General features: G+C 49.9%; 4 protein-coding genes and 1 long non-coding RNA gene across 16 annotated transcripts in view; 3 read left to right on the top strand and 2 right to left on the bottom strand.

Moving 5' to 3' along the window:
- The window catches only part of LOC142931032 (uncharacterized), a 12,275-nt gene extending 7,214 nt beyond the window's left edge, over positions 1 to 5,061 (top strand). The window contains exon 4 of the mRNA XM_076074279.1: positions 2,689 to 5,061. The gene's annotated coding sequence lies outside the window, so the exon portion shown is untranslated. The remainder of the gene's footprint in view (positions 1 to 2,688) is intronic.
- Positions 5,062 to 10,085: 5,024 nt separating this feature from the next.
- Positions 10,086 to 18,507, bottom strand: KCNRG (potassium channel regulator). Its single transcript, XM_076074278.1, has 5 exons — positions 18,373 to 18,507; positions 16,289 to 16,480; positions 14,712 to 14,831; positions 13,670 to 13,824; positions 10,086 to 11,397 (listed from the first exon to the last, which is right to left on the bottom strand). The coding sequence occupies exons 1-5, from the start codon at positions 18,505 to 18,507 to the stop codon at positions 11,133 to 11,135; spliced, it is 867 nt and encodes a 288-aa protein (XP_075930393.1). The 3' UTR covers positions 10,086 to 11,132.
- An 11,919-nt stretch (positions 18,508 to 30,426) lies between these two features.
- PPP2R3A (protein phosphatase 2 regulatory subunit B''alpha) lies at positions 30,427 to 108,281 on the bottom strand. 7 transcript variants are annotated; one of them, XM_032971951.2, is made up of 15 exons: positions 107,569 to 108,281; positions 105,078 to 105,549; positions 103,864 to 103,981; positions 51,789 to 52,025; positions 49,137 to 49,240; positions 48,371 to 48,473; positions 39,145 to 39,219; positions 37,162 to 37,248; positions 36,285 to 36,441; positions 35,473 to 35,521; positions 34,680 to 34,769; positions 34,337 to 34,512; positions 33,650 to 33,768; positions 32,756 to 32,862; positions 30,427 to 31,490 (listed from the first exon to the last, which is right to left on the bottom strand). In XM_032971951.2, the coding sequence occupies exons 2-15, from the start codon at positions 105,311 to 105,313 to the stop codon at positions 31,358 to 31,360; spliced, it is 1,791 nt and encodes a 596-aa protein (XP_032827842.1). In that variant the 5' UTR covers positions 105,314 to 105,549; positions 107,569 to 108,281; the 3' UTR covers positions 30,427 to 31,357. The 7 variants fall into 7 exon arrangements, with proteins under 7 accessions (XP_032827842.1, XP_032827841.1, XP_032827844.1 ...); XM_032971950.2 differs by having other exon boundaries at positions 107,777 to 107,886; XM_032971953.2 differs by lacking the exon at positions 107,569 to 108,281 and adding an exon at positions 107,331 to 107,534.
- Positions 77,540 to 103,004, top strand: LOC116952532 (uncharacterized). 6 transcript variants are annotated; one of them, XR_012947050.1, is made up of 7 exons: positions 77,540 to 78,152; positions 80,630 to 80,905; positions 88,845 to 88,988; positions 95,122 to 95,205; positions 96,294 to 96,415; positions 100,877 to 101,046; positions 102,281 to 103,004. It is a non-coding gene; the product is annotated as an uncharacterized LOC116952532 (long non-coding RNA). The 6 variants fall into 6 exon arrangements; XR_012947049.1 differs by having other exon boundaries at positions 100,883 to 103,004; XR_012947047.1 differs by having other exon boundaries at positions 100,877 to 103,004.
- Positions 108,282 to 117,660: 9,379 nt separating the features above from the next.
- LOC116952496 (retinal guanylyl cyclase 1-like) overlaps positions 117,661 to 144,179 on the top strand; it is a 31,981-nt gene continuing 5,462 nt past the window's right edge. Inside the window, exons 1-13 of the mRNA XM_076074277.1 lie at positions 117,661 to 119,015; positions 123,132 to 124,689; positions 125,778 to 126,085; positions 126,921 to 127,239; positions 129,610 to 129,694; positions 130,898 to 130,994; positions 132,964 to 133,113; positions 134,825 to 134,905; positions 138,509 to 138,685; positions 140,076 to 140,232; positions 140,911 to 141,060; positions 141,778 to 141,926; positions 144,090 to 144,179. The exon at positions 144,090 to 144,179 is cut by the window's right edge and continues 74 nt beyond it. Of these exons, the coding sequence (XP_075930392.1) occupies positions 123,180 to 124,689; positions 125,778 to 126,085; positions 126,921 to 127,239; positions 129,610 to 129,694; positions 130,898 to 130,994; positions 132,964 to 133,113; positions 134,825 to 134,905; positions 138,509 to 138,685; positions 140,076 to 140,232; positions 140,911 to 141,060; positions 141,778 to 141,926; positions 144,090 to 144,179 (3,273 nt within the window). The 5' untranslated portion in view covers positions 117,661 to 119,015; positions 123,132 to 123,179. The remainder of the gene's footprint in view (positions 119,016 to 123,131; positions 124,690 to 125,777; positions 126,086 to 126,920; positions 127,240 to 129,609; positions 129,695 to 130,897; positions 130,995 to 132,963; positions 133,114 to 134,824; positions 134,906 to 138,508; positions 138,686 to 140,075; positions 140,233 to 140,910; positions 141,061 to 141,777; positions 141,927 to 144,089) is intronic.

Below are 144,179 nucleotides of genomic sequence, written 5' to 3'. Positions count from 1 at the left end.
TTATTTATATTCTCCGCATCAACGCCATTTATCCATGTAACCACGTTATTTCACATTTATCATTAACATTTTCTGTAACTCGGCCGATCTTTCTGTTCCCCCCCACCCCCCTCTCTCTCTATGTGTCTGCTCTGGTTGTGCTGCTTGGCCATCTGAATGTGCTTTGGGGGTTGTATCGTCCATCAGCCAAAAACAAATATTTCAGTTCATCGGTACGACCCACCGGTTCAAATTTCCGTAAGCGACAAAATGAAAGACGCGAGCCACATTCGTGCGACTGTGGCTGTGCGACCCACGGTAAACCCACGGAGACTCATAGAGACACCGTAGAGACCCACAGAGACACATACACATTGAAGACACAAGCTACAGGAGTGCGATTGTGGCCATTGCAACCCATGGTAAACCCACTGGGGCCTGCGCTCCTTCAACGCCAGAGGAACAGCGACACGACACGAACTCTCTCGCCCTCTGCCGAGGCCCTTTCGTCGTGGGCAGCAGCAGCAGTAGCAGCAGACCTCGACACTGGCCTTCGGCACCTTAACCACATCACTGCCCTACACGAGAATAGAATGTCAGCAGTAACAGTGAGTTGAGTGAGAACCGTTTCGAATGAGTGGGGTTACTCAGAAAGTCACTCTCTTTGGTCGGTGCTAATAACGTTGTGATGCTACATGAGTTGCCACCAATTTTTTTGCTTTGGCTCACGGGCTAAACGCAAATATTTTTTTTTTATTTTACCAGGTAAGGCCCCCACTGAGCTCTGTAGCTCTTTGTTCAGAAGCGACTTGGCCACAAGTGATAGCTCAACGAAGTGGCTTATCACGCGGAAGTCTATAGCAGCCAAATAGTCTGAACGCACGTTTCTAAATTTGGAGGGGGAAAATCTGGAGGACCCGGAGAAAAATCCACGCGACCATAGGGAGAGACAGTAGCCAGGCGAGCTCACTTAACATCTCGCCACCGTGGCGAGATGGTCCTTGTCATAGTAACGTGGAATTCCCTCCACTCAATCGGGTCCACCGGTAGAGACGATCACCGCCGATCGCGCCCATTGCGTTGGTGACGTTAATCTTTGACTCCGGGGGTCGAGCTCCAAAATCTCATTTGCTCTCTACGGACGAACGCCCCCGGTCAGCTTCCCGTGCCAAGACGGATTATATTCGTAGTGCAGTGGATTGCGACGTTACTTAAGACTAAGGGAAGATATCATTAATGGCCCCATGCATGCATGTTAATTAATCCTAGGCTATGTGCATAACTCTTGGTAGGCCAGGGGTTTATAATGGCCGAGGGAGAGATGCTGAGTCTGTGCCACTGAGATTCCGCGTAGCGATTAAACGTTTGTTTGATTTTGCCGCAAGCGATTAAGTTGGGTTACACAGAGACCCATAGACCTGTATAGAGACCCATAGACATGTCGAAAGACCCATAGACCTACACAGAGAGCCATAGACCTACATAGAGAGCCATAGACCTACACAGAGACCCATAGACCTGCACGGCGACCCATAGACCTACACAGAGACCCATGAACTTACACAGAGATCCATAAACTGACGTCGACTGAGCTGTGATTAAACTGGGTTCTCAAGTGTAGCGAGTTGGTGGTCTCGGTGTAGCGAGTTTATGAATGATTACAGTTGAGTAATATTTGAAGATCCATCAAAAACGTTTCGCCTAACTTAGTTCGGGCTTTTTGGTGGGAGTTTTGTAAGCGACCGATTTGAAATAACCCTATGTGTTATGACTTTTGGTCCACCTAAAGTTAAAATGTATTTTTTAACATTACAAAACGCCAATTTTAGCACGGCTGCGATTCGACAGTGGGCTGTGGAGAAAATAAATAGTAAATAATGACCAAAAAATAAGATTATAATAAAACATTCTAAGACGCTTCTTGTGTTGAGTTTAAACCGTATCCGTCCGTCAGTCGGACTGGCGGAACGAGACAGTTGCGGTGTCCAGCCATCAGACAATGAGTGTATGGTCACGTGTGTGTGTCAATCCATCAGACAATGAGTGTATGGATCACGTGTGTGTGTGTCCAGCCATCAGACAATGAGTGTATGGATCACGTGTATGTGTGTGTGTCAAGCCATCAGACAATCAGTGTATGGATCACGTGTGTGTGTGTGTCAAGCCATCAGACAATGAGTGTATGGATCACGTGTGTGTGTCCAGCCATCAGACAATGAGTGTATGGATCACGTGTGTGTGTCAAGCCATCAGACAATGAGTGTATGGATCACGTGTGTGTGTGTGTGTCAAGCCATCAGACAATGAGTGTATGGATCACGTGTGTGTGTGTCAAGCCATCAGACAATGAGTGTATGGATCACGTGTGTGTGTGTGTGTACAGTGATCAGACAATGAGTGTATGGATCACGTGTGTGTGTGTGTCAAGCCATCAGACAATGAGTGTATGGATCACGTGTGTGTGTGTGTGTCAAGTCATCAGACAATGAGTGTATGGATCACGTGTGTGTGTGTGTGTGTCAAGCCATCAGACAATGAGTGTATGGATCACGTGTGTGTGTGTGTGTCCAGTGATCAGACAATGCACGTATGTATTATTGTGTGTGTGTATATATGTGGTCATCATACAACGCGCGTGTGTATTGCTGTGTGTGTGTATGTGGACATCATACAATGCGCGTGTGTATTGCTGTGTGTGTGTGCGTGCAGTCGCTGGGTTGAGAAAGCCCAGAGGGCGATGTCTCAGAAGGATGATCGCATCCAGGGGAAGTGAGTGCGGCAGCCGCGGTGCAATCACCGAGAAATCAAACCCACGACCCGCCTCCTTTATTCTTTACTCGAACCCCTCCCTCCCACGTGTGTCAATCCACTGCTGGATGAGGGCCTCCCCCACGCCACCGTGCGGGTCCGTTGGAGGGTGGTGGTTCGCGTTCACCAAACACATCACCAGCGTGGCAAGCATAGAAGTACGGTACAACCACGGGGTTTTGTCGCCTTGAGCCCTTTCCCCTTCTCTGCTGCACGTCGCGCAGGTCCGAGGACGCGCTGGCAACAACACACGCACCGTAAGTACGTTTGCATGTACGTTGAACTTCTTTCGCACCGTACGTAGACAACCGCGCTGATTTGAGGCGCCGATGCAAGACGTAGCTACGCACGCAGGCCTTACCCTGATTTACTAAAAAAAAAATCAAGACAAGAAATAAAAAGCCTTTAACCCTCCCTGGCATAAACACCGGAGGCGCTAAAGATATTCAAGCACCAAACGACGTGGCACCATCAAGTCTGCATGAAGCACACACACACACATCGGGCACGTCGTATATAACAAGACGTGCACGCAAACACGCATTGCTCTGACGGTGTGTGCATTGCCCTTGAAACGGATTGGCCGCAAAAATGCGGACAGTACAAGGACGATGCAACGGCCAAGGCATGAATAGCTCGGGATAAGCGGTTACATTCATAATAAAGGTTTGTTTGGTTGGAGTGGGGGGTGGGGGTTAGATCGCGTAAGTATAATCATGTCGTTAACCCACCACCACCCGACACAGCCAACCGGTAAGGTTTGTCACGTAAACAGAACGTGCCAATTCGTGACTACTTCAGCCCACCGGTGTGTTGGAGAGCAAATCCACGACAATTAGGGTTTTTAGGAGTGCGACGATTTCGCCGGCAATTACATTCAGCATCGGCGGGCGACTACGGTAATATGACAAATATACCACGTGAACAAAATATTCCATACGTGTGAAATTAGCATATAAATCGCACACCATATATATGTGTGTGTGTGTGTGTTGATGGCGATGACCATGTGAGCAGGTGGGCGAAGCGTCAAGCGGACGGGCATCTGACTCAGCAGCGGGCAGGCGAAACCGGCCACTGGTGCAGCAGCACAACACGATCTGTTTAGCTTTGGCTCGGCCAGAGCGTGGTGTGCTGCAGCACAAGGGTAGGGTGCTCACGACTGCCGCTGCTGAGCCTACTCACGGACACGCCGGAGTACTCACGGACACAAAGACAAAGATCCACCACCACCACCACCCCACGTGTAGCCTGTAACAGACTGTTGGGGCAAGTGCTGCTAGCGAGCACCCTATGAAGGCCGGAACGGGTACACGAGGGGGTTGGGTTGGGTGGGTCAGCACCACGCCCGGCCGCCTTTGTCTCCCCCCAGTGGCGATGTTTACTACACCACCGCGCCAGGTACTCATTTGAGGCTGAGTCGACCTAGGGGAGGCCCAGGACCGGTTCAGATAATCGTCACTGGGTGCTGGCCGTGAGCGGGAATCGAGCACCGGGGTTCTCACGGCCACGCCGGTTTCTCACGGACACAACACGAAGAGGGTGCTGTCTATCCATGGTTACCACGTGACAGATGCATCGGTGGTCGTGCCACCTCAACAGCTGTTGTGAGTCAAGTGCCCTCTCTGCACTCCGCAGGCCGTCAGTGCAAAAACAACGCAGGGACAAGCGTGCACATGAACATGCAAATTAACCTGCGTTTTGTAAACGGATACAAGCAGTAAATATGTGCACGTGCACCGCGCGTGTATTGTAGGACCATTGTTATGTATGAACATGTATTTCATTGAAACAAATGTTTGTATTTTGAGCTCAGAGAGGGTGAAATCCTCAGGGTTCTGATGAACACATTGCAGGATATTCTTTTTTTTTCTGTGTGTGGCGATAATCGGGACGGAGGACTGCCTGGATATATATAAAACATCGCCCCCTCATAAAACACATTCGAAATTATTTCTGGTTGTTTGCGTAATCAGGCGCGTTCATCACGAACCGCACCGCGCTGCTAAATGCGCCTCCCCGCAACGCGGGGAGTGGAAACATTTTTTTAAAAGTTTGGTTAAATTTGAGGAAAGATTCAGGCGCTATGCGGGCCGTTATCACAATTAGGCACCACTTTTTTCACAAATAAATGGACGGATGTGCGCGTGTGTGCGTGCGTGCCTTGTTTGTAAGACCGTGTCAAATGGGCTTGTTCCACTTAACATCGTGCGAATATTTGCATCGATTGTTATTTTTTGCAATAAAACGCCGTGAATGGAAGAAAAAAACACACGTTCGTGCGTGCGCGTGTGTGTATGTGGACTTGAGTGGCCTTGCACACGACCGGTACCAGCAGTGTCAAGATCGGCCTCTGTGGAGGAGGCTGGTGAAGGACGCTGCTACTGGGCAGTTGGAGGCAGTCGCCCTCCAGCAACAACGGAGGGCAGAGGAGCGACGCTCACAACAACGAGCGGAGCGCCGGGTGGATAGAATACAGCAAGTTGGCACAGTAGGGGGTACAGCTGGTGGTGCATCTGCCGGTCATCTCAGTCAGCCGACCCATGGCACCTGGGTCTGTCCCGAGACCTGCCAGCGGGGCCTTCGACACTTCACGTGGCCTCAAGGTGCACCTAGCCTGGTACAGCCGCCGTGGCGACGTCAACGCCACTTCGTGACGAATGGCGGCTGTTGTTGTACGTGGCGCTGGCCACCCACCCCCTCGTGCGCCGTGCCGGCCTTCATAGGTGCTCGCTAACAGCACTTGCCCCAACAGTCTGTTACAGGTTATACGGGGGGGGGAGGGGGGGGGGGGTCTTTGTGTGTGTTTGGGTGATCGATGTAGTACTGCGTAGCTTTCCCAACAGGTAACAGCGCATTGCTACGTGAATACTGGCACAGCGGAACACGTCCTGAAGGGGATAGTGGCTGATGGAAGAGTTCTGGTGGGAGAATAGCAGCGAAAAAAACCCCACTAAACTATTTAAATGTTACCAGGTAAGGCCCACTGAGCTATGTAGTTATTCTTTTTTTTTAAATAAGCGACCTGGCCACGAATAGTAACTCGACAAAGTGGCTCATCATCGTGTGGACATTTGTAGCAGCCAAATAATCTAGACACGTTTCTAAACGTGGAGGATAAAAAAAATCCGGATGACCCGCAGAAAATCCACGCTAACTCCAAATAAACAACAGGCGTCAGGATCGACACCACGACCTCCTGCGTACCAGGCGAGTTAGTTAACATCTCCTAGCCACCGTGGCAGCCCCTAAAGGAGGGAGCACTTTCAAGAGGACGACGACCGTGAAGATTGAGCAGAGATCAGCCGGTGAATGGGAGCGAAAGAGCGTCGTTCACAGCGTTGGTGAGGCTTGCATCCAGCAGTTGATAGACCAAGGCTGATGATGATGACGACTCCGACGCGCTGCCGTCGGAGTCGCGGTCAGACGCTAAGAAAACCACTCGCGATGAACTTCTAGAGTCGAGCCGAGCCACGTGTCATCGCATCTGGGAATGGCTCCTTGGCAAGAGGAACCCCCACCCCGTCTCGACTCCAAAGGCCTCCCTCCCCCACCCGACTCTTGAGGTGGCCGCCTCGCTCAGCAGGAGGAGGAACGCTGGGGTCGGCATCGCTGAATATCTTGGGTCGCAATCAGGGGCGGCCAGTGCCGGATTATCGTAGTAGCACAAGTAGCTACTACATGTGGAGCTACACATGTAGTAGCTACCACATGTAGTAGCTACACATGTAGTAGTAGCTACTACGACATGTGGAGCTACACATGTAGTAGCTACGCATGTACAGTGAGGGAAAAAAATATTTGATCCCCTGCTGATTTTGTACGTTTTCCCACTGACAAAGAAATTATCAGTCTATAATTTTAATGGTAGGTTTATTTGAACAGTGAGAGACAGAATAACAACAAAACAAATCCAGAAAAACGCATGTCAAAAATGTTATGAATTGATTTGCATTTTAATGAGGGAAATAAGTATTTGACCCCTCTGCAAAACATGACTTCGTACTTGGTGGCAAAACCCTTGTTGGCAATCACAGAGGTCAGACGTTTCTTGTAGTTGGCCACCAGGTTTGCACACATCTTAGGAGGGATTTTGTCCCACTCCTCTTTGCAGATCTTCTCCAAGTCATTAGGGTTTCGAGGCTGACGTTTGGCAACTCGAACCTTCAGCTCCCTCCCCAGATTTTCTATGGGATGAAGGTCTGGAGACTGGCTAGGCCACTCCAGGAACTTAATGTGCTTCTTCTTGAGCCACTCCTTTGTTGCCTTGGCCGTGTGTTTTGGGTCATTGTCATGCTGGAATACCCATCCACGACCCATTTTCAATGCCCTGGCTGAGGGAAGGAGGTTCTCACCCAAGATTTGACGGTACATGGCCCCGTCCATCGTCCCTTTGATGCGGTGAAGTTGTCCTGTCCCCTTAGCAGAAAATACCCCCAAAGCATAATGTTTCCACCTCCATGTTTGACGGTGGGGATGGTGTTCTTGGGGTTATAGGCAGCATTCCTCCTCCTTCAAACACAGCGAGTTGAGTTGATGCCAAAGAGCTCCATTTTGGTCTCATCTGACCACAACACGTTCACCCAGTTGTCCTCTGAATCATTCAGATGTTAATTGGCAAACTTCAGACGAGCATGTATGTGCTTTCTTGAGCAGGGGGACCTTGCGGGTGCTGCAGGATTTCAGTCCTTCACGCGTAGTGTGTTACCAATTGTCTTCATGGTGACTATGGTCCCAGCTGCCTTGAGATCATTGACAATATCCTCCCGTGTAGTTCTGGGCTGATTCCTCACCGTTCCCATGATCATTGCAACTCCACGAGGTGAGATATTGCATGGAGCCCCAGGCCGAGGGAGATTGACAGTTCTTGTTCTTTTGTGTTTCTTCCATTTGCGAATAATCACTCCAACTGTTGTCACCTTCTCACCAAGCTGCTTGGCAATGGTCTTGTAGCCCATTCCAGCCTTGTGTAGGTCTACAATCTTGTCCCTGACATCCTTGGAGAGCTCTTTGGTCTTGGCCATGGTGGAAAGTTTGGAATCTGATTGATTGATTGCTTCTGCGGATAGGTGTCTTTATACAGGTAGCAAGCTTACATTAGGACAACTCCCTATAAGAGTGTGCTCCAAATCTCACATGTAGCTATACATGTAGTAGCTACGCACGTAGTAGCTACACATGTAGTAGCTACGCACGTAGTCGCTACACATGTAGTAGCTACACATGTAGTAGCTACTGCATATGTAGCTACACATGTAGTAGCTACATATGTAGTACCTACACGTAGTAGTAGCTACACATGTAGTAGTAGTAGCTACACATGTAGTAGTAGCTACACATGTAGTAGTAGTAGCTACGGGCTCCGCACTTTCAAGGGCCCCGCGCTAAATGCTTTCAAGCTATCAATTCCGGTTCAGTGATTCTGCACTTGCTCTATTACTATAGTACTATACCGCCTTCAACTTTTACGAACGACTGGGTGTTTAAGGTTAGCGATTTGCTGGATTATCTGGCTGTATAGCAAATGAAAAAATACAATTACTTTACTGTGCAAGTTAAAACTTTAGTGGTTTAATATATACGTCGAGCAAGCCATCTGGCTACCATGAGAGATCCGTTCATGAGGCTATCCACATATACAAACACAGAGACAATTTCAACCGAGAAGGTGGATTATGGCTTAGCAATCATTGAAAGGATTTGATAAACCATTTCGGAACTTAATTGTTCACGCTTACGGTGGCTTTCAGACCGCATCCATGATTTTCGTCTCCCCCCTCCTCTTTTCTGAACATAGATGGACTCGTCCATCTGAATAACTGCCAAATCGCTCTCCGTGGTGCTAACGTTAAAAAAACGCCACTTTTTTCAAATTTTCTTGCTGTGGTTTTCACACCTGATGATGATTGCTTGTGTTGCAGTCGAAACGTCGTGAGAATTTTATTGTGTTCATAATTTGTATTATTTTATTGTTTCCCTTCTACTTGACTTTACCGAAAGAACCAAGAATATGAATCCCTGCAGTCACGAAAGCTTTAAATAACAATTAACGTGTTTGTTGTTGTTGTTATTTAGGGCCCCTTTACAACATCATGCTACAGGGCCCGCACGAGCTTAGTCCGGCACTGGGTTCGGTCGCTTGACGAGCTGCCACCAACTGACGGCCCCCAGGGCGGACCGAGTAACCGGCGCCCTCACCCCCGAACCACAAGGGCAAGATCTAGGCTGAGGTTGTTTTTTTTTTTGCGAAGTGGGAAACACGTTGCCTCTATTTTCCGTTCAATGATTATTTTTTTTAGTGTAAGCGTATTATTTTAAAACAGAGGCGTAACTATTCGCCCTTTGTCCGTCTGTCCGACCAATACGCTCTCAGAAATGTCAAGAAAATAATTACAATTCATATTCCATCTGTACACGCACGGGTATTGAAATAATGACATCTTCGTTATTTTATTCGTATTTTTGTTTCATCCCCCCCCGTAGAATTTGGCGCCCCATTGCAACCCTGCGCATTGGGTGACCGCCTCGTTCACCTGCATGGACGGGTGACCGCTCCGGCTCCCGATCGGGCCCTCGGTCGCCCGTGGCGACATTTCTAAACGTTTAAAAACGGCCCGCGAAATTCCCCGCTTGGAGCTTATGCTCAATTCTTTGGTACCGCTGTTTGTTGTCTACTTTGTTGTCCTGTCCCCCCCCCCCCGCCAGCCCCCCACCTCACCTCCGATGAGCGTGGTTGGCCACGTACGGTGCGAAAGAAGTTCAACGTACACGGCGAGCCTAGCGGTCGTCGTTCCCTTCTGTGAGAACTCGGCAGGACACCTCCTGAGAATCAGGAGACTCTCCTGAGGGCGCCGCGGTGGCTTGGAGATGTTGACTACCTCGCCTGGTATGCAGGAGGTCGTGGGTTCGATCCCGACCCTGACGCCTACTGTATTTTTGGAGTTTGCGTGTCTCTCTCTCCTCGTGGTCGCGTGGATTTTTAAATCGCGTCCTCCAGATTTTCCCTCCACATTTAGAATCAACAGCATGCGGTCAGAGTATTTGGCTGCTATAAATTCCCACGTAATGATAAGCCACTTCGTTGAGTTATCATTTGTGGGCTGGTCGCTTCTGAAAATTAGCTACATCGTAGCTCAGTGGGCCTTTTCTGGTAACATAAAAAATAGTTTTTAAGAAGCAAACGTAATGATGATAATGACAATAAAACTGAGTTCTCAAGTGGAGTGAGTTAATGGCCTCAGCCTGCTCATCAATAGCTGCACACACACATACGCAGAACATTATCACGATTAATAACATTTTGTTCGACAATTTAATTCGGCTCCAAATTCTCCCTCTCTGCGATTTCAAAACGTCGGTCCGTAACCCTCACGGCACGGGCATTAGGGTTGGGGCACGGCGGGTGGCAATGTGCCGCCCCCTGCTGTGTCAGCGAGTCGTCACTTGATGAAGGGGGCCTCAGACGTAGTTCTGGGATATCCGCTTCCGTCGGCCTTTCCCTAGCACGGAGGGCGCCACGGTGGCTAGGAGATGTTAACGACCTCGCCTGGTATACAGGAGGTCGTGGGTTCGATCCAGACCCTTACGCCTGCTGTATATTTGGAGTTTGCGTGTCTCTCTCTCATAATCATGGTGGCTTGGAGATGTTAACTTCCCCGCCTGATACACAGGAGGTCGTGGATTCGATCCCGACCCTGACGCCTGCTGCTGTATATTTGGAGTTTGTGGTGTCTCTCTCTCATCATCATCATCACGGTGGCTTGGAGATGTTAACTGCGTCGCCTGATACACAGGAGGTCGTGGGTTCGATCCCGACCCTGACGCCTGCTGCTGTATATTTGGTGTTTGTGTGTCTCTCTCTCCCTGTGGTCACGAGGATTTTTCTTCGGGTCCTCTGGTTTTTCCCTCCACATGCAGAATCAACATCATGCGTTGAGAGTAATTTGGCCGCTATACAGTTCTCCGTGACGATAAGCCACTTCGTTGAGCAATCATTTGTGACAGCCAGGTCGCTTGAGCTGGAAACCTCAGTGGGTCTTTCGGTAAAGTCACGTAGAAAAGTTTAACCTATCTACGTGACTTTACGGAAAAGACCCAAGAATACGAATTCCTGCAGTCACGAAAGCTTTAAGTCAAGATATAGTTTATAGTTTAATTAGCTGATTGTTTTTCAACTTCTGCTGAAATTATGCACTCCCAGAAGGCCATGGGTGGCGGAAGAGGTGGGTGGGGCTGGCGCTGGGTTGCGTTGTGAGAGGTCCTCTTTACTTTCTACAATAACACGTGGAGACACGGACTCAGAGGTCAAGGGACAGTCCCCCTCCACCAAACCTACCCCCCAACGGCTACTTCTTCGCCGGCTTGCCATTGGCCGCCTTGCCGTGCCCTCCGATTGGCTGCTCGCGCCCCGCTGCCATTGCCTTGTTGTCGTGATGCTGGCCTCCCATTGGGTGCCCTCGCTCGAAGGTGTAGCACTCGACCCTGTCGTCGGGCGAGGCGGTGCGCGCGGCGACCAATCGGAAGCCCTCCCTGAGGACGGTGTCGATAAGCAGGCCGAGCACGTTCACCCCATTGGTCAGTCGTCGCTGATCGGGCTCGATCGACACGTACCTGGACGAAGAAGATTAACAACAACAAAAAACCGCACGCGACTCAGCAGCAGCAGCAACAACAACAGCAACAACAACAGGAAAACAAGAGGCCCATGACTCACCTTCGAATGGCCTCACGCAAATCTTTAAACGTCCACACTGCGAAGACGCCAGGCGGTCACGTGGTATGCCAGGCGGTCACGTGGTATGCCAGGCGGTCACGTGGTATTTTCACCGTGAAATAAACGGGCAGCATTTTACCCGGGGCGGCCTGCCGGATTCGAGCGGCGACATCTCCGGCGCCACGTGTGACTCGCCGCTGCTGCTTGTACGCTGGTCACGATTTAAAACATTTCATTTGACCACTTGTTTAAGGCCCACTGGAGCTGTAGGGCTATTTTTATTTCAGAAGCGACCACAAATGCTAGCCCGACGAATTGGTCTATCATCACGTGGAAATGTGCAGCAGCCAAACACTCGAAACGAACGTTGTTTCTAAATGTATGAAGGGAAACAAACCCCGGAGGACCCGGTTGAAAAATCCACACGACCACAGGGAGAGAGAGACACACACTGCAAACTTCAAATATACAGCAGCAGCAGGCAGCAGGCGTCAGGGTTGGGATCGAACCCACGACCTCCTGTGTACCATGCGAGGTAGTTAACATCTGCTAGCCACCGTGATGATGATGATGATGAGAGAGGGACACCACAAACTCCAAATATACAGCAGGCGTCAGGGTCGAGATCGAACCCACGACCTCCTGTGTTCCAGTTAACATCTCCTAGCCACCGTGGCGCCCTGAGCCGGCGTGACCAACAATTTCCCAAGCTCTGCGGTCTTTTATATATGAGGGTGTTATCGGCTAATGAAGGGGCGGTTTACACGTGGAAGTAAACCGGAGCACACAGAGGAACGCCACGCGTGTGAGGGCTGCAACGCGCCATGCATCACACAGACGGGACACGAGATGCGATCCACCAGTCTCTTTTGTTTGCTGCGCCGCCTTCTCGTGGCGAGCCAGGGGCTCGGGGTCTCCTCGACGCCCACGTGGCAGGGAGATTCACGGCCCTTGCAGTGTGCGGTGACCCACCGAGCCTCGCTGGTGCCACCCCGCAGCGCTGGGTCACGGGCAGCCACAGCCACGTGCCGAGGAGTGGTGCCCGCACCACCACCACTGACCGTGATAACCGCAATGGCGGACGTGTCTTGTTGTCCACAGGACTTCGCTGTGGAAGAGAAACCCCCCCCCCCCCCCCACTATCGACCCCCCCTCCCACTATCGACCCCCTCCCCCCCCCACACTCATCACGGTGGCTAGGAGATGTTAGCTATCTCGCCTGGTATGCAGGAGGTCGTGGGTTCGATCCCGAACCTGAAGCCTGCTGCTGTATATTTGGAGTTTGCATGTCTCTCTCTGTCATCATCACGGTGGCTCGGAGATGTTAACTCCCTCGCCTGGTATACAGGAGGTCGTGGGTTCGATCCCGAACCTGAAGCCTGCTGTATATTTGGAGTTTGTGGTGTCTCCCTCTCTCTCATCATCATCACGGTGGCTAGGAGATGTTAACTCCCTCGCTTGGTGTACAGGAGGTCGTGGGTTCGATCCCGACCCTGACGACGCCTGCTGTAGTTTTGGAGTCTGCGGTGTCTCTCTCTCTCTCGCCGTGGTCGCGTGGATTTTTCTCCGGTTCCTCCGGCTTTTCGCTCCACGTCTAGAATCGACATCACCACGCGTTCCGAGTCATTCGGCCGCTATGCATTTTGCCACGTGACGATAAGCCACTTCGCCGAGCTATCGTTTGTGATGTCCAGGTCGCTTCTGAACAAAGAACTACGCAGCTCAGTGGGGCCTTACCACCTGGTAGGATTAAATAAAAACTAATAGTTCATAGTTTAACTCAGGGGTGGAGAACGCCCGGCCCGCGGGCCGTCTAAGGCCCGCAAAATCATTTGGTGTGGCCCTGCCAAGGCAACCGCAGGCGGGACTCGAAATTCAATAAATCTAGGAGAGCAAACCTGGAAAAGCAGTTGCGAGTAGCAGCAACATCGTCAACGCCAGCTAACATCATCACACGCCTCGCCAAAGAGAAGCAGTCCCGGCCCATCACATTAGGGGCGAGTAAATGAAATGTTTGACCAAAATGTAACAGGCGAATTTTTTTTAAGTTGATCATTTTGTATGGCCCGCGAATGATGTCATAAACATCCAAATGGCCCCTGGCAGAAGCAAGCTTCCCCACCGCTGGACTTTAACAGTTCAGTGAATCTCGCGTGGTTGCGGCCGAACCTCACGAAGCTGGCGCCAGTGGAGGACGGTGCGGGGCCGCACTGGAACACGAAGTCGTGGTGCGAGGGCCTCTGCAGAGCCACGCGCTCCAGGCTGGCGGCCGGGCCCGACGATGACCACGTGGGAGCGGCCTGCAGCGGCCACCCGGCCCAGCTCTGAGAGCGGGGGGAGCGGGAGGGGTGGGGGGGGAGCGGGGGGAGGGGCGCAGAGATGGAGGCACACGAGTGAACACAGAGGAAGGTCGCAGAGTCGCGATGTCCTTTGTTATGTTGAACTTCTTTCACACCGTACGTAGCCAACCGTACCCCTAGGGACGGCTCTGCATGCAGTGAAGGTGCTCATAACTGAGCAGCAGATGGCTTACAACGCAGGGTTGGCGAGTGGGCTCCTGTAATTATCAGGTGGATCTGCTGCTGCTGCAGCGGTACTGTTGTGACAGCTGCTGTTACCTGGTGGGTCGCCTGTTGGTGTTGCTACAGGTGCTGCTGCTGGTGCATGTGGTGCTACTGCTGCTACTGCTGGTGCAAGTGGAGGTGCTGCTGGTGCATGTGGTGCTACTGCTGCTACTGCTGGTGCAAGTGGAGGTGCTGCTGGTGCATGTGGTGCTACTGCTGCTACTGCTGGTGCAAGTGGAGGTGCTGCTGGTGCATGTGGTGCTGCTGCTGCTGTTGTTACCGGGTGGTGCTGCTGCTGGTGCAAGTGGAGGTGCTGCTGGTGCATGTGGTGGTGCTGCTGCTGCTGTTACCGGGTGGTGCTGCTGCTGGTGCAAGTGGAGGTGCTGCTGGTGCATGTGGTGGTGCTGCTGCTGCTGTTACCGGGTGGTGCTGCTGCTGGTGCAAGTGGAGGTGCTGCTGGTGCATGTGGTGCTGCTGCTGCTGTTACCGGGTGGTGCTGCTGCTGGTGCAAGTGGAGGTGCTGCTGGTGCAAGTGGAGGTGCTGCTGGTGCATGTCGTGCTGCTGCTGCTGCTGCTGTTGTTACCGGGTGGTGCTGCTGCTGGTGCAAGTGGAGGTGCTGCTGCTCGTGCTCGTGCTCGCTGGAGACGTGGACTCGCTCCGCGAGCTCGAGCACGGAGTCGGCGCGGGAGCCGAAGACGCGGAAGAAGGCGGCGCCGCCCTCCTGCAGCGAGAAGCGGACCTCCAGCAACTCGGCTCGCGACGCCGCCTGCGACGGGGAGACACGGGGAGACACGGGGACGCAGAGACACGGAGGCATGAAGACACGGGGAGGAGGGGACACGGGGAGACAGAGACACGGAGGCATGAAGACACGGGGAGGAGGGGACACGGGGAGACAGAGACACGGAGGCATGAAGACACGGGGAGGAGGGGACACAGGGAGACAGAGACACGGAGGCATGAAGACACGGGAAGACACGGGGACGCAGAGACACGGAAGCATGAAGACACGGGAAGGAGGGGACACGGGGAGACAGAGACACGGAGGCATGAAGACACGGGAAGGAGGGGACACGGAGAGACAGAGACACGGAGGCATGAAGACACGGGGAGGAGGGGACACGGGGAGACAGAGACACGGAGGCATGAAGACACGGGAAGGAGGGGACACGGGGAGACAGAGACACGGGAAGGAGGGGACACGGGAAGGAGGGGACACGGGGAGACAGAGACACGGAGGCATGAAGACACGGGAAGACACGGGGACGCAGAGACACGGGGCGTGAAGACACGGGGAGGAGGGGACACGGGGAGACAGAGACACGGGGCGTGAAGACACGGGGACGCAGAGACACGGGGAGACAGAGACACGGGGAGGAGGGGACACGGGGAGACAGAGACACGGAGGCATGAAAACACGGGGAGGAGGGGACACGGGGAGACAGAGACACGGGGAGGAGGGGACACGGGGAGACAGAGACACGGGGAGGAGGGGACACGGGGAGGAGGGGACACGGGGAGGAGGGGACACGGAGGCATGAAGACACGGGGAGGAGGGGACACGGGGAGACAGAGACACGGAGACAGAGACACGGGGAGGAGGGGACACGGGGAGACAGAGACACGGAGACAGAGACACGGGGAGGAGGGGACACGGGGAGGAGGGGACCCTAACCGAGTGGGCTGCTGCATCAGTTACATCTTGCCCAGTCTGAAGTGTCACGACGTCTGCGCGGTGATGCAACACAGCCACCGCCTGGCTGACAACGATGTTGCAGATGATGGTGATGACGATGATGGTGATGACGGTGATGACGATGATGGTTATGATGGTGGTGATGGTGCTGACGATGACGGTGATGGTGCCGATGGTGCTGACGATGACGGTGATGAAGGTGATGACGATGATGGTGATGACGATGATGGCGATGACGGTGATGATGCCGATGGTGATGATGGTGATGGTGCTGACGATGACGGTGATGGTGCTGATGGTGCTGACGATGACGGTGATGATGGTGATGACGATGATGGTAATGATGCCGATGGTGCTGATGATGATGATGATGGTGCTGATCGTGCTGACGATGATGGTGATGATGATGGTGATGACAATGATGGTGCTGACGATGATGGTGCTGATGATGATGGTGCTGACGATGATGGTGCTGATGATGATGGTGCTGATGGTGCTGACGATGACCAGGGAGGGCCCGCGCCCACCTCTGCCTGCTGGATGGCCCGCACCAGTGCGTGCAGCTCGTAGAAGGCGGCCTCGCGGCCCAGCGAGCGCAGCTCCGGGCCCTGCAGGCCGGGGCTGAGCGCCCCATCCCGCAGGAAGGCCAGCACATGGCGGAACAGCGTCCCGTCACGGTCCACAAACAGCGGCTGCTGCTGCTGCTGTCCTCCTGATCCCTAGACACAGCACAGGGCAGAGATGGACAACAGAGATGCTACTGCTGTTGTTGTTGCTGTCCTCCTGATCCCTAGAGACAGCACAGGGCAGAGATGGACAACAGAGATGCTACTGCTGCTGTTGTTGCTGTCCTCCTGATCCCTAGAGACAGCACAGGATCAGAGATGGACAACATACATGCTACTGCTGTTGTTGCTGTTCTTGCTGATCCCTAGAGACAGCACAGGGCAGAGATGGACAACAGAGATGCTATTGCTGTTGTTGTTGCTGTTCTTGCTGATCACTAGACACAGCACAGGGCAGAGATGGACAACAGAGATGCTACTGCTGTTGTGGCTGTCCTGATCCCTAGACACAGCACAGGGCAGAGATGGGCAACAGAGATGCTACTGCTGCTGTTGTGGCTGTCCTGATCCCTAGAGACAGCACAGGATCAGAGATGGGCAACAGAGATGCTACTGCTGCTGTTGTTGCTGTCCTGATCTCGAGAGACAGCACAGGGCAGAGATGGACAACATAGATGCTACTGCTGTTGTTGTTGCTGTTCTTGCTGATCCCTAGACACAGCACAGGTCAGAGATGGGTAACAGAGATGCTACAGCTGTTGTTGTTGCTGTCCTGATCTCGAGAGACAGCACAGGGCAGAGATGGACAACATAGATGCTACTGCTGTTGTTGTTGCTGTTCTTGCTGATCCCTAGACACAGCACAGGTCAGAGATGGGTAACAGAGATGCTACAGCTGTTGTTGTTGCTGTCCTGATCTCGAGAGACAGCACAGGGCAGAGATGGGCAACAGAGATGCTACTGCTGTTGTGGCTGTCCTGATCCCTAGATACAGCACAGGGCAGAGATGGGCAACAGAGATGCTACTGCTGTTGTGGCTGTCCTGACCCCTAGATACAGCACAGGGCAGAGATGGACAACAGAGATGCTACAGCTGCTGTTGTTGCTGTACTGATCCCTAGAGACAGCACAGCGCAGAGATGGACAACAGAGATGCTTACTCTTTGGTTCTATTGGGTAAAGTCACGTAGGTGAAAATAAAATAATAAAAAATCACGACGTTTCGGCCACAACACAAGCGGCCTTCATCAGGTGAAGGGACGAGACTGTCTGGAGGACAGCGCTGGAGTGGAAGAAGCCACGCTTAGATCACGACCTTTAAGCTGTGTGAGAAAAAAAGACCACGTGCCTTGACAAAGGAATTAGCATATAATTTATCATTGAAATGGCTCATTGAAATAGCTAAGTTAAAGTATACACATCCGACGAGGTATCCCTTGACAAAGCAATCAGCGCTGCTTGACAAAGGAATTAGCATATAATTTAGCATTGAAATGGCTCATTGAAATAGCTAAGTTAAAGTATACACATCCGCAGAGGTACCCCTTTGTCAAGGGGTACCTCTGCGGATGTGTACCTCTGCAGATGTATACACATCTGCAGAGGTACACATTTTCAATGAGCCATTTCAATGCTAAATTATATGCTAATTCCTTTGTCAAGGCACGTGGTCTTTTTCTTCTCACACAGCTTAAAGGTCGTGATCTAAGCGTGGCTTCTTCCACTCCAGCGCTGTCCTCCAGACAGTCTCGTCCCTTCACCTGATGAAGGCCGCTTGTGTTGTGGCCGAAACGTCGTGATTTTTTGTTATTTTATTTTCACCTACGTGACTTTACCCAATAGAACCAAAGAGTATGGATCTTAGCAGTCACGAAAGCTTTAAATCTAGAACAGAGATGCTACTGCTGCTGTTGTGGCTGTCCTGATCCCTAGAAACAGCACAGGGCAGAGCTGGGTTACTGAGATGCTACTGCTGTATACCAGGCAAGGGAGTTAACATCCCCTCGCCACCGTGGCGCTCGCTAACTGGGGTCTTCGCCACCGACCTGCCCATGGGTGCCGCGATGCACCAGGCGGGCGAGCAGCGAGTCCGGGTATCGCGTGAGCGTGGCCATGGAGGAGGAGAAGTTCGTGCCGCCGACGTTCAGCACCACCGGGTGGACAGCTCCGGACTCCGACATCACCTAATGGGTGAAGGGGTGTTCAGTGGCCTTCACGTGTGCCCTACCGCCTAGAGCAGTGGCTATTACCCCCCCGGCACGCCGCCCTTTGTTGAATTTAGTTTCATCCGAGTACCCCGCTTGCCCGAAATAAATGTACGAATGAACGAACGTCAATATTTTCACCCAATTGTTCATTGTGTGAGCTGTCCCTACTCGCTAGGAACAGCAGGGCGAGTAAACAAGAAACATTCAACGGACGCTGTGCACGCGTGAGCTAATTTGCTCGCTGGATACTCTTGAAAACCAACATTGTTAAAGATCACCAAGTTTAGAAAGGTATTTAATATCGTTCTAGGTTAATAAAGTATTAAAGCTTTCGTGACTGCATAAAATTACTCATTGGTTTTTTCGGAAAAGTCACGTATGTAGAAATACAATAAAATTATATTAAAACAAAGATCGCTTGCGTTGTGATCGAAACGTCGTGATTGTTTTTTTTAAAATATAATTTTATTGTATTTCTGCATACGTGATCGTTCTAGGTTACCATATGGATGTAAAGTTTATCGTCGTTATTTTATATTGGCGGATTCATACGGCGTGATTATTCACAAATGACTATCATGTGCGATAAAATTTCACTCGTTTAAGTTACCTCACGTACCCCCCGTGGGGCATTGCCACGAACCCCCAGGTGTCCGCGTACCCCCGTTTGAGAATCATTGCCTTCGTGCACCTGTGGGTGCTTGTGAATGTTGGATTCAGCCTCAAATGAGTACCGAGTGCGGTGTGTACACATCGCCTATAGCGAGACAAAGGCGGTCGGGCGTGACGCTGGCCACCCATGCCCATCGTGTGCCGTACAGGCCTTTCATAGGTGCTACTCGCGATCAGCACTTGCCCCAACAATATGTGCAAGCTATACGGGGGATTATCTAGAATTGAAGTTTTCGTGACTGCAGGGATCCATACTCTTTGGTTCTTTCGGTAAAGTCGCGTAGGTAGAAAAATAAAATAAATTAAATCACGACGTTTCGATCGCAACACAAGCAATCGTCATCATTATTTTATACCTACCACGTGACTTTACCGAAAGAACCAAAGAGTATACGGGGGACCTTTGTATTTTTTTGTAATTGTGGGGAGCGGTGGCGCAGTGGTCAGCACAGTGAGCTCCGAACCGTGCCACCTGAGTTTGATGCAAGCTCACAACCAATTATAGCGACGAATATTTGAACCGGTGCTGGGCCTCCCCTAGGTCGACTCGGCTTTAAAAGAGTGCCCCGGTGCAGTGAGTATACATCAGCACTGGGGAGACAAAGGAGGGTCGGGCGTGGTGCTGAGCCACGCATCCCCTCGTGTGCTGATGCTGCTCGCTAACAGCACTTACATTTCAACATTGCCCGCTTCACTCATCCGCTGAAAGCATCTCAAGCATTCACAACACCACCCCAGACTCGCCGATCCCATCCCTTCTGGGGTCACGCTGCTGCTGTCACCATCCTAGAGTTACTTTTTTTTCATTTTACCAGGTAAGCCCCACTGATGCATATAGGTGTTTTTTTCAGAAGCGAACTGACCACAAATGATAGCTCAGCGAAGTGGCTTATAACGTGGACATGTCTAGCAGCCAAATTCTCTAAACGCGCGTCTCACCCATATCCAGGAGAACCATGCTGCCGTGCCAACAGAGTGGAACAACGCGCGCGCCCAGAATAAACACCACCTACTTCGAGACCCAAACATCATCGCACCTCCTTCTGGCTTTGACATTCGTCCTCTAAGGCACCGGTTTGACCATCAACCGCATCGCAACATCAACGGGCCGATACGCACGTCTCTTGCATCAATGGGAAATTAAAGACAGCCACAGAGGAGTGCGATCGTGGCCATGCAACCCGCACTACGGATCTAAAATAACCTCACTCGAGTCCGCGCTCCTTCGACGGAGGAAGGATAGCAACACGACACGAACTCTCTCCTGGAGCCCTTTCATCGCGGCGAGCAGACCTCAACAATGGCATGACGTGCCAATCAAGTGTTGTTTCATTTATTTATTTGACCAGGTACAGTAAGGCCCACTGAGGTTCGCAGCTCTTTTTCAGAAGCGACCTGGCCGCGACTGACAGCTCAACGAAGTGGCTCATCACCTGGAAATTTATGGCACCATAAAAGACACTGAAGCAGCGTTCTTCACTACTTTTATTATCGACATTTTCGCCGATAAGACATCATCATCGTGAGGGTGCCGCCACACATTTGCACCCATTCTTGGGTTTGTGGCAGCAGCGCGATGATGATGATGGGGTGGTGCTTTCACTCTTCGTGTATTGTCAGGGGCCGCCAGTGACCCGCGGGCCTCGTAACGAAGAACGCCGCTCGGTTTATAAACGTGGAGGGGGAAAAAAACCGGAGGACCCGGAGAAAAATCCACGCGACCACGGGGAGCGAGAACATTTAAACCCCAAATATCCAGGGTCGAGATCGAACCCACGGCCTCCTGCGTACCAGGCGAGGTAGTTAACATCTCCTAGCCACTGTGCGCAGGAACCGAACCACCCCAAAGGTCCCTCGACATCTATAACTCCACGTCGACAATTTCCCCCCGCGCGACTATGAGCACTTAGCGATGACCCTCCTGGACAAAAATTCTGCGGTGCTCGGTCAAAAGCAACAACGACTACCGCGATAACCCGCCTGGCCGTACGCAATGGAACGATTCGTACAGGGATTCAACCAAGGCCGTAATAATATTTATGGGGGGGGGGGACACATCCCCCCCAATATTCAAATATGCTCAAAATGTCCCCCCCCAATATATTGCTATAAAATAGATTTTGAAATAGATTTCTGTTTATATGATTGTGGTTATGGTTGTACTGAATAAATCCCTAATCTCTGCCATTACATACAATGAAACAAGAAAAGGTAAAAAAGAAAAACAGGGCAATGTAAATACAATAACACTATTAGACATTGTTAAAAAGAAATAAAAAGTCAATCACATGTGTTAGTGATTTTTTTTTTACATTTTAGGCAGGAAATTCTTTTCAAATTTAGATTTTTTTTCTGGGGAGGGGGGGGGGACTCCCAGACCCCCTGGAAGATTTGGTCCCCGCTAATGTTGACTCCATGGCTACGGCCTTGATTTCGGGGCGAAGAGGACTCACCGAATTGAAGCGTCAACACCCCGCTGACAATCGCAACGTCTGCTGCTGATCCGAGCCGCGATCGCCGCGATCCACTTGCTCGACCCGGAACCTGCTCGAGGAACGTCGCGGCTCTCGATTGAGTGTCCCGGTGGAAGTGAATGCGACCGGAAGGAAAAACTAAAAAAAACCCGAAAGTGACAATTATGACCAAGCACCTCTCAGCCCCGCACTCACAAATCGCCACGGGCGAGCTCCTACGCCGACTCACGCAGTCGCAGGCTGGGTGATAAATGCACCGCTGATCACGACGGGGGTCACGGGCGCGCGCGCGCTCGCGGGGTGGGGTCTGTGCCTTTGTTGCGTGTGCGGTGTGCGAATCACACTGTGCCTGCAGGTGAGCACTCGCAGAGTTTGTGTAGTCACCTGGTGTCCTAGGCGACTGAAACCAACGCCAAGCCTCGCCCCCCCCCGTCGTTCTCTGAACCCCTCTCGGCGTCACCGCGGGTACACCACAAACCCCTTCGGCCCCCCCCGCCAACCCCACATCGCTCCAGCCAAGGATCCCGCGCCACGTCGCGGATTCGCAACGACATGCCCCGAACGAACACGTTGTGTAAACAACACATTGCAGAGCACTGCATGGGAACATTGTGTGTGTGTATAGAGTGTACTCGTAAATCACGCCTGTAAGCGTTGGTGGATCGCCGCGGTGGCTTGGAGATGTTAACTCCCCCGCCTGATACATAGGAGGTCGTGGGTTCGATCCCGACCCTGACGCCTGCTGCTGCTGTATATTTGGAGTTTGTGGTGTCTCTCTCTCATCATCATCATCACGGTGGCTTGGAGATGTTAACTCCCCCGCCTGATACATAGGAGGGCGTGGGTTCGATCCCGACCCTGACGCCTGCTGCTGTATATTTGGAGTTTGTGGTGTCTCTCTCTCATCATCATCATCACGATGGCTTGGAAATGTTAACTACCTCGCCTGGTACACAGGAGGTCGTGGGTTCGATCCCGACCCTGACGTCTGCTGCTGCTGTATATTTGAAGTTTGCGTGTCTCTCTCCCCGTGGTCGCGTGGATCTTTCAACCGGGTTCTCCGGGTTTTCCCTCTACATTTAAGAATCAACATCACGCGTTTAGAGTATCTGGCTGCTATACCTTTCCCCATGACAAGCCACTTCGTTGAGCTATCATTTATAGGCAGGTCTCTTCTAAAAAAACAAGAGCTACATTAAATTTTGATTTAAAGCTTTCGTGACTGCAGTAATTCATATTCTTAGCTCTTTCGTTAAAGTCACGTTGAAGGGAAACAATAAAATAATATATATATAAAACAATAAAAATTCTCACGACGTTTCGACCACAACACAAACGGTCATCATCAGGTGTGAAAAACCAACGGCCGAAACGTCGTGAGAATTTTATTGTTGTATATATATTTTATTATTTTATTGTTTCCCTTCAACGTGACTTTACCGAAAGAGCTAAGAATAAGAGCTACATTGCTCAGTGGGGCTTACCTGGTAAGGGGCCGTCCATAAATGACGTCACGCGACTTTGGACGATTTTTGATCCCCCCCCCCTTCGTCACACGGCGTCACAATAAGTCAGACCCCCCCCCTCAAATATGACGTCACAAAGCTCTGCCCCCCCCCCAAAAAAACGCATGCTTCAAATAGCTTTAAACTATTGTCATTGTAGTGCGTATTTAATGTGGCGCTGCACTCTGATGTTGTAGGAGAAAATATTTATTAAAAAGTGTATTTAATTAAGTAGAACGTGTTGTCTATATTTATTTAAAGTTGCGCATTTTGATGTGACGTCACATTTTTCAACACCCCCCCCCTCGTCACACATCGTCACAAATGTCTGACCCCCCCCCCACCCCGCCTAGGTGCGTGACGTCATTTATGGACGGCCCCTAAACTAAAAAAAAAAGTTTAGCTTCGTTGTGAAAATCCCTTCCCGTGGGTGCGCGTTCCGAAGACTGTACCGGGCCCTGGCTCTGCCAGAAGGCGGTCCAGCAAAATGTTGATCAATCTCCCATCTGTATCCATCTGTACGGGGATGGAGTGGTGGTCCCTCGCACGCGTGAGTTTGCTGCACACAACCTGCATTTATAATGCCGCCCATAACGTGACCGACGTCTCCGAGCACAGGAATAGGAGGAGGCGTTACACGCGAGAAGGGGGGCACAGGCGGGACGGAGCAAGGGAAGGAGTGAGCGTTAAGAGGAAACGCATCGGGGAGATGTCCTCCTTTAACGGTGGATGGAATTCCTTTCCAGCTCAGACCCCGCTTGCTTGCCCATCGCCACATAAATAACCTCGTGTTCATCTTCTTTGGTTCTTTCGGTAAAGTCACGTAGAATGAGAATAACGTGACTTTACCGAAAGAACCAAAGAAGATGAATCCTTGCAGTCACGAAAGCTTTAAATCGAAATTTAACCTCGTGTTGTTGTTTTTTTGTCCGCCTGAGGACGACCAACCTTGCGTTGCGATCGAAACGTCGTGATTTATTTTACTTTATACCTACGTGACTTTACCAAAAGAGCCAAAGGGTATAGCAATTTCCCCACGAAACAAAAAGAACGTAACGATAAACTTTGGCGCGATACGGTGCACTAACTGCTACGCGCACAGCGAGACGACGACGGGGCAATGAACTGAGGGTTCGCCGCCACGTCACTGCATCGTCCCGGGTCCTGTGTCACCCCCGGCCCGGCCGCGAAGCTCAAGAAACGGGTTTCGTCATCGACCGCTCAGAAACCGCCTTTATAACGTGCAACGCATTCCGCGTTGTGCCAAGGCTGTTCCACCGAATGTAAGGAAGCGCGTTAATCGTGTGAACACCACGCGCTAGGGCGAGGACTTGCCGCACAGTATCACCGGGGCTCTGAAAGAACGGCGTGGAAGGGGAACGATTTTGCGAGAGGCTTGAAGGCAGACAGACCGGGGGGGGGAGGGGGGAACCAAGGTGGAGTGGGCCTTGGCAGGGGGTTCCAGAGGCTGGAGCAGTGGCTAATAGAGCGACCACTTACTGGTGCAGCAGTGGATTGCGGTAGCAAGGAGACCTCCAGTCGTCGACACGTGGACATGATGAAACCCCCAGAGCTAACCCTTCGGAATTACGAGGCACATTCTCTTGGAGTCAAGACCTTTTTTTAATACGCAAACCAACGAAAACACTTTTTTTTAAAACATCCTTTTTCTTTACAGATCACTATTTACACAAATCAAGGCACGTACACATCCACGCGACGGAAGGAGTGAGCCACACAGCCCTTTTGGACAACGTTAGACTCCACTCCAGTCTGTCGCAACGCCCCACGGTAATCCAGCTTTCGGTCATCACCAACCATCACGTGCACGCAAGCGTTCGCAGTGGGCTTACTTCACGTACGGAATAGACAAGGCTGGTCATCAAGAAGACGTGGACCGGGGGGAGGATTGGTCGCGAGGACCGGAGTGGACAAACGTCCCTTTAGGATGTACAGCCCCCTTCAATTAATTATCCCATCAATCCTCCTCATTGCCCAGCCGGCATTCTCCGCACGCATCACGAGCAGTCAGACAAAGGCAAAAGTCTGCGGCTGTACCAGACTCTGTGAGGTGTGGGGGGCTGTTCACAGAGTTCCAGAAATGTCAGCGGCTTCTCACCCCCCCCCCCCAATCCTCTGAGCTGTACTCCGTCTCATCTTTCCACGCCCGCCAATAAGGGGGCCATTGCATTGCACCTGCTGGCAGGTGAACATTGGTACCGGGCGATATAGGAAAGTCTACACGTGGAGTTCTATTCACGCGTTAATACAGAAATACATTGTGTGTATCACAGGTATACCAGCTATAACTTAAGAAGCAAAAAACATCATTTGGCTCAATGCTCTCGGATATCGCGGTTCCCGTGGTATTGCTTTAAGTGTCGTATTCGCTCAGCTCTCCGTGGCATTAATTTGGTGGCCATGGTGATGCTCAATACGGCTGAATTGTTCGATTCAAGTGAAACTAAGGCTTTCCTGAAAACTAAGCAATTGTTCAATGCTATATTTCTCTACATTTCAATGTTCTTAAATTACGACGCTGTTGCACGGTACTAAGAGTCGAACCATAACGAGTGGGTGGTAACCTCTTACAAGGATCCCGGGTCCCTCAACATCACCGACCCATACTGGCCAACGTGGTGAAGTATGGTCAATCATTCCCACGATCGACACGGTGCAGCGAGGCCTTCACCGATCGGCGTATTGCCAAGGGGCTGAGCAATTACAATTTGTCATATTTGACGCAATCGCACATGTGGAATCACAATTCTTTTTGAGCATTTCCAATCCACCTGATGTCGTTTTCTGGATCGAACGGATGCAGATAATCGCCCAGCAGATATTCACCGCGGAAAGACGGACCATTTTGCTCAAGAGCCGAGAACCAAAGGTGATTTGCTTTTCTTGAAATTAAAGACTCCACCGCGCTAGGCTACGAACAATTACATGTAAATGCCGAACGCAAAAGGCACCTCAAAAACAAAAACGCCCGAGAGAAAAATAAAAACAAAAAGCAACCATTTTGCTTGCTTGTCGTCGCCATTTCGTGTTTTCCTCCAGGAATCTCCCGTCGACTGAGCGACGCCCGGTCGGCGTGCCGGGAACTGCGTCGGCCGCTCTGGGGGAAACGAAAAAAAAACAAAACGAACCGGGGGCGGCCAGACGCGGTGGCACGAGAAAGGGGAAAACTGCTTGGCCGCGATCCACGTCAGGAGCTCCCTGCCGCCACCCGCTCCCGGCCCTCTCTCTGGTCGAGGATTATTCGAATCTTACCGTAGCAAGACCGGCACACTACTCGCGCCGAAGTCCACGGCGGGGGTGGGGGGGGGGGGCGCGGAGCGGTTAACGGACGCCCGGTCACCGGTTAACGTACGCCCGGTCTCCGTTAACCGCGGCAAAAATGACGCCGTCGCGGTGGAGGACCTCGTTACGCGGCACGGACGGACGGACCGACGATTGAATTGGAGCAATTGAGAACGCACTCCGAGGCGTTGTTGTTGTTGTGTGAGAGTCGATGAATGCATTGCGTTGTGATGCCACGTGCTGACTTTAAGCGGTTGACGTGTGTTTGATTTGACGTCAAATCTTCTTTTGCCATACGAAAGAATATTTGATAGATGTCAATCTTGATTTGAAGCTTTCGTGACTGCAGGAATCCATATTCTTTGGTTCTTTCGGTAAAGTCACGTGGGTAGAAAATACGTGACTTTACCGAAAGAACCAAAGAGTATTTGATAGTTGTGTTTTTATTTCATTTGATTGCAATAGAATACTGTACAATGGACATGCTACCCTTTTAATGTGCAGAAATTTTGCCAGCACTCTGCTAAACGTTATGGTATTCCTGTTTAACCACGAGTAGAACCTCTAGGCTCACAATATATAATTTGTAGATCTGATCGCAGTGAGTGCCGTGTGCCGTCGTTAGGTGGTGCTGGGGGATGAGAAGCGATTCCGTCGAGCGAAACTGCTGCAAGGCAACCCTTGGCTCACGGACAGGATGTGTTGCCAGGCCTTGGCAGTACCATCGCACCCAAGGGTCACATGAACACACACACACACATTTGAAAAATAAAATACAAACGTTCATTTGAATCGCGAGTGCATGGTGACTCACATGCGTCCACTTGGAGAGAGAAAAAAAACAATCGACAGCACTGCCTTAAAAGATTGTTTTTTTTCAAGTAATCACGTAACGCAATTGGGGCAATGGTCGTTCTTTATGTGCTATGATGGGTTGCTTGTGAAGAAGGGCAATTTGCCCGAAACGTCACCGATTATATATTTGTTATTTTTTTTAAGGCAGTGTTGTTGACGAGTGTGTTGACATTCGTTGTTCATCGTGCTTGCGCGCCACTGCCAATGCAGCCACCAAATGCAATATTATCAAATCGAATACAAACGTTCCGATCGCAAGCGCGGTCTCCAGACCTCCGTTGACGAGCTCACAGCCTCGAAGGAGCAGTAACGATGCCCTGGGCGCACTCGCCGATCAGCAGCGGCACCCGAACAAATCCAGCGAACTTTTAAACGTTCAAAAATGCAGGTCTCATCTCCCACGACTGTCCTCCGAAAGGTTGCCACGAACTTACGAGGTAGCAATCTCTTCATGCGCGTCGCTCTATGCCCCATGTACCGTTCCCGTTTAGCACGGTTGGCTACGTACCATGCGCAGAAAGAAGTTCAACATACATACAATGGGTACCAATGCCTACTTTATTGAGATAGAGATATTGGGCACGTAAAGACTGACTGACTGATCGATATAAGGAGACGTCGTTTTTCGTGTAACTATCAAGCCAGGTGGCCCAGTGGTTCGAGCGTTTGACTCGCAACCGGCAGGTCGTCAGTGCCTGAACCACGGGGAGGGAGGGGAAGATTTCTTGTGTAGGCGAGTCGTTCTTCTGCGGTCGATATATAACGAGTTTAACACCTCTGCACGGATTCAAAGTTGGTTCTCCTATGAATAGACTGGACCCCGCCATGTGAATGTGTAATGTCCACCGCAGGCCCCCCAGGGGCCACCGATGGAGATGGGTACCGCTTCGCACTCAAGATTTGAGCAAGGGGGGGGGGGAAGGTTTTGCCTTGACTCCGTTGGTCTCAGTACAGCGCCTCCGCACACAAAACGCAAACGTTGCATTCCAGTATTTCGGCCGTGGGAAACGTGTACGGACAAATGGAACGCCCACTGACGGTGTACTCGGGGAGACGTTTGGGAGTTCTTTCAAAGTGTCCGTTAACCCGTTATCAGTCTGTGGTTATCAAGACTTTTGACTGTTGAGGATACACTTTCGTTCAATACATTCTGACAAACTGCGCTCATTTAAAATGTGTGCCCCCCACCCCCCCCCCACTCCACCACGTGATTGAAACGGTGCGCGATAATTTACCAGCTGAACGGTCCGAGGCGTGCGGGCGCGCGCACATGCACACACGACGAGCGAAGCAGGAAAGAAGTTGAACAGCACACAGGAATGTACGATTGGAAAAAATAATAATAATTATAAACAGGCTTCAAACAATCGCACGGTCAATCACGAGAGAAAAACTCCAAACTCAAAACGCAGGAAGGAACGTGCAAACGATGTTGTGAAAAGGTCAAAAGGTTACAGCAGTTGTTAGAATGGCATTTGAGTCGCGTGAACTCTTGGAAGTTTTTGTTGTATTTGTCTATTAAAAGTAGCTTCTTTAATCATAATAATGATGGCAACTTGGTGAAATGCGCTCACGAAAACGTGCGAATGCAATGTTGTTTCAGCGCGGCCTACGAAAACGCCACAAAAAAAGGTATAGATTGCGAGTTGACAGGCACAGTGGAAACATCGTGCCGAACACGACCGTCAAAAGTTAGCTCCAACGTAAATTTGCGAAACTGCATGGGCACGGCCTCGTTTGCACCGCGAGTCTCATTCCATTGTAACTGTCTGCACTACTTACATGTATACAACATGTTAAAAAAAAAATTAAAACCCCAACGTTATTGAAGCTCTGCCCCTTTTCTGTATTTCTTTTATTCACTTTTATTTTCAAAGGCTGACAATGCAACGTATCAAGAACATCCGTGCCACCACGGGTAGCAAATTCCCCCCTCCCCGCCCGCCCGCCCGCCACCCGCTTGTCACCCCTACGCGAAGGAATGGCACAGCCCGCTGCTGCTGCTGCGGTGCGTTTCAAACGATGGCGGCACAAACCACCGTGACAACGCGCAGGGTTAGAGGTATACAGACCGCTAAAATGCGTTACGTTGGTACGTCGCAACCGGAGTAGAGTTGTTTTTGAATAGGCGGGACATGTGCCACTTGTGCTCTTCCCCCCGGTGCCAAAACAACGTGCTATTACTGTGTCGAATGCAGTGGGCACAGTGCATTAAGGCAGCATTGGCCTACATTAATATATAATTTTCACATATAAACCCACCTCAGCAGAGGATTAAGTGTTCGGAAACACTCCGCGCAAGTGTTGCATAAGCACGCGTGCACGTGTCTGTGTGTATACATATTACAGCCGTGATGATGTGCACATAGTTACATCCATTACAATCGTCTTAGCACTCATTAATATTATTACTACTACTACTATCGTTAACAGCCATGAGTCCACACAACCCTCGCTGACAACCCCGTGCCTTGGAAGCGCGATTGTTAAGTGAACCCACAACCCACCCACCCCCCCCCGAAAAACAACTGGCACTCATTGTGCACACCCGGTCGACGATGCTTGGACCTGGTGGTCACGGTGGCGGCTTGGGATATTCCGATTTGGACAAAAACTTTACCGTTAGTTTTAATGTACGACCGGACGGGAACAAAACACAGAAACCAAACTTAAAAAATAAAAAAAGTACCCATGCTACACACAGGCCAAAGCTACAAACCGAGCCCAGCCCAGTATAGCAACTGCACTTTGTGTCTTGGGCCAACTGGAGCCATCTCACAGGTCGATGTTGGCGAGCGAGAGGCCAGCCCAAGATGGGAAGAGTGATTCTGGAATAGGAATCGGTGCGATTGGCAGAAATCGTTTGAGGTTTCAGAAGTAACACGACTCAATCCTGCGTACTTTGCATCGCACAACTCGCAGGACCGGGTGAGTTCGCCGCACGACACTTTGCTTCCAATAGACTACAGGGTTCAAAGTAAGGCAACCCGTGATGTGACGCAGGCCGTGTGTGGTGTGATGCGTATGCTGTGGCTGCTGTTATGCTTTCATTCGTCCCAGTTGCTGACCCTCCCCACCCCCCCATCATACCCCCCCCTATTCCCCGTTGTAATTGTTATTTTAACACTTACGAATGCAACAAAATGAAAGTAATCACAAGAAGTAGTTTACCGCTACATGCTACCTAACCATGATCTGATTACATACAAAAAAAAAACACCCAAAGAGTAATAACGCAGGATTACAAATACTTGGCTTTGGCGATCCGATTACATTAACACACGGTTAATTCAAACACGTTAACTCTGCAACGCTGAGAACCAGCCCAGCATAGCCCAAGCCTATAAAAAGCCGTCCCTCGTCTTGCTTAGCGCTGCGTCATCAATTCTAGCCCGGTTTAGCACGGCCAAGCCGGGGGGAAAAAACGCTGAGACACCGCTGGGGCGTCAACACATCACAGCAAGGGGCTACCAAGTTGCTCACTGTACCTGGCCAGTGCTGAGCTTCACTTGGACTAGCCACCGATAGAAGCGAAGGCTGTACTCGGCCCTGTTTGGTTTGGCTTCAATGAACCTAACCTCAGCGTGACCTGCAGAGTCCTCTGTGGTCTATGTACAAATGCATGGATTTGTGAAAGAATCCGGCGTGAAAGAGTCTCCCTCAATGAGAGCCGTACAGACAGCTAGACGGTGAGAGTTTGTGAAAGTGACGGATACAGAAATATAGAGACGCACGCGCACAATAAGCATTTAGCCTTTTGGTATTCAGTCAATATGGACAGACAAGCTGATGTGTAGAAAGATTTACAGGCGGACAAGATAAGTGACGAAAGGATGGACAAATTAAAAGGCGGAAAGATGGACGTAAAGAAGACGGAAGAAAATTAAAAATGTACACGCGGATGGATGAATGGTTGGATCGGCAAGCAGACAGGGCAAATATATGGACAGACGGACGGATGGGTGTGCGGGCAGACGGGCAGGGAAGGGACACGGGAGGGCGATGTCGTCGCGTTCAGTACTCGAAGTCGTCGTCGTACTCATACTGGTCGTCGCTGAAGCGCGTGGTTGGGTTGGGAGGGTCGCTCAGGGTTAGTCGCCCGACCTGCTTCCCCAGCAGCGCCTCCTCCAGATCCTCCTCGTACGAGCTGCACAAACAAACCAACAAACTGTTACAAGCTAAAAACTATGCTAAAAGTTTTTTTTCCTTATTTTACCGAGTAAAGCCCCGACTGAGAAATACAGCTCTTTTTCAGAAGCGACCTGGCCACGAATCGGAGTTCAACGAAGTGGCTCATCACGTGGAAATTTACGGCAGGGAAACACCCGGAGGATCCGGAATAAAAATCCACGCGACCACGGGGAGAGAGACACACACAAACTCCAAATATACAGCAGCAGTCGTCAGGGTCGGTATGGAACGCACGACTTCCTGCATACCAGGCGAGGTAGTTAACATCTCTCCACTGCAGCACCCCAACACCACCACCACCGACAACATCATCATCACCAACAAAGTGACCAGCTAGCTCAGAGGTCAGAGTGTCCAGCTGGCAACGCTGAGGATCTAGGGTTCAAATACAAGAAGAGAACTGTGATTAAATCAGGTTTGTAAGAGTTGTTGGTTGTGGCCCAGTCACCAATGATCTGGACGAAAAAAAACCCCCCATCACATCAAAATTGGTTCTTCACTTAATTTGCACTCTGTTTGGTTAAATTCCAGCTCTGGAGAATGGGATCGTGCTGATCAACCTGGAGTCTCGAGGCTGATGAGTTATTCTCAGGGACGAAACCAATGACTGTACAAAAAACATAACCTCAGCACGTTGCAAATATTAATGCCATCAGAAGTGAAATTATTGGCTTCATCCTCCTGCAACGAACAATATTCTTCATGGCAGAGCAAGCGGGTTGGGAGGGTGCTGCCCCCTAGCGTGTCAATCACAGGTCACTTAGTCGGCATTTCAGAAGAAGTTCTATGATATCCTTCAGTGGGCGGTTCTCTGTGGGGGCGGTGGTTAGCGGCCACGGTACAGGTTGACATAATTATTCATAATGAAGGTTTGTGGGTTAGATCGCGGAAGTATAAATGTGTTGTAACCCTCCACCACCCGACACAGCCAGTCAAATTTGTCACGTAAACAACGCGCCATTTAATTACTACTTCAGCCCACCGGTGTGTTGGAGAGTAAATTGTAAATGTTGTGGATTTACACTCGGGTTGGAATAAGTAGGAACTAATTGGCACGTTGTTTACGTGACAAACCTTACTGGCTCTGTCGGGTGGTGGAGGGTTACGACACATTCATACTTAGGCGATCTAACCCAAAAACATTTATTATGAATAATATTGGTCGCGAAAGCCTACGTGTTAAACATTATAATTATTGCTGCGTGAGTCTCCGTGTCTCACATGGCCTGCATCCGCTGGTTTGCCGACTCCTCTGCGACCAGGATCTCGTACTCCTCCGCGGCGTAGCGATCCCAGTCCGAGGACTCGGGCACCTCCCCGTCTGCCTCCTACACACACGATACAAAGACAAAGATCCCACCCCCACCGTATAATCTTTAACAGACTGTTGGACGCAAGTGCTATTAGCAAGCACATCTGAAGGCCGGCATGGCACACGAGGGGGTGGGTGGCCAGCACCACGCCCGACCGCCTTTGTATCCCCAGTGGCGATGTTTACCTAGGAGAGGGCCAAGGCCCGGTTCATATAGTTGTCACTGATGTTGGCCGTGACCGGGAATCGAACAAAGATCACTGGGTTCGTAGTGCAGTGCACTAACCGCTACCCCTACAAAGATCCCCCGTATAGCCATAAGACACTGTTGGGGCAAGTGCTGTTAGCGAGCACCTATTAACGCCGGCGCGAAGCACGAGGGGGTGGATGAAAACTCGTTTCGTCTCAAAGGCGGTCATTAGGTAGTGTAAGCAGGCACCTCGAGAGCGCCGGCTCACGAGTTCCGAATCAGGATCCGTATTTATCCTGGAGGGATCCCATTGAGCAGTGAGGCTCTTTATCACGGATGTGTCCAGTCGGGGCGGGTCAGCGATTTACATCAACAAGCTGTACGATGTAGGCGCGAGATAGAGAGGAGGCAGATGAGCAAGCCGCTCAAACAAAACCGACTACTAAATACAAATAAAGAACGCAAAGTACAAATTGCACATGCGCAGAAATTAGTGCCGATTTGTCAACACCGATGGCAAGCCAAGGAGTGGCAGCAGAACAGCAACATGAAAACAGTCCCCAGGCCACACACAGCAAGCCAACGAGCAGCCCCCTCAATTGCATCGCGATACCTTTTGGACGGAGAAGGGGTCCTTCTGCTCGTGCTCCAGGTACTTCTCGAGGTTGAAGAACGTGTCGAAAAAGACGTACGCCATTCTGCACCGCTTCAGATCCTTCAGCGTGATTTTGCCTGGGGACGGGGGAGCACCGAGACGATAATGAAAACATTTCATCGGGAAAAATTTACAAATCTCCCAAGGTGGCCGAGTAGCTGAGAGGTGGCTGGAGTCATGAGCTGGCACTGCAGAGATGCTGGGTTCGAATCCGGCTTTCAGTCGCCTCTGATCAAACACGATTCTCGAGTCTGGCGCGTTAACAGCCTCATTCAAAGTCACATTGTATTGTTGAACTTGTTTTGCACCGTACGTAGCCAACCGTGATAATCGGAGGTGCGGGGTAAGGACAACAAACTAAACACCAAAAGCAGTTCAGTTGACGAACATTTGTGCTGTCAGAATAAAAAAAAATCAGTTTCACCCTCCTGCGACGACCCATGAGACTCTCGTGGCAGAGCCAGCGGGTGGGAGGGTGCCGTACCCCTTGTCGGCATCTCAGGGGTAGCTCTACGACATCCGCTTCCGTCGGCGGCTGCCCCGGTGAGCGATCCCAACGGAGGCTTCGTCCACGTGACGCGACGGCCCGACGAGCGGTGGGTGCGGTCGGCACGGCAAAAGAGATTCGCGAAAGACAACACGAACCTTCCACCTGGGGCTTGACGAGGTCGAGCATCTGGCAGAGGCAGTCGCTGAGCGGCAGGGGCTCGATGCCGAGCTTGTCCATGCGGGCGCACTGCTCGCCGTAGAAGTGCTCCAGCTCGTACATGGACAGAACGCCGTCGCCGTCCAGGTCCATGCAGCGGAACCAGTACTCCACGCTGGCGCACGGACGCATACAAGCACGCACGCAATCGTGCACACGCGCGCACGAACGCAATAATGTATACGCACGCACGTGCATACGCGTGGACACAACACAGGCAACGGTGCACGAGTATTACTGTTGCTGCTACATTTGTTCAATTCGTTTGACTCGACGCCTCACCTCGTCGCGGTCTTTTTGTCTTCCTCCGAGATGAGAAACCACACAAAGTCGGCGTAGCTCATCCGCTTCTCGCGCTTGGTGGCCGGTCCCCTGCTCACACCGCACCGCACGACACCGCAACGTGCAATAACACACCGCACAACATCACACCGCACCGCACAATACCGCACAACACCAAACAACGCCACACCACATCGCTCAACACCGCACCGCACAGCACCACACCGTATCGCACGACACCACACTGCACAACAGCACACCACACGGCAGCACACCGCATCAAACCACACGCGTTCCTCCCAAGAGGGCTGTCGCTCGCTCGCGCACGCACAAACACCGGCGCTGGAAGGCGATCAATAAGGACTGCGAGCGAATCTCACCGAACACGCAAGATATGGGCCAAGGGAGCGTTGACGCACGACGCTGTGCCAACCAATGGGATTACCGGACCCACGGGTCGCTCGCCGATTGAAATCGAAGCAGCGATTAACCCTCGGTGAACCGATACTCTTAACGTGGCTGTCGGATCGACCGCGACCAGAACCAATCCAAGCAGGCACCACGGCTCGGGTTCCACGAGACCAAATATGGGCAGGGGGACGCGCCCCCTCCGGGCAACGCCACGCCCACTTTCTCCCAAACATGGGCCGATGGGGCGATTTCGTCGGGGTGTGCCGATTTATTGGCGTCACGGCGCCGCCTCGTTCTGCGCAAACGCCGGACGACACGGCTTTCCGTCGACGCGGGCGCCGTCTTTCCGCCGCGCTCCGCGAGCCATCAGGCACTGGTGTACCTCGTGACAGCTCCGGAGAATATCCTGTCGATCATCCGGCTTGAGATCGCTGCGGCGACAGGAAAACATCGACGGCAGTGACTTTGCTGCCCAACCGCAGACGGTTGTAATCCGGCGCTTTTGGGGAGAATGTTTGTAGGATCACACGGATTTGTGGGCGGGTGGTGGCAGTACAGTAGGTGGGTTCGTGTTGCCGTCTGTGCGGAGCCTCTAGTGGTGTCCACCAAGAACATTTGGCGAGTGTTCTCCAGGTACTCACCACAGTGGCACGATGTTAACTACCTCGCTTGGTATGCAGCAGGTCGTGGGTAAGATCATGACCCTGACGCCTGCTGTATGTTTGGAGTTTGCGTGTCTCCCTCCCCGTGGTCGAGTGGATTTTTCTCCGGGTGCTCCGGTTTTTTCCTTCCACGTTTATAAACACGCGTTTAGAGTATTTGGCTGCTATAAATTTCCACATGATAAGCCACTTTGTTGGGCTATTCATCTGTGGCCAGGTCACTCTGAAAAAGTGCGTCAGGGTTTAGGGTTATGGCTAAGATTAATTGTCAAGGTTAAAGTTATCATTTGAAAGCTATGATTGAGCTTAAAACTACATTCAGGAACAGGGTTAAGATTATGCTTTGGGGTAGTGTCAGGATTAGCATGAGACTCGGGTTTCGGGTCGTAGAAAGTGGGCAGGGCTGTTTGTATTGTAAGTGTGTACATTGAACTTCTTCCGCACCGTACGTAGCCAACCGTGCTAGTCGGACGTGCGGGGGAAGGGCAACAACGCGCTAGCGCTCGAGTTGAAGCGTTGGTTCGAGGCGTACCGTGGTCGTTGTGCTTTTCCAGGTCCTTGCGGTCAATGTAGAGGTCGTGGTCCGTGTCCAGCTCCCAGAACTTGCAGTAGATGACGTAGAAGTGCTCGTAGGAGAAGTAGTCGGTGATTTGGTTGATGTCCTCCTCCTCCTCGAGTAGCGCCAGCGTCTGAACCCATTCAAGTCACCAATAACAGCGACCGTCATCGTCATCGTAATCATCGATAATAAAAAATATTCGTCGTCATTGTCTGTACGATGAAAAACTAAATATCTTCGACGCCGTGTTGCTGTTGTTTGAAATGCAGACGCGCCGTCCGAAATTTGCTCGCTCGAATCTCAAATCTCAGTCGGGTGTCATATTGCCCAACGTCGGCACTCACGTTAAATTCCGTCTCCCTTCGTGGGAAAGCCACGGCGGTTCTTCTAACTACTTGAATCAGGGAACATTATACGAACTGCCCAACTGAGTAAATCTCAGCGACGGTTAACCTGGGATTATGCTCCACTTTGAACTCTGTCCAAGGTTGTGCGGAAGGGAAGGCGCCCAGCAACCAAAGGGGAGGAGAAGAGTAAGAGCAAGATGGTGCCCCCCCTCACACCTTCCCCTTCTCCTCCCCCCTGTCCCTGTCTTTCTCCCAGCATGTTCCTCACCTTCCCATCCCCCTTACCCTTTTTCCCCTCCCCATATCCACTCTCACGTCCCTGATCGTGGTCTCAGGAACCACACGTCGGTCTCTTAACAGCGATGTTCTCATGCGAATAAGAGATATTGCATTCCTTAACTTTGGCATGGACAACTGTGCACCGAGTGTGACGGTTGTCAATCAATCAATCGATGCAAGATTCGGCAACAAAAAAAGCAGCTGAGAACGAATGCGCAGCTCACCTGCAGGAAGTTGCTTTTCCGTAGCTCGGTCAGCGAAATCCGTCCCGACCACGAGCGATTCACAGTGTAAAACACTCTCTGGATCACCTGTGGGCGCGGGTGGTCGGATAAAGAATTGAAACACATTCTCCTGCGGAGGGAGCTGGTAGGAACGTTGGGTTGCTCGGTCAATGGCCAGGGTCAACGGCGGCACCACGTGGTGTATACCACACAATATGCCCGACTGTGAGGGTGGGCACAAGCTGGCGTGAGTAGGTTAAACGGTGAGTTTTATAAGGGCACCACGGGGTGACCAGCCCCTCCCCACCCAGCCCCACCCCTCCCACCCCCCACCTAGCCCCACCCCTCCCACCCCCCACCCAGCCCCTCCCCACCCAGCCCCTCCCCTCCCCACCCAGCCCCTCCCCACCTTCCCCTCTCCACCCAGCCCCTCCCCACCCTCCCCTCTCCACCCAGCCCCACCCCTCCCATTTTTGGATGCACGACGGACGGACGGACACAATAATCCCCTGTGGGCTGGTGTAACCAGGAGGTTCCTACCAGCATTAAGCAAGGCCCTTGAATGCTGCAGCATCTGATAGCGCCCTTCAACGCACGAACCGGCGAACATACCCAGGGCATGCTTGAAAATAAACACAAATGGATAAGGAGGAAAACGTAGAATGCAAATTGGAGACACCATACTGACTGCTAAGAAAAGTAAGGACAAGTCGCGATAGAAGGAATGCTGGCAGCTGGTCTTAGACTAACGACGGAGTGGCAGGCCAAGGAGGTAACTCACCCGGGGAGGAGGTCCACCGCGGGAACGCGGTGCGAATAAATCAACGAGACGGACCCTTTGTGTCATAGGACCGTGAGCGGACTCGCGGTGACATGAGAGGAGGCCTCTATCCAGCTGCGAACAGATCGTGGTTGACGACGACGAGCAAGCCAGCGTGCGCACGTAGAACCTCTAGTGGCTGCCGGGTGTTTACCTCGCCTGGTATACGGGGACGTGGGTTCAATCTCTACCCTGACGCCTGTATATTTGGAGTTTGCATGTTCTCTCTCCCTGTGGTCGTGTGGATTTTTCTCCGGCTCCTCCGGTTTTTCCCTCCATATTTAGAAACATGCATTTAAGAGGATTTGTCCGACATACATTTCCACGTGATAAGCCACTTCGTTGACCTATCATTTGTGGCCAGGTCGCTTCCAAAAAAAGAGCTGTATAGCTCAGTGGACCTCACTTGGTGAAATGAAAAAAAGTTGATGGTTTAGTTAAGGCAAACCAATCGCGTTCGCCAAGCGCTAAATCCAACAGGAAAGAGTCTCGCATGCACGACTCGACGCTGGCAGCGTGCGCGCAGGAGATACGGCTGGCTGGCTGGCTGGCTGACGAAACTAAAAGTCAGCTGCGTCGCAAGGGCAACGGGAACGGTGATCCCAGCGTCACCGCCACGGCTTCGTGGTGGAACAAGGCTTACGGGCGGCAACGCGCGCCCGGGATTTGAGGAGATCGACGCGGGGGCGGCAGCTGCGTGGTTATTATTAACGCCGCTTTTGGCCGCTCCCGAGACCGAGCCGCCGCCGATGCTTCGTTTCCCGGTAATGTCACCCCCGCGACACGGCATGAGCGTGCCGCTGGCCGCTGGCCACAGGCCGAGTCAATGGGCGAACGCCGGGCGCCTCCAAGCCCTTACAAGCCAACCGGCAAACCGCTGACGTAGGGTCAGGGTACATTCTCCCACCAACCACCCCGCCGCCCCCGCCGCCACCATAGGAATGAGGAATTTCCACCGCTGGCGAAAAGAGGATGAGCGCTGCGCCATGCTTGTTTGAGCAGAGAAAACCGCGGTGCCGTTTTAAAAGTACATTTTAATAAATAGGATTAGGTGATGTTGCAGGGCAAGTGTACATCGCAGCATTGTGGGCATATGCTATACGGCAGCGGGGCATTCAATGGTTGAGGCACAGAGTAGGGTGCAGGCTCTGGCATCGCTTTACCGTTGTGATGTACCGCGAGTGGAATTCCGGTGCCTCCTTCAAAAATGTGAGCCCAGGGTGACTGTCCACGATGTCCTAGGCATTGGGACGTAAACGGGAGAGGACAACCACATCAACGATTATGAATATATTGCGATTCACAATTACAATAATGCATTTGTACACCTGGTGCTGCTGGCAAATGATTGTGTTTCAGGAGCGTCCTACCAAAGTTGTCGCAGCGGGGGGCAACGCTAGTCACTCCTGGGCGTAATCCTAATTTGGGTCGTTTGCAGGAATATATTCAGCAGTGGGATGTTTTGGCCAACACCAGCCTGTTGTATTGTGTGTTACTTGTTATGCTATGGGAAGAAACCGGAGAACGTGGGAGGAAACTCACGCCGAACAAGGGGAGAACATACAGACTCCACACAGAGATGGCGATTTAAACGGGGGTTCTCAATCCCAGTGAGCTGATGGTCTCAACCCAATCACCAATGGTCATACAAAAAAAAAAGTGTTACATTTGCTGATGTTGTAACCACGCACATTCCAGCTGCCGAAATTAACACAACTCTAGGTTATCACTTCATTAACCCTCTTAACAGGGAAAATTATTCGAGCTGGGTTCTCCGTTAATTTAAGTATATCGATTATTCAACTAATCGGATATAATACAATTGCAATCTTGATTTGAAGCTTGCTAATCTCCCTAATATATCTGCCGAATCTCTCCCATCAACATAGTGATAATCTCCCATTAACACTACTGCTGTGCGCATATACGGCGATGGTACTCTTACACGGCGACGGAAGCTCATTTACTTTGGCATATTCTTGGTTCTTTCGGTAAAGTCACGTAGAAGGGAAACAATAAAAACAATAAAAATATATTTCCCTTCTACGTGACTTTACCGAAAGAACCAAGAATATGAATCCCTGCAGTTACGAAAGCTTTAAATCAAATCAAAATTTACTTTGGCATGCTAACCTCTCTCTCCCTAATCTCCCCCATTAACACAACTGATGTGCTTTTGTGCGGGGATGGGACTCCTTTCCAGCTCGGACCCCGCCTACTTGCCGTTGGCCAACATCTATAACCTCTTGTTGTAGCAGCTCTCTCCCTGTGTTCTTCCAGGTTCAGCGGTTCTACTGCTGGATTATTTTTTCTGCCTGAGGACGATTGCTTGTGTTACGATCGAAACGTCGTGATACATTATTATTTTTTCTACCTACGTGACTTTACCGAAAGAACCAAAGAGTATGAATACAATTGCAGTTGGGGGGGGGAGGGATGTCGTAAAAAATTTCGTCGCCTCCGTTTCCACGCGTGACGCTGGATGCGAGGCGGTTGGCTGGGCCTGATGACCTCATCACCATCATCAGCCGCGTCACGTAGGGCGTGGCTTGTTGGGGGTTTCCTGGCTTCAGGAGGCAGAATGTGGGGGGGGCGGCCGCCGTTTTCTCATAAGGGGTCGAAGGACCGAAATTTAAAAACGTCGATTGCAATCTCGAGTTGATAAATCAACTCATCGTCCCGGCTCTACCCTAAGTGCACCCCCGAGTGTGACCAATTCAAGTAATTCGTTTATTTTGTTTTTTCGCTCGTCTCAATAGTGCACGGCTATCACGAAGGCGCTCTGTTTCACGTAGCCCGTAGAAGTTTGGCGACAGCGGGTGACGTTGCTATGTGTAATCCCAGTTGAGAATATCGCGATTACATTTTAAAATTCGCGCAGCCTTTTGACGCGATATTTCATTTCCCGAACGCGATCTGAGGGTTGCATTTGCTCACTGTGAGAGTTTCCGAATGGACATTTCAATCGGCTCGTGACAACATTGCAATGCCCCTCGGAACAAATTGTGATCAAAACTGCGAATATATTCAGCCAAAAAATAAGTGGGCCCGTGTGTGGTGTCTTTGTTTGTCTTGCTGGTGCATTTTCGCGTTGCGTGCACGCACGTTGAACTTCCTTCACACCATACTTTGCTAACCGTGCTAAATGGGAGGCTTTTATTTATATTTTATGGTAATGATTTGTTTCGGGGTCGTACTTAGCCCCGTCTGAAACTGAGTCGCGCGAGAAACTTGTTTCGGTTTGGTGCCCACAGCTCCTCCCTTGCCCCCCTTCCGGCTATGCCACGGGCAGCGTCGGCTCGCACCGCGGAGTAAATGCGACCGCCGTATTTTTAGCGCTGCGTGATTTATTTCGAGGCTTGCCCTCTTTGGGCTGGAGGCATTCTCTTCTGCTGCGTGGTATTAAACGTTTCAAAAAATAAACTTACGTAAGTCTATGTTTTTTTTTTTTCAATGTGTATCACCGATAGCGCTTGTTGCGTCTATCAGAGTTACGATACCATGTACGGTAAAGGAAGATGAAACCGCGGAATTACCCGCGTTGTCACATCCAGTAAGCCTCTCTCTCGTCCTTTCTATGTTGTCTGAAACATAGAGGTTTGTTGAATTTCTGTCATCCAGTGCATTTATAACTTGTGTTCTTCAGAGCTGCAGGAGGCATGTTTTCAAATGTGTTTTCGTGCACTCATCGATGACTAAGATGGGCCCAACAAACGTGCTATACAGTTGAGAACCTGAACCTGATTTAATCACAGATAATATTGCTTTCGCAACCAATAATATCCATAAGAGGTTCCTGGGTTAGATCACATAAATACAAATGTGTCATTAAACCCGCCACCCCCCGACACAGCCAATTAGTAAGGTTTGTCACGTAAACAAAACATTCCAATTCGTTACGAGTACAGCACACCGGTGCGTTGGAGAGTAAACCCAAAACATTTACACTTCGAGGACGACGTTTCGCCAGTAATTACAACTAGCATCATCAGGCGACAGCCAGAATTGTGGAGAAATCCCCCTGTTTCGGTCTTAAATAGACAGACAGTTGCCTGAATGTGACATGGCCATTGATGCCCCTCTGCGGTGTGCTACGAGGACACACGTGCGTACTTTCTTTTGCATCTAAATCATTTAATCGTAGATTTTTAAAGGAGTCTGTCTGGGTGGCGCTGCGATAAAAAAAGCACCCGACCCACAAATCGGGAAGCTCCCGTTTTCAAATCGCAAATCGTCCGCCGATTCATCGGCCCGCGCTTTGCGATAAGTCGACGGCGCTCGTCCAAATGAAGAGACCATTTGCTCGCTGTGAAAATGTGGAGTTTCCACCACCGGCTAAGGGTCAGCGAAAGAGACCCCAGTGCTCATTCGAGCAAAGAGACATCCTCGCATTCGGTCCGTATGCGGCACATGAACCGCTCCGTTCTGCCTTCCACCGGAAAAGTTAAATGTACTGCATGTTGAACTTCTTTCGCATCGTATGTAGCCAACGGTGCTCATCGGAGGTGCGGGAAAACTGCCCGTGCATTTTATTATCCGCTCTACGAAGCGTGAGAAGACGTTGCGAGCTGGCGACAGCTGCTAAAAACGAATGCGGGGGTGGCTCTTTAACCATTCTATTTCGGACGTCTGTTCTTGAGAGAGAGAGAAAGCGAGAGAGAGAGAGCGAGAGAGATACGCAAGGCATGGTGATGGCGAGCCGGCAAGCCGGCAGGGAGCGGGGCGAGGTGGGAGGGTGGGCCGGCACGCCACAATCGGCGCTTGACTAAGCGGCCCGGGGTAGGGCCCCGATGTAACGCGACCTCTCGGCTGACACTGGGGCTGTTATCGCCGCCACCGCCACCGCAGCCGCGACTGTCCGGCGTTTAGAAATCAACGGTTGCGTAACAACGGGGCTTCGTGTAGACGAACCGGCGAGTGGACAGAATTGCACCGCTCATGGTATTGCGATCGTTTTGTTATTTAAACGGATCGAAAACGGCAAGTTTATTTATTTTTTGGTTAAAAGGAAGACTTATCCCAAACTGACAAACACAGCTCTTGCAGATGCATATGTACGACGGTGTTTATCTTGGCTGGCCACCGCTGGTTTCAAGATACATTCACGAGAAAGATAACATGACGGCCAATCATAGTGTTCTGGTGATAACAGGGCACTGGAGTAGAATTAAATTCCAATGGAGTGATTTTACATCTGGGTCACCAGTGCCATAATCGTGCACTTGATGTATGTGTGTTTAACTTCTTTCACACTGCAAGTAGCCAGATATTCGATGGTGGGGGTACTTTTCTTAAAGTAGCTTTAAATGACTATGGTTGACTGAATTTAGTGGCATGTGGTTTCTTATGTTTCATTCATCAAGTTAAAGCATCACTTGTGAATAATGTCGAGCGAGTGAGTGATGGAAATTCCATATTCTACTGACAGTGGCCACTTTTTCCATAGGACAACCACTTTTGACTTAATACAAATTACATTTTATCATGCTCCTTAGCAGCATATAAATAATTCCAGATCATTTACATCTCATGCTTCCCAATGAGATATTGTTATCTCAAAATAACTCAAACAGAAAGGTAGATGGGGAGAAGTGATTCCGCAGCAGTTAGTACATTGCGCTACGGAACTGGCGACCTGGGTTAAATTTCCAGCTATGGCTGACATCAGTGGCAAGTAATATCTGGGCCACAATTTACCAATCCACAAAGACCAGTTTGGCGAAGTATGACTAAGCAACCACGCTGACCGACTCCACGTGGGGAGGCCTTCATTCTACTGAGGATTGACAAAGGGCTGCCTGTCTGTCTGTAGAGCAGGGCGGAGTAGCAGATGGTTGTAATCTAGTGCTTTGGAGAGAATGTTTGTAGGATCACACCGATCTGTGGGCGCAGGAGATGGTTGTACAGAAAGTGGGTTCATGTTCCCATCTGTGCAGAGCCTGCAGTGTTTTTATCCAGGTATTCGCCACATTGGCGAGATGTTAACTACCTCGCCTGGTATACAGGAGGTTGTGGGTTCGATTCTGACCTTCACGCCTGTATACTTGGAGTTTGCATGATCTCCCCGTGGGCGTGTGAATTTTTCTCCGGGTCCTCTGGTTTTTTCCTCCACATTTTGAATCAACATCATGCATTTCGAGTATTTGGCTGCTCTAAATTTTAACGTAACAAGCCTCTTCATTGGCCTATCACTCGTGGCCACGTCGCTTCTGAAAAAGAGCCATACACCTCAGTTGGGGGCCTTACCTGATAAAAAAACATATCGTTAGTAGTTAAACTCAGGTTTTCCTTCCACACGACTCAAAAACACTACTTTAAAAAAAATAACAGACCAATCAATGGGAATCAAAACCAATTGACCTTCAGTATCAGGCCCTCATCATCCCCACCATGCAGTAGGGCTAAACAACAGCATTCGAAGGGAACCGGCGTTACTAAGCCACGCTCGTCTGACTAGCAGCGCCAATGACAGCGGAAGGATAAACTTACGCATCAGCGCAGCCCTCATCGCTGGAGTGAGGCGGCTTTGAAGCCCAAATTTAGCGCTCGGCCCGCAACCTTCAACGGAGCCGGGCAGAGGAGAACGAGCCGCAGAAACACTCGGCAAGCGAGGAGGCGCGGCGCGCGCCGTTCCCGTCCGCGTGGGCTGACAAAAGGGGTCACGGCGAATTTAATCTTGCGCTTGGAAGAGGTTGGGAATCTCTCTCCTCTCTCGCTCCCGGGTGCTGAAACGGCTGCTATCTCAAAAAACACCAGTCTATCAGGTCGCTTCGGGAAGCTGGAGTCACCAGGTTGTTAGAACGGTGGTTATAAACGCCCGCAAGGTTGCACATTCGATTTCCCAGTTGGGGGAGGGTTGGGATCGGTCTATCGTCCCTCCTGGGCAGCGGGGCCTTCCTCAATCCCAGTCCCTCAAAACCCTCCAAAAGAAAATCTTTCCCAAGTTCACCAATGTAAAGTGTCGCTGGTAAGCCAGGTGAGAGAGGTTGTGGGGCCTTCGAGGGCCTCTGTAACGACGGTCTGTGTCGGGGAACCCTGCTGCTGCTGCTGCTAACGTGCAGCGGGAATGACGACGTTCCGGGCGGTGCGGGCTACCACGGAGAAATGTCGCCGAGGGCAGCGACAGTCATGCGCCTCTGTTTAAACTCACACCAAGCGGTCACGAGCTACACACGCCTGCTGATCGTGACGCTCGTTCCGCGTGACCTAGAGAGGACCGGTCACGTTCGAATTCCAATGGAGATGCGCGTGTGCGCGCGTGTGCTTACACGCAATTAAGAAGCGCTCTCTACGATTCACGATTGACTGTTCGGTCAGACCACACGAGCAAGATGTGTGTCGTACACCCTCCTCCACCCGACACGGCCAATTAATGAAGCTGTCACAATTAGCAACTGCCTGATGATGCTTAGTTGTAACTACAAGCGAAATGTCGTAGCAAAGCCCTGTGTTCGCCACGGTGGCGAGATGTTAACTACCTCGCCTGGTAGGCAGGAATCCGCGGGTTCAAACCCGACCTTGACGCCTGTATATTTGGAGTTTATATGTTCTCCTCGTGGTCACGTGGATTTTTTTCCGGTTCCTCCGGTTTTTCTCCTCCACGTTTAGAATCAAAGTCATGCGTTTAGAGTATTTGGCGGCGATACATTTCCACGTGATAAGCCACTTCATTGAGTTATCATTTGTGATGGCCAAGTCGCTTCTGAAACAGAGCTACACAGTTCAGTGGACCTTAACCTGGTCAAATAAAAAAAATGTGTTAATAGTTTTAGTTTGGGTTGTGACTCAAGAGACGAGGGCCACCATTGCCGTGGTCATCGGAGATGCACGTCACCCGCTGGAGCGGCGACGCTCCGGGCCAAATTCGATGACCGAAAAACATCCTCACTTGGCGGCTTGTGGCATTGTTGCTGTGCGAGATACCGTAAGATTTCTTGGATAATTTATTGGGAAGAAAATGATCATTTTCCCGCAAGGATAATTGGGTTCCGTTAACTTTCGTGCCGCGTGTAATCGACAAGGAAATGGAATGCGCCCGCGAGAACGTCCACTGGGGAGACGGAGCGTGCGGGAGATTAAATGGACTGCTACATTGCAGGATCGCGACAGGTGGCGGCGGCGGCTTGGGTTGGGTTGGCCTTCATCCAGCAGTGGAATGGCCATGGCTGATGAGGATGATGATAATTTACAGATCCATTCATACACTAACGCTGCAAGCACAATCACTTAAATGTCTTCAAAGCCCTCTGTAAATCCACTGCTGGATGAGTGTAACATTTGCATTTGTAACAATTTAATTTTGTTGCTCATGGAAACCTCGCTGAAGTCTCAAGCTTATTTTGAGGAGCGAACTCCTTGGGATGTTTGGACAATTGCAAAATTGGTTAAGTTTACTGTGTGGAAGTTAACCCGAGCGCCTGGACAAACAGCATGCTAGTGTGTTTCTCAAGCGCACATACAATCTATAAATGTATATAGGAACACACAAAGTAAAGTAAATATGTACAAGAACACGTTATTCGAGAATTAAATTTGCATTCACAAGAATGTGAACTGTGTAACGGATAAGATATAGTAATTTTAAGCAATGGTCTTTATTTAGCTTTATGAGCACTCACTGAGACTCATCATAATAATAATAAAATTATAATTTGCATCCCCCCCCCCTACCAATCCACTTCTGGAACGTCTCCAGCTGTCCCCACATCGTAATGGTTATGGGGGCTGCTTGACCATACTTCACCATACTGGTCAGTGTGAGGTGGTAAAGGTGGGTGGCTGGGTTAGTGCGGGGTGGGTTGGGTGGGTCACGTGGGTGGGTTGGGTGGGTGGGTTAGTGGGGGGGGGGTTAGCGGGGGGGGGGGGTTAGTGGAGGGTTGGTTAATGGGGGGTGGGTTAGTGGGGGGGGGTTAGTGGGGGGGGGATTAGTGGGGGGTGGGCTTGGTGGGTGGGTTAGTGGTCGGTGGGTTAGTAGGGGGTGGCTTAGTGGGGGGGGATTAGTGGAGGGGTGGGTTAGTGGGGGGTGGGTTAGTGGGGGGTGGGCTTGGTAGGTGGGTTAGTGGGGGGTGGGTTAGTGGGGGGTGGGTTGGTGGGGGGTGGGTTAGTGGGGGGTGGCTTAGTAGGGTGGTTAGTGGGGGTGGGTTAGTGGGGGGGGGGGGTTAGTGGAGGGGTGGGTTAGTGGGGGGGATTAGTGGAAGGGTGGGTTAGTGGGGGGGTAGGTTGGGTGGGCTGGGTGGGCTGGATGGTTGGGTGGGTGGGTTAGTGGGGGGTGGGTTAGTGGGGGTGGGTAAGTGGGAGGGTGGGTTAGTGGGGGGTGGCTTAGTGGGGGGGGGATTAGTGGGGGTGGGTTAGTGGGGGGGTTAGTGGAGGGGTGGGTTGGGTGAACTGGGTGGTTGGGTGGGTTAGTGGGGGGGGGGAGGTTAGTGGAGGGGTGGGTTAGTGGGGAGGTGGGTTGGGTGGGTTGGGTGGTGGGGTGGGTAGGCTGGGTTAGTGGGGGGGTGGTCGGCTGGGTGGGTGGGTTGTCAAAGACAGGTTCACGTTAGCCGCAGCCAAAAATCAAACTTGGCCCACCAGGCTCAAAGCGCTGCAAGTTGTTCTGACAACACCGATTCTAGAGATGCTGAAACGAATGAAACGAGATGGCACAAACGATGCCGCCGATGGTGGACGACCACGCCGACGAGGACGAACACATACCAATCATGCCGATACCGACACTGATACTAACGACGAGAATACTTTCCACCACCGATACTGACGACACTCACACGTCGTATTGCGCTTTGTATTGCGACGTGGCAAGTATGTACAGAGGATATTCCTGCCACGTCCCGTCAACTTCACGAAACATTTCCCACTTGTTGGCTGCTGCTGCAGAACTGGTTCAGAATTGGTGACAACTCGCAGACAGTGACCGGCAGTGAGCTCCACATAGACGGGCCAGACATTGCAAGGGTGTGCGAAAGGGTGAGTGGGGTTGGGTGGGTGAGTGAGTGAATCAGCGAGTGGCTGAGTGAGTGGATGATGAGCGAGTGGGTGAGTGTATGTATGTATTTTTAACTTCTTTCGCACCATACTTAGGCAACCGTGTTAATCGGAGGTGCGGGTCAGTGAAATAATTCATGGGACCGTGAGTGAGTGGAAGAGTGAGTGGGTCAATGGATGAATGAGTGACTGTGCGGTTGAGTAGATGGGGAAGTACACCGCAATATCTTTGCGGGGGGGGGGGGCTGATATCAACTTCTCGGTGCGTCGGACAAATCAGGTCGCCGTGCATTACCAACTGGAGTTAACAACGGATGCCAAACGCGACCGGAACAATAATTCCGAATCGTCTTCGCTGCTCTTCGTCAAACAGACCAAGAACACGGACCGCTCGTTCCTCCTCACCTGCAGCAAGGGGATGAAGTCCTCCTGCACCAGGTAACTGCAGCCGGGACGCGCGAGCAGAGCGACAAACTTGGCCGAGTCGTCGTGGCAAGTTCGCAAGAGCCTGCGGCACCGCGGGGAGTGGGTGGCACGCCGGCGAGATCATCATCACAATCACAACGAGGGGCTGTCAAAACCATCACGGTCGTCATCGTCGACACAATAATCAACGTCACCGTTGCCGGGCACCGTTCGTTTTGTTAAAAGTACAATTTTACAAAAATGTATAGTCCAGGAAAGCCGTAGTGGGTCTCAATACTTGTGTATTCGTGAGTATCAAATGGGCATTACGACAGCGGTTGGCTACATTGGTGGCCGTTGAGCAGGTGGTGTAAATTCCATATTCCTATGGAGAGGACTGGTCGCACACAAAGACAAAGGTCCCCCTGTATAGCCTGGAACAGACTTTTGGGGCAAGTGCTGTTAGCAAGTACCTATGAAGGCCGGCACAGCACACAAAGGGGTGGGTGGCCAACACCACGCCCGGCCACCTTTGTCTCTCCAGTGGCAATGTTTATACATCACACCAGGTATTCATTTTAGGCGGAGTCGACCTAGGGGAGGCCCAGGACAGGTTCAAATAATCGAGACTGCTGTTGGCTGTGAGCGGGCATCGAAGTCGGTTCGCCGGGTTCGTAGCGCAACACGCTAACTGCTACACCACCGCTCCCCACATGGTGAGGGAGTGGTCACACAAACAGAGACACACCCCCATACACATACTCACTTTCTCCACATGGCCACAAAGGTGTGCACGGACACGAAACCCGTTCGCTCCCCGCTCGCCGCATGGAACAGCGCCGACTTCCAGTAAACAGGGCAGCCACAGGCCTGCGCGAACAGAAAAGCAAGCGGGATTGCGTCCGGTGGTCGAGACTCGCAACAGAGTAGGGGCACAACGGAGGGAAAACGCCCGAGAGGACGTCCACGATGTTCGTAAAAACTCTGATCTCGCTGGCAAAGAGTAAGTCTGAACATTTGCTGTAATGCACTCTCACAAGTTCAGTTCATCACGGATTGCACAGAGTAAGCTCTTTGGAACAACAACACTGTTTTAAGTCTGTTGGAAAACTGGCTCAGACTCAAGGATGGATACGGAAAATGTGGCGGCAACGGGCTCCAGGTCTTCGGGCCGGAAACTCGGGTAAAACGGCACTGGCCATATGGCATGGAGAAATGTGATACCAGTTCATGTGCAGGAGTAAGCTTAGAGCACGATTATTTAAACTATACCTTCTGACGAGCCACTCAACGAAATTAGCGTGTGCTGGCGGACCACGTGATGTCATTTTCCACGTGCGCAGACGCTGGGCACCACAGTGGCGAGATGTTACCTCCCTCGCCTGGTATACAGGAGGTCGTGGGTTTGATCCCGACCCTGACGCCTGCTGCGGTATATTTGGAATTTGCGTGCCTCTCTCTCCCTGTGGTGGCATGGATTTTCCTCCGGGTCCTCCGGTTTTCCCCTCCACATTTCAAAACAACGTCCGTTTAGAGTATTTGGCTGCCATAAATTTCCACATGCTAAGCCTCTTCATTGAGCTATAATTTGCGAGGTCACTTCTGAAAATAGCTCAGTGGGTCTTACCTGGTAAAATAAAAAATTGTGAATAATTCAGTTTAGTTTAACATCGCCCCGTCACGTTGTAGGGCCTGTGCGTGCCACCACCGATCCGCACTTGTCTCCAGGTTTCTCATCTCTATCTCTTCTTTATCTCTCTTTTGTCTCACTAAGCCGAATGTTTTTTTACGTCTTGGCAAACATTATTTTTCGATGGGCCAAAGCTCGGTCGGCCACTCCACGTGCCTTCGTGGGCTACATCCGTCTGTGGCGGGCAGCTAAAGAGCCCTGGCTTAGGCCATCAATTCCAGGGCAAGCATCCAAAGTGGTTGGATGCAAAAATGGACGTGGAGCGTTTCCCATCTCGCTGGGCCAATGGTGAAGTTTCCATATTCCTACGACGGGGGCGATTAAATCGGCAGGCGAACCAAAGCTTGACTTACCACAATGAAATCAATGTATTTGGTGACACTTCATTGGCAGGCGTGCACAAGCACAATTACAAAAACAAAACTCAACACATTCAACCAACAACAAATCTCACATTCATCAATAACAATGCCGTAAAAAGAAAATAAAAAAGTAGGCAACGTTTTGCGCAAATAGCCCTTCTTCATAGCACTTTCCAGAAATGGGTACTCATTTAATTTACGAAACAGCTTCTCGGCAGAGATGGAGCGATGATACCAGTTTCATGTGCAGGCATGAGACGGACGATCCCATGGCAGGATTGCACGCGATGGCGAATGAGTGGGGAGGCCTTCGTTCAGCGGTAGCTGGACAACCGGTGGCGAACCTACCGAGCAGAGCGATGCCATCCGCCCCGTGTGTATCGTCCCGGAACCGACGCTCAGCCGGTGTCGGACCGACTGCCGTGTGCGAGATACACTCGGCTTTGGCAGAACGGAGCCGTTCATCTGCAGCCCCCGTGACCTGGTGCGGTCTTTGTCGACTGAAGCCCGCTCAGCCGTGACTATAGACGAAAAACATTTATTTTCCACTTCTGTTCAGTTTAATTCAGTTAAAAATGTTCTCCGTGCCATCCGCGTCTAAGCGTTTTGCCGAACATGGCGCGAGTTGCAAATCGTGGGTTGATTGATCGATGAAGATAAAAATAGGAATCATCTACATGCCGAAGATCACCCCCCACTGCGAAAACTTGGCAGTGACCTTCCGACAAACGGTCATGATGACTTAGCGAGGCTCTCCTGGGTAAACAGGCGAACTAATACAATTAATAATGGTCTTAAAATGGATGCTGTTGTTGCTGATGTTGCTTCAGTTGTTATTAATGATGTTAATAACGATGCTGTTGCTAACAAAGCTGCTGCTAAAAAAACTCTGCTCATGATGTCGCGACAGCCATTCATGACAATGATCCTGCTGATGATATTACAAAATGGCTGCTGATGTCGATTTTGCTGATGCCAATGATGGTGATGTTGTCGATAATAATGACTTTAAAACGACCTATGCTCATCGGAATGCACACAAACCCGAGAGATCTCGGGAGCTAAGCAGCGTTGAGACCAGACAGTGCCTGAATGGGCGCCCACCATGCACAGCAGGTTGCTGTAGGCTACTGCGGAGCGGTGCGATGGTCAGCAGCGGGCAGTGCGGCTAAATCAATCGTTGATATTTTATATGCTCCCCGCCTTCACCAACCCCAGACACACACACACGCACACGCGCACACGCGCACAGACCGGATCGTAAGACGCACCTCCCCCCCCTGACGTTTACTTGGCGACGTACGGCGCGAAAGAAGTCCAACATACGCACAGACGCACACAGGTCACAGTTAAGGAGCCCACGCACCTTGGCCACGGTGGCCATCTGATGAATGTCGGCGCGCTCGTCCGGGTAAGGCGTGAACGACTCCTCCACCCGCTCGATCATCTGGTCCGACGTGGGGCCGGTGGGCGCCGGGCGGCCGTGCGGGAAGTAGAAGCGCGGCACGAGCGAGTGAGCCGGCGCCACCTGCGGCTTGGGCAGCGCCGGAGGCAGCGACTTCTTGTCCTTGACGCCGGCGGCTGTGCTGCTTGCGGGCGCGACCTGGAGATCACGGTGCGGCGGGGTGGCGAGGAGGGAAGGCGGGGGTGGTGGGTGGTGGGTGGTGGTGGAGGGGTGGCGGGTGGCTTTTTACGCGATGACGTTGACAAAGTTCACAAGTCAAGGTGGTCCGAGGGTCTCCCTTGCCCAAACGGGGAAGCATCTAATGCTCGGTGCCACTGAACCAGTGGTGTTAATTTGACGCTCACGTAATGGAGTTCCTCTATTGTCTCTTAGCCCTTTTTCACCGGCCCATCCGAGCCGAGCCGGCACGGGTGGTTTTTCCCACTGGCCGTTTTGCTGTGCCGAGATGCGCTGGTCTCACGAGACACCTCGATCTGGCTCCAGACCAAGCGGGGCTTGGGGCAAGGCTAACGATGCGTTCATTGCGTGCGACGCCGATGGTCGTGAGCCAATAACGACCATTCCACATTCACATGGCGAGGGACAGTCTTCTACTGCAGGACGATTGAAATTCTGCCGAGAGACACGCGGCGCTTCGTTTTGTCGACCCCGGAGGGTTGACGGTTGGGTTGACCTTCAGAGTTCGAGCAACACCGGTTGGTCAATTCGTTTTACACGCAAGTTAGTTTTGTCACTCTAGTTAGCACAAGTTTTATATGCCCTGCAAACAGCGATCATCGCATGGCAAGTAATTCAAATTCTGTGTAAATACAATTAAATAAATCAGTTTTTTTTTTTAGGTGTGCAGACATTGGTTACTAGTCTGAGAGCAAGCTACTGTACTTGCCTGACTTGTAACCCAGATTTGAACCCAAAATCTCCAAGGTACGACTCGGCTGTTGTGAGCCCCCAGAGTCATGCAGCCATCGCACTTGTATTTATTATCACCACACCATGCAATCAATGTCTATAAACCAGCACATCAATTCATTGAACACTACGCATGCGATACACACAATACTTTGCTCTTAAGAGGGGAGGGGCACAAAGCGAGCGTTTGTTGTTTAAAACCTTAACGAAAAGCGTGCGATTCCCAGGTTGATGGAAACGTGCATTTGTAGCAATTTTGGTCAAGCAGACATCGATGCATGGAATAGAGAGGAGACGACAGTGAACAACAGGCTCCATATAGAACGTACTGCGTTGTCGCGCGATCTCCTACGTTGTTAACATAGGAATCAAGGGTTTGTGTTCGTGAATCAAATGCCACGGCATCCCAAAGCGACTCGCAATGACGGATGAATGTATGGGAAGAGTCAGAGGGAAATAAAAAGAGAAAAAAAACGACGCAAGCACTCAACGGCAGAGGGACACGGCCGACACAGAGACGAAACAGCGACCAGGTTGGACAGAGACAGTCGCCGAGAGATGCAGGAGCAACAGCATCAGAGTCCCAGGGAAAGTTCGGAAAACACGAAAGAACAAAACATGCCTGGCCTGTGCCAATTTACACATCACCCCACCCAACTAACACCACGACATACTGCCAACAAGCACAACCCAGCTAATAATCACTACAAACCGTCACCCCCAACAACTCACATAACCACTGCCACCAATCACCGCCAACCCCAACCACCGCCATCCAGCGGCATAAACGACAACCCATCTAACTGCCACCATATACTACCACCACAGACCACAACCAACATAATACGACCACCTACCACCAAACATAACCACAGCCCATCCAACCACCACCACCGAGCATCAACCACTCCTACCCACCTAACCACCACCAAACTACCACAACCCACACTGCTGCACCAAACGCCAAATGTAGCAGTCAGGAACTTAAGCGGCAAAGAGATGAGTAGGATATAAGAGGGTGAAATGCAAATTCTCAGAAGCAACGTGGGGAAACGAGATGGAACAGGGTGAGGGACAAGGACATTGGGACACGTGGCAGGTAAACTGCTCGAAATAATTCAACAGGCAAAACCTGGGTGGTAAGGCCAGATTAGGCAGATGGAACATTACCCTAGTTGATTGAACCAATGTGGTCCAATCAGTATGTATGTTGAAATTATTTTGTATCCTGTGTAGCCAACTGTGCTAATGAGAGGTGCGGGGAAAGGACAACAAACTAAACACAAGAAGCAGTTCTAAAGAAATTCGTTTTCAACCTAGCTTTAAAAGTGCATAGCTCCAGTGACTTTCTAATATCGAAGAAAGAGCGTTCCAGCCGGCCGCAGAAGCCCTTCTGAAAGCGTACGATGCGGTGACCGCCTCTGTTCGATGGCCCAGTCAAAAGCCGCCGCGAGGATGACCGCAGCTCGCGTGACGGTTTATGCTCCTTGACGAGATCGGCGAGGTATTGTGGTTCATTTGTGGCAAGCACTTTAAAAACAACAAAAAATGACTGTGTCAGCTGATGATATCGACGATACGTTTTTCCTTTCCTTTTCACCCCGCCGTTCCGTGTCCGCAGCCCTCTCCAGCGGCCCATTACAGGCCCCAAAACATTCTCCAGCTGCTCTTGAGCACGAGATTAATGCACCGTCAAAAAACCGTCCACAGGCACCTGTTTGCGGACGAGCGATTGGGGAGGGCCCGAGCGCGGAATCCTTGCCGCCGCTTGCCTTACACGGCGCTGCGGAGAGGCGGAAACTGTGACGAGCCGCCAAAAGGCTGGGACCTCGAATCGCGCTACGATTTGCGCGGTGGCAAGCGAGCAGAGGTGGTTTGGTTAAGGACGACGACGACGACGATGATGCAATGGCCCGCGGTTGTAATGACAAAACAGTAGACCTTGTCAGAAAGGCACCGAAATCTATTGACCGAAAGGGCACCGTTCATCTACATTTCATGGTTTTCCGAAGCGGTTGTGGAAATTCCACATCTCTATGGCAGGGACCAGTCTTGCCCTGACAACTACCACGTAGTTCCACAACATTTCAAAACATCAAGATGATATACATGATTGTAATTTTGAAGGTAATTATCAATACTCTGAGAAAGCTTTGCTTATTGATGGGGGGAGTCAATGCACTGTCACCATCATCCCAGCGTGGATGAATACGTCTGTTCGCTCAAAGTACATCTGACACCGTGGTATAGTATGAGCGTTTCTCCCCAATAAAGGAAGTAGGACAAATTATTTCTGTATGTTACTGACATGCTATGCTCAAGTAAAGAGCCACTACGTGATTACAGGAATGATTACCAATAACCTTAGAGTGTTTGAAACGTAGATCCACCATCGTGGAACTACGCCACTGTGAAACATTTCAACCAAGTAGGTGATGTTATTGATCCAGGAAGCGCGGTTGAACTCACACACTTGTACACAGACATAGACTGGCCAACAGAGCAGGCACATGCAGCAGAGGCCAAACGATAGGCACGCAGACACATCGATAGACAGACTGTTGGGGCAAGTGCTGTTAGCGAGTACCACCTATGAAGGCTGGCACGACACACAAGCGGGTAGGAGGGCAGCACCACGCCCAGCAGCCTTTGTCTTCCCAGTGGCAACGTTTACACATTGCGCGAGATACTCATTTGAGGCCGAGTCGACCTCGGGGAGGCCCAGGACCGGTTCAGATAATCGTCACCGGTGTTGGTGGGTGTGAGCGGGAATCGAACTTGGGCCGCCGGGTTCCTGGCGCAGCGTGCTAACCACGACACTACCACTCCCGACAAACAGACAATAGATGGAATGGAAACCATACACACACCCTGTGAAAACAAGAAGAAAAGTACAAAACACAGAGACATGCCAGAAAACGGCGGAGAGAGAGGCCAGGGCCGACGCACCATGCATCAAACACTCATGGACGGGGCAAAGATCGCTCATCGGCAGAGCTGGCCATGTTATTCTTAAGACATTGTTGGGGTATGTGCCAGCTGTTGCTTATTACTGCTGGCTGAATGATCAAGGGACGAGGAGGTGCGTGGTGAGGGGAAGTGGAGGGGGGGGGGGGTTGCGGGTTATGTTAGAGAGGTCTTGAAACGGAGCAGGTGTGGTTCTGTTTGCCACGGCCCTCGCTGCTTTAAAAAAGGACAGCGCCGGCTCAAGATTTTGGGGGGCTCCCCCCCCCCCATTTATACTACCGTTGTGCCTCCTATCCCCCCCCCCCCCCCATGTGGAATTCTCGCCACGCCGTGCCAGGGGAACCGTCCGCGCGCGATGGCGTCACGACAAGACTTCTGTGACGGGAATACACCGACAGAGCGTTTGCCATGCGTCCATCAGACCGCGAATCTTATCACTCGGGAGTCGAAATGAGATGCATTAAACGAGGAACGCAATTTACTGTCATGGGTTTTTGTTGTTGTTGGTGTTGTTGTGAGATCAAAACCTGTGCTACAACTGAGTACCTCGCATGCAATCCACTCATGGCTGAATCCCAGATTCAAACTCAAGTGATGCCAGCTGAGTGGCTGTCAGAGCCAATGTGAACCCCTTAATATATACAGACAGAGACAACTCCACTCAGGGCTTGAACCCGGGATCTCAGCAATAATGCCCATACAGCATCGTTATGGGCGTAATAACGCACACATTCCGTCGTTACAACACATTGCTTTGCACACTATACGAGCATCGAATTGCGTAAGGACATATTCTGATTTGTATGACCTTACGTAATCGGTTCATTTGACTAATGTACGATACAAAAATACCAAAATCTTGAATTGAATAGCCGTATAAATCGTGACAACGCACTGGATCGCAATGAGGGATAAGCGTTAGAAGCTGTAGCATGAATACGACAAAAACACACTAATACACAACATGAAACAAATGCCTTACTAACACCGCATTGACTATAGGTGTGGTCTGGATTGGGGGACTGCCAAACCAAAAATAATGAGATCCACTTCCTACTCAGTATGTTCCAGGGCAAGGTGGAATTCGATGGCATTGCAGTCACAGCACTCTAGCACGAACCCCATACGTTCGATCCCTGCTCCTGGCACGGCAAAAGGACCATCCACGGCAAAGCACTGCAGCCTACTGTGACTTCTTCACCGTGGTGCCAAACAAACGTGCGCAAGGTAAAAAAAGCAATTGGAGTAGAACGCAGGGAGACCAAGGGGGAGATAGAACGAAAGCCAGATGATGGGATAGCGGTGAAGCGGACCTTAAAGATCACGTGACAACTCTGCAACAGCCGCTGGATTTCGCAACCTTAAGGAAAACAACGGCGTTGTGTTCTGTTCCTTCATCAGCATCGGGGAAGGGAAAGAGCGAGATAGCGCGAGGAACACATCGGTAGAGGTGGCACCACCGCGCAGCTCAAGGTAGGGCATGGCGATGGAGAGCGACCGGGGTGTAATTTTTGAGCTAAGGTCACCCTTGAACGTTCCCGGTCCCTGCCCTGAACCATCTGATCTCTCACGTCAGGGGCGGCTACGAGACAAACATGGTGGCAACCAGAGGCTCTCCCTGTTAGGCAGGCACCAGCAGTGTGTAATTGTAACCAGATGAGAGCCCGTTAAGGCAAATTACACTCGCAAAAGGAGATGCTCGTCAGCCGGGTGGGGGACCCTTTGTGACTGGTAGGAATGAGCCCTCTTTTGTCAACATTTAAAAGTTTATAACGTTCTATTGCAAGACACCTCAAGCAAACCCATCACATGCAAACCCCACACGATCCAGAATTCAGCTGCCCAACTGCTCACTGAACTATCAACTGAGGCCACATCACCCCAATCTTCAGATCCACGGGTTACCCGTCCAGTCGCAAAACTGCAAAATTGCTCTCCACTTCGTCAATATCCTCCACGGATTAATTCGTCTACCTACCCCCTCTCATCTCACTCCATTTTCCTGTTATGGGCCTTCAGCTTCTGTTGAAACCCCAAGTCGCCACCAATGCAGATCTAGATAAAGGTGAGACATTAGTTCAAGCGAGGCAGGGTCAAAAGAGTAAAGGGGGTCAGTTGGTGATGGCCACGGGGAGAGGGAGAACAGCCCACTTCTGCATATGCAGGTACGTCTAGAGCAGCCTTGCACCCCTTTGGTTCTCAATTGTAAAAAAAAAATATATATTAATACATAGGTTTGATGAAACAAAGTAGTTGTACTCACGTGCCCGTGCTTAATTTGTGTTTCGATGATTTACCTTCTAAAAAAATCTGACCATGGCTCGCACCACCCCTCCACCCCCCCCCCCCGCCCGCCCCCCAGAAAGGGCATTTGGCAGTCCCAGGGGGCGCGTGCACCCAAGGTTCAGAAGAACCACTGGTCTAGAGATACCACGAGTGAGGCTGCCAGCTAAGGGTTGTACATCCGTTCCTTGGCGCCGATGCCTCTTCCATTTCAGTCGACTCATGCGGGGTGCTTCCAAAACCCCAAGTCAACTTCCATTCAAACTATCGCTAGTTGTAAATGCTGAGACCCTTCCCTGTTCAAGTCAAGGCATAGGAGCATTTCAACTGATTGCACCATCGTCATTCCAGGGTGTATCAGTTCGTCCGAGTACGTCCGGGTACGTCCGACACCGCAGTATATAAGGAATCATTCTTCCTGATGAGGAGAGGTGGACACATTATTTTTGTTCGAATTAAAGTCTCAATCATTTGATGCACTAATGTATTACCCACATTTTTAAAGTACAGTAAAAGCTTGGATTGCGAGTAACTTGGTCTGCGAGTGTTTTGCAAGACGAGCAAATTTTTTAAATAAATATTAATTTGATAAACGAGCGAATGTCTTGCGATACGAGTAGTACGTATAGACGCTTTGTCTGCCGAGCGTCACGTGATCACAACTGATATACGAATGCTTTGATATACGAATGCTTTGGATTACAAACACGTTTTCGCAATCCAAGATTTTACTGTGCCTTAAATGTGCATCTACACGCCCATAAGTTGTTCAAGGTGAATGATCTTAAATTGGACGTAGAAAGTAGGTATCCTTGATTTAAACCGGGCAAGGGAACACTTGAGATGATGGTTCATTCTTTCAATAGAGATCTGCAATTAAAATAAAAAAACATGAATAAAAAAACTAGACTTTATGTATGAATGTAGAACTCCTTTCGCACCGCACGTAGCGAACCGTGCGAATGGGACGTTCGGGATTCATAACCTTTTTTTTTTAAGGAAACAGCCCAAACATTCAAATGCAGGACCTTCCTGAGAGAGAGAAAGAGAGAGTCGCGAGACTCAGCGAGGACTCCGAGCGCAAATAAAAGGCCACGGACGTATTTATTTACCACCGCGACGACGCCAAACAAGCGAAACAGGGGGCCGTTTCTTTGGCCGATTTTGGATAAAAACACAACGGGCACAAACGGGACCTCCGCCGACTTGGCAAGCCTCACGGGCGAGAGATGGAGGCTCGCGCGGAGAGAGGGGGGGGTGGTGGTAGGGGGGGGTCCGCGTGAGTCAGCGTGTCACCGAGAGAGAGAGGCCAGTGTGAAGAGGCGAGTCGCCACTCATAAGGGCGCCTTTGTGTCGGGACGCCCGTACAGTTTGGAAGGGAGCTGAGAGAGGGTTTTTTTTTTACACGCGAGCCAAATTTAGGTGCGCGCAGAACGGCGGCGCTTGCACCCACGTCATGCACCGGGCCCCGGGATCGAAGTCACGGAGCCAAAGTCAGACCGGCGCTCACGTGAGAATCACACGTTCCCGTGACAAGAGCCCACTCCGTCCACTGGAACGCCACTGACAATTTCCTTAAATTGATCCCCCCCCCCCACCCTACTCCTCCCACCAGGAGGATGTGTTGTCGCTCCACCGAGCGGGACTTGGATGAGAAATAACGGGATGACTTCAGGGCATTCGCAAACAAACTTGCGCAAGAGTGGCGTTGGAGAGTAATGCATGCCAAGTTAGTTTACCGTCACCCTTACCAAAGGTCACCCATGCGCTCACCGCTTGCCTACTTCTCCCCTCTCCTCGCAACTACCCTCCGCACACTCTCCTGCCGGTCCTCACATCTACCGTCTGTTCAGACACTCTCCTACCTCTCCCCCTCTCAGAGCTCAGTCTACTCCCCACTGCACACTCTCCTCACTCTCCCCGTCTCATCTCATCCTACTCCTCACCACGTGCTCTCCTTCTGTGGGCCATTCTCGAACACGAGCGGACGCACTGCTCGGGATAAAATTGTGGAGAAAATGGCACAAACGAGACAAGCACGTCCGAAGAGAGAAAAAAAACATGGGATTACTTTATTTCTACCTTGCCCCTAGAACCACATGCATACTCAGTAACCAGGAATGAAACTGGGCTGGCCAGCACTGTGCAAAGGCGATTATGTTCGATGTGTTTGCAAAAGCTCGGGCGAGCACGACACACTGATGCAAATACGCCCGTGCGTTGAAACACGTACGTAGCGAGCACAGACGCTACATCTTTGGGCATGGCCGGGTGTATAATCATAGCCATATGAGAAAGAAAAATTGTGCCTTTCCCCCCCCCCCTCTGGCTTACCACCATCTACCCCCACCTCTCTCTCTGCATTTGGCTTCCCTGCTCTATGATTGGTATTCATTTCCGTTGGGGGGGGTTAGCAGGGGGTGGGTGGGGATGGGGGAAACAGGGTTCTAGAGACTTTGGTGAGTATTCCATGTTAATATGACAGGGACCAGTCTTCCCTTAACTCGCGCAGCGACAACAAGAGCACCCACCTGTCCTCTCTTTTAACAAATAACAGATGGATTATGAAGATTGCAAATATGATGGTGATGACGGCAGTGGTGATAACGGTGGTAATTAAGTTACTGGCAGTGGTGATGATGATGTTGGCGACGATGATGTTGATGAAGATGGTTGTGGTGGTGGTGATGGTGGTGATGATGGAAGTCGTGAAGATGAAAGTGGTGGTGATGATTATGACGATGATAATGGTTACCAGGTCAGGGCTTGAACTTGCGCAACTTCACAACTGGCAGCCCCCCTCGTTATATCAACTCAGAAGTCCGTTAAGACGCTCGAAGCCTTGCAGCAACAACAACAAAAAACACCTGGGGCCCAATTTTGCAGGTGAAAAAAAGGGGCTTGCAACGCACCACCTTTCCAATTAGCCCCACAGTTGCTGAGCGAGACATGGGCAGACCTTCCTCCAAAATTTTTTAGAGCAAAGGTGGTGCATTTTAACTATTTTTTAAATTTTATTTTACCAGGTAAGGCCCACTGAGCTACATAGCTCTTTTTCAGAAGTAAGCCTGGGCTATCACAAATGATAGTGACATCACGTGGACATTTATAGCAGTCAATTACTCTATATGCAAGTTGATTATAAATGCAGAGGGAAGAGCCGGAGGACCCGAAGAAAAATCCACACCGCCACAGGGAGAGAATGCAAACTCCAAATATACAGCAGGCATCGGGGTCGAGATCGAACCCACAACCTCCTGCATACCAGGCGAGGGAGGTAACATCTCGCCACCATTGTCCCCATTCCCCAATGCAGCCTTTGATGTCTTAAAACACAACGGGAGTGCAGGAAGGTCAATGCGAAGGAGTGTCGGCATAAATAGTTGCGACGGGCGCACAAATAAGGCATGGAGCCACACAGCTCTGCTCATGGCCCACAAAAGGAAAAATAAACTGTAGAAATAATAAAATAAGGTGGCTGGCACTGCAGTAAACCCTTGACGTGGACACATTGAACGCACACGTGCAAACACGCCACCCATATCCATAACCGGGAATCTAACCCCAGCCTTGGGAGAATAGCACAGCGCGTAAACTACTGCCCATTGGCAGAGCACAAAAGAAAGTGGCAAAGACCTCGTGTGTGGCCCGATAGATCGTGGTGGGAAAATGCTGTTCACGAGCACCTATTTTGCACTCCCAGAAGACTTTGTGGTTAACCGGAAGTGGAAAAAAATACCACTTCCGTAACATGTGGAAGGACGGAAATATGATGGACCTCCGATTAGCACGGTTGGCTACGTATGGCTGTGCGAAAGAAGTTCAACATACATGCAAAAGATATACTCACTGATAATTATTTATGTTGTTCCTTATATTATTCACACTGGTGTCAATGGTTATTTTGTATTAAGGCTAGAATGGCACATGAGAGAGTGGTTTGGCCAGCAATAGATCAGGCCACCTTTGTTTCTGCGTTGCTGATTTTGTTACACACATTTAAAAACGACCCCACTGAGCGGAGACCCAGGATGCCAATTCCCACCGACTGTCATACATGGCTGGGAATCGAACCCAGGTCGCCAGACCGGAGCGCGCTACACAAACCACTACGTCACCACTACCCACGCACGCACACAAACACACACACACCAGGCGTATTCGATGACACTGAAAGCCAGGAAAAAACACGCACGAGGTAAAGTTTCGTTACGGAACACGTTTTGCGCGCAGACGTGCAATTTATCGGCGTGGCCAAAGCACAATGAGACCATTCACGCCCCTTAGGAGGCAGCTTGAAGGGGTGATTTGTCACGCCACTGTAAACCTCACTCCTTGTAAGCTTGTTGTGGTCGCGAGCTGGAATTGCAGTGCTCGTTAACAGCCCACAGCCATCACACTCAAAGTGTGCACACGTGGGCTGCGGTGGGGTAGTGGTTATTGAACCCAACGACCCGAGTTCAATTCTCCGCTCATGGCTAATATCAGTGGTGAATATCTGGACTGGTAATGGGTGCCTCCTCTAAGTTAATTTTTTAACTTAAATGGTTGAGAACTCATTTCTTTAGAACTGCTTTTAGTGTGTTAGTTTGTTGTCCTTCCCCCCGCATCTCCGATTAGCCTGGTTTGCTACGTACGGTGCAAAAGAAGTTCAAAAAAAATACGTACATTGCACTGTACTGCAATCCCAAATGTCTGGATTTGATTAACCGGCCGCGCATGCTTTGCCTTAAACAGGGAATCGAGTAGCTGGCGAGGTGTGCAGACACCGGGCACTGTGGAGAACAAACCTCTGGTGCTAGCGCCACCACCACCTCCCCCCTCGTATGCTGTGCGACCCCAAACCTCATCATCATCGTTTTCAGTGCCTTTGTCACCCAATTTTGGGTGAAGGCCTCCCTGTGCTGTGTCGGTTATGGGTGGGGGGGGGGGGGTTGCTGGACCATACTTCACCATACTGGATAATGCAGGTTTGTGAAGGGAGCTTTGAACAGGTGTTAGTCATGGCCAGGAATCCAACCCAGGTTGACAGGTTCACAACACAGTGCGGAAACCACCGCACCACATCTCTGCCAGTACATTCTGTATTACCATATGTAAAACATCATGTATGCTTTGCGCACTTATGTTGCAAGCCGCCCGATGTCACGGAAAGCGGGGGTCATCACGGGGCCATTACTGCCGATCCCAAACTTACAAGTTGCTTACGCTATCCCTCCCCCCCCCCCAGCATCCATCCTGCACACGCGTGCCTCCCGTCGCAACCCGCTGATCCCCAACCCTTTCCTGCCACCTTCCCCTTCCTAAAATCCCCCCGGGGAGGGTCGCTCAACCCGCACCACTTCCGTGCGGCAACCGGTCCGCCGTTACCTGCAGCTGGCGGTAAAGCCGCAGTCGGCTCTTGAAGCGCGACGGGAAGACAAAGTCGCAGCCGCGAGCGAGGGATGCGAGCTCCCCGCGCAGGTCGGGGTCCTGGCGCAGCGACACGCTGTCCTTGATCATCATCGCGCCCGCGTGCCGCGCCCGCTTCTCCGCGCCCCCCCGCGTAGCCCCCCTCTCCGTGCTCGCGGCAGCGTCGGAGTCCCGCTCCCTCCTCCTCGGCTCGGCGGCCCGCTCGTCGCCCGTCGTTCGACGTCCAGTCCCTCCCTCCCTCCCTCCCCCTCTTCGTCCTCACCACCACCCCCGTTCCGCCGTCACCCAGAGTCGGATTTGCGGGCAGATAATATAAAATGTAATTTAGAAAAATATATACAGAAAAGTCGGGCGTTTGGTTGCGATGGTTTTTGGCTTCGGCTGCCCGAGTGGATTCGACTGCTCCAACCGCTGCTTCACCAACTGCTCATGCTTTCTGTTGCTGCTGCTGCTGCACCAACTGCGCTTCTGTTTCCGCTTTTACTGCTGCACCTATTGCTTGCTGCTGTTGCCGATGCCGCAGTTTCTCTTGCCGTTGAACCACCTCGCGCTTTCTAACACTGCTGGTGTCAAGTGCAGATGGAGTCGCAGGAATTTAAGAGGGAACAATGCGTTTGTACGTTCAAAGTGAGTGCTACGCTTTTACGGACGCGGGCATACACACGCAGGCGCGCATGATGTCAAACGTGTACAAAAATGTTTGGCGTTTTCTCGAAATCAATTGTACGTGCCCCAGAATGGATTGTTGTTGTTATTGCTCATAATAATACCAAGCAGCTAAAAACAACAACAACAACACAGCGTTGCTACAGATTTATTTATCTTTCCCTCGATTTTTAAACTCGCAGATTTGCGTCCCAGTCTGCGTTAAGGGTCGCTCGCAATTTGAGTCAGCGCAAAAGTTCGCAGAATGATGATAGCGATATCAAAAATAATTATTGAGAATTCTATTATGAACGTAGCATTTAAATGCATATATTCTAATTTTAATCAATATATGAAAATTAATTATTGAGATATCATTATATTAATAAAATGTATGGAAAGACAAAAATGAGAGCAAATTGATAATAAATTAAAGTGTTAAATAAGAAATCACTGCAAGACCTTTCTCGCAAGAGTTTTTCCTTTGCTTGTTGATCGGATCAACTGAAGAAAAGAATGAGTAATTTATTTCTAAACTTATTAAAATACCGTTTTATTTGTTAAATTTTTTTTACAAACTACAGAAGAATGCTCGATTCCAAATCGCCTCTTAAAATGGACCACACTAAAATAAACACCGTCAAAAGTTTAAAGCTGCGCTCAACACAAATACGGAGTTTAAATCGCTGACATAAAACTGAAATTTTAAGATAAAAAAAATGGGGAAAAAAATGTTCTACTTCACTCACGTCGCGACTTGACTTCGTGAATGAGCTTCGATGTAAAACCTACGAGGTCCTGGAAAACGCAACAATATTCCCGCGTGGATTTTCGGACAGCAACAAACGACGGAAGACGTGCTCTCGCTGAACTCGAGTTCGAACGACGGCTGTCGCTGACGTTTGGGGAGAAGCGATCGGTCGAGTCCTTCGGGCGCAACGGCCGGCGACGTTTTGCGGCGACAGCCGAAATCTTCAAGGGTTAAAAGAGAGGGACCCCCGTGATCGCCGACGCGGCGAGACAAGCGGCACTCCTTACCGCAAAATCAAAGGGCGGCGTGCATCGTTACAGAGTTGCGTGTGACGGAAAAGAATCTCCCCAGCGCTGTCAGCCGCCTACACCGAGTAACCAGACCGAGGGAGCAACGGCGCAGCGAGTGATGGCAGGTGTCTTGAAAGCTGAAGCATCGTTTGCGCGGTCGCGGCCGGCACAAGTGAATGAGACGGAATCACAGGAGCTGACACTCTGTTGTTCCCAGACTCCCATCAACGCACGGAAAATCTCTGGAATCCAACAAGAGGCTTCTTGTTCCCGGACGCCAAAAGCAACGGCGCCGTGCAACGGTTTGCCAGCGTTAACACTGTGTTCATAATACTCGCGGTGATTTTTTTTTTTACAAAGACATCATATAACTGAGAGGTGGTGGAGAGGGGGAAAAAAATGAGCGGAGGAAAAATGCCGAATATGATTTGACTTCTAGAAATGCAACTCCAAAAATGCCAGAACAGACTTCAACAAAAGCTACGGTTATAATGCCTATGTAACAAAAGTTGAAGGAAAAAAAAAGGAAGTAAAATAAAAAAAACCGATATACGCAAGCAGGCGGAACACTTGAACACTTGCGGATTCTTGTCAGAACAACGACGCGCCGCTCCTCGAGTAGAAATCACTCCGCTCGTGGAATCTGAGCTCCCCGACGGAACGTCGCGATCGTGAGCTTCGTCGCTTCCTCGCTCGTCTTTCTTCAACACTACAGCGAGGTTCGTGCGTTCGTGTGTTGTGTGAGCGCGCCAAGGGTGTTCGGTAGGAGTGGCTAAGAAGCAGGAATAGTAACAGCACTGTACTAAAAATAAAAAACGTAAAGCCGCCCCTGCTTTTTGGGCTGTACCATGTGGCTCCAAGAACCTCTGACAGCAACAGGGTGGGGGGGGGGTTGGTTGGACAAATCCACGGGCTTCAAAAGAAAAAAACATATGCCCGCACAGACTGTACCAAGTGCTCAGGAATGACAGGCAAAGTTACTTCAGGGTGACTTTGGCTGCCATGGGGAGGGTGCATCGGAAAGTTTAGCTTTTTCTTCTTTGGCCGTTCTAAATTTTTATGTTTTCCAACCAAGGTTGAAAGTGTTTATGCATTAGCTCTGCCCGTCTGTCTTTCTGCGGCACGGGGGGTTGGTGGAGGAACGCGAAATCGCTTGTAAAGATGATCCGAAATAATTGAAAAGTTCAGTTTTCAAGTTGTGTGACTATTAAGGACTTACCCTATTATCAGGGGTGAGCAACCAAAATAACAAGAAGTCATTTTTCGTCGAATTCGGTCAAATAAACTCAATATTTTAAGAGACGGGACGGTGGTCCTTAATAAATAACATCACAAAGAAGTCCTTTCAGAGCGACGTGCGGCTCGGGATTTGCACAGGTTCCGACTCCTGCCCTATATAATAAATCCAGCCAAATCAACGATCGGGGTCAAGGTGATGACGTCCCGCGCCAATGCGAGCGCCTCCAATCCCAATGGCGTCATGCCGCGCGCGACACCGCCTGTGACGTCAGATGTCACGCAGTTCGCACGACAACACTGTTGGCGATCGGTTAAATTCCGAGTGGATTTTAAGATACTGCTATCTTACCTATAAGGCTTTAAAAAAGGGCTCGCCCCACATTACTTGCAGGAACTAATACATTTATATTCCATCAAGATCCTTAACAGCTTCTAATCTTCTCATCACTCCCAGGTCTAGTTTATGCTCTCTTGGTGATCGGGCTTTTGTTAGCGTGGCATCACAAACCATGGAGCGCCTCGCCACTTGACATTAGGCAATCGCAGTCGGTAACTTTAAGTCTGCTTTGGTTCGTTCGGTAAAATCACGTAGAATGAGACTAAAATAAAAAAATAAAATAAGACAATAAAATTCTCACGACGTTCCGGCCACAACACAAATAGCCTTCTTCAGTTTTTCTTCAGTTTTGTTCCTTCACCTGAAGAAGGCTACTTGTGTTGTGGCCAAAACGTCGTGAGAATTTTATTGTCTTATTTTCTTCTCATTCTACGTGACTTTACCGAAAGAACCAAAGAAGATGAATCCTTGCAGTCACGAAAGCTTTAAATCGAAACTTTAAGTCTGCTTTGAAAACCCATCTCTCTAAAGTGGCCTTCCCTCTTTAGTTTGGTCAGTTGCCCCTGGTTCTGTGTTTTGTTTCTTCCTTGTCATGCATTGCGCATTGGGATCCCAGGATGGAATGCGCATTATACATTTTAATTATTATTACCGCGAATAAAAAAGAAACTTCCGAGAACAAACGACGTTTCGCAGGAATCGTGCGCAACGCGGAAATTTTCGTGCTTGTTTCTCTGAAGCTTTAACGTCGGGTGCTGCGGTGTTCTCGGTGGCACAGCGTTAAACGGACGATTTGCACAGATTTGATAATTAAATTCCCATCGCAGCTGACGTTTTGTATGTACGTATGCAAAACTCATTTCGCACCATACGTAGCCAACCGTGCTAATCGGAGGTGCGGGGGAAGGACAACAAACTGTGGGTCTCTGTGTGAGTCTATGGGTCTCTGTGCGAGTCTATGGGTCTCTGTGCGAGTCTACGGGTCTCTGTGTGAGTCTATGGGTCTCTGTGCGAGTCTATGGGTCTCTGTGCAAGTCTATGTGTCTCTGTGTGAGTCTATGGGTCTCTGTGTGAGTCTATGGGTCTCTGTGTGAGTCTATGGGTCTCTGTATGAGTCTATGGGCCTCTGTGTGAGTCTATGTGTCTCTGTGTGAGTCTATGTGTCTCTGTGTGAGTCTATGTGTCTCTGTGTCGGTCTATGTGTCTCTGTGTGAGTCTATGGGTCTCTGTGTGAGTCTATGTGTCTCTGTGTGAGTCTATGGGTCTCTGTGTGAGTCTATGGGTCTCTGTGTGAGTCTATGGGTCTCTGTGCGAGTCTATGGGTCTCTGTGCGAGTCTATGGGTCTCTGTGCGAGTCTATGGGTCTCTGTGTGAGTCTATGTGTCTCACTGTGAGTCTATGTATGTAGAACTTCTTTCACACCGTACATAGCCAATCGCGCTAATCGGAGGTGCGAGGGGAAGGACAACAAACTAACGTGCAAAAGGCAGTTCTAAAGAAATTATTGTCAAAGTTTTGCTTGGGGGGGGGGGGGGGTGGGGGGGGGGGGCTAAAGATGTGCCGCTGTGGCAAGGTTGCTCCACGTGCAAAAGCCGAAGGCTGCGAGAGTTTGTAAAAACAGAGTTGCGGCCCAATCGGCACATCATCCCTTCCAGGTTGATGCAGCAAACGGCCATCACTCGGTGGCAGGCCAACAAGGGGGGGGGGGGGGGCAAACCTCGGGGGAACGTGGAATTTCCATTCCATCACCGGCACAGAGATGAGAATCGCCCCACGCTCGTCGGAGCTGGCAGACGCTTTTATTCTTGGAGAGATTAGGCGGAGTGTGCCACCTGCTGTGAAGTGGATTTTAAAGACCCGCTGGTGTCACCATAGCCACATTCACCAAGTTACATTTTGTTTCAAAATAACGCTGTGTGGCCTTGCAAATGAATGATATATAATAGGCCAGAAACGCTGCTTATTGGACATTTATCCTTTTAAGGCAGCGTTATCAACGAATGCCTTGCATTTGTTGTTGTTGTTGTTTGTTTGTGCTTGCACACCACCGCCAACGTCATCACAACATTATTTATTCTATTAACATCATCACGGTGTTATTGTCAAGCCTCCTCATGGTCCTGTGACGCTATTATTCCACCTAGAAAAACTAAAACTATTTTTGTATTGCACCAGGTGAGGCGCACCGAGGCATATGGCTCTATTTCAGAAGTGATTTGGCCACAAATGATAGCTCCTAAGAAGTGGCTTCTCAGGTGGAAATATACAGAACCCAAATAATAAACGCATGTTTCTAAATGTGGAGGGGGAAAAAAAACCGGAGGACCCAGAGACATGCGAACTCCAAATATACAACAGGCGTAAGGGTAGGGATCGAACCCACCTCATGTATACCAGGCGAGGTTAGTTAACATCTCGCCACCGTGGCGAGATGGTCCCTGTCATAGCAACATGGAATTCCCTCCACTCGATCGGGTCCGCCGGTAGAGACGATCACCGCCGATCACGCCCATTGCGTTGGTGACGTTAAACTTTGACTCGAGCGTCGAGCTCCAAAATCACATCTTGCGCTCCAGCGCGGGATGTGATCTCATCGCACGATCTCAATTGCAGTGGTCGGTCCTCTTGGGTGCATTCTCTCCTTTGGTTGCATTTCCATCGCCATCCTGTCAAGCAGCCTTCAATCCTTTCTAGCAACGTGATCCCACCCAAGCACACTTTGACTTTTCTTCACAGCCAGTACAAAATTGTAGCTCAATTTGCATTCGTTGCTAGATCCACATGTTCCCCTTTCTGGCTAAATTCCAAGCGTTCACACAAAGTATTTCTATATAATTTATTTTAAAAAGAAAACTTCCGAAATACTATATTCTTGGTTCTTTCGGTAAAGTCACATATAAGAGAAACAATAAAATAAAAAATATTAAACAATTAAATTCTCACGACGTTTCGACTGCAACACAAAACCACAGCAAGAACATTTTCTTGCTGTGGTTTTCACACCTGATGATGATTGCTTGTGTTGCAGTAGAAACGTCGTGAGAATTTCATTGTTTTATATTTTTATTATTTTATTGTTTCCCTTATACGTTACTTTACCGAAAGAACCAAGAATATGAATCCCTGCAGTCACGAAAGCTTCAAATCAAAATTCAGTAATACTATCAATATTCCTTCCTGGAGTTTATTTCAATGCTGGGTCACATGACGGAATATACATGGTAAGGACTAACTGAAAGTGAAATCTGATTCATCTCTTCATGGTATCGCGATCTTTAACAGCGCCCCACTGGCACTGCCTCCCAACCACAGCTATGTCCGCAGTTGTCAATCAGTCACCACGACGGATGACGGAATGGTGCACAATTCCCAATCGTTCTCTTTGCCTTGCCAAGACACACACTGTCGCACACTCTCTGGTACTCGCTCAGTATGTCTTGCTGTGCCACACGGCTAAGCCTAGCGATAATGACTCCGATGTAAGCGTGTGTAAACACGTCAGACAACCGATACCTGGCACAGCAGTGTCGAGGTAGAGGCCTATTGAAGTGACTCCTTGATAAGTTCCGGGGATATACCCCCGAAATCACGACATGAAGGAGTTTTAGAACATCTATTTGCCGTATGGAACTCCTCGAAACTAAAATCTGTTGTATTTTTGGTATTAAAAACAGAAAATATGCAGACATTAATAAATATATGATGGAGTAAGTGTCACAGTGGTTATCGGCCTGCACTCGCGTGAGAAGTGGTCGGGTGGCTCAGAGGTTTAGAGCGCTACGGTGGCATGACTGAGGTCCTGGGTTCGACTCCGGGTTTTAACCACCTGTGGTGAAACCAGGTTCTCAAGTGTGGTGAGTTGATGGCCTCAGCCCAGTCAACCATTGACTGTGCAAAAAAAATAACCCATCAAAGCAGATCTGCTCTTTGGTTTTTTCGGTAAAATCACGTAGAAATAAGAAATAATAATATAAAATTACATAATAGCATACGACGTTTCGATTGCAACGCAAGCAATCATCATCAGGTATAGATGAGCAAAATTTAAGAGAGAGGAAACACAGAAAGATGGAGAAGCACATCAAATTGAACAAGAATTAGTAAAATTTGGAAACAATATAATGCAGCACAGAGGGTCGGTCAAAACACAATTAACGCATGGTCTGGCTGATTACGTTATTTCAAAGATTGCTAAATTATAGGTTAAGAGTGATAGGAGCACAGATCACAGACACATATACAGACATCCAAGCAGAGAGAGCCAGCACAGAGACACACAGAGAGAGACACACACATGGGACAGATCTGGTTCTGTGCTTTATTTCACTAAATGGCAGCTCTCAGAATTAATTATATCAGTTTGACTGTCATGCAACGAACATAAACCCACGTGTCGGCGTAGGTGGTAAAGTTTTGCCTCCTAGTAGGCCTCTCATGAGTAGTTTCGTGATATCCACTTCTGGGGCGCCGTTCTCCAACGCAGGCAGCCGCACGGCTCTGCGAGGATTGCCGGATTCTTCGTCCAATGGCATAAATAACACGATCGGGATAACACGTTGAGGAAAATACGAAACAAAACGCAAGAGCCCGAACCTATGCTGGCTGGAGTGGGGATTGTTGATGGAGTGGGAAAGGGGTTGTGCCAGGAGACTGGGACCCGAGTCGTTGAAGGGGGGAGTGCAGGAGGGTGCTGCTGGTGGTAGTGGTGATAGTGGTGGGATGGGAGAGCGGTGGTGTAGCGGTTAGCCGCTACGCTGCTCCACGAACCCAGCGACCCAGCTTTCGATTCCCGCTCACGGCCAACAACAGTGACGGTTATCTGAATCAGTCCTGGGCCTCCCCCAAGTTGACTTGGCCTCAAACGAGTACCTGACGCGGTGTGTACACATCGCCACTGGGGAAACAAAGTCGGCCCGGCATGGTGCTGGCGACCCACCCCTTTGCGTACCGTGCCTTCGCGAGTGCTCACTGACAGCACTTGCTCTGACAGTCTGGTAAGGCCACACGGGGGATCTTTGTCTTTTGTCTTTGGTTGGTGGGAGAGAGGGATGGCTGAGGGGGCAGAGTGTTATTTTCGTAAATGCACTGACACACACACCTGCCACGCCAGCTTCGAGTTGTAATAATATCAGCTGACATTATCAGCACACCACGCTTTAGGCACAGAGCGGGTCCCAAAAATATCCCTCCGAAAAAAACGCCCCAAGGGGGAAAGCGTTTCCTACGCGGAAACTTCCCGTAATTAACGGTGCCGTTAAAATTGCCGGCGGCTCGCGTTAAAAAGCGTTTGCACCTTGGCTGCCTGCATTGCGGATGTATTAATTCCGTTTGAATTGAAGCCTCTCTCGTTTCAGCATGCTCCACATAGCCATGCATGTCACTTGAGACAAGTTAGACGACTCAATGACTTCACCAGTGACACAATAACATTATAGTATCAATGAAACACTTTCGCAAGAAAAACTAAAACGACTACCGCGTAAACAAAACAAAAACTTCACGTGGCTTTTCAGCACTTTGTAAATCCACTGATGTCAGTCAAGGGAGTTGTATTGGTCATACTTCACCATGCTGGTTCGTAAGGTTTGGTGAATGGGAAGGAGGGGAGGCGGGGTCTAGACAAGTTCAGAAATCACTCACCACTGACGTTAGCCATGTGGCCAAACTCAGGCACGTCAGGTTCATAGCACAGTGCTTGTCAACTACTCCACACACTGCTCCACCCATTAAAAGGTGCAATAAATTATTAACATGGTGTGTTTGTTGTACGTTTTGCAGTGGCTCTGCGGTGTCATCTTCCAGGACCATTCCCTGGTGTGATACGACGGACTGCTCACTGTGAGAATTTCGGAAGGACGTGTCTTACACCTCGTGTCTTACCTTCGACTGCGATACGTTTAGCATTGAAATGTGCCCCAATGTATGAATGGACGTTGAACTTCTTTCGCAGAGTACGTAGCCAAACCGTGTTAATCAGAGGTGCGGGGGAAGGACAATAAACTAAACACAAAAAGTAGTTCTAAATAAATTAATTTTCGATATAGATTTAAAAGCGCATAGTTCCAGTGGCTTCCTAATATCGGAAGAGCGTTCCAGACGGCCGCAGAAGCGCTTCTGAAAGCGCTCGATGCCGTGACCGTCTCTGTTCGATGGCCCAGCCAAAAGCCGCTGCGAGGATGACTGCAGCTCACGTGACGGTTTATGCTCCTTCACGAGATCGGCGAGGCATTGTGGTTCATTTGTGGCAACAACGTTGTGTGTAAAAAGCAATACTTGCTCCAACGCTGCCATACCGACCAATCACATCGGCCGGGTGAGGGAGAGGGATTATAATGAATATGTAAAAAAATACCAAGTCAGCATTGCTGAGATCCTGCCTTCAAATCCATATTTCAGTCCCTTGCAATAAAAACCAGGTGTACTGCGTTGATGGTCTACGCGCACAGCTTGGCTTCGCTAGGAACGGCTAAAGTCTATATATATACATTTTATGACCCCACATACAGTGAGGGAAAAAAGTATTTGATCCCCTGCTGATTTTGTACGTTTGCCCACTGACAAAGAAATGATCAGTCTATAATTTTAATGGTAGGTTTATTTGAACAGTGAGAGACAGAATAACAACAAAAAAATCCAGAAAACGCATGTCAAAAATGTTATGAGTTGATTTGCATTTTAATGAGGGAAATAAGTATTTGACCCCCTCTCAATCAGAAAGATTTCTGGCTCCCAGGTGTCTTTTATACAGGTAACGAGCTGAGATTAGGAGCACACTCTTAAAAGGAGTGCTCCTAATCTCAGCTTGTTACCTGTATAAAAGACACCTGTCCACAGAAGCAATCAATCAATCAGATTCCAAACTCTCCACCATGGCCAAGACCAAGGAGCTCTCCAAGGATGTCAGGGACAAGATTGTAGAGCTACACAAGGCTGGAATGGGCTACAAGACCATTGCCAAGCAGCTTGGTGAGAAGGTGACAACAGTTGGTGTGATTATTCGCAAATGGAAGAAACACAAAATAACTGTCAATCTCCCTCGGCCTGGGGCTCCATGCAAGATCTCACCTCGTGGAGTTGCAATGATCATGAGAACGGTGAGGAATCAGCCCAGTACTACACGGGAGGATCTTGTCAATGATCTCAAGGCAGCTGGGATCATTGTCACCAAGAAAACAATTGGTAACACACTATGCCGTGAAGGACTGAAATCCTGCAGCACCCGCAAGGTCCCCCTTCTCAAGAAAGCACATATACATGCCCGTCTGAAGTTTGCCAATGAACATATATGAATGATTCAGAGGACAACTGGGTGAAAGTGTTGTGGTCAGATGAGACCAAAATGGAGCTCTTTGGCATCAACTCAACTCGCCATGTTTGGAGGAGGAGGAATGCTGCCTATGACTCCAAGAACACCATCCCCACCGTCAAACATGGAGGTGGAAACATTATGCTTTGGGGGTGTTTTTCTGCTAAGGGGACAGGAAAACTTCACCGCATCAAAGGGACGATGGACGGGGCCATGTACCGTCAAATCTTGGGTGAGAACCTCCTTCCCTCAGCCAGGGCATTGAAAATGGGTCGTGGATGGGTATTCCAGCATGACAATGACCCAAAACACACGGCCAAGGCAACAAAGGAGTGGCTCAAGAAGAAGCACATTAAGGTCCTGGAGTGGCCTAGCCAGTCTCCATACCTTAATCCCATAGAAAATCTGTGGAGGAAGCTGAAGGTTCGAGTTGCCAAACGTCAGTCTCGAAACCTTAATGACTTGGAGAAGATCTGCAAAGAGGAGTGGGACAAAATCCCTCCTGAGATGTGTGCAAACCTGGTGGCCAACTACAAGAAACGTCTGACCTCTGTGAATGCCAACAAGGGTTTTGCCACCAAGTACTAAGTCATGTTTTGCAGAGGGGTCAAATACTTATTTCCCTCATTAAAATGCAAATCGATTTATAACATTTTTGACATGCGTTTTTCTGGATTTTTGTTGTTGTTATTCTCTCTCTCACTGTTCAAATAAACCTACCATTAAAATTATAGACTGATAATTTATTTGTCAGTGGGCAAATGTATAAAATCAGCAGGGGATCAAATACTTTTTTTCCCTCACTGTATGGTGATTTACCGTTCTGGTAGATTGTGATACACATACTGTACACATTATGTAAGAGCGATCCAAAAAATATTTTGGCAAATTTCACACGCAAATATTATACACACAATAACCGATATCAAACGAAATGTCTATATTATACACACACGTGTAATTGAGATCGTTTGCAAATTTAAAATAATTGTACAAAACAAAAAAAATCACTAAACTTTTCCTGGGGGGTTACTTAAGCAGTTTTGCTGCCTCGGTTGCGCAATGGCACAAACGTCGGATTCTCGTCTTATCTCCAGCTGTTCCATCGTTCGCAGCTAATTACACTTTCCGCAAACGCATTAGAAATGCGTTATTGAAATAAAGCTCACGCGCACGCACACGCGCGCACACCGCACAACGAGAGAGAGAGAGAAAAATTGACCAATTACCACGACTTTGGCCAACGTCAAATCTCCCGTGATTTTATTTTTTCGGTGACGCCGTGCCAGCCAATGTTTCCATTGCAAACGACGAGCACGGCGCATTTCAGCCATTCCACTGAAGCGCAAATCTCGCGCGAAGACTGCTGGGACAAGCGCTCTCAGCCGCGAGCGCCCGTTAAGGCCGGCAACACAGCGCGCGACGTTGGTGTGGTGTGGTGGCAGGCACCACGACACCCTGCCGCTGTTTGTGTGTTTGTTTGCCACAGAGCGCTCGACGTTCTCTCGCCGACGCCGAGGTGAGACGTCTCAGGCCGAGTCAACGTAGCGGGGAGTCCCAGAAAAAGGTTCAGATTCCACTCGCCAGTCAAGCGAGACTTGGCCTGGAAACTAACTCGGACCTCTCGGTTCACGGGCGTAGTGCGCCGACCACTGCGCCACCGCTCCATGCACATTATTGCACACGCGCGGACACTCTTGCGCGCGCACACACACGCACACACACGCACACACACACACACGCACACACACACACGCACACACACGCACACACGCACACACACAACACGCACACACACACACACGCACACACACACACGCACACACACACGCACACACACGCGCACACACACGCACACACGCACGCACACACGCGCACGCACGCAGCTCGGCTCTGTGTCTATTTTTACTGCTCAAATCATGCCGGCCATTTCATAACACGTTTTAAGAACTCCCCGAAAGCTTTTTTTGCGCTGGGGGTCAAATTCTTCAACCCCGTTTTTTTCCCTCTCTCTCTTCGCAGAGGTCACCAAACCAGAAAACGCTACCAGCCTTGACAGCAAAGCCAAGAGCAGCGATACAGAGTTCCACCGCTCCACCCCTTCCACCCCCCCTCCCCTTCGTCTGCCGCCAAGCGCATGAAAAAATGCGCCGTCATTTCTCAGCGTTCACCAAAGTCCAAGCGAGTTCCCGCTCAAATTAATGACCGCGCCCCTACTCGACATCGGTGGATAAAGAGCTTCACAGCTCATCGGATTCCTTCGGTCTTTAGAGAGATTCTGATTCTGACGCATTGCTGCTCACCTTCCCCGTTCACGGCCCTGAGAGGGGTGGAAATTCCGCAATCTCTTGGTGGTTGGCGAGTCCCTTTACAGGGCAACCCACAAAGTGGTTTCTCGTTTTTATCGGCCTCACAAGGATGTTGGGCCGAGTGAACCCGCGACCAGGATTAGAACTCGTAACCTTCCGATTGCAAGGGCGGCCGTAGTACCACGGAGCCGGCAGGCCGGTGGTCACAGCTAACCGCCACATTTTTACTTTGCCATTTCAGACAGAACTGAACTACCAGTGCAAATGTTTTCCCCTACCTCGTGCTGTTCTGTCCACTTACTTTGAATACTTAATACATGTGTGAGGATGTAATTTTTTTTTGGTAAATAATTTTTTATTGATCCAACCACAGGGCGGGGGGGGGTGTGTACAGCTTCCGCGACAGGCGAGTGGTGCATAGCGGGATAGGCGGCTCGCGAGCTCTGATGAGACCGTTGCAAATTCCGGGTGACTTGGGTCAAATGCACCACACGTCCTAATTTGGAAGGTTGTTCCACGGGGGACGGCAAAAAACCGTGATGAAGAGGAGATGCTTCAATAAAAATAACAATAATAATAACACTACAACTAGGAAACTAAAATAGTCCTTGGGCGACACCAGAATGTGCTGCAAAAACACATGCCGAGCAATCCAAACAAACTTACTCGCGAGCCAGAAAAAGGGAGAGAGACAGCTGTGTGGGGGGGGGGGGCTGTGGGCTGTGCTGAGCGACAGCAGGGCCTAAGCAGCGAGGGAGGGCAGCTGTTCGGCCAGGCAGGGCCCTTCAGCGACGCCGACCACTCACACGGCTGCTATTGGGGCAAGAGCCGGAGAAACGCGGGCAGCCAACGGGCGCGCTGAAGTGCGCGCGCGCTCTGCGAGCGAGGGGTCGCGTCGATCGCGACGGGCGGATTTATTTTTTAAACTCGCGAGCGCCCGCTGTGCTACGGAGTGGCCAGGCGGTGGCAGTACAGCAAGCGGGTTCGTGAACCCGTGCCATACGTCATTTAAAAAAATAAAAAAAATCTAGATTGAAAACTCATCTCTTTAGAACTGCGTTTTGTGTTTCGTTTGTTGTCCTTCGTCTGCACCTCCAATTAGCGCGGTTGACTATGTAGAGTGCAAAAGAAGTTCATATGTACATGAACGTGGAATTTGGCAAATATCCCTATTCAGGACCCTGCTGGAAATGATCTTGGGACTCAGTGATCCTCTCCTGGATCATCATTATTATCATCAGCCATGATCTATCCACTGTTGGATGAAGGCCTCCTCAAGTTGTCTTTGTCGTTAAAGGTTGTTTGACCACACTTCATTTGATGAAGTAGGTGCCCAGAACCGTTTCAGATATTACTCGCTCCGGATGTCAGCCAGGACCCGTTAATCAACTCAGGTTAACGGGTAAATTTCTACAGTGCGCTAACCACTGCAGCAACACTGCCCTCCCCTGTAGAATGTACAGTGGTATGAATGCGCAGAATCCACAGCGGTAAGACTCAATCATTCCAAGATTTGTAACGCGCGGCCACGTTCAGTAAGAAGGCGAAACGAGAGCGCGTAGGCCGCCGAGGAAAAGTAACGTAAATTAAACTCAACAGAAGAGAAAATTATACGGTCTTAATCCGGTCTTAAAAAGCACCGATAGTCACGGCTGAGCGGGCTTCAGTCGGCAGACACCGCTCCAGGTCACGGGGGCTGCAGATGAAGGGCTCCGTTCTGACGGCCGAAGCCGAATGGATCTCGCGTACAGCAGCCGGTCCAGAACGGCTACGCGTAGGTTCCGTACACATGAGGCGGAAGGCATCGCTCTGCTAAGGTTGGTCCACCAGCGTTTGTCTCTAGAGATTGTATCGTGGTATGAATGTGCAGAATTTATGGTGGTACGATTCTACAGATTGTAGAGTGGTATGAATGTGCAGAATTTATGGTGGTACGATTCTACAGATTGTAGAGTGGTATGAATGTGCAGAATTTATAGTGGTACGATTCTACAGATTGTAGAGTGGTATTAATGTAGAATCTGCAGTGGGATGCAAATGATTAACTTAAGGAAAATGGACGTAAATTGATGCTTATAAATATCCTCTGATGAAATGTACTTAGATTGTTGTCTTTTCCACAATTATTATGGCGATTGTATTCTAATTTCCATGTTACTAGATAAAAAATCCATTCGGAACTCCCGCAAAGTGGAGATCACACTACTTCTGACATCCCTTTTGGTGACCTTTGAACCACACGAGGAGGGGGGGCAGCACTTTCACACCACACCCTGTTACAAAAAAGTTAAGTTTGTTGCACGGCAGTAAAAATCGATATTTTATAACGAAGCGCAGAAGAAAATATTACGGTGGCATTTTTAGCGCCGCCTTTGTTGATGGAGCTGAGACATCAACTCACTGCGCTCGAGAATTAAGTTTCAATCACGGCTGGCTTCCCCCGATTCAAACACACGTTTTGAACGACGCCAGTTCGATGCTGACCTCTGCACCCCACCTGGCCATCTCTGTAAAAAAATATATATTTCAACAAACTATAAAACTAATCCTTGGACCCTAAGTATTGATTGGAATTGCCAAAAGCCTGCGGTAAAACCCCTTGTAGGAACTTGCAGAAATGCAAGGTACATTTCACAACCCACAAACATATATCGCCAAAGTTATAGCATCTCTCAGGAAGCAAAGCAGGGCACGTTCACGTGGTGATTGAACCTAGTCAATTGCTTGCGAAGGGCATTCACAGAGATTGCACTAAATTCTTATTTATTGCTGAACAGCTGCTGTGGAAAGCAATCGTGGAATTCAGCAAAGACACTGGCTGAGCAGGGTGTTACACTCGCCTTCACAGCAGGTGTCTAAGCCCATTACATTTCTTCGGGCTAAGAATAGTTCTAAACATGTCGAAAATGCCACAGGATGAGCAGTTACGTATGGAACGTATATAAAGCACTGTAATAGAATCTGGAAAATGTGTCAGCGTCTGCGTACGTGCGTGCATATGAATTATCTTGCATAGATTTATAGTGCCTTAGTCAAAGGGGCTTTACAATAATTATAAAATTGCACATTTAGATGGTAGTTGTTCAAATAAAAGAATGGTGTAGCTATGTTAGGATGACAGGAGGGAGTGGTTAAGGAGGGGTTGGGGTAGGGTTAGTGATGGGGTTAGTGATGGGGGTAGTGACAGGGGTTGGGGGTAGGTCTGGCCGTAGCTGAGAGGCCGGGGCAGAGAGTAGCAGTAGGATAGGCAAGGGAAAAGAGATGGGTAGTTTTAACGGAGGTAAAGGAAACAGGTTAGTGAAGATGACATTTAGTGTGCGTACACGTGTGTGTGTGTGCATAAGTGTGCCTTTGTGTATGTGTGTGTGTGAGAGGCACCTCGGTCTGATCCCGTGACCTCCTACTAGCGGGCGTTCGACACTTCACGTGGCATTAACGTGCAAATAACCTCGCCACTGAGTGGCGAATCACGGTTGTTGTGTGTAGTTATGGGAGAGCGTGGGAGTTGCGATTTACACACAAGAGCAACGATCCCAGCGATTCAGATTTGATTTCTGTCTACAATGCAAAACATTTACGGCGTTTGGTGCCTGTACCTGTCCTGTGTGCTGGGCCTCCGCTAAATCAACTCGGCCTCCTGAAGTGTGAAAGCCGCTGGATATGAACCCCGTGTACGCCCTGCTGGCTTTAAAAGGTGCTCGCTATCAGCCCTACAACAGTCCCGTTAGGTTGCATAGCCTCTGTCTTTCAAGTGTATAATCAGGGCGGCACAGTGCATGTTTAAGCCACAGTGTGGCAGCACAGCATGAGAGATGAAAAGAGGTAGGATATGGGGCAAGCAAGATCCAACAATTCGTTGCAGATAGTTATAGTTTTATGAAAGTTTATGGGTTGGGACATAGGGAATATCAAATTACACGAATGTAACTAAGTAAACTATAAAGGATTATTCCATTACCAAAATAAAGTAGGACTTAAGCCTCCTATTTTACGATGATTATCTACAATCTTGCAAGAAAGGGTATGAATGATTTAGTATGTTGCTGTGCTGCACTGAACTGAATCTCGAATAGCGGCCCTTCATTGGCCTCACGGAATGACCATCGCGGCCCTCTCGTTGTGAGACAAATGTACGTATGTATGTAGAACTTGGTTCGCACCATACGTAGCCAACACTGCTAATCGACGGTGCGATATTACATATATAAAACGTTCACCACCCAATGGTTCAGGAAACTGATTAATGTCTTGGTTGAACAAAGGATGCCGACCGACCGACCCTGTTTACTTGCAGGTTCATGGAAAGGCAATCTGAAGTGGGAATTGCAGCACCGCTCCTAAGAACGAGGCGCTCGAGAAGAACGGACTGAAAAGAGACGCTCTTTGCTGGAGGAGGAGGAGGAGAGGTGTAGGGAGGAAGACGATGAGGAGAGAAGGAGGATGAACCATGTGGTTGGTCAGCAACTTGTTGTATCTCCTGGTGACCCTACAAGGTCATGGGGCCACGTTTAGGCCTCAAGAAGACAGCTTCGTGACTGTGCCTGCACTGGACTCCTCCGGCTGCCCGATTGTAAGTTGATGACGATGATGATGTATGTACGTATACTGAACTTCTTTTGCACCGTACATAACCAACTGCGCTAATTAATCAGAGACGAGTGCTCTTGCCTGCAACACCGCGCATCCGAGCAGTCAAGCTTTACCAGGCCACGGCCTGCTGTGGACAATCAGAGAAGTTGAAACTGGGTACCTTGCTCACGTAGGCCCACTGGTTGATGGGACTTGTGTTATTTTATTTTGGAAATAAAAAAGGATTTTGCCTATTTATAGCCTCTCATTATTTTATTCACCATTATACCCAGCACATAATTTGGTATCTTCTGCTGATGATCCCTTGTGAAGGCGAACCTCATTGGTATTCATCAATGACCTATCCACTGCTGCGTGCAGGCCTCCTCAAGCTGCCACCATCTCTGATGGCCTTGAAATGCAAAAAATCGTCAAGCACCTGCACACTTCATAGATTTAAAAACAAATTTCATTAAAAATGTTTTGTGTTTAGTTTGTTGTCCTTCCCCCGCACCTCCGATTAGCACGGTTGGCTACGTACGGTGCAAAATACAGTAAAACCTTGGATTGCGAGTAACTTGGCCTGCGAGTGTTTGGCAAAACAAGCAAAAATGTTAAATAAATATTAATTTGATAAACGAGCGAGGTCTTGCAATACGAGTAGTACGTATGCGCTTTGTCTGCCGAGCGTCACGTGATCACAACTGATATACGAGTGTTTTGATGTACGAGTGCTTTGGATTACAAACACGTTTCCGGAACGAATTATGCTCGCAATCCAAGATTTTACTGTAACTTTAACGTACATACAAGCTCTATCTCCACGGTGGACGTGTTCTCAGACATGCTCCTCTCTTTGGCTGCTACTCGATCGTTTGTCCCTTCCAGCGGCATGTCCTGCCCAATCCCACTTAATTTTTTTCCACAATCAATGTGATGACTAACTTGTGTTTGCCCTCTGAGCCATGGTGTTCCTCTTCCTGTCTCTTTGTGCAACTCGAAGCATGTACCATGCAAATTATGCTCCGTTACCTTGTTACTCATGCTACGTGCAACAACATTTTTCTTCTGACCAATTCACCTCGAATGCACCCGATCTCAATCGGATCTCGGAATCCGAGTAGGATTTAACCTGGTTAATAGATGGATGGTTAACCACCAGAGCCTGCCAGGCGGTAGAGGCAATGGGGCTGTGGGAAGGCCGGCAGATGGTCATGTTGATTGTCACCCCATCATATGTATAAAACAAATTATTGGGCGACACTGCGTTCGTTGGCAGCAGAGCACAAGCACCAGTCTACTCCGCTGGCCCTCTCTCTGTGCTGTGAAGAAGGGCCATTGCTCGAAACGTCGCCTATTCTTACATCATTTTTCTTTTTTCTAAGGCCACGTGTTGTTAGTGACGAACGTGGCGAGCCTCTTTGCCATTCCATTAATGAGAAATAAACTTTAAAGTTTTGACTAGGTGCTCCATCACACAGCTCCAGTAACATGGCTGCATTGACACCGAATCTAAACGTAAGAGAGAAGCGATGTGACGAGCGGACCATAACGCCACGCTGAACCCTAGCGTATAATCTTAACACAAAAAAACACTAGGAATGTCGTCTGCAACTGGCCACCGGTCCCATAGATACGGAATAATGATACGTTAGAGCCCTTTGTCAATCCACCGCTGGAAGAAGACCTCTTCATACCATGTCAGTCACGGAGGTTGTGTGACCATATTTCACTGCGCTGGTTGAGTGCGAGTTGATGTAGTGGAGGGCTCAGAACTGATTTTAGCCACGGCCAGGAATCAAACTCAAAGTACCCGGGTTCACAGGGCATCGTGCTAACCATTTTGTCACAGTCTATGTGTACGGCACTAATATTATAACCCCAAAGTGTGTATATTAATGGTCATCAGACTGCGATCTTAAATAAATCACAACAAGCGCATGCAGATTAGCAGGCACTCTGGATTAGTGGCAAAGCAATTAAATTACAGAGCACCAAGCAAGAGTGATAATAACAACTTAGCACACATACGGCAGGCTTTGTCAGAATGTATGCGTTCCAGCCTGCCATTACATAACACTAGAGAAATGATTTACTGGGGAAAATACCACACAGCTAGAGCACCGTCGTTTATAACCAGGCAAGAGAAGGCTCATGTTGAATCATGAAGTGTCTTTTTAAATAGGAAAACTGGGTGTAAGCAAGGACAGCAAAACAAACTCATATAGAGAACCACGGACTTACTTATCTTTAAACAGACTTATTAGGCATCTTTCCCTGTAAAGTTGGATACAGATGGAGATAAGTTCACTTGCTGTACCGCCTCCTCCTGGCGAGCGAGGGTATGGCACCTCCTCGACACCCACGGGAAAGGAGTTTCACAACATTTGTGCGGTGATCCGCCACCCCTCGATTTCAGTTCTGGATTACAGGCCACGTGCATAGCCACCAGCACTGCCCAGCCATCAGCCTACGATGTTAGAAAACATCGGTCCACAAGATCCATAGTTGTGATGGATCTAAGTGGGGGGTTTTATTCAAGCGGAAAAAAGATCCATCATTAAAGCATAAAAAAGATCCATCATTACGTAATGTAATTTATGTATTATGTGAACATTTAAAAATGGAACAATGCAAATGAAAACAATGCATTGTGTTAATTCTACTCGGCATTGTGAGACCACATGAGCTGTGCTGGGACCCTGTGTACACGACCGAAGTGGCGAGACAACTCCAAAGCTGGTACGGATTCTAACACTTGCAAGAATAGGCAATAATAATCATGATTTGTTTCTCAAAAAGCACCCTTTAAGCTGGGGCGATCTCGGCCTGAGACAGTTGTGTCTCCAGAGTGAGCCACTCAATAGGAAAACCACTGCCGTATTCCCACAGACGAGAACTCAATTTATGGAGCGAGAGTTGAATTCGCGACCTGCCGAATGTGTGTGGCATGCTCTGATAACGGCGTCACAGGGCTTGCATTTTTCATTTAAGCATTCCGTTCATTTTCACTTTCGTATTGATAAAAGCCAAACAACCGCAAAATAAAACTCCCTGGTACTGTGATTTTGTTGCAAAGATTTAGGAGTGCCTGTTTGGTCACCGTGTACTCGACCATAAAGACGAGATCAAACTTACATTAAGATATAGATTTTTTTGTTTTACTCAATAGCAACTAAACACTACCAAATACATATTTTAGAATTATGGACCACCAGAAAAATATATCCAATAAGTTTTATTACTCCAGCCCGTGGAAAACATTAAGATGCATCGGTTAGTTACTCATTCATAAAGTACTGCATGCATACTAGATCAAGTCAAATGTAAGGAATTGCGCTGGCATTGGTGTGCAAGTGCAAACCGAAAAAAATATTTATAATGCAGGTTTTTTGGGGATAGATCGCGTAAATATATAATTGTGTCGTTAAACCGGCCACCACCTGAAACAGCCAATTAGTAAGGTTTGTCACGTAAACAGAACATACCAATTCGTTACTAGTACAGCACACCGGTGTGTTGAAGAGCAAAGCCACAACGTTTACAATTTGAGTACGACGTTTTGCCAGTAATTACAACTAGCTTCATGAGGCGACAGCCAAATTTGTAAATGTTAATCAAAAAACACTGCTTTCGAAGAGACATGCATTGAGCAGGCTCAGGGTTCGAGCGAGGGCGCTCCCTTTGTGAGGGGGGAAAGAAGTGCAGTTGCTATATTCTTGTAGCTGTAGACTGCTATTTAAAAGGGTGGCGATTTAAAAACGTTGAAAATAAGGGGGAAAGAAGGCTTAATGTTTATTTTTAAACATTAAGCTTTAGCTCGCTCAAGCGAGCGTGGGGTAGTACTCGGCTGCTGTTTATATCCCTGAGTCAGTGGTGTAAATTCCACATTCCTATGATGGGGGCTGAGTCACTCCATAGGAAACAACTGTTGGACTTCTTTGGTCACTCAATGGGATTTTAAAACGGGACGCTTTTTACGACTTGCAGTTGTGAGCAGCGATCACTGCGCCACCCAACCCGGGGTGGGGAAATAGACACAATTTACAATGAGAAATTATAAATACATTTCACGGTCAGTGGAGTCTGTTAAGGCCAATTCGTATACACACGTTAAGTTTCATTTACAACCGGGCAAGAGCTCACTTGAACAACTGCCTCTTGCAATGAAGGCCTAGTACAAGGCAAATTAAGATGTGTCGGAGTGTTGCGCGGACCACTTAACGCACGGCACGCGATTGAAATACCTTCAGCACCCTCGGCGACTGACTGAGCACCACCTGATCAGCTCCATGTCTCCCGGCGCCCCATCTGTTGGCGAGCGATTCGATCCGATACGACTGCTTGACGCCGTCAACGAGCGGAGAATCTGTTGTTGTAGAACGAGCCGATCCAATAACCCGATGTTGAACCTGATTCTCTCGATCTACAGCCTCCTTGTCGGAGCGGAGTCCGCTTGCCGAGATCGCCGTCCCGGTTGAGGCGCTGGGTGCTGTTGCCGAATGTTTCCGCGTCGCCGTGTCCCCGCTGCCACCGTTATCTGCGCAACCCGCGCTGCGAGAGAATTCCTCCAACTCATTGATTAACCTTTCGAGATCCATCATCTCCTCCTCGTGGCTTGGGGATGTCTCCACATGCCGCTCTCCCGGACGGTTTCCTCGGTGGCTGACGATCACTGAAGGACGCTGCATGCCCGTACGATGCGCCACTGCCGCACCTGTCTCCGGAAGGGTCACCCCACTCACGCCATCATGGGTGAATTGCCCGGTTCTAGGAAAATCCTGTACTAGGCCCTGCTTACCGATGACCTGCGAAGGAGACCCCACTGCTTCCAAGTTCCATTGTCTAGAAACCCAAGGTGCATAAACATATCTTGGGCTTTGCAACTGTTTGTCTGATGAGAGAAAGAGACCTTGGCCCTGAGCGGTAGTTGGAAGAGAGGACTTGGGGCTCACGCCAACATCTTCTCGTTCTTCCACGATGTGCAAGGCCTCCGTACATCCGACCCCTTCTTCTGGTAAGACCCGCCGAATTTGCACGGGCACCGAACCCGAGAGGACGTCACTAACCGGCGATCTGGCAGCGGCAACACGCTCATCATCCGACAGCCCTTCGAGGGGGCTCCCAGCTTTAGCGCCGCCAACAGCGTCCGGGATCACAGGCCCGACGACATCCTCGTATCGGGGCGGCCGCTCGCCCCCATGCTCCGCCACCCCCTGCAGCTCACAGAGGCTCTGCAGGAAGTCAGCGAGCGCCTCTTGCCGAGGTCCATCCAAGCCCTCCTGCGGGGTCGGCAGCTTTCTCAAGTGCATCGACAGCTGCGACACGAGCTGCCGGTACTGGGTCTCTGCGTCTTCGTCACTGCCGCCGCCGCCGTTGGGCGAGCTCTTCCGCTGCCGGATGCTCCTGCGGATAATCTCGGTGCACTGCTTTAGGTCCTCAGAGCAGCGCAACAGGATGTGGAGGCACGACTCAATGCCCTCACGTCCGTACGCCCGCTTCAGAAGGCCCTCCACATCGGCCGGCGTCAGAAGACCGCCCAGCGGGAGGCCCGGGAGGCCGAGATCGCGCGTCTCCGAGTTTGCCGTGGCGCTGGACATAAGCTCTGCGAGTTCCATCGCGAACAGCTGACTCTCACGCTGGCTGCCCGTTTCCGCCTTCACCTTGCGGCCACCTGCCCTCCGCATCACAACACCCGGCGGATTTGTGGTCGAAGCTGGCTGGTGGCCACCACCACCACCACCGCTGCCACCACTTCCACTGCTGGGTCCACCGCCAACACTGCTACCAGTGGACGGAGACAATGCGGCCACCTTGGACCAATCCCCAGAAACCTCCTTGGCCTTTCCACTTGCCAAATTAATGACGGTGTTTTTCTGTGGCGCTGCATGGGGACCAACGTGTTGATGGTGATGATTATTATTATGATGGAGACCGTGATGGTCATGGTGATGCTGATAGAGCTGCTGTTGTTGACGATGCTGCTGATCAAGATTCTGCTGCGGCTGCTGATACTGTTGTTGGGTTCCTGCGTGATGTTCGCCATCTGCAGAGGCCCAGGAGCGATGGTGCGGTAATCCATTCCTCCTCCCCGCCGTTTCGCCATAGCGAGGCAAGCTGTGCAACGGGGCAGCTGTGGGCTCAGTGCTTGGACGGCGGGGGCCGGCGGCGGGCGGTTGCGCGTCCTGTAGGCTAGCAGGGCTGTAGTGCACAGGGCCCATGGGGCTTCTCTCCACGAGGACACTTCCGAAACGCTGCACGGACGACATCTTGAGGGTGTAGGGCACGGCTTGTTGGTCCAGCCACCGCGACTCCATCTGTCGTCACCCCCGCTTAATGACGGACGACAGGCGAGTCCGTGTCTTCATCAGTGCGGCCGTACACCATTGAATTGTCGAAACAAATTAAAATGACTTTGAGAAAAAGGTTTTGTTCTTTGGCAAGCTATTAATTTATGTCCTTCATGAATTACAGCGTAAACAAGTCAACTGCTGTGCCTGGTTGAAAACAAAAAAGGAATGTTAAAAAAAGACAGGGTTTGACAAACATTAATAGGAACAAAAAAAACACGACTGACAAGCCTCGACGAATGTTGGTAAATTATTTGGTTACTGTTCTACTGCCCGAGCTTATCGATTCTCGGTCAACATAATCTCTCCAGCCAACTTTCCTGCCCTTGACAATGAGCACTTGTTCAATCGCGCGCCACTACACCCGCTTGTAGCTTTCCTGCGATGAGCTGCCCTCTCTCTCTCCAGGCTCCCTCCTCATCCACCCCCCCAGGGAGCTGTTTAAACATCCCACGTGGGCAAATCTGCCGTAAAATTGCTCCCGACTATTAATGCACATTGGACGCGTTTTCACTGCCAGCCATTACATAAACAAGAGGGCCGTGCGGGGCCGAGAATTTCCTGCGCGTGACGGGGGCCTACGCTGCACGACTACAAGTACACTTTTGTTGGCCTTCATACGCCTTTATTGGCCATCCCTTTGAAAACAGGGTGTTCCTTCCAAGCGGGCATCTTTATTTATTTATTTTCAGTGTGGTGGGAAGCCAAGGGTCGAGGGGGGGGGGCAGAATAAAAAGGTATGTCTGTAATGCTTGAATAACCACTTTATTTTGGGGGGTTTCTTTTCCCACCGTCTCTTGTTTTCCTGTTTTCCTTCTACGCGACTGCGAATTATCTATCCCTCAGCGCTTCGCCGTTAACCGCACGCCGGCGCGAGACCTCCTGCGTGGCGTGAATGGGATTTTTTCTGTAATGTGCTCTCGGCATCCGGCCGTTAGCGGAGCGACGTTACGCGCGGTCTGCCATTTAGCGAGGATGATTCAATCTGCGCGTCCTTTATGGTTCCAGATGACTCGATCGCAGCTGAGGTCACACTTTAAAATGTGCGAATGTGCACACGTACGCACTTGTGTTTTCCAAATAAGCGCGGATTAGCAAAATGTTGAGACCTTTCTTTCATCTCGGGCTCGTGAAAAACAACCTCATATTATTTATAATTAACCTGCTAACTAGTGTATATGTGCACTATAATTAACCTGCTAACTAGTGTATATGTGCACCATAATTAACCTGCTAAAGTAACACCGTGCCTTGTACGCAGCGTGCATACACAATTCTGTTCATACGTATATTAAGTTACATTTCTGTTGTTTCATTGATCACGCGCGGCTATACTATCTAATAAGTGCATCTCACTCGCACTAAAGATATTCACTTCAACGAAGCAGCATAAACATGCAAGTTATACCACATTCCACCTGATAGAACACACGGCAGCTAATGTACACGACACAAACATCGCGCAATGAACATGAGAGCGCAGCATGATAAATACAACTTACGTTGCACTCCTGAAGGAAGGGCTGCTATGCGAGCAGACTGCAACAGCAGTGAGCATGTGCGATCTCTCTCCCTCTCTCTCTTTCACAGACACGCACACACACACACGCACACAGCGACTCTGGAATGAATGCAACGCCACCACCGCCAACGCCGCCGCCGCCGCCACAACCACCACCACCGGCGGCAAAAGAAACTCAGAGTGAGGAGCGTTCCGTACTCTGGCGGGAGCAGGTGGGCAAGCAAGCACTCGCAGTGCTGGCACTGACGCCCAGTGTTTTTCATGGGAGGAGTGTGGGGGGGCCTAGCGAGCAGGTACACACGCCCCAAACTCGGCCGTGCGTACTGATGATTACGTGACACACGAACCCAGCGCGTGTGCGCGTGTGTGTACAGATATGTCTACAGATATGTGGCAGCAGCAATTAGCGCTACTCTGCGCCACGAACCCGACGAGAATTCGATTCTCACTCACGGCCAACACCGGTGACGATTATCTGAACTGGTCGAGGGCCTCCCCTAGGTCGACTCAGCCTCAAATGAGCACCTGGTGCAGTGTGTAAACATTGCCACTGGGGAGACAAAGGCGGTCGGGCGTGGTGTTGGCCACCCACCCCCTCGTGTACTGTGCCAGCCTTCATAGGTGTTCGCTAACAACACTTGCCCTAACAGTCTGTCAAGGCTATGCGGGGGATCTTTGTCTTTTTGTACTGATATGTGGGGAGCGGGAGTGCAGCAGTTAGCATGCTGCGCTACAATCCCAGTAACCCGAGTTCGATACCCGTACAGGGGCAACACCAGTGATGATTATATAAACTAGTCCAGGGTCGCCTCTAGGTTGACTCAGCCTCAAACGAGTACCTGGTGTAATGTGTAAACATCACCACTGGAGAGACAAACGTGGCCGGGCAAGGTGCTAGCCACCCATCTCCTCGTGTGCAATGCCGGCCTTAAGAGGTGCTCGCTAACAGCAATTGTGTCAAAAGTCTGTTTGGCCTATACTTTACTGATATGTACAGCCCTTCGATCACTGGAGACACAAATCCAGTGCGTATATTTGCAGCAATTGTTGTCAATACGCTGCTGGATAATTGCCTCCCCGCTACGTGCGGATGGTGGGTGCTGTCTGACAATTCACACGAACCAGCTTCACCACGCTGGTTCATGTGAATTGGCGAAGGCAGGGAGTAGATGTGTTCGTGCTGGATATAAAACTGCTATTGGCCTTCGCCTGTCGTCTATCAGGGTTTGTGTCACATACTTAAAACACAAGCAAAATAAAGAATTGAGTTATCGAAACAAATCGAGAGCTACCATTGAATTCAGGACTCTTAAAAACCTCCAGATACCAACTTCCATAGACTGAAAGTTCAAACAAGGAAAAGTTTACTCTCGTTTCATAAGATTTTTCCAGACACCAAAACAAGGATGTAAGTTCAGATTTTTTCAAAGTAATAGGCATCAACTCGACAATATTTCTTCCAATGTTTTGCTCTCTAGGCCTTCGAGAACATCATTAGAATGTCACCCAGTCACTCAAAAGGCCTAAAGCCAGATGGTGGGACAATCAAAGAGCGAACTTTAGAGGTCTGGGTTATTGACAACAACAGCTGCAAGATCTGGCGGAAGGTAGGAAGTGATGGCGAGGTGCAGTAGCACCAACAGTCTTGATTGTGATGACCTGTTGACCTTCACTTTTAAGTAGTATAATAATCAGCTGTTGTCAGGGTGATGGATTCAAATCCTGACAGCGGGTCAAATTCAGCCCATCATCCTTACAATGTCGCTAAAATGGGAACTACGTTTTTTCTGGTTGTCCTATAGATACTGAGCCCTGTTACAGAAGGTGGAATTTCCTCCACTAGCTCAGAGTGGCCAATGAAGGTGGACGCCACCTCTATGCTTTTTAGTTGGTGTTCAAGATGCCCGTTGACCCAATATCCCTAGAATTGTATTGAAGCATATTCTTAGCTCTTTCGGTAAAGTCACGTTGAAGGGAAACATTTTATTATTTTATTGTTTCCCTTCAACGTGACTTTACCGAAAGAGCTAAGAATATGAATTACTGCAGTCACGAAAGCTTTAAATAAAAAATTGTATTGAAGCGTTTGTGATATTCCCTTATCTTACAGTGAGACTCAGTATGGTTTAAATGAACTGTGATATTATGTGACTGGTGCATAGAGTTGGTTTTATCATTGGCACGTCATGAAAGGTTACTCGAACTATTATGTTGAGCAATACACAAAATTACATATACACAAGGCATAGATGCAGTACATATGCTGCCAACAAACACTGCACACCCACCATAAAATTATAATACAGCAATCCTTCGCCAGCGCGGACTTTCCAACCATGTGTACAAGGTTTATTATTTGCATACCAATTTACCAATTGTGGCCTGTAAATCTGAGTATCCATGGGTAAGCGCTGGGTCCGCAACACGCAGTTACAAATTATTATTGGGCATCATTCCTCGTCCAGTTGCAAACAGATGGAGATTAGTCCACTTGCTGTACCGTCTTCTCCTGGCGAGCCAGTGTATGGCACTTCCTTGACACAACATTTCTGCGATTATCCACTAACTGGGACAGCACACGAGGGGGTGGGTGGCCAGAACCACGCCTCAGCCACCCTTGTCTCCCCAGTGGTGATATTTACACATCGCACCAGGTACTCATTTAAGGCTCAGTCTACCTACGGGAGACCGAGCACCGACCGGTTCAGGTATTCTTCACTGGTGTTGACCATCAGCAGGAATGGAACTCTGTTCGCCGGGTTTGTAGCAAAGTGCATTAACAATATACAAGTGCTCCCCTACCGCTCCACACACACGCACGCACAAGCTGCATACATACCTCAAACCCCACTGTAAAAACAACTCTGAAATACTAAACAGTTCAGGTGAATGTGACCTTGGGTGAGCGTGGCATTGGGGAACTGTATCATTCGCTACCCTACATTTAATTAAATACAGCAATACCGGTGCCGTAAAGTCCCATTCACTCACACCATCACCTGGCCACACATTTCCACTGCTCCATTCGTATTTAATCATTACAGTGCTGTGCAAGATTTAGTAAACATTTTCTGGAATATATACAATTTAAGCACGAGATGTAAAACAAATAATCAGCGGGTCCGTGTGTCCCGGAATTGGCAACAATTCAGAATCGTTGTGCCGCAGTGTTACGCATTGCATTCAATCACCGATTGTTATTTTATTTTTTACACGGCAGTCAGTGGTAGTGCCTCTAGAGGCTGCTGAGGTGGCATTACTCGTTTAAATGCATTCACCAATTCTAAAAAAAGCATAATTTCTTACACACACACGAGATTACATGCATATGCTGAGAGCTTCAGAATCGATGTCCAATCAACAAATGTATGCATTGTTCCACACCTATTACATGCCTCATGCACCGCGCTATAATCCTAAATTTCTAGAGTTCAATTCCCAACTACAGCTGACAACAGTCGCGAGTGATAATTACCAACCCAGTGATAACCAAGCCGGTCCTAAGTGCCCCCCCCATTCACCGCCCCCCTTCACTAACCCAGTGAACAGCGTCGTGAGGTATGGTCTAACAAACCCTTGCAACTGACACGGTTGGTGGGGGCTTTCATCCAGCAAAGTGACTGGCAATGGGCTGTTCGGTTAATTTTCAAGTCTTACACGCACACGTGAAAATTACACGCAAAGCACGGGGTCTCCTTCCGCGTATCCTTCACAGTACAGTGTTCACACAGGGCTCCTGCCCCCCCCCCCGGCAATGGCGAAAATAGATGGTGAAAAATGTTTACCACAACTTTGTTCAGAAAACGGATGAGCTGCCGCCTAGCCACACTGCAAGTTAACTCCACAACGCCATGCAAACGCTACACAGGACAGCTATGTGGGTCACCAAAGCCAAGAGCAATCACAAATACTATACTAGACATTTTTTTTATTTTATTTTGGGCAGCGCTTAATGTAGGGTCGGCGTTCCCCGTAGGCTCCCTAAACAGGTCAGGGGACACGCTGTACAGTATACCATTATGTAACATAAAAGCTCCTTACCGACCTGACTGAGGGATATGGGGGCTTGCAGAGTTGCCCTTTAAGGGGAGATGCAAAATAAAAAAAAGAATACAACAGCTTAAACCTTGTCGATTCGCAATTTGGCCGAGTGTACCGTATTGCCCGGGCTGACCAAAGTGAGTTTAAAAAAGTTTTGTTCACGATGGCGATTAAATAAAATAAAATACTTTTTAATTTAATCTACAACTCTGCAACTCCGGTTGTGTCACGGAAAAGAACGCGAAGGAGGCATAACAACAGCGTTAGAGCCACTCCACTTCCCCTGACGTAATTAACTTGCTCAAGCAGCTCAACGTACGAACAAGAGACTGCAGTGAAGTTACAACTGCGATTATGTCACGGGGAATGCACGTCCCACGTACCACAAATGAAATACTCTCATTGAGCGAGAATGTGTAACACACAGTTGCAGTACCATGCTTATATCGCCCAAGCATGTCAGCAGCATTCCAAAAAGGTGACTCGAAAACTTGTTTGAATTCTGATGGCAGATCTTCAACCCCGTGTTGAGCAGGCCAGGAACCAAAGCCTGGGTCCGTATCTGGGCAGTTCCAAAAGTAATGAATTATCCTCATTACAGGTGGTGTAATTTTGAAGGTGAATAATAAACTTTGTTTTTTAAAGTACAGATTATTTACAGGAGTCAGTGGTTTGGCACACCTACCAGAAACTGAATGCATCATGGCCATGGGTGCGTGGATTAAAAAAAAAGTCAGAACGTCCGAGGAAGTCCCAGCGCGTTCGACACCGTGGTCAATTTTACGAGCATTTTCTCCCCGATCCACAAAGACGGACAAATTATTCCCACCTGAATTTCAGTACTAACTGCTCGATGCACGACGCCCAAGTAAAGAGCCACCACGCGACTTATACTAACGACGGCTCGAAGTGTTCAAAGGTGTCCGAAATGCACGTGCGGAATCGCGGAACTTCCCCATCTGCTTTTGAATCGCTGTCCTCCTTTGAAGTCAAACCCCGTCGCTCCTTGCCAGTTGTAAATCTCTTGCCCAGCAGCGTCGCAACTGCCTGCACGTCGTCTGTCTCGTTGTCAGTCGTCATCGATCATAAGCTGGACAGCCGCTGGTGGATGAAGGCCTCTCCTCAATTCGTCAACGTCCCTCGCTTTCCATAATAGAGGCCTTTTTTTTGGGTTAGAATCGCGCAAATATAAATTTGTCGTTAAACCCGCCACCACCCGACACAGCCAATTAGTAAGGTTTGTCACGTAAACAAAACATGCCAATTCGTTACTAGTACAGCACACCGGTGTGCTGGAGAGTAAATCCACAACATGTACAATTCATCTTCTGGGTTCTTTCGGTAAAGTCACGTAGAATGGAGATAAAATAATAAAAATAACTATAACAGAATACAATTCTCATCCCTCACACCAACATCATGCTAATCCCCCAGTTACATGCTAATTTATATGTAAACTCCTTTGTCAAGGCACTCTGTTCCTCCCACACAGCTTAAAAGACACTTCCAAGCTTGGCAGGGTTCACTCAAGCGCTGTCTTCCGGACAGTCCTTTTTCTTCACCTGAGGAAGGCTACTTGTGTTGTGGCCGAAACGTCGTGAGAATTTTATTCTGTTATTATTTTTTAATTATTATTATTTTATCTCCATTCTACGTGACTTTACCGAAAGAACCCAGAAGATTAATCCCTGCAGTCACGAAAGCTTTAAATCGAAATGTACAATTCAAGTACAACGTATCGCCAGTAATTACAACTAGCATCATCAGGCGACAGCCAGATTATTTTTTGTTACTTTCCAACACACCGGGGTGTGTGCTGTACTAGTAACAAATTGACTTGTTCTGTTTACGTGACAAACCTTACTAATTGGCTGTGTCGGGTGGTGGCGGGTTTAACGACACATTCATATTCACACGACCTAACCCAAAAACCTTAATATTGGTCGCGAAAGCCTAATACATGTTAAATCATTCACTTTCTCAAAAGGCAACAACGCCCGCACCTCCTGCGCACGAGTTGACCTCATCGCTCCGTCTCCGTGGTTGGCGTCCTCTCGGGGAGATTCTATCCCCTGGCTGCCATTCTATTTCTCAGTCCCTTCCTTCAGCTATTCTTGTCTCTTCCAGCCACAATATTTCCTGCTCAAGCCAATTTACCTTTTGTTCACAGTCATTGTGGCATCTCCGACATGCGTTAATTCTTTGACGCGCGTGTTGCTCTGTCTGTCTCTTAAGTGAAATTCCGAGCATGCATCTCTCTACGTGCTCGTTTTTTCTACATTATCTCCCCGATATTCATCTCAGATTCCTTGCCAGGTGGGATTCCGCAAGCAGTGAACCCCAACAACTTGCCACCTCCTGTCAAGTGCTATGTTCCACATTTCAAAGGTGTGTGGATCTGGGTGTACGTGCGTGTCGTTTTGCAGGTTCATTGTTTCTTTGCCGTTTCACTTTCTTTGTTGACCGCACCGTGAAATGAATACGATCGTCATCCTTTAAAAATGCAGCCCTTGCCCGCACGCATGATGCGAGAATGAATTCATTAATTCAACACCGGCACTGACAGTAACATTCCCAAGTGACCGGCCAAAACATCTCACAGTCGGACCGACCATCTTGGCCGTGAGTCATCACTCCGCTAAGCTTTCCTTCGGTAAAACCAAGACGCTATAAATGTACCTGTTCACTGTGGTGAAATAAAAATAAGTCAAATAGAAAGTAAACACAATTTCTACTCGAATGATAATCAGCTATTTTGACAAACAAGTCAATATTTTCCATTTCATTTGCACTCAAAAACTAGACTTGGCACTCATCTATTATGTAAAGATAAGTCACACAGCTGATGTATGTTGAACTTGTTTCGCACCGTACGTAGCCAACCGTGCTAAATTTGGCGACTGATTGAAATGAATATAATTGATTGCCACAATCGCCAAATTGGTGGCGCTGGACTTGGTGGTGCTAATGATGATTGTGTCACCCCTAGCGTGATGATAATGAATGTCAGTCCTATCATGATAATGACGATAATTGTCACTCCTATGATGATGTTATTTCTTTCATTACAATTATGATTAAAATTGTGTCACTGCAATAACATGACGATCATGACAATGGTGATGAATGTAATGAAGATGACGATGTCTGTATTTGACGATTTACAACAGCCAACCAAAAAGCACGGGGTTCATTTTTGCAAACAAAATGTTAGAGAGCAACAAAGGTCAAACATTGAAAGACCCAAGTACACCCAACCAGCGATCATGAAAACACAACAAACGTACAGTAATTTCAAACGTTCATTCATAACAACACAGCGCATGTATCGCTTACACAAAAACGGGAAAAAACATGAAAGTTAAACCAACCTCTTGTCCTCAACCAGCCCACCGCAGTGCGTGCAAGGCATGCCGGCGACTTATACGATTACCAAGACGTTGCTGTGTAATTTAATTGTTTTTTTTCGTTTTTAGCAAAGACTGCAAAAAGGGCCAGGCGCACTCGTCGCCGTCGCTCACTCTTAACACCGCCAACCGAACGAGGCGGTGTGAGATCCCAGCGTCGAGCCCGGCTGCCGTTGTCACAGTGGGCGATGGTGAAACGTCCCACCTCTCTCCAACTCTCTCCCTCCACGATCGCCCTCGCTGCCCACGCACACCTCCCCCACCCTTCCTCCGAGCGTCCACAGGCGAACACCCCCCCCCTCCCATCCCACCACCACCCGGAGGCGACAGCTGCCGCTCGCCGACCGAGCTATGCCCGTGCCAGGCTAGGTTCACTTGTGAGGCCACCGGGCCCGCTCTGGGTATCTCGTGCTGCAGCAGTTGTGGCATCATAGAAAACAATATTTAAAAACGAACCTTAAAACTATTTTTATTTTACCAGGCAAGGCCCACAGAGCTAAACAGCTTTTTTTCAGAAGCGACCTGGCCACAAATGATATCTCAACGAAGTGGCCTATCACGTAGGCATTTATAGCACCCAAATACTCTAAACGCATGGTGATTACAAAAATCCACGCGACCACGGAGAAAGAGGGACATGCAAATTCCAAATACACAGCAGGTGTCAGGGTCTGGATTGAACCCACGACCTCCTGCATACCAGACAAGGGAGTTAACATCTCGCCACCGCGGCAATTGGATCGACGAGAAACAAGAGAACTGTCATGACCATGCACAATCACTGACGTTCGCCACCAAGTGGCAGTGGCGTCGACGCGCCATTTGTGCCAGGCTAGGTTCAATCTTGACTTAAAGCTTTCGTGACTGCAAGAATTCATATTCGTATGGGTCACTTTATTTTCATTCGTTTTAATTTTAATTATTTTATTGTTATTATTGTTTCTATCTACGTGACTTTACCGAAAGACCCAAAGAATAGGCTAGGTTCACTTTGAGGTCAAGTCAAGCGGCAAAGGGGACACTGAACAGGAGGTCCTGGAGCAGACACGAGATCAATTCAAATTATTATGGGTTATCAGACTACGGTGACTGGCAGATGCACCACCAATACTTCTCACTGTTAACTCTGACACTTATCCAACGTTCTGTTCATTATTAGAAGCGTTAATCCAAGTACCACAAAGGCAAATTTCCACCATATAGCCTCAACAGACTTTTGTGCAAACTGCTGTCTGCAAGCACCTATGAAGGCCAGCAATTCAAGCACCACAAAGACACACACATGTCCATCATTGACTTACCTGTGCTAATGATGATGGCGACCACCACCACAACAGCTGCTACTCATTTTAGGCTGAGTTGACCTGCCAATGTTCAGGTGAGTTTCAGATACCGATTACCATGCCCAGAAATTTCACTGAGAGGACCGGCATATTAACACAATGCGCTTCTACCTTTAACATGTGTGAATTTATAATACATAATTAAAGCTTGTCTTTTTGTAAGTATAATTCAAGGAAAAAATATCCCCCATATAGCCTGTATAGGCTTTTGGAGCAAGTGCTGTTAACAAACACCTATGAAGGCCGGCATGGCACACGAGGGAGTGCGTGGCCAGCACCACGCCCGGCCGCCTTTATCTCCCCAGTGAGAATGTTTACACATCGCTCCAGGTATTCATTTGAGACCAAGTCCACCTAGGGGAGGTCCAGGACCGCTTCAGATAATCGTCACTGGTGTTGGCCGTGAGCGGGAATCGAACTCGGGTAGCCGGGTTCGTAGCGCAGCGTAGCGCTACCCACTACGTCTGGCAATAACATTAGCAAGCTGCAGCGTGTACAAAATTGTCTGGCACGTGTCGTGACAGGTACTGCAAGATGAGACCATGTGCGTCCAGTGCTCGCTGAGCTGCATTGGCTTCTAGTTACCGAACGAATATATTATAAGGTCGCACTCATTACAAAGTGCTTGCCACATATGAAGCACAATACCTTGCTAATATCGCCAAGGAGCATAAACAAACACGCGAACTCCGGCCATCCTCACAGCAGCAGCTTTTGGCTAGCCATCGAACAAAGACGGTTACCGCATTGTGTGCTTTCAGATGCTCTTCTGCGGCCGTCTGGGACCCATTGGAGCTATGCCTTTTCAAATCTAAATTGAAAATACATTTATTTACAACTGCTTTTTGTGTTTAGTTTGTTGTCCTTCCCCACACCTCGGATTAACACGGTTGGCTGCGTACGGTGCGAAAGAAGTTCAACCCTACCGCTCCCCACCAGCATACACGCACGCACGTACGCACGCACCGCACCCTGAAACTTCACACAGCCACGAGCCACAGCTATTATTTCTAGACTTTCTCTCCGATGACCTTTGGTGAGAAAGGCAGAGACGAGGTGCCGAGAGGGGCGGGGACAAGTGCGGGTGAGTGGGTGGGTGGGGATGGGGGTCACGTCACCTTCTCACCTCGACGTGCCTAGGTGACACGCTGGTTAGCACGCGACGCCACGCTCTGCTGCCAGTTTCTCCCCGATATTGCAATGTGTTCCTCTGAACCAGCAGGTTTGGTGCATGCCAGGATGAAAATAAACTATTAAAACAATAGTTTTTTTTTTATTTTACCAGATATACACAACAAATGATAGCTCAACGAAGTAGCTAATCACGTGGAAATTTATAGCAGTCGAATACACTAAAAAAAAATGTGAGTGGGAAAATCGGAGGACCCGGAGAAATATCCAGACGACCACTATAAGAGAGAGAGAGAGAACATGCAAACTCCAAATATCTCGCCACCGCAGCACCGCAGATACAGCTGGCAGAGTGGAGAGTGCAGGCGATACATCTATCAGTCATCTCAGTCAGTCAACCCATAGTACCTGGGCCTGTCCCTCGACCCCCTGCACCACAAACCTTTGACACGTCAAGTTGCCTTATGTGAAAATAGCCTCACACAATTACCCTGGCCAGGTCACCACCACTTATTGGCAAATAACAGTTGTTGTTATACAAGGGTGGCTTATAGGTTGGCACACTGCACTACAAACCCAGTGAACTAAGTTCGAATCCCAGCCACGACTAACATCAGTTGCGAGTATTGTCCCGGCCTCTGCTAGGTCGACTGAATGCTTAATTGAGTACCTCGTGCGGTGTGTGAACATCAGCAATGGAGAGACAAAGCTGGCTGTATCGTGGTCCTGGTCACACCACCCCCTTGTGTGCTATGGTGGCCTTAATGTGCTCGCTAATAACGGGGAAATCTGTTTGGATATATATACACACTTGCTGTACAAAGAGGCTTGCCATTTTTTTTGTGTCAATTGTCGTAAGGATTTTGTCATATGTTCAAAGTCAAAGTACCTCGTTGGTCAATCGAGCAAGGACTGGTTGTTCACCGCAATTGGTGGCTCTGAGCGATTGGTGGAAATTCCACGTTCCCAATGGTAAGTGTGTTAGAGAGACAAATGCCAATGTTTATACCGCAAGTTCTGTGGGCCAGACGTAGTCAACTTCACGTACACTTGGAAATGTGTGAGGCTCCTTGGGGGGGGGGGGGAGAATACAGCCGACATGACCCAGCACGGCGAGTCAGACCTGTTTGCCTTCTTCTGGAAACTACAAAGGCAACCCCAACACATGGAGCCGAGACCAGCCCACTGCCTTAACCCTTTCATTAAAAGGTGGAGAAATAAAATAGGAGCAAGCGGCACCACCAGCACGGTTGTTTTATTTGACTGGCAGGAAAGTGAACTGAGTAGCTGCTGGGACATACCGTTGTCAAGTGAGTGTAAAAAGCGTGACACTGTCGCTTATTCTGAACTCTAATCCCGACTCCTAATCCCAACCCCTGGCCTTGACACGAAAGTGTCTCCCTGACTATAGCACTGTCATTAACACTAACCCCAGCAGTAACACTAGACTTAACCCTAATCCTAACACTGGTATTCATTTTATCACCAACCGTAACCCTAAACAAAATACTAATTACATAACACTCTGTAAGGACAAGTGAACCCAGGATCAGCCTGTCATTTGTTGAAAGCAACTGCTGTTGCTGATGATGTATAACAGATCTGAACTGAACTCTTATTCCTGGTTCTTTCGGTAAAGTCACGTAGAAGATAAATAATAAAATAATACAAATACAACAATAAAATTCTCACGACGTTTCGTTAGCAACACAAGCAATCATCATCAGGTGTGACATTACCGAAAGAACCAGGACTATGAATCCCTGCAGTCACGAAAGCTTTAAATCGAAATTGAACTGAACTCTGTCGAGTCTCTGACATTCACCTTTTAATGAATCAAAGTATCTCCCCTGCTCAAACGAGGAACGCTCCAGCGCTCGTCTCTACTGGCGGACCCTCAAGGAGTGGTGGAAACTCCATCGTGAGGGCCGATCTCAGCATAGGACAACCACTGCCGACTTCCCACTAAGCAGTACCCTCGTACACTTTTTTTTTAATTAGAATCCGTCTGGAGGGATGACGGTCAGATGTCGACTCCATCCGACTCGACACCCGACTGAGACTTGAACTCGCATAACAGCTTCCGAATGTGAGTTTAGTGCCCCTCACCGCAGCCCCACGCGGCCAGCCTCACCGCTGTTATTCATACGTTACTGTCTCGCGGTGTGTTCTGTGAAGGCGCAGGGGAGACAGCCAAAGGCACGCGCCTAAGCTCCCCCGTCCCGTCCCGGCGGTGCGGGCAAGCCGGAGCGCGTGCCGCATACCTGCGTGGCTTCCAGCGAGCCTCGACGTGGCTCTCCGCTCGCGTCCCGCGACTCCCAGTCCGTATTTGGTACCAACAGAGGAGTGTACGTAGTGATGCATCGTGGTCCATAACGGCTGTGTGAGTCAGTTACCGCTGTCATGTTGGGATTTTAATCGTGGTTTCAGGTATCCACAATTAAGGCAGACACTTAAAAATATATGTAGTGTATATATATATAAATGTGTTCCCCAGTTGTATCTCGATTGTGCCATTCGACGTTATGTCATTATACGAAGTATACATACTGAAATAAATGTTTTTTATACCTACGTGACTTTACCGTAAGAACCAAAGAGTATGGATTCCTGCAGTCACGAAAGCTTCAAATCAAGATTATACATACTGAACTCTAGCAGAAAAGTGCAACTCAATGTGTTATACGTAAGCATGTATTGCATATATGTTTAACTTCTTTCGCACCATACGTAGCCAACCATGTCAAATTGGAGGTTTGGGAAAATCGGAGGTGCCGGTTACCACAGACTTCACTGTGGGGATCTCTTCCAGACTATAGGAAAGCATTTTCCTATCCGCCCTTCCACAGAGAGCAGTGTTCCTTGCATGACAGACAAACCAATATTTCTAACTCTTAGAGCTGGAATTTAGTCAACTGAAGTGCACAACTAATTATTTTTGTTATGTCATTTTATGACCAGGCTGACAGCATGAAATAACAACACTTGAGAACGCAATTTAATTATAGGTGGCTGCCAGGATTTGGAACCCAAGATACCAGCAGTGCCAGCTCAGTGCACTGACCTCTGAGCCAAGTGGGCATCCCGATGCAGTCGGACTCTTAAGTGTAGCGGGCTAATGCAGTTGAGTGGAGATTCTATTGCGGGAGAGGTTGTGGGAGTCTGTGCCACCTATTTAACAAAGCTTTCATCTTATCCCCTCCCACCTTAATTCAGAGGTAGCTCCCTGCTCTGGCTTGGGAGAGAATTACATTTAAGATACAGAGCACGTGAAGAACAATGCAGTTTATGCCAACAACACCTTGTCATTGTTTTTTTCCTTTTTCATGTCATCCTACGCATGGAGTTTAACACCTAGGTTGTGGAATGAGTAATCCTGCCCCCCTCCATGTTTAGACGAAGCGTGCTTTTGTGTGTTGTGTGTACCGCGTTCTACAATCGCCACCGAGATGATGCTCTTGTCTGGTCACCAATGATGCGGCAACAAAAACTCCATCACATTCAATTTGACTCGTCACTATATGTGTGGCCTATTTGAGCAATTTCAGTTGAACTAATATGTGATGAACACATCTCTTGCAGGGCGTATGGGAAGATCCACCATCTAGCGTGGATTCAAATGCATTACCTAAGTGTGCCGATGCGCAGAACTTTAAAAAATACATGAATAAAGGAAAATATGTTCATGTTGTTTTGTGAACAACACAGAATTCAAAGTGATTCACCGAACTCATGGTTGAAACCGAAACAATTCTTGTGATGTGATCTTTTCCGACCAAAAAGCGGTGCACACGCTTTGCTGCCGTGACAGTTCAGATTAAAAATGTCTTCACGTCACAACACCAAAATCAATGAGTTGAAAAATACGTCCTTCTCGGACACAAGGCCGACTATTCGCGCAGGCCGCTGTAAATGTTAGACACGGGCGCACGTCACCGTCGCATGACACTATGCCAATCGTACAATTGGAAATAACGATTGCGAGATGAAAATTAATAAATGTATACAAAAAAGGAGCGGTAGTACAGGCAACAACCGGTAATATAAAGCAGCAGGGAGGGAACATCTCAAACAAGCCACAGCAGCGGGCTCGCTATTCATTACAACAATCACTTTGCCATTTGTCACGTAAGCTGTTAATGTGGTTGGAGGTGAACGGAGGAATGTGGAGATTAAAGGTAAATTCCCCGTGTAATTATTTTTCACTTTTCGTTTTGTGTGCGTGTTGTGTGAGTGCGTGCGGCTGCGCACGTGGGCGTTGGGTTTTGTGAAATATAAAATAAATAAACGATTCCGTGGATTGTCACGATTCAGGGTCACGAATATTTTTTTTATGATAGTGCCTCTAGTGGCTTAAGCAATGGCATCAACCCATTACATACAATATATAAAGTATTAAACACAGATGTACGCATGCATTTAAATGCATATATTGTGGATACAAAAATATATCTTGATAATTTAATAAAAGTATTGTTCGGACATTTCTTCCGCTACACTTTACCATCTTCGATAAATTGCTGGAGTTAAGTTGTTAGAGCCTTTGACATTAACGGACTCTTAAGAGAGACTAACCACGGTCCGTTGTGACATAGGCAACTCACAGCGAGCCACAATTCTTAAATATACTGGTTGTGAAGGTACTTCTTTCCTTCGTGTTCGACTATTCATGTCATGATGTCTTAGTGCTTGTGTGTTCTGGCTGTTGACCTCCCCACAACGTGAGACTCATTTTTATCATCCCCAGAGGGATGTTTTGTGGCAACCCTCAACCATGATTTGGAACTTGCAACCTTCCAATTGGGGGCTGCTCACTCTCCAACTGAGCCATAATCAGAATATGTATTCATACTGGAGTAATCCTATGAGCTATAAAGCCCTTTTTCACAGATTTCTAGCGGGGTCAGTCAGAACATTACAACAAAAAAACACGATGGGCGTGCAAGGTACAGAAAAGGAAAGAAAATCACTTAAAATATATATACAAATAAAACTTATTTTTTTATTTTACCAGGTACAACCCACTCGTTAACAGCTCATTTTTCAGAAGCGACCTGGCCACAAATGATAGCTTAACGAAGTGGTTTATCATGTGGAAATATATTGCAAAGAATGGTTAAAGAAGGACGCAGAGACAGAGGAGTCCACGGAGATTGTGGCCTTGCCTGCCTGCTTCCCAGCAGTCGTCGCGGGGTCCTGTGCGATCCCGAGAGGCTGTGGGGGCTGCGTGGGCTTAAGGGGGCACCCGAGCTCAGCATGGAGTGAGCGGGCTGCCTTGGAGATCTGCAAAAGCAGCAACAACGCCGCCGTCAAACCGCGCAGTGCGAGAAGCATCGTCCGCAACGGGCGGGCCACATCTGGCCAACAACTTCACTTTGCACGGTCCGCAGCCACACGAGGCAGAAGCCTCCCACTTCCAAACGGACCGCAAACGACACTGATGCGTCACTGCAAGCATCTTGGCCACGCTAAGTACGCTCGCAGGAATGGAAGAATCTCCAGGCACACGTCGCAAATTGTTGGCACAACCCGAAAACACATTAGAGATCAATAATGCCATTTGTTCACCCAGGTTCCAGGTACGTTTTTGGAGTAGGTGCAACGATCGCTGTCTTTCCAAATAAAGTAATTCGCGAGAGATTTTTCAAATTCTTCAAATCTTGGACCATAAGCTACAGAATGCCATTCAGCTTTGCCACTTTTACTGCGCTCTTGAGTTACACATTGTCTTGTGAACACATTTGAATGGGTTTGCTGCATTTAAATATGGCAAGCATGGCAAAATTACAACTGATACGAAATCGGGAAAACTCTTCACTCGTTACGTTCTCGGTGAGGAACGAGTTCGCCTCAGTCGGCTCATTTTGCTTCTTAAGCAAGGTAGCAAGCATAAGTTATCACATACCACCACCCCCTCCCCCATTGATGGTTGGCAATAAACCAAAATTTGAAATTTTCAGAAATGGAATAATCCAATTAAGCTCTAAACCAAATTTCGTAATTTTTTTTCTGCATTTATTGGTGACCAGGCTGAAAACTTAGCCAGGGTGCATAAGTCCGTTCCTCAAGGATTGCAGTTTCTTTTGATTTTCAATCCAACTGAGCTTTCAAACACTTAATCAGTGCTTAAAGAGGACTTTTTGTTGACTGTTTTGATGTATAAACTCGGTGTAATCTATAAACTATGCCGGATTGAGGCCTTCAAGGACCAGTGTCATGCAATCCTGCCATCAACTGCCAACACTTGGGAACTCGATTTAATTACGGGCTGCCAAAACACAGATTCAAATCCAGGATCTCAGCGGTGCCCGCTTAGTGCTCAGAAACATCACCCGTCTCTTCAGCCACCAATCCATTTCAGCGTCGGCAGCAGCGGTACCTGGGCGAGGATGTCAGCGACGTTCGGCCGAAATCCGACGAGCTCCCGTTTGCACTCAGCATGGCAGCATCATCCTCCATGTTTCCGTCACAGTCCGAAGAGCCCTCCCCTCCCGCCGCGTCATCGTCAGAGTTTTGAATTTGATGAAGAAGCTCCTTCAGGGACCGCCGAACATCATCGCTGCTCAACCAGCGGGCGAACAGCTCGTTCACCTTCATCTTGAGCACTGGCTGCATGGTTGAGTTGTCAGCGCAAGCCAGCAATGGTGATGGTGTTGTTGTGGTTGTAATTGCGGCTGCGTCGCCGGTGCGGCCCGGACAGTCTCGATCGGCCACAGACAGTAGGCCCGGTGAATCAGTGAAATCTTCTCACTTTTTAATTTAAAATTATTGCTTGGCCTTGTCTTGTTGACGGTGTTTATAGTCAACAATTGTTTGCTCCAGGGAGCCCAAGAAACAAGGCTACGCTTGACCTACAGCAGGGAGAGAGTGGGGGTTGTGGGAAAGGAAGCAGTGGTGGTGTTCAAGGTCACGGTTTCACATTCGCGTGAGCAATAAGGCACAATTCATTGTTTTCATTCACGTCCTATCTCCACCTTCACAGGAAGAAAAAAAACATTTTACACAATATAAGGAAGTTTTTTTTTTTAAACACATTTAAGGCTCACCTGTCCAGGCTCTCAACTGTTCAGGCCGGCTTACGAGGGACTTGGGAGCTCTGGCTCTGCGCCTTCCGAGTTCTGGATTGAACATCGCGCCCAATTTGCGAAATATGCACGCATTATAAATGGTGTTCATTAGTCATGCGATTTAAATAAATAACGATGCCCTTAATCCAAGAACGCCTCGCTGAACACCAACATATTTTCAGGAGAGTTCTACATTGGGATGTTCGGCCAATTCCAACTGTGAGTGTTTCGATGGAAACCAAATGTCACTGTGCATTCCACAGCAGTAAATAAAAAAATACCAAGTTAGAGATTTCATGTTGGAGTGATCGTGGAGTGGCGCTTAGCGCCTGTCACTAATTTACAGCCTTGGACCAAACGATGAAAGCTCCACTCTGGCATGTTGTCGATCTTCCCATTAGACAATGTATGACCCAGGTCTCCTTTTGAAAAATAGTTTCACTGGGCCCTCACCTGGCGAATGTAAAGTATTGTTACACTTAGGAGGCTTTCGCGACAAATACCATCCATAATATCCCTATGGGTTAGATCGTGTAAATGTGTGTCGTTAAACCCGCCACCACCCGACACAGCCAATTCGTAAGATTGTAAATGTTGTGTATTTGCTCTCCAACATACCAGTGTGTTGCACTAGTAACGAATTGCCATGTTCTGTTTACGTTATAAACCTTACGAATTGGCTGTCGGGTGGTGACGGATTTAACGACACAATTACTGTATATATTTACGCGATCTAAACAAAAAAAAACCCCATGTATTGTCTTTATAGATTTACCGTCTGTGGCAGTTTTGGTAAGTCTACGGGTTTATCAAAGTCTTATTTGATTTAAAGGTAATCTAACATCATTCATGACCTATCCACTGCTGGATAAAGGCCTCCCCGCGGTTCTGTGATGTCCACGGGAGCCGATCTTATCTCTATCCGCTCCATATTCGCGGTGGTGATCTTCTTGGGCACGATCACGTCTTTGGCTGCCGTTCAAAATCAGTCTCGTCCATCATCGTTCTCGTGAATGAAAACTAATGTCATCAAAGCTGCTGTTTGTGTTTAGTTTTCTGCCCTTCCACCGCACCTCCGACAAGCGCCGCTGGCTACGTACGGTGCGAAAGAAGTTCAACAATGTGTCCTTCCGACGCTCACTGACTTAATGCGTTTTTCTTGAAATCAATGGTATCGCCAAACATACCTAACCATGCTTCTTTGCTATCTTTACAACTTTTGTTTGACGTGTATTTCAGTGTACACGTCACTCTCACCCAAAGTAATGGCAGGAACGCACACCGATCGAAAACTTTCTTTTGCAAACACATTGTTTCGTAGATTTTCATTATCAATTAAATGGAGCTTTCAATGAGCGCTCCGACCGTTTGCGCGTCTTGATTTCATCGATTTCATCTCGATCCGCCCTCAATAGTTAACCCGAAATCGTAACGTGCCTCAAGTTACCAAATACTTGCAAAATACGGTATTTTCGCAAAGCAGAACAATGCTATTTCGTTGCACATCGTAACGACTCGTGGAAATAATCTCATTCCTGCTCGAAAGCGCGTAGGCCAGCACTCACCTCCTGACTACAGCCTTGACTACTGAAGGAAATTCCACATTCCCATGAAGGTGACAAGTCCATCCAAAAACACACCCCTCTCAACACATTTCCAGCTGAACACATTCGCGACTGCAAGCGATTACATTCGAAACATTCAATTGAAATGCAACTGACATTTTGCATCTGTACTTTGAAGGTACAGCAGCAGTGTGGAAGATTAAGACTTGAATAGGAGATTGAATGAGCGAGGCCTTACAATCGACAGAACGGCGGGACCTTCCCGTCGCCTATAATTCATACGGAGGAAGGAGCCCCAAACCCGGCAGGAAGGTCAGGCAACTTGGGAGGTGCCCAACTAGATAGCGCAAACTTCAAGCGTGAAAGTAATAAATCCCCAAAAGGTTAACAGCGCGGAGTACTGAAGATCTTGCACGTGATTAATAATGTTTAAAGTGGTTCGTTACCTTCGTTGGCCTTAAGGAAACGTTATTTCAAATGAAAGCCGTAACATTTTACAAACTTCGGCGTTTGCGGGGGAATAAGCCAATGGCAGGGCGCCACGTCACGGTCGCTTTGGCGACAGCGCCGCGTTATTCTTGCGTGATGACGTCAACGCGTTGCGTAGTGACGTCACTAATTCACGTTGCTAAATAGGATGAGCGTGCAGGGTTTCAGTTTCAGTTTATTTATTTTGGTATAGCCCTGTGAGCATATTCGGCTCTTGAATCGGGTGCAACCACAACAAAAAAAAAACACGAACAAGAAAAACATCTGTGACTGTGCAAACAGAAAATCCAGGGAAAAAAAAAACAGCAAAAATATTCCTGAAAAAAGCACCGTACACCAACGCTGTGTGAAAAAAATCCCAGTGGGATGCAAAGTCAAACAACAACAACCACAAGAAAACTTAGATTAAGGCCATCAGTCTAACTCCGTACTACAACAAAACAAACATGTCCAAACCAAAAAAAAACGTTTTCGAAATCGCCAAAAAATAAAGCCATAATTGCAACGTAACAGTGATCACAGGGACTGTGGTAATTGTTGAACTGTTAGACAGGATACGCATGAAAAGGGTTATTTTGTAATTGTTACAACAGATATCGTGTGCACATGTTGAATTGCTAGACAGGGTAAGCAGTTGCTTCGCGTCCGTAAGAAATTGTTCACTTCGATAATAATTCAACACGTAGACCCATAGACTCTCATAGAGACCCGTCTCTGTGAGAGTCTATAGGTCTAGGCATACCTTGGCTATTGTGTTGCTCGAGATTAGCATGTCAATCTGTTAATGTAAGGGGCTGTCCATAAATGACGTCACGCACCTGGGGGGTGGGGGGGGGGTCAGACATTTGTGACGATGCGTGACGAAGGGGGGGGGGGGTTGAGAAATGTGACGTCGCATCAAAATGCGCTACTTTAAATGAATGTGGACAACACGTTCTACTTAAATTAATAGACTTTTAAAACACATTCCTGCGGAGGGAGCTGGTAGGAACGTTGGGTTGCTCGGTCAATGGCCAGGGTCAACGGCGGCACCACGTGGTGTATTCCGCAAATATGCCCGACTGTGAGGGCGGGCACAAGCCAGCGTGAGTAGGTTAAACGTTGAGTTTTATAAGGGCACCACGGGGTGACCAGCCCCTCCCCACCCAGCCCCACCCCACCCAGCTCCACCCCTCCCACCCCCCACCCAGCCCCACCCTCCCCACCCAGCCCCTCCCCACCCTCCCCACCAAGCCCCTCCCAGCCCCACCCACCCCACCCAGCCCCTCCCCACCCTCCTCTCCCCAGCCAGCCCCTCCCCTCTCCACCCTCCCCTCCACCCAGCCCCACCCAGCCCCACCAGCCCCTCCCCACCCTCCCCTCCCCACCCAGCCCCTCCCCACCCTCCCCTCTCCACCCAGCCCCTCCCTCCCCACCAGCCCCTCCCCACCCTCCCCACCCAGCCCCTCCCCACCCTCCCCTCTCCACCCAGCCCCACCCCTCCTATTTTTGGATGCACGACGGACGGACGGACACAATAATCCCCTGTGGGCTGGTGTAGTAACCAGGAGGTTCCTACCAGTATAAATATTTTCTCCTACAACATCAGAGTGCAGCGCCACATTAAACACGCACTACAATGACTATAGTTTAAAGCGATTTGAAGCATGTTTTATTTTTTTTGGGGGGGGCGGAGACATAGCTTTGTGACGTCATATTTGAGGGGGGGTCTGACTTTTTGTGACGCCGTGTGCCGATGGGGGGGGGGGTCAAAAATCGTCCAAAAACGCGTGACGTCATTTATGGACGGCCCCTAACCCCGGCTACGGATTAACAGATTGGCATGCTAATCTCTAGCAACACAATATCTGAATTATACCCAGCTCTGCGATCTGACATTTACTTGCAAATTCCATCTCTAGCCCCGCCCACTTACCCTTGAGTTGTACCCATCTCAAACCTATATAAAACCTTTATAACCTTTATAAAACCTGTATAACCTTGGCTGCAGTAGCTCTCTCGCCATATTTCTTCCTGGCTCAGCAGTCCGCCTGCTGTATTTTTTTGTTATTATTACACAATTTTATTATTATTACACGCTTTTATTTAACTCTGTCTGTTGTTGTATCCTCAAATCTTGTAACTCAATGTTAACCCACTTCCCTATGTGGTGTCGACTGCACACTTGGTATACTTATGTCATACTGATGGCAATACTATATTCTATCATTAAAAAAAAACATTCTTCTTTATATGTTATGTTTCGGCTTGGGTCTAATTGCCCACGGTCCCTTACGTTGTGGCAAGCTTCGGGGCCACTTCCTGGAGTCGTACATTTAATACAAGCGTGTTTTTAAAAACTTTTTTTTCACCTGAAGACGATTGCTTGTGTTGCGATGGAAACGTCGTGATTTTATTATTATTTTCCCATCTACGTGACTTTACCGAAAGACCCAAAGAGTATGAATTGCTGCAGCCACGAAAGCTTTAAGTCAAGATTTAGATACATAGACTCACACAGAGCCCCATAGACTCACACAGAGACCCATAGATTCACACTGAGGCTCATATTCACACATAGACCCACAGACACACACACCGATTCATATACCCACATATAGACCCAAAGACTGACACAGACCCATAGGCTCAAAGAGATAACCATAGAGTCACACAGATATCCTAAGACTCACACAGAGACCCATCGAGCCTCATAGAGACCCGTATACTCACATAGACCCACAGACTCACACACAGATTCCTAGACCCTCATATAGACCCATAGACTGACACAGACCCATAGGCTCAAAGACATAACCATAGAGTCACACAGATACCTTTAGACTCACACAGAGACCCATCGACCCTCCTAGAGACCGGTATACTCACATAGACCCACAGACTCACAGAGAGCCGTAGACTCATACAAAGTCCGACAGCTCCGATTAATTATCGCGGCTGGCTACGTACGGTGCGAAATAAATCCATATCCATGCAAACTCACCAAGAGACCCACAGACTCGCACAGATAACCAAAATCGTTGAACTTCCATCCCACCAGCGATTCCGAATACTTTGTTCGATTTTTCTGTTTTGCCTTTAGGGGCCGTCCATAAATGACGTCACGCAATTTTGGCGATTTTTGACCCCCCCCCCTCGTCACACGGCGTCACTAAAAGTCAGCCCCCCCCTCGAATATGACGTCACAAAGCTTTGCCCCCCCCCCAACCATATTTCCATTTTGAAAATAAAACATGCTTCAAATCGCTTTAAACTGTTGTCATTGTAGTGCGTATTTAATGTGGCGCTGCACTCTGATGTTGTAGGAGTGTTGTTATAATAATTAGTGTTGTTGTAACGATTCTATATTTATTGAAAGTTGCGCATTTTAATGTGACGTCACATTTCTCAAACCCCCCCCCCCTCGTCACACATCGTCACCAATGTCTAACCCCCCCCTAGGTGCGTGACGTCATTTATGGACGACCCTTTAAGAGAAATGCCTTAACAGGCGGATAGCGATTTAACGCCTTGCCCGGCGATTAGCGTAGAGGAATATTCGCGATGTGGTGCCACGATTTTTATTCGCATCTCGATATATTTTACATCGTTGAGTGTATAGCGCCCTCTAGTGGCTGCAGGGGAAACTTAACCGGTTGCCAAACCCTACAACAGAACGCACGAATTGAAAACGATAAAACGTTGAAGCTGTTGTTCGCACAACGCACAGGTAACCCCGGCCACCCGAGTTGGATTCCAGGCCTCGGCTAACATCAATGGGCGAGCGATATCTGAACCGGTCCTGGCTGTGACCTTGCTTCACTAATCCACAGTGGGAGTCAACTAATAAAAATTACAATGTTTTAAAAGGCTCCCTTAAACGAATCGTTGTTAGTGGCGCTATGCCTTGGAAAGGTGGGAAATAGTTAAACAACAACCGAGTAGAGAAGGGGTTTTATTTGAACCGATCTACGTGACTTTACCGAAAGAACCAAAGAAAATGAATTCCTGCAGTCACGAAAGCTTTAAGTCAGGATTTATCTATATTGTGTGTTGAATAACTGTGGTTAATCCGACGGGTAATGTCCTACACATTCTGAGATGAATATTATATATCGTGTGTTGATTAAATTGACTAACCCAGTCTGTAATAGTTACCGTATATTCTCAGATTAACATAATCCATATTAATTGATTTGGTTACCTTTACCACCCCTATGAACTTTGCAGCTGATAGACTCACAGTGATGACCTGATGAAGCTGGTTGTCGTATTAACCAGCGAAACGTCGTACTCAAATTGTAAGTGTTGTGGGTTTACTTTACAACACACCGATGTGCTGAAATAGTAACTAAATGCCACGTTTTGTAAACGTGACAAACCTTACTAATTGGCGATCTAACTCAACAAAAATAACCTTTATTGTGAATATATACGGCGTTTGCTTCAAAAGTGCCAGTAGATGTTAAATCCCAACGTGATGTCGTTGAAATGAGAACCCGCCACTGTGTTGTCAACGTGACGACGATGGGCCCGAATGTAAAACAACGCGACTCGCAAATTGATTCGTTGATTGGGGGGGAAACTCAGAACTCAAGCGGCGCTCATCCCCCTGCACTGTGAAACACTGAACACGACCCTTCCCGAGACGTGGAGTCTTGGGACATTCCTCAATAACACTGCGGCCGCTAAACAAAAAAAACATTATACAATAGGCGACGTTTCGGGCAGCAACCCTTGTTCATAGCGAACAGCGATTTGAGTTGATTCTGCACCTAACCTCGTAAGGGCTCCAGAGAGTTGTGCGCGTGATGACACTGGGCACAGTGCTGCGAGATCGACATTTGAGACGAACATCTTAGAATTCTCTACCGCTCGCTTTGGATGAACGACCTGCTTGTGGATTGTTTTCTCTCTGTTTCATTATTATTACATTTTTGTTGAGTGTGTTTTTTTTCTATTCTTAAATACCCCTACGGGGATGTAAGCCGATTAACAATGCATTGCCCCTCGCAGCTATGACATTTCAAGCCATGCATAATTGAGATGTGGGTTGGGTGTGTGAGTGTGTGTGGAGGTAACCGAGTGGGTGGGGAGCGGAGCGGTTAGCGCACTGCTGCGCTACGAACCAGGCGACGCGAGTTCGCGTCCCGCTCACGGCCAACACTGGCTACGAATATCTGAACCGGTCCTGGGCCTCCCCTAGGTCGACTCAGCCTCAAATAAGTAATTGGTGCGGTGTGTAAAATATTGCCACTGGGGAGACAACGGCGGTCGGGCGTGGTGCTGGCCACCCCCCCCCTCCCCAACCTCGTGTGCCGTGCCGGCCTTCATAGGTGCTGCTCGCTAACGGCACTTGACCTAACAGTCTGTTAAGGCTATTCGAGGGAATATTTGTCTTTTTTGAGGAGTGTGAAGCTGATTTTTTGTTAAAATACGTTGGTAAATAAACCCCCTCCTCGCACCTCTGAGTCGTCCTCGCTCTGAGTCTCTACGAGAGTCAGCGAATACTGTATAGCAGTGGCGTGTTGTCACTTGGCATCATCATCATCATTCTTCTTTTTCTTCTAAGAGGGAACCCGTTGTTGCACTGAAACGCAAAATAAAAGACAGCTGTTCATGCTCAATTTCACACTCCTCCTGTACTCGGAGCACTAAAATTATTCCGTTTAATTGTACGTAATAATAATCAAATGAATGCCAAGAATACAATGTATTGCTGAGTTCTTTTAGTATATAGTGTCTCGGATGAAACGAATATCCTGGCGAAAGAACGACATTGATGAGGGTAAACAAATAAAAAGTTAGAGCGATGTTTACATGGACTGTCTTCGATATACGTGGCTCCCACCTCTTCGTCACTCGCACGTCTCTACGAGTGTGTCATAAATAAACAAAACCTATCTCGGATGCACACGAGAGAATACGCGCACGCTGTCACCGACCGTGCTAATTTAATCACCGCTAATTGTTTATTTTCCGGCCATTGATGCGTAACCCCCCCCCCCACCCCCGACTCGTCGAGAGACAGCCTTGCCTCGGCGGGCATCGCCTGGCGCTGTTCCCAAATCACACAACATCCTGCTCCTATCCACGAAGAGCCATCGTCAGCCAACCTCCCCGAGGCATTGCAATGCGGCTCCGTGGACCGCACAATTAGAGTCAGGCCGGCTGCTACGTTCATCAAATGTCGGGGCGCATCGCGGTTCGCTACCTGCGCAGAAGACTCCACGCGTTGGTCAACGAACGCAACACTCCATAATGTGTAACGTTTCGGGCAATGGCCCCTTCTTTAAATACACACAGAGGAGGTGACGATGCGGACAATGGTTCCCGCTTATTCATAGCACAAAGAATATCGCCTATTGTCCGTTGCTCTTAAAGCCACGGTCTCATGAATGAATGTGTTAAGTTCTGTTTAACACCTACAGTAGGAGGCTTTCGAGACCACTAGTATCCATAATAGAGGTTTTTTTTTGGTTAGAAACGTCGTGCTCCAATTGTAAATGTTGTGGGGTCCATCGCCAACACACCGGTGTGCTGTACAGGCAACGAATTGGCATGTTTTATTTACGTAACGACCCTTACTAAATGGCTCTGTCGGGTGGTGGCGGGTTTAACGACAAATTTATATTTGCGCGATCTAACCCAAAGAAAACCCACCTGTACTGTGGCTTTTTGAGTTCTGTTTTTGTGCAATTGTGATCGTACATCACTGCCAACGCAGCAGCAATCCCAAGACAATTTATACCTCGTGTGTGTGTTGAATTTATTTCGCACCGTACGTAGGCAACCGTGCTTATTCATCACACACCTGCGTCTGATATACAGTGCAGGTGTGTGATGAATTGAGGACGCCAGTCACCATATTGGTTGACCTGTGCACGTTTGTAAATCGTGGTTTACATTGTTTGAAAGCAAGCACAGTGGTAACAAATAACACGATATATGAAGCATGTACAGCCGCTTATGTCAATCCACAGCTGGATGACGGCCTCCCCACACCGCATCGGTCATGCTTCACTGTTCCGGTGAGTTGCGGGTTGCTGAAGGGGATGGGGTTCAGAGCCAGTGCAGACATCACGAGCCACTGATGGCAGCCGTGGCTGGGAATGTAATTGAGGCCAGAAGATTTTAAGAGCAGTGCGCTAATCACTGAACCATCCCTCTTCCTTTAAAATAAAATAATCTTGTAAGTATTTACCTTCGAAATAGCTTTTCGGTCAATTGACGGTTGCTGTTCAAACAAATTTAAGATGTCTGTAAAATGAAAGTGGAGTGTAGCCTGATAAACTCTACAGGCGAGGAGATCACGCAAACGCCACCGCACACCACGGATCCAAGTCTATCCTGAACCTACTTGCTGCACCGCCACCTACAGGCACCATTTGGTTTGTCCTGCGGCTGCGTGTCTCGCTCATGCCACAGCAGCCGCGTCTTTGTCAACTGAAGCCCCTGACACGTGGGGGCGAAACGTCGGGACATCGTGGGGCGCCGCGGTGGCGAGGAGATGTTAACTCCCTCGCCTGGTATACAGGAGGTCGTGGGCTCGATCCCGACCCTGACGCCTGTTGTATATTCGGAGTTTGCGTCTCTCTCCCCACGGTCGCGTGGATTTTTCTCCAGGTGCTCCGGCTTTACTCTCCACATTTAGAAACATGCGTTTAGAGTATTTGTTGGCTTAAAGTTCCACGTGATCAGCCACTTCGTTGATCTATCATTTGCGGTCAGGTCGCTTCTGAAAAAAAAAACAGCTGCATAGCTCAGTGAGCCTTATTTGATAAAATAAAAATACATGTTTTAAGTTTGATTCCTAGAGAAGTTCCCGGTACGTGGAGTGAAACGTCGGGATATCGTGGAAGAAGCTCCCGGCACGTGGGAGCGAAACGTCGGGACATTGTGTTCAGTGCCTGGAAGAAGCTCCCGACAACGTGGGGGCGATGTGGTTTGCGGGTGCGACCCACATCCTCACGCTCAAAGGCGCATTATTATCAACAACAACAACTCGTAAATATACACAAACCTCCCTTGCCACTTGTTTGTGTGGACGCGCGTGAAACTGGGCAGGCGGCGGCTTGCGCAGCAGTCTCTAAGTAGCGCAGTTCATGTCGCCGCTCAATTAGAGTAATTGGAGGCAGATGGCCCGTGGAGTTTTGCATTAAGCGCGGCGCTTAAACCTCCACCACCCCCCTCCGCTAACTCCATCAGGGATTCGCGCGCTGCCCGGTGCCAAGAGACCCCGCGTTCTCCCCTCCAGCTAGAGTACGCAAATTAAGTGCAGTATTTGGTGGCGGTGGTGGTGATGGTGGTGGTGGTGGCGGTGGTGGCGGTGGTGATGGTGGTGGTGGCGGTAACGGTGGTGGCGGTGGTGATGGTGGTGATGGTGGTGATGGTGGCGGTGGTGGTGATGGTTGTGATGGTGGTGATGGTGGTGGTGGTGGCAGTGGTGGCGATGGTGGTGATGGTGGTGATGGTGGTGGTGATGGTGGTGGTGGCGGTAACGGTGGCGGCGGTGGTGATGGTGGTGGTGGTGGTGACGGTGGTGGTGGCGGTGATGGTGGTGGTGACGGTGGTGGTGGCGGTGGCAGTGGTGATGGTGGTGATGGTGGTGATGGTGGTGGCGGTGGTGATGGTGGTGGTGGTGACGGTGGTGGTGGCGGTAACGGTGGTGGCAGTGGTGATGGTGGTGATGGTGGTGATGGTGGTGGCGGTGGTGGCGGTAACGGTGATGGTGGTGGCGGTGGTGATGATGGTGGTGGCGGTGGTGGCGGTGGTGGTGATGGTGGTGGCGGTGGTGGTGATGGTGGTGATGGTGGTGGTGGTGGCGGTGGTGGCGGTGGTGATGGTGGTGGCGGTGGTGGTGGTGGTGGTCATGGTGGTGGCGGTGGTGGTGATGGTGATGGTGGTGGCGGTGGTGGTGATGGTGATGTTGGTGGCGGTGGTGGCGGTAACGGTGATGGTGGTGGCGGTGGTGGTGGTGATGGTGGTGGCGGTGATGGTGGTGGTGGCGGTAACGGTGATGGTGGTGGTGATGGTGATGGTGGTGATGGTGGTGGCGGTGGTGGTGGTGATGGTGGTGGTGGTGGTGATGGTGGTGGCGGTGATGGTGGTGGTGGCGGTAACGGTGATGGTGATGGTGGTGATGGTGATGGTGGTGGCGGTGGTGGTGGTGATGGTGGTGGTGATGGTGGTAGCGGTGATGGTGGTGGTGGCGGTAACGGTGATGGTGGTGGTGATGGTGGTGGTGATGGTGGTGGTGGTGGCGGTAACGGTGATGGTGGTGATGGTGGTGGTGATGCTGCTTCTGCAGCGCTGACAGTGACAGCAAACACAGATCGCCGAACTGAGTTGAACGCGTTCGTCAATAAACACGGTGCCATTAAAATGAAGAAGTGGACACTAAGACGACGTTTCGGGCAACGACCCTCCTTCACAGCGCATGCGATGCGCCCATAGAGACGTGGACCCCCAAATGAGGTGTTGACGTGCAGAAAAAATAAAACCGTCTTTAATGTGTTCGCGAAACGCACATCGTCACGAGGGAAAATAAATCAAGGTGAAACCCTGATGACAATGTGCGGCCCTTTGTCAATTCCATAGCCAGTGTACCCCCCCCAACTACCCTCCTCTTCCTGTGCACGCTGGCAGTGTGTACAGCCGCTAAATTACAATGTCGAGGTCCGCTACTGGCCACGACGAGAGGGCTTCAGGAGAGGACGATCGAGAGGGTTCGTGCCGTAGTACTATTCCACATCCTCCGTTGCAAGAGCGTAGACCACAGTGGGGCTTACTGCGTGGTGCAAAGTGTAAGTAGGTGGGGTCTTCCTTGTTGTAGGCATCGGAGGAAATGTGCCCACGTTTTGTTGTGCTTACGAGATGGGCATCGATCTCTCCCTCTGGGCGGTCCTGCCCTCCACCCACCGAACACGGCACCATCATCATCATCATCTTCCTGTTCTTCATCTCACCAACCGCACTCTTCATCACCGATCCTTACCATCCCCTTCCCCAGCAACGCTCTCTCTTTAATAGGCTTAACGCAGATCCGATTGGCGTGGGGCTTCTTGTCCTGTCACACAAACACGCACACATACACACACGCACATACACGCACACACACACACGCACGCGCGCGCGCACACTCTCGCTCACACTCAGAATGAGCCATCTCAGGTCTGTGGGCAAATCACTCGCCGCGCGCGCTCTCTTTCTCTGTTTTAGCGAGTATTGTAATCACTCTTAAAGTGCTGGCGAGAGATGCCTGTGTCCCCGTGTGTCTGTGTGCGTGTGTCCGTGTGCGTGTGTCTGTGTGTGGGGAGCGGTAGTGTAGCGGTTAGCGTGCTGCGCTATGAACCTGGCGACCCGGGTTCGATTCCCGCTCACGGCCAACACCAGTGACGATTATCTAAACCGGTCCTGGGCCTCCCCTAGGTCGACTCAGCCTCAAATGAGTACCTGGTGCGGTGTGTAAACATCGCCACTAGGAAGACAAAGGCGGTCAGGGCGTGGTGCTGGCCACCCACCCCCTCGTGTACCGTTCCGGCCTTCATAGGTGCTCGCTAACAGCACTTGCCCCTACAGTCTGTTAAGGCTATACGGGGGATCTTTGTGTTTTCGTTTTCGTGTGCGTGTGTCCGTGTCCGTGTGTTTGGGAATGGTATTTTAGCGGTTAGCGCTACGAAACCCGGCCACTCGAGTTTGATCCCCGCTCACGGCCACCAACACCGGTGACGATTATCTGAACCGGTCCTGGGCCTCTTCTAGGTCGACTCAGCCTCAAATGAGTACTTGGTGCCGTGGGTAAACTTCGCCAGTGGGGAGACAAAGGCGGTCGGGCGTGGTGTTGGCCGAACACCCCCCTCGTGTGCCGTGCCGGCCTTCATCGGTGCTAATCACTAACAGCACTTGCCCCAAAAATCAGTGAAGACTCTACGGGGGGGGTGGGATCTGTACCTTTGTGGCTACAACCGGATCGTTCTTTCAAATTGCCGTCATCATCAATTCCTCCACTGAAGACGCACGCACGCGCACACACGCACGCGCACGCACACACGCGCTCACTTCTGTTAACGCACTCACGCAGCAGTGAAGAACGCGCGCGGGTGTTCCGCTACCGTCGTGAATGTTACATTTGACGCTGGGTTTGACTTCTACTTCGCCGTGTCGCCGGCTAGCGCAGCATGTGACGGACGGGTCATCAGCGTCGTATCTCAGCCGGTAAGTAGAATGACATTCCATCGACTTTGATCGCATCGTGACACATGATTGTGCGCGTGTATGTGGAAGCGGGTGATGTTGTACGTGCAGGGTATAGCCCAAAAAGGCAGGAGGCACAGGGTTTGTGATATTTTTTTCTGAGCAAATGTTCAAACTGACTTCCATCGACATTAAAACGCACGAAATTGTTTCTGAAGGATGATAATCCAACATCTAAGTCAGGGTGTAACATATTAAAGTGTTAGCATGCACAACACAACTATTTGAATTCGTTGTTCTCCAGTACATTTTCTTTTCCGTGTTTAAATATCATCGAGAAAAAGAAGACGAAAAAAAGACGAATACATATTAACTTAAAGTCTAAAACAATGAAAGTGTTTTAATGTCAGTCTGAAATAAATTTAACACCTAGGAGGCTTTTGCAACCAATATCATCCATAAGAGTTATTTTGGGTTTTGATTTAAAGCTTTCGTGACTGCAGGGATTCATATTCTTGGTTCTTTCGGTAAAGTCACGTAGAAGGGAAACAATATTTTTATTATTTTATTGTTTCCCTTCTACGTGACTTCACCGAAAGAACCAAGAATATATAGTTATTTTGGGGTTAGATCGCGTAAATATATAAATGTGTCGTTAAACCCGCCACCACCCGACGCAGCCAACTAGTAAGGTTTGTCACGTAAACTGTAATTGTAATTACTGGCGAAACGTCGTACTCAGATTTGTAAATGTTGTGGCTTTGCTCTCCAACACACCGTTGTGCTGTACTTGTGACGAATTGGCAAGTTGTCTTTACGTGACCACCCTTACGAGTTGGCTGTGTCGTGTGGTGGCGGGTTTAACGACACATTTATATTTTTACGCGATCTAACAGCCATAAACCTCTATTATGGATGGCAAACGAAAGTTTGCGAGTTCAATTACTGGTTGGCGGGTTGACACAGCCCATCATCAATCACTCCGCGGTCGATAAAATAGGGGGAACCGCTTTGGACGGAATGTGGCATTCCCAGCAGTGGCTCGGGCCTCTCAACGTGACCACCGCTTCGAGTCTCATTTTTACTTTGAATTTGAGTGTAACATTTTTATTCCACAAGATATTGGATTTCATTAATCCATCGGATAGGCGTTTATAGAAAACTATCCCGAACAATCACTCCATCAAACGTTATTGTCCCAGTTTCTGCACTCATTTACCGTATTCTCAGGATTACACGACGCTCTTACTCCCCTGCGGCCGGTAACAAACATCACGATAGCGGTTGTAATAGATCAACAGTGTAACACGTTTCTTCAATTGAGCTAGGTTATCATGTGAACTTGGGAAAAGAGAAACGATGGGATGGAATTCCAAAATGACGCAGTGCAAGGGAAAAAAACAGATAGAGAATGTTTGTGACCAGCAGTGACAGGGTTGGTGGTTGAGTGAGTGAGTGTGCACGTGGGTGGGTGAGTGAGTAGGTGAGAGAGTGGGTGAGTGAGAGAGCGGGTGAGTGAGTGGGTGAGTTAGTGGGTGAGTGAGTGGGTGAGTGAGTGGGTGAGTGATAGAGCGAGTGAGGGAGTGGGTGGTGAGTGAGTGGGTGAGTTAGTGGGTGAGTGAGGGACCGGGTGAGTGAGTGGGTGAGTGAGTGTGTGGGTGAGTGAGTGAGAGAGCGGGTGAGTGTGCGCGTGGTTGGGTGAGTGATTGAGTAGGTTAGTGGGTGAGAGGGTGGGTGAGTCAGCACGTGGCTGGGTGAGTGATAGGGATGGTTAGTGAGTGAGTGAGAGAGCGGGTGAGTGAGTTGGCGGGTGAGCAAGTGGGTGAGTTAGTGGGCGAGTATGTGAGCTCTTATGACCTGCATGCACTGTGGTTGAGCACAGTGTGGTTGATGCGATGCAGCAGTCAGTGTGTGGTAGAGGATGCGCCTATCGCCCCATCCACTGTAGCCCTTACTACTCTGCAGACATGAAGAGCGTCTCCTCCGAGTAACCAGTGCCGGATGAAGCTAGTGCGGGGCCTGTAGCATGATGCTAGAAAGGGACTCTAAATTAAAAAAAAAACACTTAAATATAAAAACACACGCATTTTTTTACTTGCATAGTAAAGTGATTGTATTTTTGTCTTTGTTATACGGCCAGATAATACGACAAATCGCTAACCTTAAACACCCAGTCGTTCATAAAAGTTGAAGGCGGTATAGTACTATAGTAATAGAGCGAGTGCAGAGTCACTGAACCGGAATTGATAGCTTGAAAGCATTTAGCGCGGGGCCCTTGAAAGTGCGGGGCCCGTAGCTACTACATGTGGTAGCTACTACATGTGTAGCTACTACATGTACTACCACAGCTACTACATGTGTAGCTACTACATGTGTGGCTACTACATGTGTAGCTACTACATGTGTAGCTACTACATGTAGTAGCTACTTGTGCCACGAGGATAATCCGGCACTGCTAGTAACTGCTAGGTAGGACGCGACTGCATCACGCCTCCATCACTGCCGGCATTATTCAAACGAGCTCTTGACTGGCCTCGGGGTTTGCCTGCCATCATAAGACTTCTCTCTCTATACAAATATGATTTCACCGTCGACGCTGCTAATAGTTTTACCATACTAAGCGCAACAACAATCATCTGCATTGTGGTCAAATTCCGCCCAGTGTAATAAAAATAACAACAATAGCTTCCGTGGAACATAAGAGAGAGAGAGAAAAACATGACTTTTTGTGTACTGTTAATCTGATGTTAGTAACCCCCCCAACCCACCCCACCCACAACCCACCCCACCCACAACGTGTATTGTACCGCCAGGGAACGGATACGGTGGGGGGGAGGGTTAGGTCTCAGAGATGGCAGTGGGAATAGAATGTGGAGGTCTGACCTCAGCTGTTTGCCGCCTCTGTGAGGTTTTCCCAGGGCCTGGACACAATGCGAACCGGACTCACGCCATCGGCAGATCAGAGGAGAGAACAACCCGCCCCCCCCTCCCACCTCCAAAAAATATGTGCCTTAATATTTGAGTGATTTCCCTATGCATCGTTTGAGTAATTAACAATGTGAATGCCGTGTGTATTTATAATTGCGAGTCGCGGGTGGGCCGGCGGGGGGGGATGCGGGCAGCGGTGGTGCAGCTCGGTCAGCTCCCCGGGAGGGTCACCGCTCTGTCGACTCGGCCCTAAACAAGTGCCCCGTGCGGTGCGCAAATGTCAGAGCTGGGAAGGCAAAATGTGGTGCTGGTGCTGCCCCCCGCACCCAGCCTCGTGTGCAGTGCCGATCTTAACAGGTGCTCGCCAACAGCACTTGCCCTTACGGTCTGTCGAAGGCTATACGGGGTGGACATTTGTTTTTTTTCGGTAAAGTCACGTAGGTAAAATAAAATGAATGAAAACAACTCAATTAAATCACGACGTTTCGGAGGCAACACAAGCTTCCGTCTTCAGGTGGAACAGTCACAGCAAAATAGCTGTACAGCAAAATAATAAATGAATACACAATAAATTAATACACAGCAAAATAGCTGTACACCTATTTTGCTGTGTATTAGCTGTACAGCTATTTTGCTGTGGCTGTTCCACCTGAAGACGGAAGTTGTTTTCATTTATTTAATTTTACCTACGTGACTTTAGCGAAAAAAAAACAAAGCGTATGAATCCTTGCAGTCACGAAAGCTTCAAATCTAGAATTTGCCTTTGTGTTTGTGTGTGAGGCGGGGAGGGAGGACGGGAAGCGGTAGCGTAGTGGTTTCGCGCACACAGCGCGACACGTACCGACATCCGCTCACGGCCACAATCGGAGGCCAATATAATTGAACCTGCCCTGGGACAGCCCCCCCCCCACCCAAGGTCGACGCTCGTGCGTGCGCTGCGTGAATCGCCACAACTGGGGGGGGGGCAAAGGCGGCCGAAACGTCGAGCTGGCAAGACCGACCCCACCATCTCAACGTCCAACCTTCATGGGTGCAGCTCGCGAACAGAACTTGAAAAAAAAAGACGACACGGGGCGATCTTCGTCTTTGGTGTGAATTATTTTCACCCTGGGAGAGGCGGGGTGGGGGGGGTAATACCGATGGTTAAAAAAAATATTGTAAAAAAATTATTCGTATTAATTTATTATTTCCCTCCCCCCTTCCATCAAGGAGACCTCGCGAAGCAAGTCTTCCCCTCCAGCAGTGAAACAGCAGGCGATGTCGCAGTGGGCTTCGGGCGCTCGCTGTCGCCCGGTGGACACCCTGAGAATCCAGCGGATGCGAGGTGGCGCATTCGAGAGATTGACAGCAGCAGAAGAAGCAGCAGCAGCAGCAGTGGAAGTAACAGCGGCAGCAAGAGCAGAAAGCCACGGCAACAGCAGCAGCAGTAGCAGCAGGAACGCAGTCCTTAAAAGAAAAACTACTTTCGAAAATTGCAGCGGGAGAGTCGCACTTAAAAGCGACAGAGAGAAGAGCGGAATAGCATGCTGTCACCGCGACAGTAGCGGCTGTAGCAAAGGTGACAGCAGTAGCTGCATCAGCAGCAGCAGCTGTAGCAATGCTGATGGGAACAGCAGCAGAAGGAGCTGCATCAGCAGCAGCAGCAGCTGTGGCAATGCTGAGAGGGGCATCTGCAGCAGCTGCAGCAGCAGCAGCAAGAGACACGTGAGACACGGTGACAGCAGGACTGCCTTCAGCCACAGGAGCGTCGTGGGGAACGAAGCGATCATCACCAGGATCATCACCACCATCATCACCAGGATCATCAGCGGTGTCGTTCCGAGCGGACTCGGAAGCGCAGCCGGCACCATCGGCTCGGACGTCGTCGTCAGCCGCGTCGCGGGCAGCAGAGCGAACGTCGGGATCGCCGTCGACAGCGGCGTCGGCAAACTCATTCGCATCACCCCCTTAGTCGACACGATCGTCACCACCGCGACCGCGAGCCTCGCCGCCGTCTGGGCCAGCGTCAACCTCGCCGGAGCGACACGGCCACGTCCGCTGGCCACCTTCTTCGCCTTGGCCCTGACCTGCGTCTCCTTGTCCTCGTGTTCACCACCGGGGCCCGCTCGCCACCGTCTCCTGCTTCTGACCCCGAGCGCGAGCTGCGAGCCGTCGTCATCCCTCGACGCCTTCCCAGAGCACGCGGCGCGACTGGCCACGTCGCGTCTCAACAGGGACCCCGGCTACACGGGACCGAGGCTGGAGGTCACCGTCGTCCCGGAGAGCTGCGACGCCGCCCAATCGCTGGAGGACCTCTGCGCGTCCCTCGTCTCAGCGGACCCGAGGAACTCGAGCATCGTGGGGCCAACTCATCCCGGATACTGCGAGGCGGCGGTCGCGCTCGCGACGCTGCACGGCGTTCCCATCGCTCCGCTGAACTGCCAGCCCGATCCCTGGACCCTAACGTTGAGCCAGACGGGTTCGATCCCCGCAAGCGGAGGCAACGGCTCTGCGCCACGGGCTCCGACGCCGCCGCCGCCGCTGTCCCTCGTGGTGCCCGCGACCCCTCCGTCGGCCGAGGTTCTCCTGCTGCTGCTGCGCCACTTCGGGTGGGCCCACACGGCCGTGGTGGCCGCCGATACGGCGCCGTGGAGGGCGGTGGCGGCGCAGTTGGCAGCCGCGCTCAGGAGGTTGGGGGTCCCGGTCGGGGTTGTGACGCAGGCGGGGGCGCGGGAGGAGAGCGCGCGTCAGGCTCTGTCGCTCATACAGAGCGCCCAGAGGATCAAGCGTGAGTGCGTGAGTGCGAGTGACTGTGTGTATGTGTGTCTGTGTGTAGGGAGCGGTGGTGTAGTGGTCAGTGCTACGCTGCGCTATGAACCCGGCGACACGGGTTCGATTCCCGCTCACGGCCAACACCAGTGACGATTATCTGAACCGGTCCTGGGCATCCCCTAGGTCGACACAGCCTCAAATTAATACCTGCGGCTGTGTGATAACCGGAGACAAAGGCGGTCGGGCGTTGTCCTGCGATGTAGCCATTAATAGGTGCTCGCTAACAGAACCATAGCAGCCTATAAGGCCACCGTGGGTGCTTCGGTGGCTAGGAGGCGTTAACTATCTCGCCTGGTATGCCGTACCTCGTAGGTTCGATCCCGACCCTGACGCCTGCTGCTGTATATTTGGAGTTTGCGTGTCTCTCTCTCTCACCATCATCATCATCACCAAGGTAGCTAAGAGATGTTAACTCCCTCGCCTGGTATACAGGAGTTTGCGTGTCTCTCTCTCTCTCGGTGGTCGCGTGGATTTTTCTCCGGGGTTTTCCTGGTCTCCCCTCCGCATTTAAAACAACATCACGCGTTTGGCGCGTTCAAAGAATGTGGCTGCTATCAATGTCCACGTGATAAGCCATTTCATTGAGCTATCATTTGTCGCTTCTGAAAAAGAAGCTAATGGCTCAGTGGACTTTGCCTGGTAAGATACAAAAAGTTTAGTTTAATCTTTATATATTTAGAATTTTGTTTAACCTTTTCTATACTTTGCACTCCGATCGTGCTTTTGTATCGTTTGTCGCTGTCAGGTTCTGACCCGCCGCCTGCCTGACATCTGTGAAAAAGAGCTTTATAGCTCATCGGATTCCTCCAGTATAAATACAGATTCTGAATTTGACATCTGTGAAAAAAAGCTCCATATCTCCTCTTATTCCTCCGGTATAAATACAGATTCTGATTCTGACGTCTGTGAAAAAAATCTTTATAGCTCATCGGATTCCACCTGTATAAACATTCCCATTCTGTGTGGCCTGCAGTCCCTACAAACGTCGCGCGCTCACCGCATTTAACCCCGCCACCCCTGCCACCACCCCCGCCACCCCCGCAGTGGTCATCATGTGCATGAGCTCGTCGCTGCTCGGAGGCGCTGAGGAGCGCGTGCTCCTCCAGACGGCCGCGCGCCTCGGGCTCACGCGGGGTAGCCACGTGTTCGTGCCGCTCGAGCCGATGCTCTGCAGCCTCGGTCACGGCCCTCTCGAGACGTACCCACGGCTGGCCGACGATTCGGCCCTGCGCCAGGCGTACGACGCCACCCTGACGCTCAGCCTCCTCTCGTCGCCCAACGCCTCGTTCCGCGAGGCCGTGCGGGACGCGCGGAGCGCCGGGGAGATGCCCGAGGATGTTGAGGCCAGGGAGGCAAGTTCGCTCGTGTCGGGCGGTGGTTAGCGGTGGTGGAGGTGGTGGTTACGCTGCACGTGGCCTGTAATATGTTGGCTAAGATATGTTAACTACCTCGCCTGGTATGAAGGAGGTTGTGAGTTCGATCCCGACCCTGACGCCTGCTGTATCTTTGGAGTTTGCAGTCTGTCTTTCTCTCTCTCATCATCATCACGGTGGCTCGGAGATGTTAACTACCTCGCTTGGTACACAGGGGGTTGTGGGTTCGATCCTGACCCTGACGCCTGCTGCTGCTGCTGTATCTTTGGAGTTTGTGGTGTCTCTCTCTCTCTTTCCCCGTGGTCGCGTGGATTTTTTTTCTCCTCCACATTTAGAATGAACATCAACGCGTTTAGACTATTTGGCTGATATACATTAACAAACGATAGGCCCACTTCGTTGAGCTATCATTTGTGGCCAGGTCGCTTCTGAAAAAGAGCTACAATAATAATACTCAGTGGGGCCTTACCCAGTTATATAATAGTTTACATAGTGCTATAGCTTGGTGGATCACTGCACAGATGCTGTGCGCAACTCCTTTCTTCCCGGGGGTGTCGAGGAGGGGGATCTGCACCCAGGCTCGCCACGAGAAGGCGTTCCAGTAAAATGTGGACTAATCTCCCTCTGTTCCATCTCGGTGGGATAGAGTGTTACCCCCTCGCATGCATACGTTTTCTCCGGGTGCTCCGCTTTCTGCCACGTGCACACAAACGGATACCGTTCATAAGACGACGATGTCCAAGATTGCGGACGCCGTTGCCACCGATGCCAATCATTATCAGCACCAAAACCCATCTCCCCTCCCCCCCCCAAGGTCTCCCCCCTCTTCGGCTCCGTCTACGACGCCGTCTCACTGCTCGCCCGCGCCCTCCAACTCGGCCGCGCGTCCGACCTCCACGCCGACGGCCTCAGCCGCGCACTGCGCACCGACGCCGTGGGGCGCCCCGTGGCTCGCTACGCCGTGCTGGACACGGACGGCGACGGGGACACCCTGAGCGCGGTGCTGACCCTGGACAGCGACACCGGCGAGGTGGTGGCGGTGCCCGGATCGCGCCTCCACTTCCCCGGGGCTGGGGCACCCCCAGCGGCCGATCCCGAGTGCTGGTTTGATCCCACGCGTCCCTGCGCGGCGGGTAAAGCGATCTCACTCTCGACTCACTCTCTCTTTCACTCACTCTCACCCACTCTCACTCTCTCTCACTCTCTCTCACCCTCTCTCACTCACCCTCTCTCACCCTCTCTCACTCACTCTCTCACCCTCTCCCACTCTCTCACTCTCTCACACACTCTCTCTCACTCACTCTCACACTCGCTCACTCACTATCACCCTCTCTCACTCACTCTCTCTCACTCTCACCCTCTCCCACTCTCTCACTCTCTCACACACTGTCTCTCTCACTCTCTCTCACCCTCTCTCACTCACTCTCTCTCACTCACTCTCACCCTCTCTCACTCACTCTCACCTTCTCCCACTCTCTCACTCTCTCACACTCTCTCACTCTCTCTCACCCTCTCACCCTCTCTCACTCTCTCTCTCACCCTCTCCCACTCTCTCACTCTCTCACACTCTCTCTCACTCTCTCTCTCACTCTCTCTCACTCTCTCACTTTCTCTCACCCTCTATTACTCTCTCTCACACTCACTCACTCTCTCTCTCTTTATCTCTCACGCGCGCGCTTATTTGCCTTCTGTTTTGTCATAGCGCTGTACGTGATTGATGAAGGGCCACTGCCCGAAACGTCGCACAATGTATGCATTTATTGATGTATTTATTTGTGCCGCCTGTTAGAGCAGCGGTGGGAAGCCTACGGGTCTGGAGCCGCATGCGGTGGCTCTTTAAGGACTGCAGTGCGGCTCACGAAAATTCGAAAAGAATGCCTCTTCTTGTTATTTTGGTTACCGACCCCTGATGATGGAAGTCCAGTTTACCATAGCAGTCCAGATTACCATAGGAATTAGTTTACCATGGAAGTGCAGTTCACCATGGGAGTCCAGTTCACCATGTGAGTCCAGTTCACCATGGGAGTCCAGTTCACCACGTGAGTCTAGTTCGCCATGTGAGTCTAGTTTACCATGTGAGTCTAGTTCACCACGTGAGTCCAGTTCACCACGTGAGTCTAGTTCACCACGTGAGTTCAGTTCACCATGTGCGTCTAGTTCACCACGTGAGTCGAGTTCACCACGTGAGTCCAGTTCACCACGTGAGTCTAGTTTACCATGTGAGTCTAGTTCACCACGTGAGTCTAGTTCACCACGTGAGTCCAGTTCACCACGTGAGTCTAGTTCACCACGTGAGTCTAGTTCACCACGTGAGTCAAGTTCACCACGTGAGTCCAGTTCACCACGTGAGTCCAGTTCACTATGTGAGTCCAGTTCACCACGTGAGTCTAGTTCACCACGTGAGTCCAGTTCACCATGTGAGTCTAGTTCACCACGTGAGTCTAGTTCACCACGTGAGTCCAGTTCACCACGTGAGTCTAGTTCACCACGTGAGTCTAGTTCACCACGTGAGTCTAGTTCACCACGTGAGTCTAGTTCACCACGTGAGTCCAGTTCACCACGTGAGTCCAGTTCACTATGTGAGTCCAGTTCACCACGTGAGTCTAGTTCACCACGTGAATCTAGTTCACCACGTGAGTCCAGTTCACCATGTGAGTCCAGTTCACCACGTGAGTCCAGTTCACTATGTGAGTCTAGTTCACCACGTGAGTCTAGTTCACCACGTGAGTCCAGTTCACCATGTGAGTCTAGTTCACCACGTGAGTCTAGTTCACCACGTGAGTCTAGTTCACCATGTGAGTCTAGTTCACTATGTGAGTCGAGTTCACCACGTGAGTCGAGTTCACCACGTGAGTCCAGTTCACCATGTGAGTCTAGTTCACCATGTGAGTCTAGTTCACCACGTGAGTCTAGTTCACCACGTGAGTCGAGTTCACCACGTGAGTCTAGTTCACCACGTGAGTCTAGTTCACCACGTGAGTCAAGTTCACCACGTGAGTCTAGTTCACCACGTGAGTCCAGTTCACCACGTGAGTCGAGTTCACCACGTGAGTCGAGTTCACCACGTGAGTCCAGTTCACCACGTGAGTCCAGTTCACCATGTGAGTCTAGTTCACCACGTGAGTCGAATTCACCATGTGAGTCTAGTTCACCACGTGAGTCCAGTTCACCACGTGAGTCCAGTTCACCACGTGAGTCGAATTCACCACGTGAGTCCAGTTCACCACGTGAGTCCAGTTCACCACGTGACTCGAATTCACCATGAGAAGGGGTGGGCAACCTGTGACTCCGGAACCACATGGCGGCTCTTTAAGGATCGCTTCGTGACAGTTATTTATTAAGGGACCACCACCGTCTCGAATTCACCACCGGCAGTTCACCGCGGCTTTTGAAATATTGAGGTGGGCGTTGTAGTTGCGTTTTTTTTATTTCACCGAATTGGAAAAAACAACGTGACTCTCCTTGTCATCCCGGTTGTCGACCCGCGCTGCTGCGCACGCCAGGAGTGGAGCCCAGCCTCATCCTGCTCGTGCTCGTGGTGGCACTCTGCTTCGTGCTGGGAGGAGTGGCACTCACCTTCTTCCTGAGGTGCCGTGCGGAACTCCCACCCGCTGCCACCTCGATCCACTGCTGGATGGATTGAGAGTGACCCCCCCCCCCCCGCCTCTCTCTACCCTCTCCACCCCACACCTCTACCCTCCGGCGTGCGGGGTTCAGTCACGGATTTGTGTTGTTACCCTTTCGTCAGCTAGACGGTGTTTTTCATTTATTTGTGGTCCCAATTGTTCGCATGTCACCGACTGCGCGAGTGGCTCGCGACCGCTCGTTGTTGGAATTCCACAGCGCCGGGCAATCGCTTCTTAAAGTGAACACGAGACGGGTCCCCCCCCCCCCCCCCTCCGCAGGCGGAGAGAGAGACACGCAAACTCCAAATATTAGAGCTGGCGTCAGGGTCGGATTCGAACGCGTGACCTCCTGCATACCAGGCGAGGTAGTCAACATCTCAAAGCTACGGTGGCTATGAGATGTTGACCACCAGGTCTGTGCGTGTTTTTATTTTTTATTCCAAGTCAACGCCATCACCGAACGGAGGGGGGACAAAACATCACCCCGAATGCGCCCAAAGCTAAGCAGGAAACAGAGACTGCTTAGCTCGACCATGTGACCCTCAATGAACAGGTTATGGGGCCATGCTATGGTGCAGGAAAGCAAAGGGCCAGTACAGTGCAACTAAATTAATCGTTTTTTGTTTGTGGGTATTATTGTTCATGGGACCTCCTTTGCCAGTACCAAAATGTGAGAAGAGGTTTTTCCCCATTAATCTGGCAACAAAAGATCTGTTTTAAGTTGTTAAAACACCAAACTGAAACCTTTTACAAGGAATCATGTTTGCATTACCCACAATGATTGTGGTCAGAATGTAAACAAAAAGCATACTCTGATAATATATGCATTGTCTTTGAAACTGATTGGTCCACACTAGAGACAGCTTTCTTTTGAGCCTCGTCTCAAACGGTGTTAGACCAGAGGACGCCAAAAGGCGTTACACAGCCCAAAGCCAACGCCACTATCAGAGTAATGAGGGCCCGGGTCTGAGCATCTACATCATGGGACCTCCTTTGCCAGTACCAAAATATGATCATAGGTTTGAACCCCTTTAATGTGGCAACAAAACAGCTGTGTTAAGTTGTTAAAACACCAAACTGAAACCTTTTACAAGAAATCATATCTGCACTAACCATCGGATTCTGTCTGCCCCCCCCCTTCCCCCCTTACTCTCCCCGTGGGCAGGAGAAGAATTCATCAGCTCCAGATGGTGAAAGGTCCCAACAAGATCCTGATGACGCTTGATGACCTGACCTTCATCAACCCGCAGCAGAGCCGCAAAGTACACGCTACGAACTCAGACGAACTCTCCCACCGGGGGATTCGCTCTCACCGAGCGCCGGAGCCACCGCGGGGGGCCATCTCCCGGTTGGACGTCTTTGCTATTCCCGAATCCCAAAGACGTCCACGCAGTTTAGCGGTGGCCAGTGCTTCCCGAGCACCGTGAATCTGTTTTGGTGGACGTCAGCGGGCTGCACGTTTCCCCTCCAGAAACCCCAATCGTGACCAACGATTGCCCGGGTAGATTTAGCCCGGATGATATATAGCGTCCAGGACGATAGACGTGACGATTACCAGCGGGCGTCGGTGGAGAGAAGTTGTTCTAAACGCGCGTGGGCACGTTGAGATTCTTTCGCGCCGTACGAAGCCAACCACGCTAATCGGAGGTGCGGGGGAAGGACAAAAAACTAAACACAAAAGAGCAGTTCTACTGAAATGAGTCAGTCTTCAATCGAGATGATGGTTTAAAAGTGCATGGCTCCAGTTGCGTCCTCATATCGGAAGGCAGAGCGTTCCAGACGGCCGCAGAAAGTGCAATCTGAAAGATGCCGCGCGATGGTGCGGTCACCGTTTTTGTTTGGTGGTTAGAATTCTTAGTCGGGGGTTTTTTATTTGCCGTCAGACTGTAACGAAAACAATTTCTGCGCGCTTATTGATGTCAGAGGTTGTTCCGATCTGTCCTGAGTCCCACAGCAAACTCCGTAGCGACCTCCACTCCACGTGGATCGCGATCCCCACTCCACGTGGATCGCGATCTCTACTCCACGTGGATCGCGATCCCCACTCCACGTGGATCGCGATCTCTACTACACGTGGATCGCGATCCCCACTCCACGTGGATCGCGATCTCCACTCCACGTGGATCGCGATCTCTACTACACGTGGATCGCGATCCCCATTCCACGTGGATCGCGATCTCTACTACACGTGGATCGCGATCCCCACTCCACGTGTATCGCGATCTCCACTCCTGGGCTGGGGCGGTGCACGTCACGAGGCGGTACGATCGATCGCTGGCGGTGCGGGACTGTGGCAGGTGGCCAAGGGGCACGGGCACGCTTTCATCCAGCAGTGGATAGACCAGGGGTCGGCAACCAAAAGAACGAGAAGAGCCAATTTTGTTCGCGAATGCGCTCAAACTCACTCGACGTTTAAAGAGCCGCAATGCACCTGTGGTGGTGGTGGTGGTGGAGACGAGACGACGGTGATGGTCTTCGATGAATAACGTCAGTAAGCGGTCCGACAGGAGACGCCATTCGCCTCCAGAGCCGCGGGTTGCCCGCCCCTGCGATAGACGATGTCTGACGGTGATGACGATGATGTGGTTTGCCCTAGGAATTGTTTTGTAAAGCCAAGACATTGACAGTATTGCGCACGTGGGCACGGTGGTGAGATGATTTTTGTACTCCCCCCCACGACCCTGCTCGTGCTATCCGATCAGTCGAGTAACCAAAATGATAATCGGTAGAGGCATCGATTACTTAAATACTCGGAGATTGCCAAACGATGTTGATGAAATGTAATGTCCTTGGCTCCGTAATCGGGCTACAGAGCGGCGCGTGTCTCTCCCATCACCACGAACACCCCCCCCCCCCCACTCATCACTCCTTCTCACTCCTCACTCCGTCCCCCCCCCCCACTCCTCCTCACCCTCTCTCCTTCCCACTCCTCCTCACTCCGTTCCCCTCCCTCGCTCATCCCTCTCCACTCACCACCCACTCGCCCTCACTCCTCCTCACCCCTCACCACTTGCTCCTCACTCCTCCCCACATACTCCTCCCTCTCGCCCCCTCCTACACCTACCTCCTCAATGCCACCCAAATCCTCCATCGCCACCGCCGCCACCCAACGCTCTCTCGTCCTCCTCGTCCTCCTCGTCTCCTCTCTCACCACCAATCCTCACCCCCCCCACCCCCCCCCCCCAACCGCACCCACGCGTGGCTCGCCCCACAAACGCCCGGCACGAGAAGCTCACGGACGACGGCCGAACGAGCGTGGTGGGGCGCAGCGTCACCGACCTGAAGGGCACCGCGAGGCCCTCCCGCGGCTCCGTGTCGGGGAAGAGCGTGGCGCCCGCTCCTGAGAGTAGCAGCGTGGCCGTGTACGAGGTCCGTGTCGGGGTGGGTGACGACCGCGAGAGTGAGACGCGGGCGGAGATCGGCAGGACCCTGGAGGGGTGGAGGGGGATGGGGGAGAGTGGACCTAGGGGAGAGAGGGACATGGGGGGGGTGAGGAGAGGGATCTGGGAGAGAGACCTAGGGGGAGAGATGCGCCACGGTGGCTAGGAGATGTTAACGACCTCGCCTGGTACACAGGAGATCGTGGGTTCGATCCCGACCCTGACGCCTGCTGCTGTATATTTGGAGGTGGTATGTTGTTCACGTGGTAGCGTGGATTTTTCTCCACATTTAGAATCAACGTGGGTTTAGAGTATTTGTTCGCTGCTATAAATTGCCACATCAGCCAAGTCGCTTCCAAAACAGAAGCTTATAGCTTAGTGGGTGAAATAAAAAAAGTACTTTAGTTTTATTTATATATTAATTTTTAAGTTATTTGTTTATCTTTCCTATACTTTGCACACCGATCGTGTTTGTTGTTGTTTGTAGTCGGAACGTTCTAAACCCGTACCCCCTTTTGAACATTTGTGAAAAAGCGCTTCATAGCCCATCGGATTCCTCCTCCAGCAGAAATAAATATTCTCAGTCTGAATCCACTGGATCCTTGAGGCAGGGGATGAATCAGCACCACGGACAGTGACTGCCGGTCCTCCAGTATAGAACTACAGGGGCTGGGCCCCGTTTGATTAACATTACAAAAACTTTACTATACCTACCTGCTCACTCCACAGACACGTGCTGCTGTGTTGACAGTGCTGCTGCTGCTGCTGTTGTTGTTGTTGTTGACAGTGGTGGCCCAAGCACAAATAACACAAACTCAATGAAATCGTCAACAACACTGGGGCCCTTAAAGGGAAAATCACAATGGGTGAAATTTCGGGCGATTTTTCTTCTCCATCACAGAAAGATCGCGATTCTCTCATTTGTAGATATTCAATATGGGCAGAACAAGGTTACGTGCGTTATTATTTTAAAATGATTCTGATGGTTTACCCACTGAAGCCTCACTGAGTCTCGGGACTCATTGTTTATTACCGACATTAAGCTGGCTTACCACTTACACCTGAAACGCAATTGCAAACTCTCTCTCTCTAGATACACATTCATTACGATAGCAGAGAGATCAATGTGTTCCATTACTTGCTCATTATGAAGATCACAAGCCGCGTATGAGACTATTTAAACTATAAACTAAATCTCCAACTAAATCTCCAATGTATTACACTCTCCCTCCTGGCCGCTAATACGCCGAGCATCTGGCAATTTAACCGTGAATCCATATTGCTTTGGTCTTTCGGTAAAGTCACGAAGACAGGTTGAAATAAAATATTTTCTTTTTACGTAGGAAAATATTTCCTTTTAACCTACCTACGTGACTTTACCGAAAGACCCAAAGAATATGAATTCCTGCAGTCACGAAAGCTTTAAGTCAAGATTTAACCGTGAATCGTAACACGCTCCACTCCGATATCCTACGGTTCCACGATCCCGTGTGTTGCGCACCTTCACGCGGCCACGCAATTGGCCCGCTGCACTCGAGAACGCGCTTTCGTTACGGGCAGACCGAAAACCCGGATTCGGTAACCTGGATCTTAGGATCGGGAGTCATTTGGCGGTGCCGTCCGGGCGGCTCTGGGTGACGTTATCCGTCACTCAGGGTGCGTGGAGGAGGAGGGGAGGGTGACTCATCACTGCACGCTTCGTCTCCACACAGGGTGACTGGGTTTGGTTGAAGAAGTTCCCCAAAGGCAAGTTCGGTGAGATCCGGCAAGCCACCACGAGCGTTTTCCGAAAGGTAAAATTCTAAACGAAACAATTAATTTTCATTTTATTTGACCAGGTAAGGCTCTTTTTTCAGGAGAGACCTGGCCACGAAGCGAACATCGCCCCCCCCCCCCGTGTTGTGAAAAGTTAACAGGACCCTTCCCCGGGTAAACAAGCGAAGTAGTAATACTGAAAACTATTTTGGTAAAATAATAATAATAATGTCGTGCAAATTTCCACGTTTGTGACCTTGTGCCATAAACAATTCAAATCTGTTGATACGATGCGAAAAAAACTTACAGAAAGATGAGTGCCGGGACAGGAAAAAGAACAGATTTAACAACACGCAAATACGAGAGCGGCACTGCACGCACAAAAAGCTCCCACTCAGCCTTACACAGACCACCGGTTGAGCATCTACATCATTAGACCTCCTTTGCCAGTACCAAAATATAATAATAGGGTTTTTCCCTTTTTTTTCTTTTGGGTCGAGGCTCAAAAGAAAGTCGTCCCTTGGTGTGGACCAATCAGTTTCAAGGACAATGCATCATATATTATCATAGTATGTTTTTTTGTTTGCATTTTGACTGCAGGTATTGTGGTTAATGCAGTGACATTAATCCTCGTAAAAAGGTTTCAGTTTTGTTGCCAGAAACAAGGGGAGAAACCACCCTATTACTAGACCACCGGTTGTATCGAACTGCACACGTGCGGCCAATTTGTCATCTTAAACCAATTCTTGTTCTTCGTCTCCTCGTGCCGACGACGACGTTGGATGTGCGGCTACGGCTCACCGGAGTCTCGGCAGGTAGCCCCCCTGCCACCGGAAATCCCTCGCGACTCAACCCAAATCCCCACGAGCGCAACAGAACTGCACGTGTGTGTGTGTGTGTGGCCATCGTGACACAAATAACTCAAATCTGTTTGCGGAGATTTCTAAATTCGGTTTCAGTTTCAGTTAGTAGGGATGGCCCTGTGAGCCATGAGGCTTTTGACTCGGCGTGCAACCGCAACAAACAAATCATGAACAAAGAAACATCTTAAAGTGACGTTTCGCAACAGAAACATCCAGGAAGAAGCCTTAAAAATCTTCCAGAAGAAAAAAAAATCACCGTACATCAACGATGTGTGCAAAAATCCCAATGGGATGCAAGTCGAACAATAACAACCATAAGACAATTTAGATACAATTATCAGGCTAACTCTGTACTTCAACAAACAAACACGGCTTAACCAAAACGTGTTCGAACATCGCCAAAATAAAGCTATAAAAGCAATGTAACAGTGATTATAGGAACTGTAATTAAAATTTAACAATAAACGATATAAAACTAGATTTGATGTTTTCGTGACTGCAGGAATTAATCTTTGTTTTTTTCGGTAAAGTCACGTAGAAATAAGAAAAAAAGGACATAATATACGACGTTTCGATTGCAACACAAGCAATCATCATCAGGTATAGGAAACACATAACCGCAGATATATATACAGACCTTAAGTAGAGGGAATTAACACAGATATACCAGGGGATACAGAGAGACGGAACATCACACTAAATCAAACAGGGTTTAGCAAAATATGGAAACTATATAAAGCAACACAGACGGTCGGTTAAAACACAATTAACGCATGGTTTGGTTGAATACGCTGTTTCAAAGATTGTTAAATTGTAAGTTACGTGTGAAATTTAAGATAGTGATAGAATACTTACCGTAGAGAGACCTATAGGGGAGACACGCGCACAGTTAAGAAGTGAAGCAACTCTGTACCGAGGCTTTAAGTAGCTGGAGATGGAGGGGCTGGGACTCAGACAATGGGACACAAATTATCATGATATAAGTTGTCGTGCACACGCAGAGAGGGGGCGCATCAGCGCACACTTAGAGGCACCCAGGTACACAACTATATGTAGAGACAACACAGCGACATACATCCAATTCAAGACACAAAGGCAGGCACACCAGTAGAGAACACAAAGACACAGATTTCATACCTCCCCGAAGAGGTGGTTCAAACTAGATTTGATGCTTTCGTGACTGCAGGAATTAATCTTTGTTTTTTCGGTAAAGTCACGTAGACATAAGATAAATAAAAAAATAATTACATAATATACATTATGTATGCAATATGTATATTATGTAATTTTATTTTACGTAATAATATACATTATGTATACATTATGCACATTATGCAATTTTATTTTTACATAATAGTATACATTATGTATACATTATGTATATTATGTAATTTTATTTTTACATAATAGTATACATTATGTATACATTATGTATATTATGCAATTTTATTTTTACATAATAGTATACATTATGTATACATTATGTATATTATGTAATTTTATTTTTATTTATCTTATGTCTACGTGACTTTACCGAAAAAAACAAAGATTGATTCCTGCAGTCACGAAAGCATCAAATCTAGTTTGAACCACCTCTTCGGGGAGGTATGAAATCTGTGTCTTTGTGTTCTCTACTGGTGTGCCTGCCTTTGTGTCTTGAATTGGATGTATGTCGCTGTGTTGTCTCTACCTGTAGTTGTGTACCTGGGTGCCTCTAAGTGTGCGCTGCTGCGCCCCCTCTCTGTGTGCCTGACAACTTATATCATGATAATTTGTGTCCCATTGTCTATCAGTCCCAGCCCCTCCATCTCCAGCTACTTAAAGCCTCGGTACAGAGTTGCTTCACTTCTTAACTGTGCGCGTGTCTCCCCCCATAGGTCTCTCTACGGTAAGTATTCTATCACTATCTTAAATTTCACACTTAACTTACAATTTAACAATCTTTGAAACAGCGTATTCAACCAAACCGTGCGTTAATTGTATTTAACCGACCGTCTGTGTTGCTTTATATAGTTTCCAAATTTTGCTAAACCCTGTTTGATTTAGTGTGATGTTCCGTCTCTCTGTATCCCCTGGTATATCTGTGTTAATTCCCTCTACTTAAGGTCTGTATATATATCTGCGGTTATGTGTTTCCTCTACCTGACGTTGATTGCTTGTTTTGCAATCGAAACGTCGTATATTACGTAATTTTTTTTTTTATTTCTACGTGACTTTACCGAAAAAAAACAAAGATTAATAAACGATATACATAACATGTAACGACCAAACTTTTGCAGCCATAGCTGGCAGCATGAGTCACTCCATAACAGCATGAGTATCAGTAGCAGTATCAACATTTTTCAATGCACCTATTATCGACACTCAAGATCATATACATTATTTTTGCAGCAGACATCCGGAGCGGTGCATTTGATAACCCCCCCCCCCCCCATCACGAGAAAGACGAATGCCGGGCTGTAAAACAAACAGATTGAACAACACGAGCGCAGCGCTGAAGACGCCAACAGCCCATGAGCCTTGCGCAGACCAAAACCAGCTCGACAAAACCTGGACGTGCGGCAAATTTTAGTCGTTCGGGACCAGCGACTCGAATCGAGGCGGCGAGCCGAGCCGACGAAACGGCCGCTGGCGACGAAAACTTCCCACGGCGGCGGCAAACAAAACCACGGACACGCGCACCCCCCTCACCTCCTCCTCCGTGCGTCGCTAACCCCCAGCCCCCCCCCACCACTTTCCACTCGTTACCCCCCCCCCCCCCAAAATCCCGCGCAATAGCTGCGGGACATGCGTCACGAGAACGTGAACCCGCTGCTCGGCATCTTCAGCGACCTGGGGGTGGCGGCTGTGGTCTCCGAGTATTGCCTGCGCGGGAGCCTCGAGGATCTCATCCGCAACTCGGACATGAAGCTGGATTGGATGTTCAAGTCGTCGCTCCTCTTCGACCTCATCAAGGTGCGGCGGGTCGAGGACGATCGTGCGGGACGCGCGCTTCGGTCGAAGCGTCGACGTCGGAGCGATCTGCCCGTCGGAGGTCTCTGCAACCTCGGGGAGGGCGGGGGGCGTAGGTGGTGCCGCCTCGCATGGATTTATCTCCCCACACCCCAGGTCGCTACGGTCACAATTTCGACAGAGAGGGAGAGGTCCCGTTGAGTATCGGTGTGTTCCATCGACGCCGCGCCGACAATCTCCCCACCCGCATTCGACATTTTAATCCTGCACGGTGGCCGCGCCGCAGCCTGCGCGAGACTATTAACTAAACTTCGATTTAAAGCTTTCGTGACTGCAATGATTCATCTTCTTTGGTTCTTTCGGTAAAGTCACGTAGAATGAGAATAAAATAATAAATTGATCAAATAAAATAACACAATAATATTCTCACGACGTTTCGGCCACAACACAAGCGGCCTTCATCACCTGATGATCACCTGATGAAGGCCGCTTGTGTTGTGGCCGAAACGTCGTGAGAATATTATTGTGTTATTTTATTTGATCAATTTATTATTTTATTCTCATTCTACGTGACTTTACCGAAAGAACCAAAGAATATTAACTAAACTGTAAACTTTTATTTTATTTTACCAGCTAAGGCCCACTAGCTCTTTTTCAAAAGCGACCTGGCCAACACAAATTTATAGCCCAACGGCAGTGGCTTATCGTAATATCCATATTGATAGCAGCCAAATGCTCTGAACGCGTCATGTTGATTGTAAATGTGGAGGGGGGGAAAACCGGAGGACCTGGAGAAAAATACACGCGACCACGGGGAGAGAGAGAGACACCGCAAACTCGAGATATACAGCAGGCGTCAGCATCGGGATCGAACTTACGACCTCCTGCACACCCGGCGAGGTAGTTAACATCTCCTAGCCACCGTGACACAAACAAATCGCGTGCTCCCGCCGCCGTTGTTGTAGTTGTTGTAGTTGTTGTAGTTGTTGTTGTTGCTGTGGTTGTTGTTGTTGTAGTTATTGTAGTTGTTTTAGTTGTTGTTGTCATTGCAGTTGTTGTTGCTGTGGTTGTTGTAGTTGTTGTTTTAGTTGTAGTTGTTGTTGTAGTTGTAGTTGTTGTAGTTGTAGTAGTTATTGTGGTTGATGTAGTTGTTGTTGCTGTGATTGTTGTTGTAGTTGTTGTAGTTGCTGTTGTTGTTTTAGTTGTAGTTGTTGTTGTAGTAGTTGTAGTAGTTATCGTGGTTGTTGTAGACGTTGTTGTTGCTGTTGTTGTAGTTGTTGTTGTTGTAGTTGTTGTTGTAGTTGTAGTAGTTATTGTAGTTGTTGTTGTTGTTGCTGTGGTTGTTGTTGTAGTTGTTGTAGTGGCTATTGTTGTTTCCGTGTTTGCCCGGCAGGGCATGCGCTACCTGCACCACCGCGAGGTCGTGCACGGGCGCCTCAAGTCGCGCAACTGCGTGGTGGACGGCCGCTTCGTGCTCAAGGTGGCCGACCACGGCTTCAACGAGCTCCTCGAGTCGCAGAGGATCGTTCGCGACGAGCCCTCGGCATGCGGTGAGCACGCCTGAAGTACGGCTGGGGCAAGCCTGGAGCACGCCTGGAGCACGCCTGGGGCATGCCTGGGGCATGCCTGGAGCATGCCTGGGGCATGCCTGGAGCATGCCTGGGGCATGCCTGGGGCATGCCTGGGGCATGCCTGGAGCATGCCTGGAGCATGCCTGGGGCATGCCTGGAGCATGCCTGGGGAATGCCTGGGGCATGCTTGGGGCATGCCTGGGGCATGCCTGGAGCATGCTTAGAGCATGTCTGGAGCACTCCTGGGGCATGCTTGGGGCATGCCTGGGCCAAGTCTGGGGCCCTCGTAGTGGTTTGCCGTGTCACGCTTTTACGTGTGTACGTTGAACTTCTTTCGCACCGCACATCGCCAATTGCGCTAATCGGAGGTGCGGAGGAAGGCCAACAAGCTAAACACAACAATAATCTAAAAACAACAACATCCTGAACACAACAACAACAAACTGAACACAACAACAACAACAAACCGAACACAACAACGAACGGTGGTGGCCGCGAGCGGCGATCTCACCCGGGCGGCCGGGTCCGTAGCGCAGCGCAGCACTCCCCACGCTGACTCGCTCGCTCGCTCGCTCACCCCCACGTGCTCGCCCTCTTCTGCTCACCCCACGCTCACCCCGCGCTCACCCCACCCACCACTGCTCGTCGTGGTTGCAGAGCTGCTGTGGTCTGCGCCGGAGCTGCTGCGAGACGCGGAGGTGGCGCGGCGCGGCACGGCGCGTGGAGACACCTACAGCTTCGCCATCGTCCTGCAGGAGCTGATCGTGCGCGGGGCGCCCTTCTGCATGGTGGACCTCAGCGCCGAGGGTACCCGAGCACCGCCTCTCGCTCCGAACGAACACGATCCCCACGACCACCACCCACCAGGGCAACCACCCACCAGGGCCACCACCACCATGACCACGACCACCACCCACCAGGGCCACCACCACCATGACCACCACCATGACCACCACGATGACCACCAAGACCACCATGACCACCACGACCACCATGACCACGACCACCACCCACCATGACCACCACCCACCAGGGCTACCACCACCATTACCACCACGATGACCACCACCACCGCCATGACCACCACCACCACGACCACCACCATGACCACCACGATGACCACCATCACCACCACCACCACGACCACCACCATGACCACGACCACGACCACCACCACCATGACCACGACCACCACCACGACCACCACCACCATGACCACCACCACGACCACCAACCACGATGACCACCACGATAACCACCATCACCACCACCATGATCATCACCACCGCGACCACCGCCACCATGACAACGACGACAACATTCCACATTGTCCTAAATTTGCTATCGAGTCCTGAATGTCGATTGTTACGAGTTACTCCGAAAGTACGGCCCGGTCGACACACTCGCGTGTGCGTGGTGCTGGCCACCCACCACCCCCTCGTGTGTGCCACTCTCTCACAGCACTTGCCGCCAACAGTCTGTTGGGGGAGTGAACCCTTGCCTTTGTGGGCGCGTCTCGTCCAGAGATCGTGCGCAAGGTGCGCAAGCCGCCCCCGCTGTGCCGCCCCTCCGTGTCCATGGACCAGGCGCCCATCGAGTGCATCCAGCTGATGAAGCTCTGCTGGAACGAGCTGCCCGAGCGCAGGCCCAGCTTCGACAGCATCTTTGACCAGGTCCCTGCTGCTCACTCGTAGCCCCCCCCCGCTCGTCCCCCCCCCCCGCTCGAACCCCCCCCCCCCCGCTCGTCCCCCCCCCCCGCTCGTTCACTCTCCCACACTCTCATCCACTCACTCACTCACACACTCTACCAATCACTCACCCACTGACTCACCCGCTCACTCTCCCACACTCTCACCCACTCACTCACCCGCTCACTCTCCCACACTCTCACCCACTCACTCACCCGCTCACTCTCACATTCGCTCGCCCACACACTCACCCACTCTGCCAATCACTCACCCACTCACTCACCCGCTCACTCTCCCACACTCTCACCCACTCACTACTTACCCACTCTACCAATCACTCACCCACTCACTCACCCGCTCACTCTCCCACACTCTCACCCACTCACTCACCCGCTCACTCTCACATTCGCTCGCCCACACACTCACCCACTCTGCCAATCACTCACCCACTCACTCACCCGCTCACTCTCCCACACTCTCACCCACTCACTACTCACCCACTCTACCAATCACTCACCCACTCACTCACCCGCTCACTCTCCCACACTCTCACCCACTCACTCACCCGCTCACTCTCACATTCGCTCGCCCACACACTCACCCACTCTGCCAATCACTCACCCACTGACTCACCCGCTCACTCTTCCACACTCTCACCCACTCACTACTTACCCACTCTACCAATCACTTACCCGCTGACTCACCCGCTCACTCTCCCACACTCTCACCCGCTCACTCACCCGCTCACTCTCACATTCGCTCGCCCACACACTCACCCACTCTGCCAATCACTCACCCACTCACTCACCCGCTCACTCTCCCACACTCTCACCCACTCACTACTTACCCACTATACCAATCACTCACCCACTGACTCACCCGCTCACTCTCCCACACTATCACCCACTGACTCACCCGCTCACTCTCCCACACTCTCACCCACTCACTACTTACCCACTATACCAATCACTCACCCACTGACTCACCCGCTCACTCTCCCACACTATCACCCACTGACTCACCCGCTCACTCTCCCACACTCTCACCCGCTCACTCACCCGCTCACTCTCACATTCGCTCGCCCACACACTCACCCACTCTGCCGATCACTCACCCACTCACTCACCCGCTCACTCTCCCACACTCTCACCAACTCACTACTTACCCACTCTACCAATCACTCACCCACTGACTCACCCGCTCACTCTCCCACACTCTCACCCACTCACTCACCCGCTCACTCTCACATTCGCTCGCCCACACACTCACCCACTCTGCCAATCACTCACCCACTGACTCACCCGCTCACTCTCCCACACTATCACCCACCGACTCACCCGCTCACTCTCCCACACACTCACCCACTCACTCACCCGCTCACTCTCACATTCGCTCGCCCACACACTCACCCACTCTGCCGATTACTCACCCACTCACTCACCCGCTCACTCTCCCACACTCTCACCCACTCACTCACCCGCTCACTCTCACATTCGCTCGCCCACACACTCACCCACTCTGCCAATCACTCACCCACTGACTCACCCGCTCACTCTCCCACACTATCACCCACTCACTCACCCGCTCACTCTCCCACACTCTCACCCACTCACTCACCCGCTCACTCTCACATTCGCTCGCCCACACACTCACCCACTCTGCCAATCACTCACCCACTGACTCACCCGCTCACTCTCCCACACTATCACCCACTCACTCACCCGCTCACTCTCCCACACTCTCACCCACTCACTCACCCGCTCACTCTCACATTCGCTCGCCCACACACTCACCCACTCTGCCGATCACTCACCCACTCACTCACCCGCTCACTCTCCCACACTCTCACCCACTCACTACTCACCCACTCTACCAATCACTCACCCACTCACTCACCCGCTCACTCTCCCACACTCTCACCCGCTCACTCACCCGCTCACTCTCACATTCGCTCGCCCACACACACGCGCACACACACACACACAGATGACAACCGACAACGTAACCGGTGGTCGACCCCCAACAGTTCCGTATGTAGCAGGAGTCTCCGAATTGGCACAGCGATGTCGACGCACCGTTGACGCGTGACCCCCAGCGACGGGAACAAACCCCGCGCGCTCACGCTGTTTTCCCCCTCGCCGGCCGCAGTTCAAGAGCATCAACAAGGGAAAGAAGACCAACATCATCGACTCGATGCTCCGGATGCTGGAGCAGTACTCGAGCAACCTGGAGGACCTC

This window comes from Petromyzon marinus, chromosome 47 (genome assembly GCF_048934315.1).
Source record: "Petromyzon marinus isolate PM22_M1 ecotype Great Lakes invasive population chromosome 47, UKy_Petmar_22M1.pri1.0, whole genome shotgun sequence".
Classification (NCBI taxonomy): Eukaryota; Metazoa; Chordata; class Hyperoartia; order Petromyzontiformes; family Petromyzontidae; genus Petromyzon; species Petromyzon marinus.
Note: the sequence above shows the minus strand (reverse complement) of the source record. Positions and strands in the feature narration are given on the sequence as shown.

What these genes read in the sequence shown, in the direction of transcription:
- KCNRG (XM_076074278.1), bottom strand. Translation starts at nt 18,507, where the DNA reads ATGTCGGAGTCCGGAGCTGTCCACCCGGTGGTGCTGAACGTCGGCGGC. An exon ending in ATCGCGGCACCCATGGGCAG is followed by an intron (nt 16,481 to 18,372) that starts GTCGGTGGCGAA and finishes TGCTGTGTCTAG; the next exon opens with GGATCAGGAGGACAGCAGCA. An exon ending in AGCTCGCGGAGCGAGTCCAC is followed by an intron (nt 13,825 to 14,711) that starts GTCTCCAGCGAG and finishes CCCCGCTCTCAG; the next exon opens with AGCTGGGCCGGGTGGCCGCT.
- PPP2R3A (XM_032971948.2), bottom strand. Translation starts at nt 87,221, where the DNA reads ATGGAGTCGCGGTGGCTGGACCAACAAGCCGTGCCCTACACCCTCAAG. An exon ending in GGAAAAGCACAACGACCACG is followed by an intron (nt 35,522 to 36,284) that starts GTACGCCTCGAA and finishes CTGTCGCCGCAG; the next exon opens with CGATCTCAAGCCGGATGATC. An exon ending in ACCCCTTCTCCGTCCAAAAG is followed by an intron (nt 32,863 to 33,649) that starts GTATCGCGATGC and finishes TCGTGTGTGTAG; the next exon opens with GAGGCAGACGGGGAGGTGCC.